At 36.0% G+C, this 121,896-nt stretch overlaps 1 protein-coding gene across 2 annotated transcripts; it reads left to right on the forward strand.

The window, feature by feature from the left end:
• Positions 1 to 26,472: 26,472 nt before the first annotated feature.
• Positions 26,473 to 121,222, forward strand: TNPO1 (transportin 1). 2 transcript variants are annotated; one of them, XM_059175209.1, is made up of 25 exons: positions 26,473 to 26,616; positions 66,727 to 66,840; positions 69,542 to 69,617; positions 73,707 to 73,856; positions 76,688 to 76,794; positions 78,993 to 79,126; positions 83,551 to 83,632; positions 86,961 to 87,083; positions 89,468 to 89,586; positions 92,500 to 92,560; positions 93,060 to 93,228; positions 95,166 to 95,318; positions 96,632 to 96,857; positions 99,348 to 99,519; positions 100,762 to 100,848; positions 101,972 to 102,079; positions 102,216 to 102,374; positions 102,455 to 102,542; positions 105,149 to 105,247; positions 105,459 to 105,554; positions 108,438 to 108,513; positions 109,390 to 109,489; positions 111,994 to 112,068; positions 112,913 to 113,055; positions 115,479 to 121,222. In XM_059175209.1, the coding sequence occupies exons 1-24, from the start codon at positions 26,602 to 26,604 to the stop codon at positions 113,018 to 113,020; spliced, it is 2,697 nt and encodes an 898-aa protein (XP_059031192.1). In that variant the 5' UTR covers positions 26,473 to 26,601; the 3' UTR covers positions 113,021 to 113,055; positions 115,479 to 121,222. The 2 variants fall into 2 exon arrangements, with proteins under 2 accessions (XP_059031192.1, XP_059031193.1); XM_059175210.1 differs by lacking the exon at positions 26,473 to 26,616 and adding an exon at positions 66,446 to 66,593.
• Positions 121,223 to 121,896: the final 674 nt, after the last annotated feature.

The following is a 121,896-nucleotide window of genomic DNA, read 5'->3' on the forward strand; positions in this document are numbered from 1 at the left end:
ATTCTGGATACTAGTTATTCCTTAAGTGATTTTTCAAACCATGCATAGTATAGCTATATTATTAGTCACATCAGCTATAACTTTATTGTGTGTGAGAAGTTTTCTGACTTTTAAAAAAATTGGCTTTTTGCAATACATTTTATACAGGCAGATCCATTTGCAAAGAAATCCCTAGTCATTACATTTGTAGGAATTGTTTCACAAAGATGAAAGGAAAGTCCTGATGATGATTTTGAAGTGTCAGTTACAGGTTGGGACCTGGGAAACAACTTGGAATTTTTAGAAATTTTCATATTTTAGTGCTTCCAGGAAACCAAGGGGGGAAAAAAGCTTGTTTTTGCTGACACCATCCGTAATATACTGTATACCCTCAAATTTATCTTTTATTATCTTATTTTACCATCTGGCACAACCAGTCATTTTTACTTGAAGATAAAATTTCTGTCTTCTTTCTTATTGAAAGTCTTTCTCAGTTTTTAAACAACTTTAAAATTTTGCTCTGACAGATCTGATGTTCTATAGGAAAGAGATTAATGGTCGATGAGTGACCTCCATAGCAATGATAAAGCCACATTAGTCCCTCTGAAAGTTTAGAAGGATAAAAGGGAAGTGTTGGGGTTCTGGGTCACCCTTGGAGCAGCATCAATGGACATATGTGGATAATTGTCCTTCTGTTTCTTAGCCAATATAGAATATTGATTCTTTCAATGATTGTTATCTTTACAGTATCTATAGGCATCTTTATCCACAGACTCCCAAATTTTAGAGGACAGACTTTTTAGTGATTTTTGTTAACTAGAGAGCCAAATATTCTATTGAGTTTCAGCTTACTTACTTCCAAAGGTTCTGGAAAATAGCCATATGTTGAATAGTTTTTAGATTGGCAATTTTACATTTCAATTTATTTTTTATTATCAAATTTTCTCTTTCAGACTTGATCCCATTTTTAAGAGAAGACACATCTCTACTTTAGTTGTGGATATACTCCAGCTTCTAGAATAATTCTTGAAGTCTATTTTTCTCATCTTTTGTTTTATTTACAATTTGAACCTTCTTACAATCTTTCCCTTAAAATAATCATCTCTGAAATTACCTTATCATAGTACATTTTTTATTTTTATTGCTTCCTTAAGTCAATTTTTTAAAAGTTCATTTAACTAAGTGACTTAAATGTTTAATTTCCTATCTTTCCACTTATTAACAATTTTTCCTATCTTAGAGGCTAAGTGTGGGCAAAACAGATCTGCAGTAGAAGAAATGAAATATAGAACAAAATATGAAATTCTGTAACAAATTTCTGCCTGTATTCTAAAAATTTAGGAAAATCCTTAATTATGTTCCTTAACTTGTCTTGACAAGAATCCTAATTCAATCTTCTGGTCTCGAAATTTTATAATATAACTGTTCTTTGCTGAAGAAAATCCTGAAAAAAGAATAGCTCATTGAGAAGACCAAGTAAAGCTGACTAAAACAAAAACAAAACTGCAAAGTGAACAGTTTTCCGAAGATTAAAAAGTCTTTAAAGAAACTGTCTTTCAAGTTAGAGGTTTTTTGTTTTTGTTTTTGTTTTTTGAGGCCTTAGCATATCAGTTAAAGAAACTACTGATTGAGACTTTGGCTCTTACTATTTTTAGAGTTCCTCTTAATGATACCAATTTAGAGATTTGGACATCTGAGAAAAATGCAAAAGTTAGAATTGCAGCACTTTTTTTTTTTTTTTTAACGTATAATGTATGCTTTGCTTCAGGAGTACAGGTCTGTGAATCATCAGTCTTACACAGTTCACAACACTCACCATAGCACATACCCTCCCCAGTGTCCATAACCCAATCACCCTCTCTCTACCCCTCCCCTGGCAACCCTCAGTTTGTTTCCTGGGATTCAGAGTCTCTTATGGTTTGTCTCCCTCCCCGGTCCCATTTTGTTTCATTTTTTCCCTCCCTTCCCCCTATGACCTCCCGCCCTGCCTCTCAAATTCATCATGTCAGAGAGATCTTTCTCTAATTGACTTATTTTGCTCAGCATAATACCCTCTAGTTTCATCCACATCATTGCAAATGGCAAGATTTCATTTTTTGATGGCTGCATAGTATTCCATCAGGCATAGATACAGATACAGATACAGATATAGATATAGATATAAAGATATATACAGCATATCTTTATCCATTCATCTGTTTATGGACATCTGGGCTCTTTCCAGAGTTTGGCTATTGTGGACATTGCTGCTATGAACATTTTGATGCATGTGCCCCTTCGGATCACTACATTTGTATCTTCAGGATAAATACCCAGTAGTGTGATTGCTGGGTCATAGGGTAGCTCTATTTTCAACTTTCTGAGGACCCTCCATCCTGTTTTTCAGAGTGGCTACACCAGCTTGCATTCCCACCAAAAGTCTAGGAGGGTTCCCCTTTCTCCTCCTTCTCACCAACATCCTTCATTTCCTGGCTTGTTAATTTTAGTCATTCTGACTGGAGTGAGGTGGTTTCTCACTGTGGTTTTGATTTGTATTTCCCTGATGCAAAGTGATGTTGAGCACTCTTCCATATGTCTGTTGGCCATTTGGATGTCTTCTTTGCAGAAATGTCTATTCATGTCTTCTGCCCATTTCTTGATTGGATTATTTGTTCTCTGGGGGTTGAGAACTTCTTAAAGGAAATAGACTCCTTCCAGAAAGAGGATGAGACTTTGGCAAAGATAAATCCATAACCCACAAGGAAGACTAACCTTTTGGACAATGTTTTGGACAGACAGAGACTAGAAAGGGTCTATATAGTCAATAACCTTAACAACCCCTGATTCCTGAGTATGGATAAAACAAAAAGAGCTTCTTTCACAAATTGATTAAAAAAAAAAAAAAGGAGGATACCTTCATGAAGGTTTTTTGGGGACCCTAAACAATGTTTGACAAACACTTTTTCACACATTGATTTTTGATCTAACAGACTTCCAATCATGAGTCCAGTCCTTGAGCTGGAAACTTACCAAGTTTATGTTTCAATCCATTCCCTTACACATTCAAAAGAAATAAAGCAAGCCAAGACAAAAACACATGAAACAAGACTTTGTCCAGATAGCTGAGCAGCAGCAAAAACAAGGCATTCAGCAGAAGACGACACAGGTTAATGGCAAAAAGATTTCTCAAATGGCATACCTCCAAAACAAAAGCCCAAAGATCTTACACAAAGATGTCCATCTAATCATTTACCAAAAGGTGTACCTCTAAACCAAGAAGTCTAAATGCTGCGCATAAACATCTTGGCCTAAACAAAGACTGCCTTTGGTTTACAAATTCTGGACCAACAAAATAAGTTTAGCAATATGAACTCAATGAAGCTAGTGGAGATTGGTTTGTTATTGAAACTGACTGACTTGAGAACATATCTGAAGAGTAAAGCGAATTTGGGCACAAATTTTGCCCATGAGTGCACCAGGAATGCTGGAACCCAGGGTTCCCTGGAATGATGAGGGTCTTCAAAACAATTTTGGTGGAAACTCCAAAAACATTCAATGAGACCTTTACTCAACACTCGAATAAAAAGGTAAAACTAACTTATTGCTTATTATGGTAAGAGATGCCAGTCAGACACAGTCCATTCAAGCAGAACAAATTGCCAGTCTTAGGTAAGGTGTAGGGGAAACATGAGGTTCAGGAATTGGTGGACTCTCAGAGACATGAGTGAGTTGACATCATTTGTAGAAGCCTGGTTATGCAGGTGAGGCTATTGTTCGTTAGGTTCCACTCAGAGGTGTGCTGTTGGAGTGAGCCTGTCCCTAACTGGCTGAGTTTCAGGAGTGAGAGACTGACAGAGTGGATGGCTTATAGAAGTGTATTTACCAAGGTGAGCAAGTTTCACCAAACAAGTTTAAAAGCTTCATGGTGGTCACTTATTAATGACTTCAGAATCATGTCTTTTCTGACACTTGTAACTTTTTTATTCCCAAGTTCAAAAATAAAATAAAAGAAGGAAGAAAAGGTAAGAGAAATATTGGAAGGTACTCATGATATCAAAAATGGTACAGTTTAGGGACACCTGGGTGGCTCAGTGAGTTAAACCATCAGCTCAGGTCATGATCTCAAGGTCCTGGGATCAAGCCCCGCATCGGGCTCTTTGCTCAGCAGGGAGCCTGCTTGCCCCTTTCTCTCTGCTTGCCTCTCTGCCTACTTGTGATCTCTCTCTCTCTCTCTCTCTGTCAAATAAATAAATAAAAATAAAAATAAAAAAATATTTTAAAATGGTACAGTTTACCACAGTGGAACAGGTGCCATCCTTTAAGTTAGACAGTGAAGTCTTTGGTATGAGTGATATTTCTGTGTGTGTGGTTGTACTTTATATGATTGACCAATAGAAGAAGGAAAAAGGGGATGATTCTGGAAAAAAGATTGTGATTTCAGTTAGTACATATTTACATAATTTCAAATCTTCATTCTCTACTGCCATCAACACTTACTTCAGGAAGAGAACCCAATACTCTTCTTTATGAAACATATTTATAAAACTATATGTAAATTTGTTGAGAGGGTGCTCTGTATTCTGTTTCTACATTCCCTTACTTGGTTTTTCTTCTTTATTTCATCATTACAACAAGATTCTCCTTAGAGGGGTGCCTGGGTGGCTCAGTGGGTTAAGCCGCTGCCTTCAGCTCAGGTCATGATCTCAGGATCCTGGGATAGAGTCCCGCATCGGGCTCTCTGCTCAGCAGGGAGCCTGCTTCCCTCTCTCGCTCTCTGCCTGCCTCTCCGTCTACTTGTGATTTCTCTCTGTCAAATAAATAAATAAAATCTTTAAAAAAAAAAAAAAAGATTCTCCTTAGAGAACTTCATAGCTTCACCTGTTTTTTCATATTTAATATTAATATCATCAGCCACTTCTAGTTTTAATGTATGATACCCTCTTCATTTCCAAGGCAACCAGTTATAATATTATTTGCAATCAGAGAGAACTTCATCATAGAGCTAAGCATTAGAGAAGGAAACTTTAAATTTATTTTTGGAAAAGAAGAGAAAGAAAAGACAGTATGATTAACAGGTTAATCTCTGGTTTTAGACAGATCTGAGTTTAAGTCCTGGTTCTTCCATTTATGAATTGTGTGACCTGGAGCAAGTTACTCAACTGTGGCAAGCTTTGTGTTCTCATCTGTAAAATGGTGATAATAAATAATGCCTACTTTATATGGCTATTGAGGGGATTAAAAGCAGTAAATTATGGAAGGAGTTTAGCCTAGTTCCTGGTACATAGTAAACATCTAACAAATGGAATGTATTATTTTTGTAATTAATAGGAAAGCACATGAAGAACCATGCTAAAATAGAGAATTTATGTGTTTTTCTTCTTTTTTCAATGCTGTTACTGTGTAAATAAAAATTACTTGTAGTATTTTGAAACTCTTTTTCTAACATTTACAACACAAAATGCTACTTAGATCTTCACAGTCCTTTAAGGTAAGAAATATGTTGATAATTATGTTAATATGTTGATAGTAAGAACAAGCTTTACTTGGGTAAGGTAACAAGGGTGAGAATATGAGGCCAAAGAAATGTATGAGTTCATTAAATGTGGCTAAGATGTCCAGGAAAGATGGTCATTTATACTCCTAAAGAACTTTCATTCCAGCCACATTCAGCCCATTCAAAGACATTGTATGTGGAGCCATGGGCTGCTGCAGGAGAACATAACAGAGTGCCTAATGAGAATAGGGCCTCCTGGTCCTTATGAACAGCTCCAAGATACAGAAACAGAGAGAAGGCTTGCAAAAGGCCAAGTAATGTTTTTGTGACATTGGTGGCTTGTTCCATTGCATCCTAGGAAAATGAAAGTTCTGACCAACTCTGAATAATCATCCTTTGAATGGATATACTATAATATGTGTAACCATTTCCCTTGTGAACATGTAGTTTTCCCCCAATTTTTTTAATGTTATAAATGATGACACCATAAGCATCTTTGTAGATAGAACTTCTTTTTTTCCATCATGATGCAGTGATTATGAGTCCAAACCATGGACCTTCCAGTTTCAGCTCCGCCAAGAGACAACCATGGGATCTTAAGCAACTTGGGCATCCCCTCAGTCTCCTCGTCTGTAAAATGGGGAGTAATAAAAGTACCTACTTCATATGGCTGCTGTGAAGAGTTAATTTATGTGAAGCACTTAGAAATGTCCTTGGCACAAAAAGACACTCTAGATGGTAATTATTATTAATGGTGAAATTTTGTCTAAGGTTGAATCTTTGGTTGTAAAGGTTTTTATGTTTTTATGCTCTTGATATTTAATGCTAAGTCACTTCTTTTTTTTTTTTTTTAAGATTTTATTTATTTATTTATTTGACAGGTAGAGATCACAAGTAGGCAGAGAGAGGAAGAAGCAGGCTCCCTGCTGAGCAGAGAGCCTGATGCGGGGCTCCATTCCAGGACTCTGGATCGTGACCCGGGCCAAAAGCAGAGGCTTTAACCCACTGAGCCACCCAGGTGCCCCAATGCTAAGTCACTTTTTAAGAATTAACTGTTATTCCATTAATTTATATCAACAATAGGGAGGCCTGAATTGTTATTTTTCCATAGCCTCTTCATAGGTTTGTGGTATTTCTTATACTTTAAAGCTCATTAAATGTGAGATGTTACCTTATTGTTGTCTTTAATGAAAATGTATTTAATTGCCACTGGAGACATTTTTTTATGTTTTCTCTTGTTTGAATGCTGTTAGTATCCTTTTGTTCTTTTCAGAATTTGGTGTTAGGCTTTAGCTTTGACTAAAGACTGATATCTTTAGCAAGTTTTAGCTCATCTGTCATATTTAACACAAACAATTCCCTGCTTATTTTCTTTGTTAAATTCCTTTACTAATTATCATTTTATAGAGACTTAAAATGTTTTATAATCATATAGATCTATCTTCTATTTTTTTTTTATTTCTGTTTCCTCTGCTATTTTTCTCATTTTCTTCTACTTGAGTTTGTTAATATTTAACTTCTTGGAGTTTTCTCCTAAAAGGTAGAAACTCAGTTCCCAGCACAGGGTGACCAACCTGTAAATATTTGTGGGATGAATGAAGAAGTGAAGGGGCAAGTGAATCAGCCACAGTATTTCACAGACCACATAAATCTGGGACTATATACTAAGGTCACATTTCCTTTAGTAGCCAAATGACAAGAACCATGAACCATTTCATAGGCTCTAAGAAACTCATTCTTCCTTGGAATTTGTTTCCCACAGACCTATTACACAGTCCCCTAAACCAGTCCTCAAGATCATTTATCACCATGGTTGAAGCCAGAGGGTCTACCATTTAATGGACCCAGAATGCCATTCTTCCCAACCAGTTTCTCTCCCAGGATAGGCAATCATTTCTCCCTTAGTTCACCAAGGGACAGCCAAGACAAGACTGAAACAGTTAACAAAAATGTACTCTGGGTTCAAGGATGCAATAATGACACTCAGGATAGATTATAAGCACTGCTAAAAGGTGTAACTTTTAGCACACTGAGTGTGGCAATGCCCAGCTCACCTCTACCCATAACAGAAAATCTCCAAGCATTGCTACACACTAGAATTCTGGCCCTAAGAATTCCTATGGCAGGAATGGGAGTGTGACTGTGTATGTGTTCATCTGTGTGTGTGTGTGTGTGTGTACAGAAGAAAGAGAGTTAGAGATAAGCAGAGAGAGAAGCCTCTTCACCAAATCCATGTCCTGCTGCCTATGGTTGTTGCAAAGATCAAGTTAAACAAATTAACCAATTGACAGTGGGAATACCCACACGTTCAGAGCTTAATCTGGCTCCCACCCTCACACAAGACAACAATAAAGGTCAGCAGTGCATTTCCCAAGGTGAAGTTCTTCTGTCTTAAGTAATACTATGGGAAAGGCACCAGTGGTCCAAACCAAGTATTCTTGTACTGAGTCCAGTCTTGCTGATTTCCCTTTCACACTTTTTATCTCTAGCATGAAAAGATCAGGCCTACCCAGCATGGTCCAGTATGACAATCACCTGTAAACAATTAGTTGAACAAAACACATACATCCACTCTTTCTGTCCATCTATCTCTTCCAAAAAAATAAATAGTACTTTGCAAAGACCATTCAACCTAAACCCATATTCTGGGGTGCTATAATTTGAATGTTTGCCATCCCCCAAAATTTGCATGTTGAAATCCCAAGACCCAACATGATGGTTTGGAGGAAGGGGGGCCTTGCTGAAAGTATTAAATTAGAAGGCTAACCCCTCATGAATGGGATTAGTACCTTATCAAAAGAGGCTCCAGGATATTCTAGACCTTTCTACCACGTAAAGACATAATGGAAAGACTGCCATCATCAGACGGACCAGGCTTGGCACCCTGATCTCTGAGTTTCAGTCCCCAGAACTGTAAGAAATAAATTTGTGTTGTTTATAAGCAACCCTGTCTGGAATTTTCTTATGGGAACCTGAACAGCCGAAGCATGGTGTTTTTCCCCTCTGATTTTAAAAGGACATACACCAGTCAATAAAACCAATTCATGCTTCAAGATTAAACTTGTCAGCTTAGTGGAGACTTCAGTTTCCTCCAAAAGCAACAATTGAGTACTTGTTCCACATTCATGTAATTAAAAGGATCTATTCTGGTGCTTTTCTCAAAACTAAGGAAGGATTCTTGAAGGATGAATTGATGACCCCATCTCTACGAGAAGAAAACTGGAATCTTTTAAATAGCCAGCTTTCAAAAACAGTAAAATCCTGACAGGCAGCCTATTGCAGAAGGGATAAAAGTGTAGTGTGAGGTGAGGGCCAAAGTTGATTTTTCTTCATATTAATATCTGGTATTCTTACTAGCTCTTAAACCATCCCCATCATTTGGGTAGGCTGTGTTTATATATTAAGCATTTATATAAAATGGGGTTTTTAAAAAGATTTTATTTACTTATTTGACAGACAGAGATCACAAGTAGGCAGAGAGGCAGGCAGAGAGAGAGAGAAGGGGAAGCAGACTCCCTGCTGAGCAGAGAGCCCGATGCGGGGCTCGATCCCAGGACCCCAAGATCATGACCTGAGCCGAAGAGGCTTAACCCACTGAGCCATGCAGACACCCCTAAAATGGATTTTTTATTCCTTTTGAATACCCTTTACTTCATTTTTTAACTAATACAATATCATTTCCATTCATTTCCTTTAAAATTCCAGGATCTACCACATATTGTTCCTCTTTATTTTTCCCTTATTTTTCTTTAGAGTGCTAGGGTTGACCACTGAGGGATAAAGCACTGATCCCCCGCACAGCTGAAAATCCACTGTAACTTTTGGCTTCCCAGAAATTTAACCACTAATCACCTAATTTTGACTGGAAGCCTTACCCATAACATAAACAGTTGATTAACACGTATTTTGTATGTTATATGTATTATACACTGCACTCTTATAATAAATTAAGCTAGAGAAAAGAAATGTGATTAAGAGAATCATAAATGAGAGAAAATACATTTACAGTACTGTACTATATTTATTTTTTCAGATTTTATTTAAATTCCAGTTAATTAACATAGTTTTAGGAGTACAATTTATGTACTCTATGTACTTTAAAAAATTCATGTGTAAGTGGATCCACCCAGTTCAAACCTGTGTTGTTCAAGAGTCAACTATATTTGATAATTCTGTCTATTTGGTTTGTCAGAACAGTTTTGTAGTCATTTTGTTGAGTTCTATATTCTTTAGTTTTTAATGGGAATACATTAAGTTTATATATTAATTTGGGAAATATCATCTCTGCTATCCACAGTCAGGGTATGTCTCTGTATTCATTGGGTTTTTTAATTCTTTCATTAAAGTTTTTTATAGTTGATGTGCCTTACACTTTCCACATTAATATCCATGTACTTTATAATTTACTGACATTGCTAACAAGATCTTTTCAGTTATCTTCTCTAGTTTGCTTTTACTGATAGTAGCAAAGATTTGTATGTTTATAGACTTGTATTTGTCCATTTCACTGAATGCTTTTAACATTTCAAATAGTTTTGTGGAGGGTGAGAATGGCTTAATTTAGGTCTTCTTTTCTTCAGTTAACATTTCTGTTTCCCCTTCCCCACCCCACCAATATTTAGTTCTCATTTCTTTTGAAGATCCTATAAAAATAATTTTCAGGGGTGTGTGGCCAGGTCAGTCACTGGAGCATGCCACTCTTGATCTTAGGGTCATGAGTTCTAGCCCCACGTTGGACATAGAGATTACTATGGCATGTATGTATATATATGTTTATAATTTTTGCATTATAATGGAAAATTCTGGTGACAGCTTTGTTTTGCTTTGTTCATTTTTTTAAAGGGAAATGTTGCTGGATTTGCTCTACCGTTTATAAAATTAACTCCATTTTAAATTCTTAGTTCTTCCTTTTTTATGTTAAGAAAGAGCGAGCCTATATCTCACTTTTAAGGAGTTTAAGACTAAATGTTGAATTTTATCAAATATCATTTGGAGGGGCGCCTGAGTGGCTCAGTGGGTTAAAGCCTTTGTCTTCAGCTCCGGTCATGATCCCAGGGTCCTGGGACTGAGCCCTGTGTCGTCAGGCTCTCTGCTCAGCGGGGGGCCTGCTTCCCTTCCTCTCTCCACCTGCCTCTCTGCCTACTTGTGATCTCTGTCTGTCAAATGAATAAATAAAATCTTTAATAATATATATATATATATATATATATACATATATATATATATATATCATTTGGGGCTTTTATTGCTATTACCTTATATGGTTTTACTATTGAGATTATTGATATGTGGCTTCTGTTTTGATTTTCCTTTGATTGAATCATTCATGAATTCAGAGAGAATTTCTTTAATTTCCCAGTGTTGAGTAGCCTTCTGTCTCTGTGTCACATTTCTCATTTTAAATGTTCTTTTTTTTTTTTCAAAGTCTTCATTTATTTATTTGACAGACAGAGACCACAAGTAGGCAGAGAGGCAGGCAGAGAGAGGAGGAGGAAGCAGGCTCCCTGCTGAGCAGAGAGCCCAATGTGGGGCTCGATCCGAGGACCCTAAGACCATGACCCAAGCAGAAGGCAAAAGCTCTAACCCACTGAGCCACCAGGTGCCCCCACATTTCTCATTTTATTCTCTCCATGGCAGTTACTGCTATCTCAAATTCTCTTGTTTGTTTATGTATTTATTGTCTGTCCCCTGTGCATTGGGTCCTTACTGGGATTGTTGTTTCGAAGTCCTTACTGGTGAGCTCGTCATTGCCATATTAAATTGTCACATACCCTGATCTAACATTACAGTGCTATCTTGGAGCTGATGAAATCCAAAGCTGTTCCTAAATCCTGGCTTTTCCTACAGATCTGTTTGCAAGTCATGTCTGTGCAGAAGTGGCCTTTGACTCAGGAGAAAGCTCTGCATGGAACTGACAGTTTTCAATTTCTGAGCTAAAGTTCTAAGCCTCTGTTAAGTCTTGATGCCACTGGACACAAGAAGATCAGGGATTTACATATACTTTTATTCAAATATTGTACAAATAAGACATTATTCTTAAGCTTTTCTAGCAAAACAGAAACCATTCCTAAGCAAATAATAAGAACAAGATACCTGCACTAGATAAGAAAAAACATTTGGACTCCAGCCCAGATATTTTCATTTATTTACCAAGTGACCTTGGTCAAGTTATTTATACTCTGTTAGATTTCTCCTCTATAGAATGAGGGAACTGCATTAGATTTATCAATGCCTTCCAGCCACAATTGAAAATGAATAATTTATTAGAATTTATAAAATTAATATTAATAAACTACTCTTTTTATATCTAAGTACTTAAAATAAAGCTTGGTACTTCAGGTACTGTCATCTTACCAGAATATGGTGGTAGCTTAGTGGGATTTTTTTTTTTCCCTGAACATCAAATCATCTCTTCAAATTAAATCACATGAATCAAGAGATTTAGAGATCGACTTCTGTAGTGGAAAATTCTGAGGTAATCTCCTGGGCTCCACTGCTTATTCTAGAAACTGCTCCTCCCTCTTTTACCCCCCTCCCACTGCAATGTATCCACAGCAGGACAGTCCTATTGCAACAGGACTCTTCCTTCCTGGCCACAGTTAATCAGCAGTGGTCCAAGTTGGACACCACATTCCTTCAGGAACAGTAAGTCCCATCCTCAAGTATTTGGGTCTTAGGGCAAAAGAAAATTTGAAGCTACAAAAAGTAAACCTTGGGTATACCAGGTAGCCGTGTTCCTCATGGGAAAGAGCGTCTACAGAAACAGGAGGCAAGCAGACATTTTTGCTCCAAGGATGAACTAGAGTAAATTGTTTAACTCTTCTTTGAGATATACTTCAGCATACATTCAATAAGCTACTTTTGCCTTAGTTGGTCAAAATCTGGTTTTGGTGCCTCGCCCTCCCCCCCAAATCTAACATAACATAACTCTCATCCAAATAAGTCAGAATCTCTAGTCTTCAGTTAATCTCCCTGTCAAGGATGACTACTTTGTTTCTAGCCTTGTTTATCTCTGTGACTTCTATAATATTGTCTTGAGTTATCTGTTCGTGGTACTTCTTTGAAATTGGAAGATTTCTATTATCCTAACTAGTAAAAGATATTCTTTCTAAAGTATCCCTAAAATGACCTGCATGACTTAGAGATATTTTCGCCTTGTTTCTTTCACTTCTGAGCCCTTCTCCTTCAGATTCTGTTAGAGCACTATAGTTTCCTGTAAAAGAATGTGATTTGGTGAGTGCTGTGAAGTGTGTAAACCTGGTGATTCACAGACCTGGGGATAAAAATATATGTATATAAAAAATATATGTTTATAAAAAATAAAAAAAAAAAAAATATAAAAAAAAAAAAAAAAAAAAAAAAAAAAAAAAAAGAAAACACTATAGATCCAGATCAGTAGACGATATCTATATACTTCTATACACTATCTACATACTTCTGTTGCACCATAAGAATGGCCTTAATTTCATTTACTCAGATCTTTATGTGAAAGAAAAAAATAAAAGATGTGTAAGAAATAGTCATTTGAGGCAAAACAACTCAAGATACATTAGAATCATGGTAAATCATCCAAATGGCAATATGATGGCATCCTGCCTCTTCAGCAATCCAAATTCCAATATTACATCCATTTTTAACAGAGTAATGTACGCCCTATATTGGAACATACTTCTGAGGAAGGAATACAAATTATTTGAGCATAATTATTACTAACAGGCATAGAAAAAAGGTTAATGAGGAAATGGGAAAGGTGTTAAGGGATATAAATTAATGGCTTACTATTGAAATTTTCCTTTGTTTTAATTTTTCAGATGTCTTATCAGCTTGTGTGTTCTTCATAATTAAATTCCCTAATCGTTTTTCTTTCTAATTTCTGCGAATCTGCATCCCTCAGAAAAATCCGATTCCAAGTTAGAAAGCTTTCCTTCTGTTTAGTCCTTAGAGACCCTGAGATATGTTTTCCCCCACAGGCAACACGAGTCCTGTGAGATGGAAGCACAGCTTTTATGCCTTAAAATCCATTTATCTAAATTACAATCATGACCAGTATAGACAAAGCAAATCCAAATTACCACTTCCACTTTAGGCCAAGTAGCAAAGAGATAGCCCTCATTTCAGAAACCTTTACATTTTCTCTGACAGGAGTACTAGGAAAAGCATAACATATGGAATCACAAATTGGTCTTTTGACAAGCTGCCAATCGAGTGACTCTTAAAGGAAGAACAACAGTGAATACCATGGACAAGACAAAAGTAGTAGCTGAGAGATGCAGCTGAAAATTGAACTAAAAATGCAGAGAATGGCCTGCAGGGAAGAAGTCAGTCCAGCATATATGTAACTTCAGAGCCCCAAGGGAAAACTTCAGAAGGAAATCTTTTATTGCTTTAAAATTTATGAATAAATATAGCAGAGAATCCCTGTGGTTTGGTGGAATTCTTCAATATTATGACCCCAGAATTTCTGGTACAGAAATTAAAAGTTAGAAAAAGAGTTTCCTATTTTCTGTCCCCAGGGATGATTTATTTGAAAAGATTTGCATATATATTTAATTTGCAAGTTTTGCTATGACAGTCTATGTTTAAAAACATAAATCTTTCTGGACAGAATATCTTCCTTATATGAGAGGTGAAGTTTCACTTGTAAATTAATTTTGTGAGGAATTTTCATGACATACAAAACATGAAAAATTATAAGGCCATTTATTTAGATTGATTTAATGTTATCCTCCATGGGTTATAATAAAATCACAACAGGATTCTTAAGATACCAGTGGAATTATGCATAATTTTTTAATACTCATTTCCAGTTACTAACTTAATCTACTGACTCAAAAATTATATACATTGAAATACTTCATCTCTTCCTCAAAATTTAAAATGAAACTATGTCCAGTATATTATCTACCATTTACTTTTCATGTTTTTTAAATTATTATGTTCAGTTAGCCAACATGTAGTACATCATTAGTTTTTGATGTAGTATTCAACCGTTCATTAGGTGTGTGTAACACCCAGTGCTTATCACCACACATGCCCTCAGGGTTTTTTTTCCCCCAGAGTCCAGAGTCTCTCATGGTTTGTCTCCCTCTCTGATTTCTTCCCATTCAGTTTTCCCTCCCTTCCCCTATAATCCTCCTTGCTATTCCTCATGTTCCATATACCATTTACTTTTTAAAAACAGGATCAAATTTTCCAGTTTAACCTGTTAGATGTATTTTTCTCTCCTCTCCTGTATTAAATCCCCTGAAAATGTCAGTAAAGGAAATTTTCTAAAACGTGTAAGTCCACAAGTGCAAGGAGAGCTGGAAAGACACTACAGCAACAAGAATGTTAACCAATTTGTGAAGATGGAAAGCAGACGAAGAAGTGGAAACTGGCTTAGAAGAACAGAGAAACCTAATATCTGAGTGCCAAATACCCAACTGAGGCATGCTGATCCTCTCTGTAGAGACAAGGAAGGGCTCAGGAATCAGATGTATTCAAACAGGCATAGATGCAGAATTTCACTGACAATATTGAAAAGAACTCTGGAACCCTACCTGTGAAGCCCAACCAGGACTCCTGGCTCACCTTAGAAAAGTGGGAGGTTTATTCTCCCCAGTAACCAAACTAGAGAGTCCCTACACTTGAGGATTCTAGACCCGGGATAGGGCAGGGATGAGGCACCAAAAAGAAAATAAATCAGAGTTAGCATGATGTCCAAGGCAAGCTCCCACTTCCATGCCTGGAACCCCTTCCAGATCCCGGAATACCCACAGGCATGCTCATTCCTCCCAGCCAACATATCAGAACACTTGTCAACTTAGAAGTTGTCTCAGTGCCCACAATGAAGATGCCCACTTGTCCATAATTTCTCCATCAAAACAGAGCTTCCAGTCTGCTTTTCAGTGCCTTACTCTTAAATATGCCTGAATGGTGAGCAAAATCTCACCAGACATTTAAAAAACCTCCAAAGTGAAAAGATGAAAGGTAGAGGCAAAAATAAAAAGAATTTGGGGTAAGGGGAAAGAATGCAGGCAGTAGAAGAAAACTTCACTTTTAAACTTTGATCAGTATCCCCCAAGAGAGAAAACGAACCCTGAATGTGTCCTGCCATGCTCTCCTTAAAAGGGCTAGATTTGAGATGCCTTTAGGTACCGCTCTCACTGAGTTCTACCACTATTTGCCACTATTTCTTCTTTGTTGGGGCTAGGTAACCTGCCCAACTCGTCTTTATCTTTAGTAGAGTATAACACAATTACTCGAAACATTTATCAAAACAGAGACATTCTTACAGGAAAAAAAAAGCTCTTATCCCTCTACTATACGGTTAATAATATTAGAGGAATTAGTATTATTTTCAGTTCACTTAGCACTCCGTACATACCAGCTATCTGCCTTCTCATTCCAGCAGTAATAATAATAATGAGAAGGCAGATAGCTGGTATGTACGGAGCGCCTCCTTTGTGCTGGGCACTGTGACAGACTATGGATAAGGACAGTCTCTCGTCACGCTCTCCACAGCCCTAGTCGGTGGCTACTGCTATTACTCTCATCATAGAGATGCAGAAACCAAGGATTCTAAAGGTTGCTCAACAAGCAACCTCTCCAAGACGGCAAAGAATTTGAATCTACCTGTGCCCAGCACTAGAGCTTTGTCTTCAACCTCCATGTTCACTACTTCTCAACGGAGGAAAAGGAAATCAAAGTTGTATTGTAAGCATGCAAATGGAAGGGGATTAAATGTTAAACTGGTGACTTATGTCATTTGATAGATGTCTTCCTCAGAAGTCTCACAAGCTGGGGCATCTGGGTGGCTCAGTTTGTTAAGTGTCTGACTTCAACTCAGGTTGAAGGGTTCTGGGATGGAGTCCTGTGTGGGGACTCCATACTCAGCAGTGAGTCTGCTTCTTTCTCTCCCTTTGTCCCTCCCTCCCCCCACTCATGTGCACTCTTGCTCTCTTCCTCAAATAAATAAATAAAATATATATTTTTTAAAGTTTTGCAAGTTGAAGATAAAAATAAACCTAAAATGTTACAGAGGAAGCAGAACTGTTCTCCTAATCAGGGCCTCACACAAGGCCTTTACCTTGATAGGGTTACCATGGTCCAAAGTTGGAGGTCCCTAACTGCTATTCTAAGAAAAGGTTCCCAGCAAGATCAGGGGTCACCCAGCAAAACTCTAAACACAGAGGTAGATCTACTTCTCAGGAGCAAATTCTCATTAGCCAAATGCAGGGAGACTTATACATGAAGAACCAAAATGTCAGTGTCTAAACATGCCTGGAACAGTTTTTTCTCCATTAATCAAATTTGGGTGGAAAGCTAAGTTATAATCAGAAAGCTGCTTAGCTAGCATGGAAATAAAGCCATTTATTTATGGATTCTCTTAATAGCTAGCTAGCTTCACCAAGTGTTAGAAGGTGGAGGGGGGACAGTGAAGATTCCTCCAGACTGAGAAGGCACTTTGAGGCAAAAAATGAAGCGAACCACCCATACCACTGACAGAGAGTTTTACTCAAGATCACTTGCTTGCGAAGAGGGAGAGGGGATGAGGTGGACGGTGATCTAGGTGCTAAACCACTATATTTTCTGCAGAGTTCTGGTCTTAATCCACAAATTTATAGAGCAAAGAAGATGTGGTTATCTAAGGTGACATCATCCATGTGCCAAAGGAGAGGAAGAGGAAGCTGGCTCTACAAGTTATCTAAACAACTTTAGGGAGGATCAGAACAAGCCTTCCTGCATTCTGGTCGGGGCATACGTTAACCTCCAATGAGCCTGGAACACAAACCGCCAAGGGAGGTCATGGGGAGGACATGAATGAGATGGAGGGCCAGAGCTGGAGATGGTATTGTCAGCACTCCTACGTCAGGCTGGTAGTACATTCATCCACTCATCTGCTCAGTTACTGTTTATTTAGTTCTTACTTTATGCCTGGCATTGTTCTTAACACTAAGAATGTGAGTGTTGATAAGAGAGACAGAAGTCCCTGTTCTAATGAAGTCTGCATTTTAGTGCAAGACATGCACAACCTCAAACAAATACAGAATATGACTTCAGATACTGATAAGTGCAATGCATAAAATTTCATGGTGAGAAGATAGAGGTTTAATAGGTTGGTCAAGAAATATCTAGCAGGATGTTTGCAACCTGAAGGGGGACAGCAATTCAGCAGAGAAAACAGCTGGTGTTGAGAACCAAAGGTGGAAATTTAGGGCCAGGACACTTAGAGGAGTCTTCCCAGCAACACTGATGGAACATACTGAGCCCTATTTCTAGTTTATGGTAGAGAGGTCAGAACTTGGCAGTCTGCTCATTGTGGCACCCAAACTCCACGTAGTAAGCAGCCCCAGTCTATTCAATGAAGTCTGTGTCTTCTATTCCGGTGAACCCCTTGGCTGAACTTTATGTTTCTCTAACATAAGATAGGAAAACATATTCTCCTTCCACCCCTAAAAAAACTTTTGAATTTGATGGAATCTTGCCCTCTTTCTTAATGTAGGACCCCTCAACTCTTACTAATAGTAAAATAACATCCAGTTTAAATTAGCAAAAGTTGTAGGGGCGCCTGGGTGGCTCAGTGGGTTAAGCCTCTACCTTGGGCTCAGGTCATGATCCCAGGGGCCTGGGATCGAGTCCTGAATCGGGCTCTCTGCTCAGCAGGGAGCCTGTTTCTCCTCATCTCTCTCTCTGTCTGTCTCTCTGCCTCTTTGTGATCTCTCTCTCTGTCAAATAAATAAAGAAAATCTAAAAAAAAAAAAAAAAAAAGGGGGCGCCTGGGTGGCGCAGTGGGTTAAGCTGCTGCCTTCGGCTCAGGTCATGATCTCAGGGTCCCGGGATCGAGTCCCGCATCGGGCTCTCTGCTCGGCGGGGAGCCTGCTTCCCTCTCTCTCTCTCTCTCTCTGCCTGCCTCTCTGCCTCCTTGAGATCTCTCTCTGTCAAATAAATAAATAAATAAATGAAATCTTAAAAAAAAAAAAAAATTAGCAAAAGTTGTAGATCCAGTGGAGAGGGAAAGGTTGAAGATAGAGGAAAGAGAAGCCTGGAAGGAGATCAAGCAGATAAATGTTCTTTGCTAGGAGAAAACTGGGGTAGGCTTTTGTCACTGAATGTTCTCCAAAAATCCATCCAAGTTGTTGTGTGTATCAATAGTTTGTTTCTTTTTATTGCTAAGTAGTATTCTATGGTAACCATTTATCTATCGAAGAACATCTGGGGTGTTTATAATTTGGAGCTGTTAAACAAATAAAGCTGCTATAAACATACAGGTTTTGTATGAAAGCACGTTTTTGTTTTTTCTGGGATAAATGCTTGAGAGTGTAATTGCTGGATTATATGGTAATCACATATTTAGTTTTTTGAGAAAGTGCTAAACTGTTTTCCAGTGTCACTATTCCATTTTATCTTTCCAGCAGCAATGTGTGAGTGATTCAGATTTGGGTAGTGTGGTTTTGTTTTTTGGGTTTTTTTCTTTTTTCACCGGCCATTCGGATAGGTGGATAGGGATGTCTCATCTCTTGTGGTTTAATTTGCATTTCTCTGATGGCTAATGATGTTGACTAGTTTTTATTTTTGTTTGTTTTTTAAGATTTTGTTTCTTTATTTGAGAGAGAGTACATGCTCGCACACTTTGTGTTTTTTTTTTCTCAGTCTTGCTAGAGGTTTATCAATTTTACTGCTTTTTTTTTCCAAAGAAGCTTTTTGTTTCATTGATTTTCCTCTTCTGTTTTTCCTGTTTCCAATCTCCATGATTTCTGCTCTTATCGTTATTATTTCCATTTACTTTCAATCTGCTTTTACATTACATTTGAAGTGAGTCTTTTGTAGATGACACTTGGCTCAAATTTTAATCCACTCTGCCAATCAAAATACAATGAGGTTTATATACCATTTATGTTTAATATAATTATTTATATGTATGGGCTTTAAGTCTGTCATTTTACTTTCTGTTTATTGTTTTTTATTTTTGTTTTTCTGCCTTTCTATGAGTTATTGTACATTTTTTGAATTTCATATTGAGTTATCTGTAATGTTTTTGAATGTATCTCTACATAACTTTTTGACTGGTTTCTCTAGCTGGTACATTATATATATAGTTATAGTTATATATTGTATGCATTACATATAATACATATGTGTTCTATTTAATAAATATTATAAATGTGTAAGTTATCCCAGTATAATGGTGGTGTCATTTTACCAGTTCAAGTAAAGTGTAGAGCACTTGTCTCCTTTTATGTCTCTTTACCTTCTCCATTTAATACTATAATTACATTACATATTTCCTCTTCATACATTTAGAACCACATTAAGTCAATGTTAAAATTTTTGCTTCAACCATCAGACATCATTTAGAAGATTCAAGGAAAAGGAAGGGGCACCTGGTTGGCTCAGTTAGTTAAGGATCTGATTCTTGATTTCCACTTGGGTCATGATCTCAGGTCTGTGAGATGGAGCTTCACCATCAGAGGTGAAGCTTACTAAAATAATAAGTAAGTCATTTCAAAAAAAGAGAGAGAAGGAAAACTTATTATATTTACCCATATTTTTGCCCACCTTATTCTTTCTTCCTTCTCAGTGTTCCTACACTCTTTATTTTATGATTTCCTTTCTGTTTAAATACCTTCCTTTAGCCATTCTTTTACAAAAAATCTGCTAGTTACAAAAACATTTTAGTTTTCCTTTTTCTGAAAATGTTATGATTTTCATTCCTAAAGGATATTTTTGCCAGATATAGGATTCTGGGTTGATAGTTCCTTCCTTTCAACACTTGAAAAATGTAGTGTTACTTCCTTTTGGATTCCATGATTATTTTTTTTTAACACAGATATTATTTATTTACTTATTTATTTATTTGAGAGAGAGTGTGTGTGTGCATGAGTTGGGGAGGGAGGGGTAGAGGAAGAGGGAGAAGCAGACTCCCCAGTGAGCATGGAGCTGACATAGGGCTCGATCACAGGACACTGACATCATGACCTGAGCTAAAGGCAGATGCTTAACCAACTGAGCCACCCAGGAACCCCTGGACTCCATGATTTCTGATGTGAAATCATTGTCATTCAAATTGCTTTTCCCTTACAGGTAAAATGTCATTTCTTGCTCCTGTCTTTGAGGTTTTTAGTGTGCAGAAGTTGTTTTTAGTGTGCAGAAGTTGAACAGTGGGTCCTGTCATGAATTTCTTTGGGTTAATCCTATTTCATTTTTTTTTTCTAATGACTTGTATTGAGATACAATTTATGTACTATAAAATTTGCCCTTTTAAAATGTACCATAGGGCGCCTGGGTGGCTCAGTGGGTTAAGCCGCTGCCTTCAGCTCGGGTCATGATCTCAGGGTCCTGGGATGGAGTCCCGCATCGGGCTTTCTGCTCAGCAGGGAACCTGCTTCCTCCTCTCTCTCTGCCTGCCTCTCTGCCTACTTGTAATCTCTCTCTGTCGAATAAATAAATAAAATCTTTTAAAAAAATAAAATAAAATAAAGTAAAATGTACCATAATGTGGTTTTTAGTATATTCACAGACTTGAACAACCTCCACTATTTAATTTTAAACTGCTTTCATCACCCCCAAAAGAAACACTGTATCTATTGGTAGTCACTATTTTCTCTCTTCAAATCCTTGAAAACCATGAATCTACTTTCTGTTTCTGTAGATTTGCCTATTCTAGATATATATATAGAGAGATATGGTCTTTTGTAAGTGAATGCTTTCACTAGGCATGTTGTCAGGGTAGCATGTATTAGTACTTTATTCCTATTTAGTACTAATTAATATTCCATATATGGATATAATATATTTATCCATTCATTGGCTGATGGACATTTGAGTCCATCATTTTCCACTTTTATGGCTCCTATAAATAATGCTATGGTGAATATTTGTGCACAAGTTTTGTATAGACATATGTTTTCATTTCCATGAGGAATGGAATTGCTGGATGATATGGTAAATCTATGTTTAATTGTTTGAAGAAATGCCAAACTGTTTTCCAAAACAGCTGTAGCATTTATATCCCTACAAGCAATGTATGAGAGTTCCAATTTCTCTACATTTTTGCCAATATTTGGTATTACCTGTCCTTCTTATTAGAGCTGGGTATGAAGGGGTATCTCATTATTTTAATTTGCATTTCCCTAAAAGCTAATAATGTTGAGCATCTTTTCCTATACTTACCAGCCACTTGTATAGGTTCTTTGGAGATATATAGATTCTTTGCCCATTTTTAAATTTGGTTATTCATCTTTTTTATTATTGAGATTTAAGAATTCTTTGTTCCAGACACAAGTCTCTTATCTGATAGATTATTTGCAATTTTAAAAAATTCCATGGGTAATCTTTTTACTTCCTTTCTTAATGGTATCCTTTGTAACACAAACTTTAAATTTTGATGAAGTCCAATTTATCTAGTTTTTTCTTTTGTTGCCTGTGCTTTTGGTATTGTATCTAACAAGTCTTCAGTTTTCCTAACTGAAGGTCATAAATATTTACTTTCATGCTTTCTTCTAAGAATTTTATAGTTTTAGCTCTTTCATTTGGTTTTAGCTCTTATACTTATCTCTTACATTTTGAGTTAATTTTTGTACTATTACATGAGGTAGAGATCCAGCTTTATCTTTTTGCATGTGGATACTCAATTGTCTCAGGACTGTTTGCTAAAAACAGTCTTTCCCCATTTTATTGTTTTAACACCTTTGTTGCAACTCTGTTCAGCTTCTTAAGTCTGTAGGTTTATGTCTTTTGTCAAATTTCTTAAGTTTTCAGCTATTATTTTTAGTGTCACCCTCTTTCTTTTCTTCTTCCAGGACTCTGAGGATATGAGTGTTAGACCTCTTGTTAATTCCATGAGACTCTATTTTTTTTTTCAATTTATTTTCTCTCCATTGTTAAATTAAGTAATTTCTATGGTTTTAGCTACATTTTCAGTGATTCTTTCCTCTGTCTCCTCCACTGTGTTGTCGAACCCATCCACTTTGTTTTTTATTATGGCTATTGTATGTTTTAGGTCTAAAATTTTATTCAGCCATTCTTTACATCTTCTATTTTTTCCATTTGTTCCAAGTGTTTTTGTAGTTGCTTACTGAAGTGTTTCAGTTCTGCTTTAAAATCTTTGTCAGATAATTCTAACATCTCTTGCCTTGGATTTGTCATCTATTAGTTGTTTTTTTTTGTTTGTTTGTTGGCTTTGTTCTTGCACGGTTTGAGATACTTCTGGTTCTTGTTAAGATGAGCAGTTTTCAATTGAAACCTAAACATTTGAGGTATCATGTTCTAAGACTTTGGATTTTATTTAAATATTCTATTTCAGCTGGCTTTTTCTGACAAAGCACTGTTAGAGGAAGTGGGGGTGGGGAACAGGCACCACATCCTTACTGCCAGGTTGGAGAGTAGTCTAAGTTCCTCACTTGGCCTCCATAGACACCCAAGTCTGTCTCTCTCTCTCTCTCTCTCATTACTGGCCAGTGGGAAGAAAGTCCTGGCTGTCTACCTAACTTCTTTGACACCATAGGACGGGAGATGGGGTTGAGGCACGTTTTTACAGTCTGGTGAATGAGGAAGTCCAGGCTTTCCACTAGACCTTTGCTGACTTGTGTTGGGGATGAGGAGGAGTGGTCATGATTTTTTCCTGTAGTTTGCTTTTCTTTAGTTTTATTGGTTATTGTCTAAATGGTTTTTGTTTGTTCATTTTTTTGTTTGTTTTTTAATCTTTTGTACTGACTCTTTTCTCGTTCTTCAGCTAAAGTGAGCATTATTTTGTTGGGGATTTCTTTGTCTGAACCACTGGAATTTTCAGGTTGCCAACTCCTTCAATTTTAAGTCTGAGATAGAGGAGGCAAAAAACAAAACAAAACAAAACAAAACAAAACAAACACACGCCAAAAAACCCAGGGAACTACTCCTTATGTTGTTGCTTGGGTCTGGAGGTCCTTGCTGGTCTGTCTTCTCTCCATCTTTCAGAGTCTTCATATGTTTGTTTTATATGTAATGTTTAGGGGCACATAATTGTACTTACTAGGAGGAATAGGGAAAAGTAGGTCTACTTCATCTTCCCAGAAGTAGAAGTCTAAGTAGACCTTTTTATAAATAGACTCATATTTTAATCACTGAGAGACATTAATAGTTGAGGGAACTTTGAAGTGAATCCTTTCCCAGATAATAATAACTCTCTAATTTATCTTTTTTGTACATTCAAACAGTATAGTGGGTTTGCTTTAAATGAAATGCCTCTAGATTATTTACACATTTCTGAATATGTAAATAACTGTTCTCTTTCAAAATCTGAATTAAATTCTTCTAAATAATTACTTTAAAAAAAATTTTTTTCCTTAATGCCAATCTGAAGATACTGCAATGGAAGGCGATTCCTGAAACTGTCTAGTATTAAAGATTATAATGAGAATTCCCTCATCTTTCCCAAAGTATATGATGGGAATATTTCCAGAAGTATTCTATTTTAAAAGATTGGCGGTATCTAAAAGATTATTTCACTTCTTTTACTGTGTATCTATATATTCACGAACAGTTTCCTATTAAAGATACTTAACTATTTCTAGATTTCCAAACCTATAATTTTTTTTCAATCACCACTCCTCCTTCTCAAACATCTGTTCTTTTATATATATTAATACCTAGTAATACTATCTTTCATTGTCCTCTAACTATCTGCCAGGCACTCTGCTAATGAGCTCTTAATATACTTTATCTTATTTAATCCCGCTTAAGACAGGTGAAGCTCAAAAGACTGAATGGGAAGCATTCATAAGTGGTAAAGCTAGCATCTGCATACAGGCCCTCTGCCTCCCAGCTTCATGCTTGTTTTGACAATGCTGCATTGACAGAGTAAGCATCTTTTTCTTCAAAGGGGAAAGTTTATAGGTATGTTTCTCCCTTAATGCTATTTTGTAATTTCTACCATTGTTTATTTTTATCTTTGTCCATTTTTTTTTTTACCTAAGAAAAGAATTAATGCAGAAATTTTAAATATAGGATATGTGTAATAGATTTGGGGGTTAAAAATTTAAGTTATTTACCGCTTTTAACTTAAGTATATGTCATTAAAAAATACTGACAAAGTTTTATTACAGAAGTTCTGCTGCTTTGTATTTGGGCATAAAGAGAAAATATTACTGAATAGCTGCTATTTCATGAGCAAAGTATGCAAAGGGTAAACAAATAACAGAAAAAATAAAATAAGCCATGTTAATAAACCCTTGTTAATGGTAAGAAGATCTACTGTTTAAAACATCTATTTTTAATTTAACCTAGAAGGTAGAGACAAAAATGCTTTATATAGAATCATCTCTTCATTCAATGCAGAACTGTTTCATACTAAATTTTTAATTCGCTTTCATTTAAATTTCATAGAAGTATGTACAGTAATTTACTCAGTCTCAATTTCACAACATCTGATAATCAATATTTTTTCTTTCAAAAGATTTTGGTCAATAAATCCTTTTACATACACCAAACAATACTTCATTTTCTTAAGTTAATTTCAATTATTATATATAATAATCCAAAGTATTATTCAGGTGAACTCCTGAGTAATTGCTTTGTCAGTAGTTCTTTACATCCATCATTATTTGCTTAACCTTTATATTTAGAAAGAATTCCTATTACATTTCTTAGCAAAGTAGAATGCAGATACCACGCAACTGATTTGTACAGATCAGGGCTCCCTTGATGTCCCAAAGAAGTCCCACAGTGGGACTTTTCAAATGCAGAAATAAGCCCTTTTTGTTATTTGGATAAATACACATATTCTGGATAAATGTTCCTGCAGATACACTAACCAACCATTTTGGAAGGTTTGCATTAAGTATTTTTTTCTTGCAATCTGTTCCCATTTAGAGATCTCTTTTTGCTGCATGCTCCTGTATCCAAGTGCTATCAAATTAACATTAGGAATGGTGGGTTCATAATTATGAGCATTTTAGTTGTTTAAAATATTTTTCTTACTATGTTCCATTTCCTAATCATAAAAATAGTCCTATACTCAAAATTTAAGTGAAATAAATTGTTTTGTAAAATGACTTGTTGCAAATGAAAATTATTAGCAAGTTTGTTAACAAATAACCTATACCAATATAAATTTAAGAAACTTTCTAGTACTAGTGCTGTACTTTTATCTAGACTATGCCTGGAAGACAACAACTGCTACACATTTTCAAAACGTGATATACACAGCACTTGCAAATAGGATAGTCGAAACTGCCGGCATTTTACACAAGTTGATCTTAAGAGGAAGAATATTATCAGCGGCATCATCACAGTAGGATATAATGATTATCCAGCTATGCAAATTAAAAATATTCACATGTAGCCCATTTATATATAAGAATAATGTGGGTAAGGGAACTGTTATTTATCAATCATTACCATTATCATAATTGAGTATAAAAATAGCCATCTCTCCCATTTTGAATTATGTTCTGTTCTGAAAACCGAAGACATTTTAATTTCTCGTGATGGCTGCTTACGGAGAGAAGGGCTTGTTATTTCTAAGAGCAAGAAACTAGTTTTATTTGAATACACGCTAGGACATGTAAAAATTCTATAAACGCATTAATTTCAACATACACAGCAGTTGACATGCTAGGTGCAGTAGACCTCAAAAGTCAATCACGCAACATTAGCAAGCAGCCTTCTGCCCATCTCCATCTACTGAAGTCGCCTATTTATTTATTTAGTTAGTTAGTTTACCAGCGACTTTGGAACTGTATTATTGGGGACTGGTGGCATGCTCCGTGTTAAGTAGGCTCCCGGGGTAGGGCTGTCACTTGGGCGATTCTCCGGGGGTACGGAAGTTCGCTGGCGTGGGGTCGTCATGCTAGGAGGCCCTGGACAGCCCCCAAGCATCCACACTTCCAGGGCCATTTTGGTCGAGGCTTCACCGCGCTGAAGAGCGGGCGACAGCTCGGCTTGAGGAGCCACCGCCGCGCGCCACTAGGCTCAGGTCCGCAGGCCTCGCAGGCCCAGGCCCCGCTTTTCCCAGCCGCGCCGCCGTTGCCTAGGCGACCGCCGCCGAATGTTCCCGAGGCGGGCCCCGCCCCCCGGCCAATCGGACCCGCGCTCGCCGGAGCCCAGATTCTCTTTGTTCCGCAGCCATTTCAGGCCCCGGACGGGAGGCAGCGCCGCTACGGCAGAGGGCCCGAGCACCGGAGGCCTCTGGGATGGTGTGGGACCGGGTAGGTGGCGTTGAGGGTGCGCGGCCCCAGACTGGAGGGCGGGAGCGGAGGGCAGCTGTTCCGAAGCTGCCTGACGGGCTGCGGGGAGAGGCGCCCGACCCGCCGCCCTCCCGGCCGTTTGGAGCCCGGCGGCGGCGGCGCGGTTCTAAGCCCAACAGCTGCCGGCCGGGGCGTCCTGCGGGACACTGCCAGGGGTCGGGCAGTGCTCCTCAGGTGTCCGAGGTCAGGGCCTGGGCCCTGTGGGGGCGGTGCGAAGGGGAGAGCCTTCTCGCTGGGGCGCTTTTTGTTAGACGCGGCGTTGAGGGCCCTGCTGTCGCAGTCGCTGCCCCAGGACGGCTGCTTCCTGCCGGTTCGGGGCGCTTTGGGGCACTGCCGGGCGCTGCCCCGGATGGCCCGTCTTTGTCCCTGCCCGGCCCTCTCTGCCCTGGCGTCCGGGGCCCGCACACATTTTCGCCTCCACACTCAGCTGGCTGATCGCTTTCTCTGGGCTGTTTTTGCCCCCTGGGGCCTCTTGGCCTCACGACGTGTTTACATAATTTTAAGGTTTGTACGGGCTTCGCGTGGGTTTGTTTTTTGCACTTCCACCGTTTTGTACTTCTCCCACGCGAACACGGAAAAGCGAACAGCTGCTGAGGAGCAGACCGGCTACCACGATTAAAAAGAAAACGGCTTCCTTCCTTTAAAAAGGATCGATTGTTTGTCTACCGGCTGTAAAAACCAACTGGATGTTGCAAAGATTGCTTAGCCTTTAAGTCCGTTATCTTAACGATCACTAATTACTTTGGTCCATCAACAGATGTAGAAATTTGAACTTGGCGGCTGTCCACAAATTGATTTTGACAGTTGTATTAAGAAGCTTAATAACAGTCCTGCCTTGAAACAGTGATGACTTCAGTGATGAGATTATAAATAGTACTTTATTTTTCAGAATAAAGATTTTTTTTTTTTTAAGTTATATGGCCTAATAGCTATTTGGAAATGTGAGATTATAAAATGGCTATTCTGATCTACTCATTTTTAGGATAACAAAAGTTCCTTTCGGATTTTAAGTTTCCCTGTTACATCAGAGCTTTCCGATTTGAATGGCAAATAAGTTATACTTAGTGAAAAAGGGACGCATTCCTTTTTTTGGGAAAAAGTTGTGTTTTCTCCTTTTATCCTACTCTGCACACCATTCTTAGAGAATGTCTCCACCGAGTTGAAAACTTGTAGCCGCAAAAAGGAGATTGTGGTTCAAAGGTGCAGATTTCTTTTTTACTCCTCCTGTAATCATAAATGCATAACAGTTTAGCAGTCCGGTTTTTACTTCACCTAATTTAATGTTAGCCTGATGAACTATTAGAGTTTCATTTTCTTTTTCCTATAAGGGGCCCCCACCTCGATCAGCCTTGATCAGTTACATTTTTGCTCTAGGTATTCAGGGAATTATTAAATTCCTTCTGCTGAAATGTCTATAAAAATCTTTCAAAGTAATCAAGCTTATTACCATTGTATATTTTGAGCAGGATAAGATTTTAGCAAAAATATATATGATCCTGGTTGTAAATATTTCCATTATCAACATTTGATACTGTATTCATTGTTTTTATGACCAGTTTTTCTTTTTTGTATAATGTTAAAGCCTTCACATGAACTCAGTTTTTCTAAATCCTGTAAATGAACTGCATTGAAATGTAAATGTACTATCTTTAGAAGAATTGCTGACTTTTATCCATGTTGGATTCTGCAAATACTGTTTTTAAGAAAAGAAATTTGGTTAATAAAGGAAGGCACAGCATGTGACATAGGTCATGATATAGATTTATCAAGTGTAAAATGCAGAGAGGAGCACAGCAATTAAGTGGGAGTTGTTTTTATTGCTGAGGGTATAAGTTGTGAATATTTCTTCTTGGGATTGATAATTGAATACATATATTGGTGCCCAAAAGTTCTTGTTCCAAAAAATCAATTGGGTTTACCAGCAAAAGGGTGAGAAAGCTGAAAGAATCAAAGTGATTGATTAACTGATAATTGTTTTCAAAAAAAGTAGAGAATAATGCCATCTTCAAAAGGGATCAGAGACAAAAAAAATTCCACAAATCTTTCTCAGTTGCTCCCATTCATCCAGTCCTATGGTAGATATCCAGTGAGAGATAGCAGGTGAGAGATGTCTGCTGGGTCATAGGGTGAGTGAACTTTATGATGGAAGATGGATGTCTGTAAGGCTGGTAACTAGATTTATAGTTATATGGATGGGTGTAGGAGAGAGTTCCTAGAAACTTTGTTTGGTTAACTCTGGACCTCCTTACTAGAATTCTTTGGAAGTACTGAAAGTAGGTGTAATAACTAAGAATGGTTAAATGAGTCTTAGTGGGTAAATGAGATAATGGAATAGGAAATAGGGATGCAGATTTGTCTTAGAAGTTTCTGGAGTACATAGAACCAATAGAGGAATGGTGGCTATCTCTTAACTCCAAAATGACACCTGATGCAGAGCAGTTACTTGATTTCAGAACTGAAGGAATGCCTAAAGCTAAAAGAAAGCTGGTAACTGAAAGACTGCAGGATTTGAGTTGACATGTACCTTTTTAATGGTTAAAATTCAAAAGCAAAGCAAATCTTTGAATGTTACAGTTAGGAATAGGAGCTCTAGAGCCAGACTTTTTGGATTCAGATCGTGGTACCTTCTGAAATTAGGTGTGAATTTGAGCAAATTATTTAATCTCACTGTGCCTCAGATTTTCTCATCTCACAGTTCTGTGAGGATTAAATGAGAATGCTCTTAGGACTGGGACTGATGTAGTAGACACTCCATAAATAATAACTGCTGTTATCATCATAACGATCATTAATATGTTAGAAAACAACTCATAAAATTATAATCACTAGTATCTAGATTATGAGATAACTGCTGTAAACCCTCTGGTACATTTTTTTCCAGTATTTTTTCTGTTTATTTTGATTTTTACATAGTTGAGTCTTTACTATATGAATAACTTTGCATTCTGCTTTTTTCACGTAGCATCATAAGCATTTTCTCATGCTATTAATTATTTTGTCAGCATCTTTTAAAATGACCACATAATGTGACTTTCTCATGATTAAACATTTTCCTATTGGACAATCGGCAAGTTTCTGATTTTTTTTTTTGCAGTTCTAAGAAACACTACACTGAACATCCTTGTACATGAAAAAATTTCTGGGTTTTAGATTATTTCATTAAGATAGATCCTCCAAAGTGAAAATATTGGGTTGGAGTATATGAACATCCAAAGCTCATGGTCCATATTCCCATTTTGCTTTTAATTAAGGGAATTTAATAATGGGCTTAAGCTAAATTGAGGAGCACAGCATTTATTGATCTTATTATTGCTTGAGATGGGAAAGAAGAGGGAGTAAATTAACATTTTTTCCCTGTAGTATGCAAGGCATTATTTGTAGGCATTTATCACTCATTGTTACTTTTACATACATTCTGCTCCTTATCATAGCCCTGTATTATGTATGGCAGTTACCTATGAATAGGTGAGTTCTTCCAGAGTTTTCAAGGTGAATCTGAATATAGATCTGCCTAATTGCAAATCTGAATATAGATCTGCCTGATTGCAAAGCTTATGTCCTTTATTTGTAAAACTTTAGATAATATACATATTAGGAATCTCATAATGAATACATATATCAAATGAATACAGAACCTTATAATGAATTTTTTAAATTACTATAATTTAATGGAGCTACTAATTATAGATCATAGACCATATTACAAAGATAGTAAAATTTGACCTGGAAGTAATGAATGGGTAAATGACATAAACCAGACATGGCTTAAATATCTGCATATATTTTACAAAGGGAAAAAAATATCCTTACCTGAATGAGATGTAATTGGTAATGAGTATTTAAAGCTGATTTCTAAAATGATTTGTGGTGAAACACTCTTAGTAACGACCTCAACACAAATAGGGTAGAAAAAAATCCCATCAGATTTGGGGCGTCTATATAAGAAGTGACAATGGCTTGTTAAGTGACCAAATTGAAAAACAGTTTAGTAAAACCGCTGCCAAACTTAGCTAAGGTCTTAATAGAGAAATAACAACAACAACAACAAAATCATAGAGATATTTCAGTTAAGGAGAATAAGACTACCCACAAGCTGTTGGAAATTAATTACATACTGAAAACTAAAGGGATTTTATAGTTGACTTTGAAGCACTCTGAAGCCATTAGTAAAATAATATTTGGCAAATCCCCTTAATCCTCAGGTGCAGAAGTGGCTGCCATAGATAAAAAGGGTCATCTCAGAAAAACAAAGATTTCATTGCTCTTGTCTTTACTAAGGAGGGAATTAAATCAGAGAAATACTTCACAAAATTGTGAACATTCTAAATAGATACACATGAAAGATTAGAAATAGGTGGTATTTACCAAAATTGTAAAGAAATAGTCATAAAATTAATATGCTGCCATTAAAAATAATGTTTTTGAAAAATACTTAAGTAAAAATAATAGTTTTGGCTGGAGCGTAAGAAAATAAGAAAATTATGAGAAAGATGGCAAATTATGATGGTTTTTAAATGTGGCCATTCAGTTGCTTAACATTTATTAGTGCTGAGGTTGTCCCTTTTCATTAAGAGATTTATATACTACTGGAGAGAGAGAAGTAAATGAAAAAATACAACAAAGTATAGGTACAGCTTTTATGGTATAAATCTGGAGGCATCCAGCAGGACTAGTAATAGGTTCCAAGTGGAGAGTGGGAAAAGTGACTTAGGCATTTCAGGGGAATAGGAGCAGCATTTCAGAGACTATGTCAGCTAAGATAAGGACCTACTGTGTTCCCAAATCTCCCAGTAGTTCAGGGGCCCTGAAAGGTACAGAGCAGAAATCCACAAACTTTTCTGTAGAGAACTAAATAGTAAATATTTTCTGCTTTGTGAGCCATACCATCTCAAATGTAGTACAAAAACAGGGACAGTACAGAAACTAAAGGGTTTGACCAATTTGACTCGTGGGTCTTAATTAACTCTAATAAATAGTAGAGGGATTTGAGGAGGAAATAACCTACTGGGCCTAGCATGAGCCATTGGAATATTTGAAACAAGAAATTCACAACACTGATTTGTGTGAACATTTAGGAATGGAATAAAATAGAAAAACAGGGTGCCTGGGTGGCTGAGTTGGTTAAGCGACTGCCTTCAACTCAGGCCATGATCCTGGAGTCCTAAGGTCGAGTCCTGAATTGGGCTCCCTGCTCAACAAGGGAGTTCGCTTCTCCCTCTGACCCTCTCCCTTCTCATGTGCGCGCACTCTCTCTCTCAAGTAGATAAATAGAACCTTAAAAAAAAAAAAACCAAAACCAGTTTCTTTCGAAGCACTATAAACCATTAGGAGAAGACAACTCAATTTCTTAAATGGCCAGAATCACAGAGGAGGAAATACAGAGAGCTAACATGAAATAATGCTCTCCCCCACCAGGAAGGAAGTGCAAAGTAAAATGGTGAAGATTTTGTTTCCCATTATACTTGCAAAAGTGAGAAAATTTTGCTACTATGTATTGGCAGGGTTGTACTGAAACTAGTACATTAAATAAATCAGTAAAGCCATGTTAATTTTCAAGCAAAAACACTTTGACCCAGCAATTTCCATTTCTCAGAGAAGCATGTGGGTGTATCAGGAGACATTTGTGTTCAAGGATCTCTCAGTAGCCACAGAACCTCCAGACTTCCAGGTCACCTTTCATCATCCACACTCCAGTTCATGAAATGGTCTGTATTTGTCTTTTTTTTTTTTTTTTAAGATTTCATTCATTTGCTTGACAGCGATCACAAGTAAGCAGTGAAGCAGGCAGAGAAAGGGAGAAGCAGGCTCCCTGTTGAGCAGAGAGCCTGATGTGGGGCTTGATCCCCGGACCCTGGGATCATGACCTGAGCTGAAAGCAGAGGCTTAACCCTCTGAGCCACCAAGGCGCCCCTCTGTATTTATCTTTTAAAAGCAAACAAAAAGCAGGGGCACCCACGTGGCTCATTCCGTTAAGTATCCGACTCTTGCTTTTGACTCAGGTCATGATCTCAGGATCCTGGGATCCAGCCCCATGTTGGGCTCTGCTCTCAGCAGTGAGTCTGCTTGCTTGAGGAATCTTCTCCACCTACCTCTTTCTCTCTCTCAAATAAATAAATCTTAAAACAAACGAACAACCCAAACTCTTCTAACTCTGTATACCCTTCTACTGTTCCCACTGGTACAGTCCAACATCTGCAAAGTCCAACCTCAATCTATTCTTAAAAATTCCCTTCACTTTCATGCTCGTATGGAAACCTGACTTTTGTACTGTGTGGTTGTGGCTGTTTTTTCATTTTGTTTTGTTTTATTTTTTCCTTTCCTGTAACTCTCCCTATCACTATTCCTGGAGGTGAGAAGGGTGTCTGCTATGCATCTCTTGGCTGCTTTTGGACTATTCTCCCTCCCTTCTCTCTCAAAATCCTCAGATTATGTAATCTATTACCCCTTATGATTGTTACCAACTATTGATAGCATAATTGATATCAGTGACTTCCAGGTCATTCCTCTTCGTTCTTTAGTTATTTTAGCTCCAGCCTCATTACCCTTTCTTCAGACTGCCTGTCTTTATAATGAAATTGCAAAGAATATACATAACTAATCTTTCCAGTACCCTGTCCTCTCATTCCTAGACCTTTCCTCCCGGGCTTGTCTACCCTGTCTCAGTTACTCCCATCGTGATGCCCCCTTGCCTTGTTAGTAACTGCAGTCCTTCTGTAGTTACAATTTTGTGTGTTCTACTATGACCCCAAATCCCCCATTTCTGTCAGTGGCAACTCCATCCTTCTTGTGTCTTAGTTATCCTTGACTGTGGTTTTTCTCTGACTTTTCAAAGAAAGTGTCCCACAAAGGCTTTTGTACTAGATCCCATCCTCTCTCATGTGCTCAAGGACACTGATTCAGCTTCTCTTCTGCCATGTCATCTTTATTGAAATCTATCAGCAAACAGGCATGCTGTTATTTCTCCTATTATTTAAAAAGCGAATGGATAAGGAAGATGTGGTCCATATACACTATGGAGTATTATGCCTCCATCAGAAAGGACGAATACCCCTTTTGTAGCAACATGGACGGGACTGGAAGAGATTATGCTGAGTGAAATAAGTCAAGCAGAGAGAGTCAATTATCATATGGTTTCACTTATTTGTGGAGCATAACAAATAACATGGAGGACAAGGCGAGTTAGAGAGGAGAAGGTAGTTGGGGGAAATTGGAAGGGGAGGTGAGCCATGAGAGACTATGGACTCTGAAAAACAATCTGAGGGTTTTGAAGGGGCGGGGGGGGGGTGGGAGGTTGGGGTACCAGGTGGTGGGTATTATAGAGGGCACGGATTGCATGGGGCACTGGGTGTGGTGCAAAAATAATGAATACTGTTACGCTGAAAATAAATAAATAAATAAATTTTTAAAAAAGCGAAAAACAAAACAACAACAAAAAAATACCTTGATTCACTTTTCACCCCATTTCCTCATTTTTCAGATTTCTTTTTGCAGCGTTATTCCTCAAAAGACTTTTTTCTACACTTGGTATGCCAAATTTTTCCCTCCCATGTACTCTCCTAAACCCATTGCAGTCAGGCTTTTGTCTGCAGCATTCCTGCTGGTGCAGCTTGTGTTCTCCAATAACTTCCATGTTATCAAATGCCATGTGCCATTTATTCTGTTCATCTTACTTGGCCTATCAGCAACATTTGACAGAGCTGTTTGTTCCCTTATCCTGGCAACGCTTTCTTCTTTACTTTTCAGTATACCACACACCCTTGCTTATCTTCGACCTCTGTCCTGGCCTCTTATAATTCTCCTTTCCTTTTCTCACAGACTTATGTTGGAGAACCCCAGGGCTCAGACCTTGCTTTTTGTTTTCTATTCTTTGTTTTTCCTATCAGTATTCACTTCATTGGTTATTTAATTTAGTCTCTTGGCTTTTATGCCATTTAAATACAGGCAACAGGCAAAATTAAATCTTCAGCTCTTCTCTCTAATTACAGTCTCACATGTTCAACTCCGTATTCATCCTCTCTACCTAAATGTCTAATAATGTACAACAAACTCAGCATGTCCAAAACTAACCTAAACTTCCTCCCCAGTGCCTACTTTATATACAGATTTTCCCCATTTCTGTCAGTGGTAGCTCCATCGCTCCCATGGCTCAGGCTAAAATCTTAGCATTATCCTTGACTTTGCTTTTTCTTTGACTCTTCATATCCGTTCTTTCAGGACAGACTGTTTTTTGCTATGCATCAAAATACATCCAGAATTTTACTGTGCCTTACCTTCTCTAGTACTACCAACTTGATCCAAGCTACTGCTGTCATAAATACTGTTTAAATAGGTTACTATCTGGTCTCCCCATTCTACCGTAGTCTGTTCCAATAGCCTTTTCTCAGTATAGTGGTGAGAACTAGCCTTTTTCAAATTAAGACAGACCCTATTGCTTCTTCATTTAGAGCACTGCATTGACTCTTCTTTTGATTAGAAAATCTAGTGCTTACAGTGGCCCACAACGGCTCTCTGTAATCTGCCCAACCCACTCCCCTTTCTCCTTACCTCCTTGACCTTATTTCCTGTTACCAGTTCCCTCCTTGCTCACTGGCCACCTTGCTATATCAAAAACATATCAGTCATGCTCCTACTTAGGACCTTTGCTTTAGCTGATTCAGTTGTCTGAAATCTCCTTTCCCCAAACATCTACTTGGCTCACTGGCCTTACCTTCTATTCTTTGGTCAGGTCTTACCTTCTCTAAACACCCGTTTTAATACTGCATCCTACCCTCTCTCATCCCCCTTATCCTGGATTCTCTTTTTATTTTTTGCATAATACATACCCTTCTATAATGCTATTATCAGGGGTCAGCAAGCTAGAGCCCCACTGCCCTCTGGCCTGTTTTTGTACAGCCTGTGAGCTAAGAACAGTTTTTACATTTTAAAGGGTTGTAAAACAAAAATCGATAATATACAACATGTGACTTGCAAAACCTGGAACATTTACTTATCTGGCCCTTTGCAGACACAGTTTGCATTGTATATTCTGTTTATTGTCTTTTTCCTCCCACACAAATGTAAGCTCCAAGAGGGCAGAGATCTTTTGTTTTATTTATTGCTCTATCTGCAGCAGCTAAAACAGTGCCTAGAATATAGTAGGCATTCAGTAAATATTTGTTAAATGAATGAAATGCTTATAATAGTACAAAATTATAAATAGGTTAAGTATTCAGTAACTCATATTGCAATTAGTAATGAAGTAGAGCTATATATAATGAATAAGAAAGCGAAGGCATATTTTGAAAGGGGTTTTGTAATTATTTATTTATTTACTTAGTCTCTGTAGGTACAGTTTTATAGGCTGTGCTAAGAACGTGAGGTTTTATTTTAAGTGTGATGAGAAACTGTTGGAAGGTTTTGATGGTTGGAAGACTTGATTTAATTGCAGCTTTGACATCATTTTTGCTGTTTCATCTCAGAGAATGGGCTGTGATGGGACAAAACAGAAAGGCAAGTAAAACCCATTTTAGTAGAACATTCTCTTGTAGAACATGCTAGTATATCCTACATACCTGGACTTAGGGTAGCCTGGAGGAGGTGAGAATTGGTCAGATTCAGAGTATATTTTAGGGTAAAACTTAATAGCACCAGCTGTTGATTTGAATGTAGAACATAAAGGAAAGGCCTGAACAACTGGGTGAACACTTAGTGACGTAGGCAACTAGAGGAGAAACAGATATGAATGGGATGAGGAGAAGTATCAAGAGTTGTGATTCAGCCAACAAAGTTTAAGATGCCCATTTCACAAACAATTATAAAATATTGATGCTTAGGTGTGGAGTTCAGAGTGCTATTCAGGGACACAGACTAAATGAAGATTATATAGACAGAGAAAAGAAAGGGACCTTGGGTATTTAGAGATAGGGGGCCAGCAAAGGAGACTGACGAAAGAGCAGCCAATGAAGTAAAAAGAAAACCAGTGAGATGTGAGGCTAGGAAGGAAAAGAACGGTTGCTTGTGTCAACACTGTGGAAGAATGGTGTTAAGGCCAGGAAGAAATCACTGGGCTTGGCAACAAGGAAATCTCATTCTCACTGGAGTGGAGTAAAGATGGGGACATGGTGACTGTAGAGACCTTTCAAGATGTTTCTGTGAAGGGCGCGTGGGTGGCTCAGTGGGTTAAAGCCTCTGCCTTCGGCTCAGTTCATGATCTCAGGGTCCTGTGATCGAGCCCCGCATCGCATTGGGTTCTCTGGTCAGCATGGAGTCTGCTTCCTCCTCTCTCTCTGCCTGCCTCTCTGCCTACTTGTGATCTTTGTCTGTCAAATAAATAAATTTTTAAAAATCTTTAAATTAAAAAAAAAATGGTTGTGTGAATGAAAGGAAGTGGAGAAATTGAGTGATAGTGGAGGGGATTGGAGTCAAAGCTGTTTTTTTAAAGATACTATTTTAAAATAATTCTAAACATAGAGGAAAATTGTGGGAGTAATTCATACAGTTCCCAAATACACCTTACCTGGATTCACCAGTTGTTTACATTTTGCCAAATTGTTTTTTCCCACTACCCCCCCCAACACAATTTTCCTTTGATCATTTGAGAGTAGGTTTCATACATCTTGCCTCTATCCCTTCAATACTTTAATGTGTATATTTTAAAAGCCAGGATATTCTCTTCTGAAACCACATATAGTTATCAAATTGAGGAAATTTAAGTTTTTTACCTTCTGTATTATAGTTTTGTCACTTGTAACAGTAACTTTTTTTAAAAAAATAAAGACTTATTTATTTATTTACCTATTTTAGAGCAAGAGAGCATGCACAAGCAGGGGGAGGAGCAGAGGGAGAGAAAGAATCTCCAGCAATCTTCCTGCATCATGAGCGTGGAACCCAGTGTAAGGCTTATTCTCACGACCCAGAGATCATGACCTTAGTCAAAAATCAAGAGTTGGGTGCTTAACCAGCTGAGTCAGCAAACTATTCCTAATAACATTCTTCATAACGTTTTTTCCTCTAGTGCAGGATCCAGCCAGGGTTTTATATTACATTTAATTGTATTTTTTTAGATAGAGGTTTTTTGGTTTGGGATTTGTTTTTTTTGTTTTTATTGGGTTTTTTTTTTTGAAACTTGGCTATTTTATCCTCATAACTACCCCATGGTTAATTATTCTTTCTCTGACCAATAAATGGCAGGAACAAACGCAAAGTCAGGCAGAGAAATTCCAGGGTTTGCACTCCTTTTTTTTTTTTTTTTTTTTTTAAGAGAGCTAGAGAGAGAGAGCGCTTGCATGATCAGAGGGCCCCTGCTTAGCAAGGATCTCTTGATGTGGTGAGCTGAAGGCAGATGCTTAACCAGCTGAGCCAACCAGGTGTCCCTCGGGTTTGCACTCTTAAGCTCTGTACTACAGTGCCTCTCAAGCAGTGCATGGAAAAATCTGAAATTTCCTATTTGAAGTGGACTAATATGTCAAATATAAAGATCAGAGGCAATGAGCTTTCTATCGAAAGGATGATTTTAACTTTCTAGATCTGCATTATAACTCTGTAGTGGTGGATCAGGGTTTAATATGTCACCCTGATGAGCTTTAGGACTGAAGAAAAAGCAAGAAAAGTGAAGATATTTAAACTTTGTATGTAAAACCTGGGGCGCCTGGGTGGGTTAGTGGGTTAAGCCTCTGCCTTCGGCTCAGGTCATGATCTCAGGGTCCTGGGATCGAGTCCCGCATCGGACTCTCTGCTCAGCAGGAAGCCTGCTTCCCCCTCTTTATCTGCCTACCTCTCTGCCTACTTGTGATCTCTCTCTCTTTCTGTCAAATAAATAAAATCTTTAAAAAAAACCAAAAAACTTTGTATGTAAAACTTTCCAGCCTTTGGCATAAACTATATGTCTTCAGAGCTATTGGTGCTGATTCTTTAGAAACGCAAAATAAAATACTTGGTTAATTCTTTTGTGATAGAATTCAGTTGGAAGTATATGGGCATGATCTAAAGAGCCCTGATGTGTTTCAAAAAGAGTTTATTTAAGCTCATAAAATGCTACTTGTTTAACCATTATTAGAAAATATTATGAGACTTAATTCAGAAAGAGCATTAAACAGTGGCTCATTGACCACAGGTACTGCAGAACAGGAATTAGAATGCTCCATTGGATTTTTTTTTTTTTAAGATTTTATTTATTTGAGAGAGAGGGAGAGATTGAGAGCATTCACAAGCAGTGGGGAGGAGCAGAGGAAGAGGGAGAAGGAGGGAGAAAGATTCTCAGGCTGACTCCGCACTGAGTACAGACCCAGACCTTTGCAGGGCTGAATCTCATGACTCTGATTCATGACCTGAGCCAAAACCAAGAGTCCAAAGCCCAATGGACTGAGCCACCCAGGCATTGAATTTTTAGTTGAATAATGCTTTACATCATCTCTGTTAGAGTTTTAAAGGGTTAATGGATAAAGACTTCTGTTGGGTAGAAACCCAAGTTATGATAAAACATTTTCTGACATTTTCAACTAAAGATTGTTCTTGCTATTGAATATGACTTCTATAAGAAGTGCCCTGATACAAGAGCCCAAGTATTTGCAGAAAGAATCAAATGACATGTAACTTTGTAGTCCCATAACTACATTTGAACACTTGAGTTGAATACAAGTTTCACTGAAGGCTTGGAGAGCTTTCAGTAGCAAGTATAAAGAAGAAAATCTTGCTTTTGTGTGTGGAATATGACCAGACTGATTGTTTATAATCAACAAAATGTTTCACTTCTAGAAGCTGAAAGGACCATGGTCTTTAGTTGCTGTATAGCTGGGGAAATGAACCAAATGAGTATTAAGTGATTTGTGTAGGATTGCCAGGCTGCTATTCTCCCTATAGGGAAGAAGTGAAATAAGTGCCCCAGATCTCTGACACGCCTTTTTTCCTGATGTTATTTTGGCTCTTCATGGCATAGAAGATTTAAAGACCCATGGTCTGAAGCAGTTGGTCCTAAAGCTCCATGAAATTACAATGGGTTTGTTAGCTCCAGAAAGGCTGTAGCTGTGATTTCAAGGGTCTGTGTCACCCATCTTTCTCCTGGCCTCATACTTCATCCTTCCATAAGTCAAGGATGAAACACTTGGAAAAACTGTAAAAGTAGGAGGCTTTCCTGGAGTCTTGTTTTAGTGCAAATAATAAGCTCAGATTCATGAGTGTTATATAGTAGTTTAAGATTTAATGTAGGAATTTGATGAGGAATCTTAAAAGCTGGTAGAGAAATAAAAGGTTGAAGCATAAGAAGGAAACGGCTCTAATAAAAATCCCAGCTTTACTTTCCCCTTACATCCTAGAGGGTAGGGGCTTTTGTTTTGGCGTTGGTGCTTGCTGATCTGGTACACAGCAGACAGTTTTTTATTTGTAAAACAGAATTGATACATTCATACTTCCATGAGATTCTAGTAGAGTTTCAGTTGCTCAGCCATCAGGACAAAATTTCAAAATTGTGATTTCAGGTAAAATTATCATTTTCTGAATCTTGGAGATACAAACTCCTGGACATCTTAAATGTTTTGAATCAGATTCCTCAAATGCCTCACAATGATTTGAATTGTTGAACTTAATAACATAAAGAAATCTTAGGAATTTGTGCTTGTAATTTCCAGCTATAAAATCCCACATTTATCAGTGCTTACTGAATGTTTGCCTGTTGATTTAATTTCTGGAATTCCTTCCTTCTAGAATATGCATAATGAAGAGTTCACTGGAGATTATGTATTTTATGAACTGTAAATGTGGATTAGTTGCTGTATGAAATTTTTTTTTTTAGTGGAAATACTTCAAGTGGCAAAGATTTGCTTTCTGTGCACCCAGCTGTACTCCAAGAAAATCATGTAGGGAAAGTGTTTTGTTCTGTTTTTTATAATAAATGAATTTATTTTTTTCCCTAAGAATCAGTTTAGTGTAATGGAAATAATGTGTGCTTTTGAAGCTTTCTTTAGACTCCTTTGTCTACCAATTACAAGTGTGTGCTTATGGATGGTTATCTCATAGACCACATAGGTACACAGAACTTTACCATTGGTTTCAAGTGAAGATGATTTATAAACATGTGTTTGTTTTCCATCCCTTCTTAGTTATTACATTAACTTCCTTAGGCAGAAAAGTAGATAAAGAATCCTTTGGTGATTCTAACAATTTTTAAAATCTTGAACAGTTTTTATTTACTGTTTTCTGAAGGTTTTAATTTTAAATTATTTATGAATTATTTTCTTAAGGAGAAAAATGATACATAACACAAATAATTGACTAGTAAAATGAAAAGAACCAGTTCTGTAACCTTTATCAGTTTAGTATATGCTTCATGATAAATTTAAATTATTTGTAGTATGTGCTCACTTATTTCTGCAGTTGAAATTTTCTTATACACTAGTAAATTTTGCATGTAATTTTCATACTTGTGATTACTGAGAGACTCTTTAGAACTTTTTTCCACAACGGTCTTAAGAACTATTGTAGAAGAATTATCGACCCTCTTTTCTAAGCTAAAATTTAATTTACTTTTGGCTTTTATATTTTTGTGGGATTTTCTTTTCTTCTCGTTCCACATAGGGTTTAATCAAGATATTTATTGATTCTTTTAAGTGGTACTTCTAGAATTGTGTATCAATGTTTTTGAAAAATTAGGAACTTGATGAGAGGTGATTGAAATTTTTCAGTAGTCTCCAGGCCTAACGTGGGACTTGAATGCAAGGACCCTGAGATCAGGTGTCAAATGCTCTATCAACTAAACCAACCAGGTGCCCTGAAAATTTTTTTATATTAAACAAAATGTTGGTATTCTTGTTTCAAATTTTGTAGTAGTCTTACTTTTCTGTATATATATTACTTAGTATTTCATTCAAACATTTAAGTAAATCCTAATATTAATTTGTTATGATAACATTAAAAATTTTTCTGTGCATATAAGATATTTAAACTGTAATCTAAAAACTAATCAGAAATGTAGAAACTATAGTAATTCCCATCATCTAAGTAAAAGTAAAACTTCCATTCTTTTTATAAGACTAGGTCTCTGGGATTATAAAACAGCTTCTTTGGTATAATTCTTTTTTCCATTACTATAAAGATGTTTTTTTCCACTATCTTATAAGTGTGTGTCTACTCATTTTAATGGCATAATCGAGGAAAAAGTTTTGCAAGTATTTCAATTTTCTGTAAGTCCACAAAGTTTAACCCTTTAAGTGCCATAACCTTTAAGCATTTTCATATAAATCTTTCTGAATTATATTTCACATCTTGACATTTTAACAAGTAGAAAGGGTGTGATTTAAGCTTTTTGATGATTCTGTCATTATTGTGAACATTCTCTAGGGTTTTTGCCCTGTCCTATATATGACTTCAAACAATTAGACTTTTGGAGATTTTTATTACTTATTTTCATTTTCAAGGTAATAAAACCACAGTATTGAAAAAGAGAAAAGGCCCATAATCTTAACACTAATCCACTGCTAGCTTTTCATTGTTTCTTTCTAGTCTCTTTCATTTAACTGTCTTTATCTTACACGATTTACTTCTTTGTAGTTGTTCTCTACATACAACTTTTTATCACTTTTTTCACTTTCTAATCATAAACATTTTCCATATCATTACAGAAATTAACCATCTTTTTGAATAACTGCATAATAACCCAACAGTTGAATGGTTATGCATATATTTATTGCTGTATTAGAAATAATCCCAGGATAAACTCTTTGACAATAACATTTTTTTTTCTTTATTTAGGATTCTTAAGATACAGTCTAAGAAGTGTAATCATGAGGACAAAGGGTAAAAAAATGCGTATGGCTCTTGCTACAGGTTGCTGAGTTCTGTCAGTTTACCTTCAGCAATTTGTTGGAGTTGATTCATCATATCTTCAGCAGCAATAGGGTATTGTTGTTATAAAATTATCTTTGCTAATTAGTAAAAATTCTATCTCATTATTCAGTATTTTCCCAGGTTTATTTGCTCTTGTATTTTGTGCATTTTCTTTCATGTGTTGTCTATTGGTTCTAAAATAGTTTTCTAGATAATTAATGTATTACTATCTTGTTGCATCATCTGACTTTGTATTGCTCTGATATGCTAGGAGCTCCCTTTTGTATTTGTTCAGATAAGTCATGTGTTTATCCACCATATTTCTAAATTGTGGTGCCTCCTGGAAATGTGTAAGAGATACTGTAGGTTCTTTGACATGCAGACTGTGCTAGTCTTGCTTGGGAAACCAGTATTAATTAAAAGCTAACATCATAGTGAGAGTAAATTGCCACTCGGTCTATATCTATCACAGGTGTAAAGTATTCAGGAAACAAATATTACAAGGAATTTTTTCCCTTGATGGCAGCTGGGGCAGTGATTGCCAGTGTTCAAAACCAAAATTGTATAATTTGGAAAAGGCAGGGAACAGGCAGAAGTAGATGAGTAAGGAATTCTGCTGTCTGTAAAAAGGATGTACACCTGAACTGGCAGCTGGCTTTATTCTTGGTTTTCTCTATCTTCCTACTCGGTTTATTCTCCACCCATTTGGATATCTCTCAGGGACCTCCACATCAGCTCTCCAGTCTAGTCTGATTGTTCAAGCTAAGGAAATTTATTTCCATAGTAGTCATCAGCCTCATTGTACCAATCCTTACAGTTCCTAGGTAACTCCCTAAAAAGTTTAGTTCCTTCCACTTAAAGCAAATAGAATTTGGGAATAGCTTGTTATAATGTAACATTTAACATATATAATCATGTGATTATATATATAGTAGTTACTTAATATTTCTATTATAATTAAGCTCTTTTGGTTCCAAGGAAGAGAAATGCATTCAAATTGTCTTAAGAGAAACAGAGAGATTTATTTTAAGTTATTTGTGGAAGTAGAAAGCCATCAGGAAGCAAGACAACTCCCAGGAGTAGTTTCTGTCTGTCTGGTGGTCTATATAATCTTGCTCAGTGGTTCCCTGCTTCTCTCTGTGCTGTCCATTCTCGTCTCTGTATGATTAGAATTTCCGCCCTTTTGTAATTTGTCTTGCATGTGCAGTCTAATGATGGCCCTATGCCTACCACATCATAACATTTTAGCGTCTTCTTTGAGAACTGTTAAGTGGTAAATGATCCTAGTACTTTCTATTCATATTTATGAGAAAGGAAATCCAGCTTATTTAGCTCATCCTTTTGTGCCAGGATTCATCATCATGTACCTGGTCTTTGTTTAGTCAGTCACATTTAGGAAATGCAGTCACAACTTTGCCATTAGACCCAACACTTGGGGCATGGGCTGAGGTCTACCCACTTCCCTTTAGAAAAAGGTTTTGGTTTTACTGGTAGATAACTAGCAGAAAATCAGTATACTATGAAAAAATGAAGGGGGTTAAGAACTTCATGTTAGGAGTGCCTGGGTGGCTCAGTTTGTTAAGCGTCTGCCTTCAGCTCAGGTCATGATCCCAGGGTCCTGGATTTGAGCTCCACATCAGGCTGTCTGCTCAGCAGGGAGCCTGCTTCTCCCTCTCCCTCTGCCTGCCACTCTGCCTTCTTGTTTTCTCTCTCTCTGTGTCAAACAAATAAATCTTAAAAAAAAAAAAAAAAGAACTTCATGTTATAGAACTCAATCTTCTGTGTTTTTAAAAGTTGAAGTCAGATTCTTCCTAAAATTCATTTGTAATGTTTTGAGGTCTTGATTCCAACCCCTTTTTTAAAGGATTGGGAGCACCTGGGCAGCTCAGTTGGCTGAGTGTCTACCTTGGGCTCAGGTCGTGATCTCGGGGTCATGGGATGGAGCCCAGAGATGGGCTTTCTGCTTGGAGGGGGTCTTCTCCCTCTCCCTCTGTACCCTCCCTCTCTCTCAAATAAAATCTTTAAAAATAAAACAGAAGGATTAGATAGAGGTCTGTTGTTTTCATCCTGAAGATGAAACATTATAATAACCTTTCTGAGTACAGTTAAAGTTGATGAATTCCAGTTTCATGAGCTGAAGGGGTTGGATGGTGCTAAGGATGTTATATTCAGTTGACTAATAACTCAGTATCTCTGGAAGAGGGCAATAAGATTTTTAAGCCAAGATTCAGTTTTAAGGGTATATTCTTATAAGCTGAACACTTTGTTATTATATATAGTAGATTAGCATTATTGTGTTTATATCCTCAGATTTCCTTACCATCTCACATTTCATTCTAGGTTTTATATTCATTAATTTTTTTATTCCTCAGTCTTGGTTGAGTCTCATTGTCTCTTTGTCACAGTAAGAGATAAACAGACTTGAATACTCACAACATGTATGCTTTTGTTTTCTGTGCTAAATGGTTAGCTGTATAGTACCATCTGTCCTACATTATTTCTTGCTATTTTTTTTTCCATTTGTGGAAAATGAAATTTTTTACCTCTGTGGAACTTGTTTTGTGATATTCTTTTCCAATCTCTTTGTATACTGTGAAGACTACCTTCAGTCAACTAAATTTTGCCCTCGTAAAATTTTTATAGATTGACTACATTCATATCTGATTTAATTATTCAACATTTGATTTCTGAAGCTTTGTTCTTATTATTATTCCTTCAATATTTCTGTTTAAATGAGAAGTCATACAGCCTATTTTGTTGAATATCCTTTTATACAAAAACAATTTCATCTTTGGGGTGCCTGGCTGGCTCAGTCAGTGAACATGTGACACTTGATCTCAGGGTTGTGAGTTTGAGCCCCATACTGGGTATAAAGATCACTTGAAAATAAAATCTTAAAAAAATAATAATTTCACCTTCTTCTTAATGGTGTCTGATGGTACAAACTGCCATCAGTAGATCTGTCTTAATGATAATTTTAGTGGGAGTTGAAGTGCAAAGGGAATGAATGAACATTAAGGACCTACCATTGTAGCATTTTGCATTCTCATTTAATCTTCCCTTCAGCCCATTTCACTGAAAACTAAACTGTCGCTTAGAAAGTCAAGCTACTTTTCTCAAAAAGACAGTGGGAAGGACTGAGGTTGAACTCCTGAATATAGGACTCTGGAACCCATGCTTCCTTTACTCTGTCTTCTAGCTTGCCAACAATAAATAGCATAGAACAGTATTCAGGTTAGGAACTAAAATTGCAAAAATTGATTTTCTTTTGTAAATTGTTTCTCCTGTCTCTGCTTCCTACAGTACGACATGTGCCTCTGTTAAGTGTGAGAAAGATTTCAGTGAACAAAGGAAAGATTAGATAAAAGCTAATGATGATCAGCCTACTAACCACTTAACTATTTATTTATTACCTTTCTATTTTATTGGCTAAGGTACTCTGACCCTTTTCCAATTCAGCTCTTGCCAGTGATCATAGTGCTATGTTCCTTTTCCTGTTTACACTTGAAAATGTGAAATAGTGAATCAACTCACTGCACCATAACAATCAAGGATATAGACATGAATGCGAAATTCTTAGGGCCCTGTCACTTTAGAACTTTAGGAGCAATCTAACCACAATGACACAGTACACTTTTAGTTACCAAAATGATGTGTAATGGTGGTCCTAATTTTTCTAAAACTTATCAACTTAGAGTTCTATCAATATACAGTATCTCACTTCATAAACGCATAGATTCTAAAATACTGGGGCACCCAGTGGCTCAGTGGGTTAAAGCCTCTACCTTCGGCTCAGGTCATTATCCCAGGGTCCTGGGATGGAGCCCCACATTGGGCTCTCTGCTCAGCAGGGAGCCTGCTTCTCCTCCTCCTCTCTCTGCCTGCCTCTCTGCCTACTTGTGATCTCTGTCTGTCAAATAAATAAAAGTCTTTAAAAAAAAAAATACTGGCTCATGCCTTGTATTGACTGACTTTATAATTTCAGATGTGTTACACAGAAAAATGTTTTGACTATTTGCATCATAGCCCTTTTTATCAACTCCTTAAATATAGTAAGTGTAGCTATAATCAGTAACTTGCCTGGTGCTGATATATTTTAAATCATTCAGTACCAGGATTTTACCAAGAGCTATCATAGTCTTACTTGAGCACATACAGATTTGTCTCTGTCTTGCATACATGTTCACACATAATCAAACAATGTAGAGAAATGTTATTTTAAAACAAGATTCTCTTCTTTATACTTATATCTTATTAACCATGAATTAAAGGAACAGTTCAGAGTAGAAGAAACTTTGGAAATGAATAGGAAGGCTTCCATTCCCAACCCAAGTCTTCTTTTGGTAGGGGAGAAGGAGGGAGAAATAATAGTAAAACTTTCTTATCCACCTATCTATTTAAAGAAAAAAATTTTAGCTTTATTGAGATATAATTGACATATGATATTGTGGAAGTTTAAGATGTACAATATAATGATTTGATATATGTATATATAATGAAATGATTACCACAGTAAGGTTAGTTAACATGTCCATCATCTCACATGGTTATAGTTTTTTAAATTACTATATTATTTTTTTGGTAAGAACCTTTAAGACTTATTTTCTTAGCAACTTTAATATATATATATTTCAAATGTAAGTATATATATAATAATATATATGTGTATATATAATATATAAAGATTTTCTATGTATATATATGTGTGTGTGTGTGTCTGTGTATATATATATATATATATATATATATATATAGTTAAATATAGTCCCCATGCTATATTACATCCCAGAACTTAATCAGCTTCTAATTGGAAGTTTGTATCCTTTGACTGTCTTAAGTCATTTCCGCTCTCCACTTTTACCCTGGCAAGACCAGTCTGCTCTCTATTTCTGTGAGATTGGGGTTCTTTTTATTTCTCAAATAGGTGATCCACAGTTTATGTCTTTCTCTCTGATTTATTTCACTTAGCATAATGCCCTAAAGTTTCATCCAAATTGTCACAAATGGCAGGATTTCCTTTTTTACAATGAATAATATTCCATTATATATATGCAGTTGACTTTGAGTAACATGGAGGTTAGTGGTGCTGACCACTGTGCAGTCACAAATACACATATAATTTTGACTTTCCCCAAACTTAATTACCCATTGCCTACTGTTCACTAGAAGCCCTACCAATAAGTTAATTAAAACATATTTTGTATATATTCTATATACTTCATTCTTAAAGTGAGCTAGAGAAAGTGTTACTAAGAAAATACATTTATAGTATTTATATCAAAAAAATTATGCACCTAAGTGAACCCGTATAGTTCATATCCAAAGTGGTGTTCAAGGGTCGACTGTATATCACATTTTCTTTATCCATATATCTGTTGATGGACACATTTATTTCCATGTCTTGGCTATTATAAGTAATGCTACAGTCAACATGAGGGCTTCGTTATCTTTTCAACATAGTGATTTTAAGTAGAATTGCTGGATCATATGGTAGTTCTATTTTTAAATTTTTAGGAACCTCCATTCTGTTTTTCCATAGTGGCTGCACCAGTTTACATTCCCATCAATATGAGTTCCATTTTCTCCACATTCTTGCAAGCATTTGTTATCTCTGTTCTTTTTGATAATAGCCATTCTAACAGGTTTGAGGTATTATGCTATTTTGGTTTGGGTTTGCTTTTTGCCATTTGAATATCTTCTTTGGAAAAAATGTATATTCAGGTCTTTGCCCAGGTTTTTTTTTTTTTTTAAATCAAATTGTTTGGATTCTTTGCTATTAAGATGTATGAATTTCTTACATATTTTGGATATTAACTCCTTAGCAGATATGGGTTTGCAAAACTTTCTCCCATTCTGAAGGGTACCTTTTCGTTTTGATGATGATCTCCTTTGCTATGCAGAAGCTGTTTGGTTTGATGTAGTCAAAAGTTCGTTTTTGCTTTTGGTGCTTGTGCTTATGGTGTCATACCCATGAAATCATTGCCAAGACCAGCTTGTGTTTTCTTCGATTTCTTTTATTCAGTGTCTTAAAGTTTTCAGTATACAGATCTTTCCCATCCTTATTTTATTCTTTTTATTGTTGTTGTAAATGGAATTACTTATTTTTTAGATAATTTATTGTTAGTGTATAGAAATGCAACTGGTTTTTGTATGTTGATTTTGTATCCTTTAACTTTCCTGAATTCATTTATTAATTTTTGATAGAGTCTTTAAGATTTTCTATGTATAAAATCATGTCTTGTGTGAATAGAGATAATTTTATTTCTTCTGCTCTGATTTGGGTGTATTTTATTTTATTGCCTGATTGCTTTGGCTAGGACTTCTGATACTATATTGAATAGAAGTTGTAAGAATGGGCATCCTTATTTTGTTCGTGATTTTAGAGGAAAAGGTTTCAACCATTCACTGTTGCATGTCATTTTACTTGTAGTTTTGTCATAGAGGTAGTTTTGTGATAGATGATCTTTGTTGAGATATGTTCCTTGTACACCAAATTTGTTGAGAGTTACCATGAATGGAAACTGAATATTGTCAAATGCTTTTCTGCATTTCTTGTGATCAAATTCTGTCTTTTATTTTATTTATTTATTTATTTATTTATTAAGATTTTATTTATTTGACAGAGAGATCACAAGTAGGCAGAGAGGCAGGCAGAGAGAGAGGGAGGAGGAAGCAGGCTCCCTGCGGAGCAGAGAGCCCAATGTGGGACTTGATCCCAGAACCCTGAGATCATGACCTGAGCTGAAGGCAGAGGCTTAACCCACTGAGCCACCCAGGCGCCCCATGTCTTTTATTTTATTAATGTGATATATCACATTGATTGATTTGTGTCTGTTGAATTGTCCTAGCATCACAGGGATTAATCCACTTGATCATGGTATGTGATTTTTTAATATGCTATTGAATTCATTGTGCTAGTAATTGTTGAGAATGTTTACATCTATATTCATCAGAGATAATGACCTATGGTTTCTTCTAGTGTCCTTATGGGACTTCATACCAGAGAACTGCTGGCTTTGTAAAATGAGTTTGGAAGTGTTCCCTTCTCTTCAATTTTTTGTAAGAGTTTAAGAAGAATTGATGTTAATTTTTCTTTAAGTGTTTGGTAGAATTCAGTAGTGAAGCCATCTGGTCCTAAGCTTTTCTTTATTGGGATTTAACTTTATTCATTTTCCTTACTTATTTTAAGTCTCTTCAGGTTTTCTTTCTTCATGATTCAATTTTGGTAGTTATATGTTTATAGGAATTTATCCATTTCTTCTAGCTTCTCCAATTTGTTGGTATATAGTTGTTCATAGTAATCTTTTGTGATCCTTTGTATTTCTGTAGTATCAGTTATAATAGCTCCTTTTTCTTTTATAATTTTATTTATTTTGTTTTTCCCTTTTTTCATTAGTCTAGTTAAGGGTTTGTCCATTTTATCTTTCTAAATAATCAACTCATAGTTTTGTTGATCTTTTCTATTGTTTCCTTAATCCCTATTCCATTTATCTCTGCTCTAATCTTTATTATTTCCTTCCTTTTTCTAACTTTGGCCTTTGTTTTTCTTTTTCTACTTCCTTGAAGTATAAAGTTATGTTGTTTGATGTATTTTCTTGATATATGTATGTGCTTATGACTATAAACTTTTCTCTTAGAACTGCTTTTGCTGGGGTGCATGGGTAGCTCAGTCAGTTGAGCCTTTGGCTCAGGTCAAGATCCCAGGGTTCGGGGTCGACTCCTGCATCAGGCTTCTTGCTTAGTGAGGAGTCTGCTTTTCCTTCTGCCTCCCGCTCGCCCTGCTTGTGCTCATGCTCTCTCTCTCTCTCACAAATAAATAAATAAAATCTTTAAAAACAACAACAACAACAACAAAAAAAAAACTGTGTTTGCTACATTCTATAACTTTTGAAATGTTGGATTTCCCTTTTCATTTGTGTTAAGATATTTTTTTATTTCTTGTTTGCTTTATTCTTTAATCCATTGGTTGTTCAGGAGTGTGTTGTTTAATTTCCATGTACTTGTGAATTTTCCATCTTTCTATTACTAATTTTTAGTTTCACCATTGTGATCAAAAAAGATACTTGATATAATTGCTATCTTGAATTTGTTGAGACATATTTCATTTCATTGTCTTACACAAGATCTGTCATAGAAAGTTTTCTGTGTGCGCTTGAGAAGAATATGTATTCTACCTCTTTTGGATGGAACATTTGTTAGGTCCATTTGTTTTATAGTGTTGTTCAAATCTACTGCTTCCTTATTGATTTTCTGTCTGGATGATCTATCCATTGTTGAGAGCGGGATGTTATAGTCCCCAGCTATTATTGTATTGCTGTTTATTTCTCTTTCTAGTTCTGTTTGTATTTACATTATTTATAAGTGCTTTGATGTTGAGTGCATAAATATACAATAATTATATAACTTCTTAATAGATTGACGTTTTTATATTAATGTAATGAGTTTCTTTGTCTGTTTAGACCATTTTTAGTTAAAGTCTATTTTGTCCAATATAAATATTGCTAGCCTGCTTTGTTTTGGTTACCATTTACTTGAAATATCTTTTGCCGTCTTCAACCTCAGTCTGTGTATGTCCTTAAAACTGAAGTACATCTCTCATAGGTAACATATTGTTGGATCTTGTTTTTTAATCTTGTCTCCCATTGTCTTTTGATTAGCAAATATAATCTACTTACATTTAAAGTAATTATTGATAGGTAAAGACATATTGTTGTCATTTTGATAATTGGTTTTTGACTGGTTTGTAGATTGTTTCTTCCCATCTTGCTATCTTCCTTTGTGACTTGATGACTTTTTATATTAGTATGCTTTAATTCCTTTTTCATAATCTATCAGATTTTTCTTCTATGGTTACCACAAATCTCACATACAGTGTCTTATAACAAAGTTTAAACTAGGCTGTCCTTCAGAATAGAAAGAGAGATAAAAAGCTTGTAGGACAAACAGAAGCTAAAAGAATTTGGGATCACTAAACCAGCCCTGCAAGAAGTATTAAAAGGGATCTTTTAAGTGAAGGGAGATCCAAAAAGTAACATGGACCAGAAAGGAACAGAGACAATATACAGAAACAGTGACTTTACAGATAATATAGTGGCCCTAAATTCATGTCTTTCAGTAGTTACTCTGAATGTAAATGGGCTAAATGCCCTAATCAAAAGATACAGGATATCAGATTTGCTTTAAAAAAAAAAAAAAAAAAAGCAAGGCCCATGCATATGATGTCTGGGAGAGACTCATTTAAACCAGAGACACCTCCAGATTGAAAGTGAGGAGATAGAAAACCATTTATCATGCTAATAGACATCAAAAGAAAGCTGGGTGGCAATCCTTATATCAGACAAAATAGATTTTAAACCAAAGACTGTAATAAGAGATGAGGAAGGACACTATATCATAATTAAAGGGTGTTTCCAACAAGCATATCTAACAATTGTAAATATTTATGCCTCTAACATGGGAAAAGCCAATTAACAAAATTAAAGAAACACAATGATAATACAACAATAATAGGGGAGTTTAACATCACCCCCTGCAATGTACAGATCATCTAAGCAGAAGATCAACAAGGAAATAGGAGCTTTGAATGATACACTGGACCAGATGGACTTCACAGGTACATTTAGAACATTCCATCCTAAAGCAACAGAATACACATTCTTCTCAGGTGCACATCAAACATTCTCCAGACCACATCACATACTGGGTCACAAATCAGGTCTCAATGAGTACCAAAAGATTAGGATCATTCCCTACGTAGTTTCAGACTACTGCTTTGAAACTGAAACTCAGTCACAGGAGGAAATTAAGAAGGAAATTAGGAAATACAAAGAAGCAAAATAGCTCCTACTAAAGAATGAATGGGTCAACCAGGAAATTAAAGAGGAATTTAAAAAATTCATGGACATAAATGAAAATAAAAACACAATTGTTCAAAATCTTTGGGATGCAGCAAAGGTGGTCCTGAGAGGGAAATACAGAGCAATACAAGCCTTTCTCAAGAAATGAAAAAGGTCTCAAATACACAACCTAACCTTACACCTAAAAGAGCTGGAGAAAGAACAGCAAAGAAAGCCTAAACCCAGCAGGAGAAGAGAAATAATAATTAGAGCAGTAATCAATGAAATAGAAACCCAAAGAACACAACAGATCAACGAAACTAGGATCTGGTTCTTTGAAAGAATTAATAGGATTGATAAACCCCTGACTAGACTTACCAAAAAGAAAAGAGAAAGATCCCAAATAAATAAAATGAATGAAAGAGGAGAGGTCACAGCCAACACCAAAGAAATAAAAACAATTATAAGAACATATTATGAGCAAGTATATGCCAACAAATTTGGCAATCTGGAAGAAATAGATGCACTGCTAGAGACGTATGTAAGGATAAGCTACCAAAAGTGACCCAGGAAGAAATAGAAAACCTAAACAGACCCATAACAAGCAAGGAAATTGAAGCAGTAATCAAAAATCTCCCAGCAAACAAGAGCCCAGGAATTCCCAGGGGGAGTTCTACCAAACATTTAAAGAAGAATTAATACCTGTTCTTCTGAAGCTGTTTAAAAAAAAAAAAAAACAGAAATGGAAGGAAAACTTCCAAATTCTTTCTATGAGGCCAGCATTACTTTGTTCCAAAAATGAGACAAAGACCCCAACAAAAAAGAGAATTACAGACCAATATCCCTGATAAACATGGATGCAAAAATTCTCACCAAGATACTAGCCAGTAGGATCCAACAGCTCATTAAAAGGATTATTCATCACAGCCAAATGGTATTTATCTCTGAGCTGCAAGGAAGGCTCAACATCCACAAATCAATCAGTGTGATACACTACATTAATAAAGGACAAGAGCCATATGATTCTCTTGATAGATTCAGAAAAAGTATTTGGCAATGCTTTAGTATAGCATCCTTTCTTGATTAAAATTTGCTCTTCACAATGTAAGGATAGAGGGAATATATGTCAATACTATAAAAGCCATCTACGAAAAGCCCACAGCGAATATCATTTTCATTGGGGAAAAACAGAAAGGTTTTCCCCTAAGATCAGGAACATGGCAGGGATGTCCACTCTCACCACTGTTGTTCAACATTGTGCTAGAAGTCCAAGCCTCACCAATCAAACAACAATAACAACAAAAACAAAAGACATCTGAATTGGCAAAGAGGTCAGACTCTCAAAGTCTTTGCAGATGACATGATACTCTATGTGGAAAACCTAAAAAACTCCACTATGAAATTGCTAGAACTCATACAGGAATTCAGCAAAGTGGCAGGAATATAAAATCAATGCACAGAAATCAGTTGTATTTCTATCCACTAACAATAAGACAGAAGAAAGAGAAATTAAAGAGTTAATCCATATACAGTTGCACCCAAAACCATAAGATACCTAGAAATCTTAGCCTAACCAAAGAGACAAAGGATTTGTACTCAGGAAACAATAAAAAACTCATAAAAGAAATTGAGGAAGACACAGAGAAATGGAAAAATGTTCCATGTTCATGGATTGGAAGAACAAATGTTGAAATGTTTATGCTACCTAGAGCCATCTATATATTCAATACAATCCCTATCAAAATATCATCAACATTTTTCACAGCGTAGGAACAAACAGTCCTAAAATCTGTATGGAACCAGAAAAAAGCCTGAATAGCCAAAAGAGTGTTGAAAAAGAAAAAAGCTGGTGGCATCACAATTCTGGACTTCAAGCTGTATTACAAAGCTATAATCATCAAGACAGTATGGTACTGGCACAAAAAACAGACATATAGATCAATGAAACAGAATAGAGAACCCAGAAGTGGACCCTCTATGGTCAACTAATCTTCAACAAAGCAGGAAAGAATATCCAATGGAAATAAGACAGCCTCCTCAACAAATGGTGTTGGGAAAATTGGACAGCCACATGCAGAGGGATGAAACTGGACAGTTTTCTTACACCATAAACAGAAGTAGACTTAAAATGGATGAAAGAACAACATGTGAGTGGGAATCCATCAAAATCTTAGAGGAAAACATAGGCAGCAACCTCTTTCCACCTCAACCGCAGTAACTTCTTGCTAGACATGTCTCCAAAGGCAACAAAACAAAGGCAAAAATGAACTATTGGGACTTCATCAAGCTTTTGCACAGCAAATAAACAGTCAAAAAAACCAAAAGACAATCAACAGGATGGAAGAAGATATTTGCAAATGAAATATCAGATAAAGGGCTAGTATTCAAAATCTATAAAGAACTTATCAAACTCAACACCCAAAGAACAAATAATCCAAATAATCCAATCAAGAAATGGGCAGAAGACATGAACAGACATTCTTCCAGAGAAGACCTACAAATGGCCAACAGACACATGAAAAAATGCTCAACATCACTTGGCATCAGGGAAATAAAATAAAAACCACAACAAGATACCACCTCACACGGGTCAGAATGCCTAAAATTAACTAGTTAGGAAAGGACAGATGTTGCAAGGATTCAGAGAAAGAGGAACCCTCTTACACTGTTGGTGGGAATGCAAGCTGGTACGGCCACTCTGGAAAACAGTGTGGAGGTTCCTCAAAAGGTTGAAAATAGAACTACTGTAAGACCCAGCAATAGCACTACTGGGTGTTTACCCCAAAGATAACAAGCTTGGTGATCTGAAGGGGCACTTGCACCCCAATGTTTATGGCAGCAGTGTTCACAATAGCCAAACTATGGAAAGAGCCCAGATGTCCATAGACAGATGAATGGATAAAAAAGATGTGATGTAGTGTGTGTGTGTATAGATTATGTATAGATAAGTGTACATATATGTGCATATATACACACACAATGGAACACACACACACACACAATGGAATACTCAGCCATCAAAAAAGAAATTTGCCATTTGCAATGACATGGATGGAACTAGAGGATATTATACTAAGCAGAATAAATCAATCAAGATAATTATCATATGAACTCATTCATATGTAGAATTTAAAAAAATAGGATCATCAGGGAAGAGGAAAAAATAAAATGATGAAATTAGGGAGACAAACCATAAGAGACTCTAAATCATAGGAAATGAACTGAACTGTAGGGAAAGAGGGGGTAAGGTGGATGGGGTAACTGGGTGATGGAATTAAGGAGAGCATCTGATACAATGAGCACCAGGTATTATGTAAGACTGATGAATCACTGACCTCCATCTCTGAAATTAGTTATAAAAATAAATAATTTTCTATTTTGAAAGAAATAAAATCTTCACAAGGACGTCAGACCAAAATATGCAAATCAACCGTATAGTTTTTTAAGGTCAATATTAATAAACAACCCCCACAGGCACATTTTGCATATCCTTGCTGTACCAATTAATTGCCAATTATTTTCAACTAAAAACTTAACCCAAATTTTATGTATAGACATGATTTAGTATGGAGAACCCTAGTTTCCTGATCTGTATAGACAAAATTTAAGAACACATTTTTGTGTAATGAACACATTTTGCTAATGTCATTTTAAACCAATGGAATTTTTGTGCTTGGGCTGTGAAGTAAAGATGATAGTTATTTATTAAAGATATTTTGATACAGTGTCTTTATAATAAACTAGTCCATAAATTTAAAAAATAATAATAATAAAAATGAATAGTTTAAACTCTCTGGAGCGCCTGACTGGCTCATTTCAAAGAGTATGTAACCCAGTCTCACAATTATCAGTTCGAGCCTCATAATGGGTATAGAGACAGCTTAAATAAATAAAACTTAAAAAAAAAAAAAAAGTGTAAACTCTGTAAAGAAAAGTTTAAACTCTGAAAAACAAGGTGCAGTTACCATACCTGACCTGAAGAAAGTAAATACTAACCAGTAGAGCTATTGAATTTTTGGTTATGTATGGAATAGAGAGGAAGAGAGAAGTCTACTTAAGAAGTCTACCCAAGAGTTCAGTTAATGGTTAGTCAGGTGTTCATGAAAGTTGCAGAATGAGAAAAATACAGTAGACAGGCCCTGAAGTCAGGTACGGCTGGGCTTAGGTCCCACCTTTGTTTATTATGACCTCTGTGACCTTGGATGCATTCATTAACTTGACTTAAGCCTGTACCTTTTCTGGAAAATGGAAATGATAATAACCCCTATTCATGGAATTCAGTGAGATCATGCATTTAAAGCACTTAGTATAATAACTGGCACATAAGAAGTGTTCCATAAATGATAACAGGGTTGCTGTTATTACTAGGCACAGTTGAAACTTTAAAATCACACAGATTTGGTTTTGAATGCCCAATCTGCCACAAACTGGCCAGGCAAGTACTTAACCTCTCTCAACCTCAGTTAATATAAAATGGAGTTAATATCTACCTCATACTGCTGTTGTGAATATTAAATGAGCTGAAGTATCTAGGAAATACCGGTTGTAGATTGGATTGGATTTTGAGATCAAGTTTTCCTTCTTATCACCTGTTCACTTTGATACTAGACTCCTTTTTTTTTTTTTTAATGTTTGTAAAGTATTTGAGTCATATGTCTAGTCATCTTTAAAGGTCTTCCTGAAAGAGCACTCTAAGAATGTATTTAAATTTCCCTTAGTACCTATTTTCCATTTTCTTTTTTGTTGTTAATCTTTTTTGCTTTTAGATGACAATAAATTGTAGTGCCTAAGGATTATAATTTTAGCCTTTTAGCATAATTCTTCCAAGTGGTGAGCTAGATCATTCACTCCAATCAATCAGGGATGATTTAAAACCTATTATGTGCCTCACACCTTGTAACATCAGAGAAGCTATACGCTATGGTCCCTCCCCTTTAATCTGTTCCAGCACCTTTCAGACAGCTTGGGCTGTACAGTTGGGTTTTGCTTTTCTCCTTTTCGTTCTTGAGCCTTGATCGCTGATTACTTTATAGAATCTCTTAAAGGACTTTGTAGTTTCACTGATAGCTATAATTTAACAAGCCAGTTGACATTTTGATTCTTTGATATTAAAACACCTCATTTTTTAAGTTATTAATAATTTGCTACCTTTAGACTTTGCCTTTTTTTCTTTCATACTGATCTTTGATTTGATTTCTCATAAAATCTTTATTTTCCTCATAGCCCTTTGGATATCTCTGTTTTTTGTTTTTGTTTTTCTTTCTTCCTTGTTCATCATAGCGTCTTTTTGTACAAAGCCAGTGTAAGAGACATTGACTTTGGAAGTCTACAGATCTGATTCACATTCAGCAGATGACTTCAGTTGTATTTTGTTGTATCTGTCAAATGAAGATAATACCCACCCAGTTACAACAAAGCATTGTTGTAAAGATTAGATTTAGAATATCTTGAATTCGTGTACTCAGCACTATTGAAATATTCCATTTTATATATGTTCCCGATAAATATACTGCTTTATTTATTGCTTTATTTATTTATTTTACAATAGTGAAATATGATTTTTACTTTTCTCTCTTACCTCATGACCAAGGTATCAAGTATATGTTATTCCTTTAGCATACAAATGGTTTTATTTATGATTAACCAGTTTACAGAAATATGTTTCTGTTAGAAAGGCAGTATATCAGAGGCTTACAGACTGGACTCTCGAGCCAGATTCAAGAGGTTTTGTTTTGTGGTTTTTTTTTTTTTAAGATTTTATTTATTTATCAGAGAGAGGTGGGGAGAGAGCGAGCACAGGCAGACAGAATGGCAGGCAGAGGCTGAGGGAGAAGCAGGCTCCCTGCTGAGCAAGGAGCCCAATGTGGGACTTGATCCTAGGACGCTGGGATCATGACTTGAGCCGAAGGCAGCTGTTTAACCAACTGAGCCACCCAGGGGTCCCTGGAGCCAGATTAGATGGGTTTAAATCAAGGCTTTGTTTATTATGGAAGTAACCTTATGCAATAAAACAAGTAATTTAACTTCTTGGTGCCTCAATTTACTTTTCTGCAAAATACAGGAAATTTTAATACATCATAGAGTTCTAAGGATTAAATTAGCAAATATGAGTGCTTAGGACACTGGTTCTCAGACACATTAGCTGTTGGTATTTTTTAAGCTATTGGTATTATTGACAAAATAATATTCGTGTTTATCCTTTTAATATATAAGTACTAAGTATTTTGGTAGTATTCTGGCTCTGTGTAAAAGATGACAGCCTTTCCCCTAACAAACTGGAACTCTTATTTTATTTTATTTTATTTTATTTTAAAGTTTATTTACTTAAGGAATCTCTGCAACCAACATGGGGCTCAAACTCTGAGATTGGAACTCCCATTTTATCTATCTGTCCATCTGTAGAGAGTGAGATAGCTAAAGTGGGGAAGGGAAAAGGCAGAGGGAAAGAGAACGTTAATTAAACCGGCTCCTCGTGCTCAGTGCAGAGCGCAAGGTGGGGCTGGATCTCATGACCCCGAGATCATGACCTGAACCTAAATCAAGATTTGGGCTGTTTAACACACTGAGCCAGCCAGGCTCCTGGAACTCCATTTTAAATTCAGATTGGACAGTCAGATCTCCTGCAGCTCCTGCCCTCCACTGATTTCCCACTTTGATGGGTTTTATGTAGAAATCATTTTTTGTTAGAAAAATATGCTTGGGGCACCTGGGTGGCTCAGTGGGTTAAGCCGCTGCCTTCGGCTCAAGTCATGATCTCAGGGTACTGGGATCGAGTCCCACATCGGGCTCTCTGCTCAGCAGGGAGCCTGCTCTCTCTCTCTCTCTCTCTCTCTCTGCCTACTTGTGATTTCTCTCTGTCAAATAAATAAATAAAATCTTAAAAAAAAAAAAGAAAAGAAAAATATTATGCTTATTGTGAAAGTTAATGTAATACTGAAGAGCAGGAAGTTAACCTCTCCTTTCTCATTTCTGCTTCTTAGGAAGAGTAATTCTCTTCCATATTTTTATTTGATCGTGTCTTTTATTAGTTTATAACCGCTTTCACAGGCTTTCTGTTAGCCTTAGTATGTATGCTAACCCTTAACATGGCTGTGAGGTCCTCTTAGCCCCTGCCCGCCTCTTACTTTCATTTTTGGTAATTCCTGTTAGAGTCTCAGGCAAAAAGTCATTTCTTCAAAAAGTCATTATTTTCTGACTTCCTAAAGGGGTAAGTTTAATGTCCCCCAGCCCTTATACTTGTTCTGCCATAGTCATTCTTCTACCATAGTGCTGCTCTCTGGGGTGGGGGTCGAGGGGGGTCTTAGAATTGATGAAGTGCTCTTGGCATTTAGTTGGTGGGGCTGAGGGATTCTAGATGTTCACCATTAAGAATTATTTTTTTGTTGTTGTTGTTTGATGATTTTTTTATATTATGGTTTTTTTTTCTTTTTTTTTTTATTAAATTCATTTATTTTCAGCATAATAGTATTCATTATTTTTTCACCACATTCATTGCTCCATGCAATCCGTGCCCTCTATAATACCCACCACCTGGTACTCCAACCTCCCACCCCCTTGCCACTTCAAACCCCTCAGATTGTTTTTCAGAGTCCATATTCTCTCATGATTCACCTCCTCTTCCAACTTCCCCCAACTCCCTTCTCCTCTCTAACTCCCCATGTCTTCCATGCTATTTGTTATGCTTCACAAATAAGTGAAACCATATGATAATTGACTCTCTCTCTGCTTGACTTATTTCACTCAGCATAATCTCTTCCAGACCCGTCCATGTTGCTACAAAAGTTGGGTATTCGTCCTTTCTGATGGAGGCATAATACTTCATAGTGTATATGGACCACATTTTCCTTATCCATTCGTCCGTTGAAGGGCATCTTGGTTCTTTCCATAGTTTGGGGACCATGGCCATTGCTGCTATAAACATTGGGGTACAGATGGCCCTTCTTTTCACGATATCTATATCTTTGGGGTGAATACCCAGGAGTGCAATGGCAGGGTCATAGGGAAGTTCTATTTTTAACTTCTAGAGGAATCTCCACACTGTTCTCCAAAGAGGCTGCACCAACTTGCATTCCCACCAACAGTGTAAGAGGGTTCCCCTTTCTCCACATCCCCTCCAACACATGTTGTTTCCTGTCTTGTTAATTTTAGCCATTCTAACTGGTGTAAGGTGATATCTCAATGTGGTTTTAATTTGAATCTCCCTGAGGGCTAGTGATGATGAACATTTTTTCATGTGTCTGATAGCCATTTGTATGTCTTCATTGGAGAAGTGTCTGTTCATATCTTCTGCCCATTTTTGATATGATTGTCTGTTTTGTGTTTGTTGAGTTTGAGGAGTTCATTATAGATCCTGTCTTTTTGTCTGTACTGTCATTTGCAAATATCTTCTCCCATTCCATGGGTTGCCTCTTTGATTTTTTGACTGTTTCCTTTGCTGTGCAGAAGCTTTTGATTTTGATGAAGTCCCAAAAGTTTATTTTCGCTTTTGTTTCCTTTGCCTTTGGAGACATATCTTGAAAGAAGTTGCTGTGGCTGATATCGAAGAGATTACTGCCTATGTTCTCCTCTAGTATTCTGATGGATTCCTGTCTCACATTGAGGTCTTTTATCCATTTTGAGTTTATCTTTGCGTATGGTGTAAGAGAATGGTCGAGTTTCATTCTTCTACATATAGCTGTCCAGTTTTCCCAGCACCATTTATTGAAGAGACTTTTTTCCACTGTATATTTTTTCCTGTTTTGTCGAAGATTAATTGACCATAGAGTTGAGGGTCCAAGTCCCGAATGATTTTTGAACATCCCACTAGATGGTCACATAGATGAAAATAATGTCAGCCTAAAGTCTAATATAATTTTACATATACATAAGGAATTTTTTGCAGGATTTTAATTAAACGTTGAGTTTTCCAGGAATAAAACTACTGTACTATTGAAGGAAGACTATGTCTTGTTTTCTTTGGAGTTCACTATTTTGGGAAATTAGGTCAATGACAGCAGTATTTATCACATTCTTGTAATTCACCATATAGGTAGAAACATCTGACTCCTCAGTAAATATTTTTTTCAAGGTAATTGAAATTAGAAGGGAAAAAAAAGCTCTTGAACCAAGGAGGAGGTAAAGCATTTTTTTCTTCCTGGCCAAATATTTTTGTGTACCTCTCTCTTCCTGTTGCGCCTTATTCATATCATTCACAGACCACACATCTGTCTCTCTCATTAAACCAGAGTTTAGTGGGTGTAATAACAGTATTTTACATACCTTTGAATCTTTGTTGCTCATTGAGCACATGGTAGTTGCTCAGCTTAATATTCAGTTGAAATAACTGCAACAGCAATAGTATTTATTCAGCAAATATTTATTGAATCAGACTCTGCTAGGGAAAGAGGGCAAAAAGATACTGTCCCCCTCAAAGAACACATGATCTGTTGCCAAGACAGACCTGGAAATAATTATAATATAATATGATAGTTTCCAAAATGGCAATAGCTATAAACTTTAGATCTGTAATGAAAAAAAAAACAACAACATGTAAGTCTTATGGGGAGGTCCTGGAATAATACCATGAAAGAAAAAATAGTATCCAGTATCAATTATAGTGCCAAGGAAGACTCTTAGTAAATATTAGAAATTGAATAGATGAGCATAGCTCATCTGAAGAGTGCAAAGGAGTTTGCCAAATTGTCAAATGTAAAGAGAACATTCCAGTCAGGAAATCCTATTCAGAGGCTCAGAGGTATTGGAGACTCAGTATTGGTAGAGCATAAAGTTTGAGGTTAAGTCGTAAGAGAGAAAGCTGTTCCTAGAGGTGATGGACCAGATCATGAATGGCCTCCTCCGTGAAAAAGAAGTTAGATTTTTATCTTGCAGGCAGTGGAAAACCAATGATATGACAAGTAAATCTCCTCTATTTCAGGGGCACCTGGGTGGCTCAATCAGGTAAGCATCCGCCTTGGGCTCTGGTCAGGATATCAGGCGCCCTGATGAGCAGGGAGTCTGCTTTTCCCTATCCCTCTGCTCCTCCCCCTGCTTGTTCGTTCTCTCTCTCTCTCTGTCAAATAAATAAATCTTTAAAAAAACTACTATATTTCAAACCATACCATATGCCAGGCAGGTACGAATAATCCTACTACAGAGTTGATACAGTCTTATTTTATAGTTGAGAAACTGAAACTCAGTGAGATTAATTAACTTGCCCAGGTTTTCACAGCTACTAAGTGGAAGAACTAGGATTTAAACTTAGGTTGGTTGAGTCCAGACCTCCCATCTCCTTTTTAAACTGTATTTTACAGCCCCTCCAGCAGGGAGGAAACTAGATTTATTTTTCCTTTTTTCAACCAGTGTCTTTACCTTGCATGATTTCCAACTCTGGCAAAATTCAAAATTTTTATGTACTTTTAAGTTCTTAACAGTTTGGGAGTCTTTCATTTGCTGAAGGCCCCAAATGATATCTTATAGTAACTTAGCAGACTACTTTATATTTTGGTGTCGTCTTCTATCTAGCTAGTTCAAATAACTGTCTTGACAAAGAGTCTTCGGTTGCTGGGGGGTGTTCACTATGGAATGCCATGGCCCAATCAGCATGATTTGCATACTCCAAAAGCGAAAAATTTGAAGCACTACTTCCCTTTTTTGAAATACATAGATCATAGTCTTAAGCATATATAAAGAATTATAATTACTTTAAGAACATCCAGTGTTAATCTTGATATTCTATTTATTGTGGATGTAGTTTACTATTTAAAAATGAGTTCTGTCTCAGAATCTGGTGTCCTTGGTTAGCGTTAAGTGCTTCTGATGTTAATCTAGATTTGTGATCCCTCTGGCTACCCTAGCAGAATATTCTTCCTAATTTTTTTTTTTTTAAAGATTTTATTTATTTATTTGACAGAGAGAGATCACAAGTAGGCAGAGAGGCAGGCAGAGAGAGAGAGAGGAGGAAACAGGCTCCCTGCTGAGCAGAGAGCCCGATGCGGGACTCGATCCCAGGACCCTGAGATCATGACCTGAGCCGAAGGCAGCGGCTCAACCCACTGAGCCACCCAGGCGCCCCTATTCTTCCTAATTTTAATGGCTATTAAAATGTGGTAAGTTCTGGAGATTGGGGTTGTGATTGCACAACAATGAGAATGCACTTAATGCCCTTAAACTGTACACTTGAAATGATTAAAATGCTAAATTTTAGGGGCGCCTGGGTGGCTCAGTGGGTTAAAGCCTCTGCTTCAGCTCAGGTCATGATCCCAGGGTCCTGGGATCGAGCCTGACATCTGGTTCTCTGCTCAGCAGGGAACCTGCTTCCCCCCACCCCCCTGCCTGCCTCTCTGCCTACTTGGATCTCTGTCTGTCAAATAAATAAATAAATGAAATCTTTTTTAAAAAAAGACTTCAAAAAATGCTAAATTTTATATCATGTATATTTTACCACAATAAGAAAAATATGGCATAGAAGTTCAAAATGACTTCAGATCTCTTTCTTATCAAGCAGTTAAGCACATATTTTTGAGAATCTTTTGTTCCCAATAACTTGAGGTAGGTGTAAGGGAATGGTTTATCTTTGTTCTACCTATCCCATCATCAAATTAAATGTTCTTAATACAAACTTAGGGGAAAAAAAGGACTTTACTTACTTTGATGCAGGTATAAAGACAGAAGCATGATAATGATATTATGAGGCACTCATCCTCCGGATGAGTTTACTATTGTGGACTGGCTGCTATTGGCCCCAGCTTCACTTTATTCAGAAGGGTGGCTAAGGAGTTAAGTAGGCTATCCAAATGTCACCTACACTGCTTTGAGGTGCATGGTTACAACTCCAGCTCTCTAAAGTTCAGATTTTTAGGTTCCCTCCTCTTAACCTCCCCCTGTCCCCATACCCCAGTATCAGGAGAAATTAAATTTTCATCCATTAGATTCACAAAAATTAAAAGAATGTGCTGAAGATATGAAAGACATTCATATTATTGGTGAGTGTGAATTGCATAACTGCTTTTAGAAAATAATGTAATAACTGTTAGGAATTTTTAAGTTCACATACTTTTGGTTTAATAATCCCACTGAGTTGCCACTATTGTGTTTAGACATTAGTACAAGATTATTTTGTGTGTGTGTGTTGTTCATTGTGGTTAAAAAAGTAAAAAAAGTACAAGAATCCTGGAAGCCAGTTAAGTGGTTGAACAAATGTTCTACCATTCTAAAGACCCATATTTAGCTATTAAAAAATGAGTTAAATCTATATGTTGGCTGGGAATGAATGGTATATTATGTGTTTAAAAGTTGTAGCATTAATAATTTGTAGTATGATCTTAAAACAAAACAAAACCAGAACTATATGTATGTTAGAGAATAGAGAAAAGTGTAATAGGATTCATATCAAACTTAAAATGGATTCTGTCACGGACATAAGCTTAGAGGTAGGATTGATTAACTTTATGTGTACAACCATGTTTAATTTGTTACAATTTTTGTAATTTAAAAAAATTTTTTTTAAGATTTTATTTATTGACAGAGAGAGAGAAATCACAAGTAAGCAGAGCAGCAGGCAGAGAGAGAGGGGGGAAGCAGGCTCCCTGCGGAACAGAGATCGTGATGCGGGGCTTGATCTCAGGACCCTGAGATCATGACCTGAGCTGAAGGCAGAGGCTTAACCCACTGAGCCACCCAGGTGCCCCCAATTTTTGAAATTTTTAACAAGTTTCTGAAGTAAGAGGGAAGGAGAGATCTATATCGATAGGATTAATAATAGGAATTACTTTGGATAACTGAGAAATGGGTACAGTGGAAACCTTGGTACTGGTAATGATCTATGTTTTGATGTGGGCTTTGGTTACACAGGCATCTTCAGTTTGTAGTAATCCATATAGTTGTATGCCTATGATTTATATAGATTGTATATATATCAAAGTGTATTAAAATTATGTCACAGCAATACAAGGGAATATGATCATGTTTTTAAAAAGCACTTTGAGTAAATATAATGATATATGAAGGTGGGCAAAAAACAGGACAGCCCCATTATTATGAAATATAAGGTACATATAAGCACACAGAATGAAGACTGGAAAGAACTACAATATTAACAGATACCATGTCTAGATTATTTTTGGTTTTGGGTTTTCATTTTGGGTAGTTGAGGGAGTCTGTAGGAGGTGGTGAGCAAAGCTGCACTACAGGATATTAACCAGAAAATAAGGGTGAAGGAGGAAAGGTTTTAAAAAAAAAAAAAAAAAGAAAGAAAATGCCAACTAGAGACATGGGGTTAAAGTCAGGTAACTTTAACCCCTGCTAGGAAGGTACTCCTACTAGGAAGGGACTAATTTCATCTGTCAAACCATCATGTGGTAATAAAGCCATATGAAACATTCTTTCATCATACTGTTTGATTTTTACAAATAATTCATACTTAATTCTCAAGTTCTGTTTTTGATTAGCATGTTTTAATGAAACTGTGTCATTGATATAGTTTCAAATGATTGTAGCAAATGCAACTCTTAGTAGCTTAAGAAACCTGTACTTCCCCCAGTCTTCACTAATTAACTATGGTAATTTGCTCAGATATTTTTGAGCCATAGTTGGCATATCAGGGCCAATACCTCCCCAGGTTGGCTTGAGAATGAAATGAGAATATGTATGTGAGAACATTTCAATGGAATTAAACACGATCCGCTTATAAAATTACATTATTTTTGTTTTTCCTTTGCCCCAAAGTCCTTAGTTGTGAAATGTGGGTCTTTCAGATGGAATTTATTTCACTTGAGATGAAGAATGCAGTTTTTTCAGTCATGTTCTGCAAATGTCAATGCAACATTTAGTGTTTATCGAAGTGTGGATTGTGGTTACATTTTTAACATTTTAGACCAAATATTAGTGCTATGTATGTCAAATTGAAATGTAAACTTTTTTCCTAAGTGTTGTTGAGTTGTCGGGAATTATCAGGCTCTTTTCCCTATTCCAGTTATTCTTCATTTTTCACCGTGTTAACTTAAAATGACTAATACCCAAAATCAGATCTCTTCAGGTGTTTTGCAGGGGTTTGGATAAGAACTCAACTTCTGATGAGTCGTTAAATCAGTAATAATCTGGACAGAACTCCATTTGGGTTGGGTTGGGGAAAACTGCGTGGCACTAGGACCCAGGGGGCTCCCGTGAGCGGATCTAGGGGCCAGATTGCAAATTCGCGGTGACTCAGTCTGGTCGGCTCCTTGCGCTCGGCGGCCGCGGCGGCAGCAGCAGCAGACGTTGGCGGCCGAGCTGCTAGGATCAGTACCCCCCGGGTTTCTCCGTCCGAGACTTCTTTCGGGGCACCCCAAGCAGGTCCGAGGCGTCTGGGGAGCAAAGGGGTCGTTCTGGAGGGGAAAGGGGGGTTGCTCGGCGCGGGAAGCCCTCGGGCCTGTGCACGGGGAGTAACATTTGCTCCGTCTCTTCCTGTGTCTGGCTTTATTTGCAGCAAACCAAGATGGAGTATGAGTGGAAACCTGACGAGCAAGGGCTTCAGCAAATCCTGCAGCTGCTGAAGGAGTCCCAGTCCCCAGACACCACCATCCAGAGAACCGTGCAACAAGTATCCTTTCCGAGGCCTTGCCGCCGCCCGCGCAGCTCGCCCCGCGCGGGGCCAGCTCCCGGCGGCCGGGTGGCTCCCGCCGCCCCTCCCCCTCCTCCCGCTCCCCGGATCCCTCCGCCCTCCGCCCGCCCGCGGGGAGAGGCCCGCCCGCCGCCGCAGCTCTTGCCCGGCGCCTCGCGCACGCGGCCCTCGAGCCCGGGTCCGGGGTGCTGCCGCTGCCGCCTGCTTCCGGCCCGCGGGAGGCGGGGGCGCTCGGCCGCCGCCCGCGATCGCGACATGTGCGCCCGCCGGCCCGCCACGTTCCCGCCCGCCCACCGATGACCTGCCCACGGGGTGGGGAGAGGCGCGGGCGGGTGCCCCGAGTGCGGCGCGGACCTCCGACCCCACACAATGCGCCTTGGGCCGAGGGGCGGCTGTCCGAGCGAGAGTCTGGGTGGAGGGCGCTGTGTGCGAGACGGGACTCGCCGGCCGAGCGTCGGGCCAGAAATGGGGTGGAGCTGGCGCGGGGTTTAAACTGCCGCCGCATTGGTTTGGGGTTCCTTCGAGGCCCCTGCTCTCAAAGGGTTGGAGGACCTACAAGTAGGGGGTCTCAGGTCTCACCCTGGGGCTGCTCTTGCTCACACCTGTTGCAAGTTTCTTGGCTCCTGAGGGAAATAGGCTTTTTGGCTCAAAGGCTGACTGCTCAGTTACTCCGTTTTTACCGAGTTTGTTGGGGTTGCAGTCATAATTGCTACGGTTTTAGAGCCCAGAAAGGTTAAAAGAAGCAGCAAAATCTGTGCTGTGTGTACTCTCTCTGGTGCCCTGAACGGTGGACAAATAAAAGCTCTTTTTGGATACGATAAAGGAGACAGATTCAGTCACAAATAAGCTTTTTATACCTGTTACTTTGAGGCTAAAGAATTCTTTAAAAAAAAAAACAACTTAAAAGTCTGCTGTTGTTGCAGAAACAATTTGATTTTTATTGGTAGTGAACAGAACTATAAAATTTGATAAGTAAGCTCTTTAGTGCAGTTCGGGCTTATTTGAATATAATACGCTGTTAAGGTGAAATTATGTACAGTTCCGACAAACTCTGGTAAGTAAGTTGAAGTCGAAGTACTGCATTGCTACTCTTAAGTTAAAACTTTAAATAGGTGAGGAAGTACATGACTTCTTAATTAATAATACCCTGCTCGTTTAAAACCGGAGAGGATAATGTGGTGCTAGTGCTGAGGTTAAGAGTAGTAGCTTTGGAGTGTGTTGGACCTTGTATCTGAAACCTTGCTGGAGCCCAGTCTTAATTTCTGTTGTCATGGCTGTAGGAATGACAAGATATTTAATGAATTACAGGTAATTGTATGACACAGTTATTTCTTAAGTTAGCCAAGCCCTTAACCACCTTGTAATTTCTTCTATAGCACTGTATATCATTATTTTCTATTTTGGTACATATTTATTAAATACCTTTTATATGCCCGGTACTGTGCTTGGGCTGACAATCAATTTTACAGTTTATTCTGTGTGCCTGGAGCATGATATGCCTGCTGCATAAAGAACAAATTAAATTTCAATACGTGAACCATATTTAAAAGTACACATTGCTTTATATTTTCAGAGTGTGTAATGATGAATGACTTTGTTCTTTTGTGTGTCCGTAGGAAAGCATTTGTTTTATTATTGTTTCTGTATAGGCTTGAGCACCTTTTGCAAGACTATTAGTAATATGGATAGATGGCCCAAGTTGTAAGAAAGTAAATTTTACCAGGAAGTATTTTTGAAAAGTTAGCACATCAGCTTGTTAATATTGGCCCTTCACTAAAGAAAGAAACCACTAGGTTTTTCTTTGTCAAGGAAAGTAGACTTTGGAAATTTTCTAGAGAACATCTTTTGCTAGTTAATTCTGACCACTAACTGTTGAGGGTATTTTAGTATGAAATAAATAGCTAATACAGTGTACCTAGAGTTTGTACCATGGGATTAAATAAAAAATTAGATCTCAGTGAAAACATTTGAATATTTGTCTAATAAAAGACAATTAGGAGTATTATTAAGAAGGGTATTAGAGGTTAAAGGGGCGTGAAGAAAGATATAATAGAACATTATGTTACTGTTGACTGCCAACAGAATGACATACCTGCAAATGTAAGTCACCAGAAATGGTAAGTCTTGGGGAGGGGGAACAGTTTGAGAAATATTGCAATTCAGTAATTTTATACTGACTTTATGTAGTAAGACTTGATATGTAGACTTGTGTATGAGTGGCATTTTATAGTCTGTTTTTTAACTCTGGAAAAACGAGTCTAGTAAAAGCACTTTTATAAAGTTAATTTCTCTAAATGATTTTATTTCTTTGGAATGCTTTCCATTTTTTTCATTATTTTTGTATCTAAATACCCTTCTAATTAAGTATTTAAAGTTCAGATAAATCCAGAATTCTGTTTTGAAAGTTTCTTTGCTATTTTGAACATTCTGAAGGTGGAAGTTGGCTTGTGTTGTAATGAATATAATTGATATAAAATAGTAAGTTTAATATTTCAGTCATAAAGCACCTAAGAAATCTCATGGTGAGGTTGATGGTTTTAATAAGATAACTTTATTCTTCTTGAGAAAAAAAAATGCTGGATTGAAAATACCATGAAAGGGATTCTTGATTTTAGATATAAAATGCTTAATTTTTCCTTAGATTACATTGAGAAGTTTCCTTAACTACTGTTTGTTCTAGAAACTGGAACAACTCAATCAATATCCAGATTTTAACAACTACCTGATTTTTGTTCTTACAAAATTAAAATCTGAAGGTAAGTAAGGATTATATTGATAAAACTACTTGGAAAAGTCTTAAAGACCTATTAAAATAGGCTGAGAGTTAGTTTAATTTAAAGATTCTGCATTTTGTAGTAACCACTACTTTACATATGTGGAATGAGTAGAGACTTGAGTCTAAGTATTTAGATGCTTAATAAGCATTAGGTTGTTAATTGGGTGTTTTATAATAAATTCCCTCATGTTTTGTGACTGAAAAGAGTGTTTCAAAGTCTGCTTTGGTGTTTTGCTTGAATTCTTATTCATAAATGTCATAAAGGTTGATTTAATACACAGATTGAATACTAATTAACTAAGTTTATGTGGGTACAGAAAAAAAATAGAAAGTTCATATAACCAAAATGTAAATTAAATTAGTCGTGTCACCCAGAGAGAATTATTACTACTCTTGATTAATGAATTCTACAGTCTTCTATGGCTATATACACTTTAAAATTTAACTATAATAGGGATCATTCTTTTCATAAACTTTTGTGGTGGTTTTTTTTTTTTTTTTTTTTTTAACTTCTAACAGTACACTGAACAGTGTAATGAAATTTTTTCATTAACTGTTCTTCTGCAATAGTCTTAAATTATTTATATGCCACTTCAAAGCCTGAAAATTAGTTTTATTTATTTATTTTTAAACTAGTTTTATTTTTTAAATGATGTGGTTATTTGATTGTTTATAGTACAGGTCATGTGTCCCAGTAGATTTTATTCCTTTCACAAATATTGTTGAGCACCACTTCATTTCCAGGCTCAGGGGCAATAGAAGTAAGCAAAATACGAATCTCTGCTCTCATGGAACTTACACTTTAGTGAGAGGTGTTCTTCATATAGTTATTTGATTATTGAAGATTCCCTTCCTGAAACGTCAGATTCACAGAAGGCACTCAAATACTATGGAGTAACTGGCCTCTAAATGTAAACATCATACGCTGTTCAGTGATTAGTGTTTCAGAAGCCACAGAGCAATTAGTTAAAAAGGAAAAAAGAACCAAGGGCACTTGGAGTTGGGAAGCAAGTCTTAGTGACACTGCTTCACCTGTCTGGCTTTTCTCAGCTATATAATGCCTGTGTTAGACTACCAAGCTGTTTGTAAGGGTTCATCTCCAAAGCTCTAGGCAGTTAACGGCCTTAATGTGTGGTAAAATCTCACTGATTTTTTTTTTTTTAAAAGATTTTATTTATTTGACACAGGGAGATCACAAGTAGACAGAGAGGCAGGCAGAGAGCCCGATGCGGGACTCGATCCCAGGACCCCGAGATCATGACCTGAGCTGAAGGCAGCGGCTCAACCCACTGAGCCACCCAGGCGCCCTACTCGTTTATTTTACATAGAGCCACTGGCATGAGTGGAAGGAGGGGCTAAGGGAGAGGGCCGGGGAGGATCCTTAGGCATACTTCCTTCCTGCTGACCACCCAGGCTTAATTCCAGGACCTGGAGATGATGACCTAAGCCTAAATCAAGTGTTGGCCACTCGACTGAGTGAGCCACTGAGGCACCCCTCATTGATCTTATGTTTATTAAGATTTTGATAATTTATAGAGTACAGTGATTTGTTTTTAATTAATTTAAATATTCTGGTTAACTTGAGCGATTTTAATTTGTGATTGAGGGATGTAGTGGAAACTAAAACTTTTCCTAAATCTAGGTTTTAAGAAACTAGAAATTCCTTCAGCATATATCTAAATTCAGCAATTAATACTCTTAGTTTTTTAAATTTACTTAATACTTATTTCTTAATATAGAAATTTTATTTTTCCTACACAATAATTAATAATCAAATTAATGTTACTCTTTTTTTTAAGAAGTTTAGTATTTAGTAAATGAATTTTTCTAAAATTGTTGTACTTGAAAATTTTTAAACTTATCTTCACCAAGCCATCTACTCTGTCATGTTGTGTGCATACCCTAAATTCCAAATATTAGAGATTGTTAGAATCTTATGCTCTTTCTTGAAGTTTTGGGAATGTAAGAATAAGTATTTTTAAAAAGAACCACAGAATTCAAAAAGCAAGAGAGTATGGGTGACTACCTTCATTTCATTAGTCACCATTTCTCAAAGGACAGAGGAGCTTAACATCTGTGTAACATAATATTCTTGCGTCTTATTTAGAATGCAAGTTTACTATGTCTGGTTTTTTATTTTAAACAAAACTGGCATTGGGGTCATCCTATTAGTGAAGGAACATAAATAACATCTTTAAATGGAAATGCTTACTTAGTAATCTGTCTACCATCCTCTTGTGAATTTGTTTACACTGAACTATGGAGTAAAATTTTAGGTCTGGAAGAGACTTAACAGATAAGCTTATCTAACAGCAAATTGAGGGCCAACAAAGTAAAGCCTTGACTTTTTTTTTTTTTTTTTAATAAATGGTTGATTGGTGGCTCTTTGGATTTAGGACAGGACATGTTTTACCTTAAGTAAATATTTTATTTTATTTTTTTTTTAAGTAAATATTTTAATATAAAATACTTTTTAATTTTAAACCATTTCTGCTTTGTATTGTGACTTACCAAAACTCTTCATCTTACAGCATTTATTGTAAAAAACAGTAATGACTTTCTTATAAACAAATACATGCCGTTTAAGATAAAATTATATGACTGAATTACTAAGGACTAATTTAGACAAAAGAATTATTGCTTGAAGAAGTTAAAATCTGGCTATTCATTTATTTTATGGCAGTTTTAAACTTGCAAGAGAATTTAGAACTGTTTCTGTTTTGTTTTTACGTTATTCATTGGAATGGGTTGTAATTGAAACCAGAAAGAAGTTTTTAAATGGTGACATAAAAGGTTTCAGAGTGTATTGCTGTGATGACCTGAATGGGGTTTATGGGCAGAGAAACTTTGCTATCCTTTTGCCCGTCCGGTGTACATCACCCTGGAATATATCCGTGCTGGTCAGACTATGGGAGCATACTGCAAACTAGAACAAGCTCAGTATTCAATTTTTTAAATAGCGTTTGTAAAACAGTAGTGCTGTAATAGCATATTCTGTTCCCCACACCAGCTCTTCATGTCTTCCAGTCTTTTAAGGAGGGTGATATTACAGCATTCATTGAAGTCTAGGCTTGAGCCAGGCTCCTGAGATTCATATTTTGGCTTCCCCACTTAATAGCCTTGTATGACTTTGGCAAAGCCCTCAGTTTCTTCATTTATGCATTGGGGATAATAACTCCTTTCTCATGAGGTTGTCAGGATTAAAAGCACACTGTTTGAAATGCTCTTAGCAGTGTTAGTACCTAATAAGCTTCAAAAAATATTAACTATTACTAATACTGGTGGTGATGCCTATTGGTAAAGTATCAGTTACATTCTGTATTAAATTTCTTCTTAAAAATTTGTTGACACGTATCTATGGACTAAACTTTCTTATGTAAATTCTATTTTTAACTTCTGAAAATTTTAAAACTGTTCTACCCCCCCTTTTTTTTTTTAGCTCAGAGTCAAGTGAAAAACATGATATAAATGAACATCAGTTATTTGTGTGTGAAGGTGATCCCATGTATTCTTTGTCCACTTAATTTTTTAATAGAATATTTGTAGTCACTAATACTTTCAGATCTGTAATTTGATGTTTGTATCAGGTCCAATAAAGCTTGAGTACAGTGGCCATATATAAACTAAATTAACTCTTAAAACCAAGTCAGTGGTTCTCAACCAGGTGCAGATTGCCCTCTTCCCCACCCCCCATTGCAATCCATTCCACTTCTCCAACAATCCAGACATTATCTAGAAACATTTTTGTTGTTATACCTTGGGAAGGTGATACTGGCATCTCTGGCCAGTAATACTGCTAAACATAGGATGCACAGGACAACACCCAGCAAAGAATTATCTGACCCAAGATGTCAATAATGCCAAGGTTGAGAAACTCTGAACTATAAAGCATGGAGCTAATCTATTCTGATAATCATTTATGATACTTTTTTTTTCCTTTTTCCTGGTTATAGCAAAATTACTGGAATGTTGCAATCAATTTTTGAATATAAGTATTTTAAAAGTTACTGTTCTTCCATATTTTGAAATGAAAACTACTTTAAAAGTCAATAATGCTGTTTTATTACAGATGAACCCACAAGATCATTGAGTGGTCTCATTTTAAAGAATAACGTGAAAGCGCATTTTCAGAACTTCCCAAATGGTGTGACAGACTTTATTAAGAGTGAATGTTTAAACAATATTGGTGACTCCTCTCCTTTGATTAGAGCCACTGTAGGTAAGTTACATTGTTACATAGTTTTGCTTGTCTGGTTTGTAACTGGATTGTTTTTTGAGATGGTAGACTATTCTCATAGGAACTTTTGTCATCCATTTCATGTTGAATTGTGAGGAGAGAGGGGGGTTTTCATTGCCACTTTCAAATGCTTTGGAAATGCTTTCAAATGCATTATTATAGTAAAAGCCCCTAATTAGTGAGATCAGAGTCACTGGTAGTTGCTTAATCAAAGTTCATCAAGTGGGACATAAACAAATACTAATTTAGGACTATGGCCTTTTTTTTTTAGTTCCTTACTATCTGACTTCTGTGTATAATAAACATGGGATATAATTTCATTGCACTTTCTTTACGTGGAAAGAAAGTTCCGTAAAACAACTTAAGAATAGGACATTAGGTTTTGCTATTTTCTATCCTTGTTTTTAATAATTGCCTTGTCTGTATTTGATTACAGCAATTTTTGAGTCTTTTCAGAGTTTTCAACTTAATTCAAAGAACTGTCAGTTTATGTAATACTAAATTAAAATGTTTAATTATAATAGCTGGTATAAATAGGTTTGGGAGTAAACATAACTGACTGTCGGTGATAGTTGGTGGATAGCATTCCTGGACGCAGAAATAGGCAGGAGGACTTAAAAGAGTGGCCTACTAAAGGGCAGCATTCAGTATGCCATGGGACTTAAAGCAGCTGCATTTCACAAAGATCTGGAAAGCTTCCGTTAATCTGGCAGGTTGGTTGAATGGAAGTCAGTTAAGAACGTCCATAATGATTAAATCATTTTCACTGAATGTTCTTTACTTTTGTATTTTTTGTCTCGTGGTGGGTTTGAAAAGTACTCAATACATCTTTTACTTAAAAAACAAAGGCTCTGTGACTTCTCCCAAAATATGCAAGTCTTAAATATTGCCATTATTAACACTGATTTTAAATGGGATGGATGGAGGGCATTTGTGATTTGAGAAAAGGGAATTCCTGGTTTATTCTGATGGACTCTCTTATACCTTCCTAATGTTCTGCCCTCCTTTTAACAGTAGTAAAAAAGAATGGTGAGTATATGCCAAAATTGTTTCTCCTGTTAAAGAATATGTGGTTGGTTTGTAATTTTATTATTTTGGTGACTATCCTTTATGTGTGTTTATATAATATGGGGAAAAGATTTTTGGGGGAGTAGATGAAACTATATGGGCCAGTTAAATTTGAATTTGTTGGTCTATCAACATTCTCTAATGTTCTTCTAGCAGAAGGTAATGCATGTCAGCAGTCTGTTAGTGCCAAGTTGTAGCTTGGCATTTAATTTTTGTTACTGGTTGGTTTGTTTGTTTTTTTAAGACATGCTTAGCTTTCTTTAGGCAGATCCAGAGTGTGCTTTTACACTTTATTCTTAAAAATTTTAACTTTCAGAAAGAAAAATTGGCAAGAAGGAGCAGCTCTGCCCTTGGCCTTGATGCTTTTTGATCTTGCTAGAAGACTCTTTTAAGGGTTTTGTCTTAAAAATGCTACCAATCCATTGACTCTTACCATATAATTTATGGGGGGGGTTGGGGGTTTTTTTTGTCTGTTTTTAGTGCAGAGTACATATTGGCTAACAACGTTGGGCTTTTTAGTGCCACTGGGAGCAATCTTCTCAAAACTAACTGTGGGAAATTCAAAGACAATTTATACACAGAAACAAGAAGAATGCACTGTTTAGTAATTGATTATTTACTGTATGCCGGGCAGGCATTTTGTTTGCGTTGTCTCACTGTGAGTTCTCAAAATAGCAAGAGAACACTTTTTCTTTTTTCTCACTTTTACAAATTAGTATTTTGAAGTTTAGAGTGCAAGTAATTTGCCTACTGTCAGAGTTTATACAAATCTTAATTATGGTACTAAAAGGTCTATAATCATCAAATGAAGTATATTATCTTACTCATGTTAAATTTGCTAAGGCAGAGAAAAACAAGGATGATGCCAGTGATTCATCCTTGATCCTGTAAGTGGGAACTGGTGGAGGACTGTGTGGGTCTTTCCACACCAGAAGGGTTGTTGCACACAGGATTGTTAGCCATTGATGGTTCATCTACTTTCATTTTCCCTACCTTGGTCCTTGGCTGTGATCAGTCCTAGCTTAGAGAGCTGATTTTCCCTTTATGCATTTTTGTTAAAAACTACTAGATTCAGATACTCATCACCCAGTGATAAGCACTGCTAATGTTTTGGTATATTTTCTTTCTACTATTTTGTGTGCAATTTCTATAAAGGAGGAACACGTTTGACCCTTAGAACAGTGCAGGTTTGAACTGCGTGGGTCCACTTACATGTGGAATTGGTTTTTCTGTAGATACAATAAATGTATTTGTATTGTGATTTTTAATAACATTTCTCTAGCTTACTTTATTGTAAAAACCATATAAAATACATGTATACAAAATTTGTTAACCAGCTATGTTATCATTGAGGCTTTCAGTTAACAGTCGGCTGTTAAGTTTTGAGGAGTCCGAAGTTACGTGTTGATTTTCGACTGGAGGGTAGTACCCCTAACCCGGCCACATTGTTCAGGGGTCACCTATAATGAGTGGAACTGTTCTTGTTATTGTTGGAAAAGAGCGAGGCGTATAGTTTTTTTGTATAGATAATTGTTAAAAGTACAAAAGAAGGTAAATGAAGTGTTGGAAAACAAGATTAGAAACCTCTAATTTATGCTGTGGTTTTTCTACAGATGTGTTGGGGTGAAAAGAGGTTCTGGGCTGATGTGGGCCATTTAAATGAGCGTGTGTGCATGCGTGCATTTGTGTGGCAGTATCTGACATAATGCAGTCAGATTCCCTAATGGTATGTGTTTCCTTTCAAGGTATTTTGATTACAACCATAGCCTCCAAGGGAGAATTGCAGAATTGGCCTGACCTCCTACCAAAACTCTGTAGCCTGTTGGATTCTGAAGATTACAACACTTGTGAGGTAAAGAAACATGCTTCTTAGATTTTCTTCTCTATTTTTCTTGTCATGTTGTGTATTTGCAACCTTTGGAAAAAATACTTGCTCTGAAACATACAACATCAAAAACTTGAAAGCTTCAAGTTACCCTCTTATTTTACATTAGTGACCATTTATCTTATTGTTTTCTATAATGACTGTTAAGTTATTAAGTTATGACTATAATGACTGTTAAGTTATTAAGTTATGAAGCCTCTTTACTATAATTGCTATAAGGACGTATAATCAGTCAATCCATTAATGTGCTATTTTTTGAAGATAGGCTTAAATTTACCAACCTTGATCACTTTCAGCCTTCTCTAAATTGTTTCTGTGCCTCTTACTTTATGACATGGCTGAAGTATATGTAATCTAGCTTTAATCATGTAAAGATTATAATCTCCTATTTGCCACTGATAAGTAGCAACCTTTGCGTATGGGAAAGGAAGTCTATGGATTTCTCACTATTTATGAGTACTTTTAAATATCTCTTTCATTACCAGGACTCTAGTTTGTGTTAAAATCTGTTTTGAATGGAAACCATTTTGGGTATTTTGCTTCTTCTAAAGAAATAACCTAACAAAAAATTTCAAGTGGTCTTTTGATTTGGCAGTTTGTTGCCAGATCTGAAAGAAGGAAAGGAGGGACTGGAAAGAGAGGGAGTAAGCAAAGGGGTCTCTAAAGTTCCACTTCTCCCCACCCTCCCCCCCCCCAGGAAAAAAAAACTTTACTTTCTCATATATACATTTTCCATTAAGTAATACACTAAGATGGAGCACCTGGGTGGCTCAGAGGGTTAAGCCTCTGCCTTCAGCTCAGGTCATGATCTCAGGGTCCTGGGATCAAGCCCCATATCGGGCTCTTTGCTCAGTAGAGAGCCTGCTTCCCCCCTCTCTCTCTGCCTGCCTCTCTCCTTACTTGTGATCTCTCTGTGTCAAATTAAAAAAAAAAAAAAAAAAAAAAGAAATACACTAAGATTACAGAGAAACTAAAATAATAATGTTCAACCATCGAGTAAGAGTTGATTAAAATTTAAATTGTGCTTTGGTATAGTGATAGTAACATAAAGGAGATGAGAATTTTTAAAAACAATCACTTACCACCAAGAATAAAAACTTAAAACTGCAGTAATCATGAAATTATGGAGCTTCTACATAAGTCACATTTTTTTTTTTTTTAAGATTTTATTTATCTATTTGACAGAGAGAAATCACAAGTAGATGGAGAGGCAGGCAGAGAGAAAGAGAGGGAAGCAGGCTCCCTGTGGAGCAGAGAGCCCGATGCGGGACTCGATCCCAGGACCCTGAGATCATGACCTGAGCCGAAGGCAGCGGCTTAACCCACTGAGCCACCCAGGCGCCCCCATAAGTCACATTTTAAAAAGAAAGTATTCTTCAGTTAACTGTACCATGAAAATAAGCACCAGGTTTCTCTTCCTGGTGGAATTATAAGCAGTAAATTAGATGTTTGAGGTAATTAGTAGGTTGCATATTGTGTATAGGAGCTCTAGGTTGGCCCCTTTAGTTTAAAAATGGTTATAGGGAAATAGTTGCTAATTCGAATTTTCTGTCTTTTTTTTTTTTTTTTTTTTTTTTTTTTAAGATTTTTTATTTATTTATTTGACAGAGAGAAATCACAAGTAGATGGAGAGGCAGGCAGAGAGAGAGAGAGAGAGGGAAGCAGGCTCCCCGCTGAGCAGAGAGCCCGATGCGGGACTCGATCCCAGGACCCCGAGATCATGACCTGAGCCGAAGGCAGCGGCCCAACCCACTGAGCCACCCAGGCGCCCCGAATTTTCTGTCCTTTTAACTGATTTTGTCACCATTACCCAGTGAATGGTTTACATATTAAGTAATTTTTAAATGATGTTAACTTCTAAAATTCACCAGAATATTTCGGGAGAAATTAGCTTTTTTACTCTAGTTTCTGCCAACCAGAATATCCTCTAATTGTAAGTCATTCAATGCTAACATAAAATACTCCATTATATTTGAACTGAGATTTTAGATAACTTAGTGGTATAGTGATTTCTGTCTTAAAATTGATGACTAAATTTATGGATTTTATGAGGCAGTATTTGATGGGGACTGAGAACATTAATTCATACACATTCATCAGTATTCTTCAGTTTGCTTTTAAAATGCCTTCATTTTTAGTTCTAATGATATAAATGTCTTTCACAGGGAGCATTTGGCGCCCTTCAGAAGATCTGTGAAGATTCTGCTGAGATTTTAGATAGTGATGTGTTGGACCGTCCTCTCAACATCATGATCCCCAAATTTTTACAGTTCTTCAAGCACAGTAGTCCAAAAATCAGGTACTTGTGTAGCCAGTATTAAATTAACTCACCCTCCAATATAACATCTGGATTATTTAGTAATTATAGATTAAGAGTTTTACATCTAATTAAAAACATTTGGAGCGTGAAGGTGGAAGGATTTTTTAGAACACTCGGCAATCAGTAGGCCTAGTTGGGCAGAAGTTAACCTTGGGCTGCTCTCTTGTCCTGTATATATCCCTAATGTGCTCTATTGTCCTGTATATATCCCTAGTTTCTCAAACGGTGCCTAGCATATAGTTGTTGCACGATTATATTTAAATATTAAGTTAACCTTTGACTGACTTATCATCTGTTATCCTGTCAAGCTATAATTATCAAGGTGCTTTCACACTGTTTAAGTGTGTAAGACTCTTGTCTGTAACTACACCAGAAGTTCCCACAAACTGCTGCACTTTTTTTCCCCCTCGTTTCCAATTAATGTGTTTTAATCTAACTTGTCTTTCGTTTATTGATACTGTGGAAGTCATTGCTCTTCTGATTGGTAGTTGCTTTGTTTTTTGTTGTTTCTAATTGTCAGTGCTTCGTGTTTTTTTATGTAGAATGACCAAAAAACATATTGCCATTTAAAGTAGAAGTTACGGGACGCCTGGGTGGCTCAGTTGGTTAAGCAGCTGCCTTCGGCTCGGGTCGTGATCCCAGCGTCCTGGGATCGAGTCCCACATCGGGCTCCTTGCTCCGCAGGGAGCCTGCTTCTCCCTCTGACTCTGCCTTCCACTCTGTCTGCCTGTGCTCGCTCTCGCTCGCTCTCTCTGACAAATAAATAAAATCTTTAAAAAAAAAAAAAAAAAAGTAGAAGTTACGAGGGTTCCTAGATGTGGTTGTTTAAGGATATCCATCCAACAGCATGCACTTTACTGCATATGCTGTGATTGTTCATTTAGATGTCCTTTGGAGCTTACCCCCAAGATCCCAAGCTGTATTCAAAGGATTTTGGTTTGAACAGTATGACCAGAGGGCAATCAGGCATCTTTCTCTCGCTTAAATTCTGTATTTAGTTCTTTTTCTTTTACCTCGATTTAATTTTAGTTATTTTTTATCTTAAATGGTACTTACTGCAGTGTTGTTCTCAGAGAGATACATGCTCATTTATGGTAGTGCCATGCAAATAAGTAGTAACATGCCCCAAATAATTAACTAGATAGAGTTCATGTTCCCTAGGAAGTTGTCTATTAATCTTTAAAGTAAGGTGATGAAAGAAAGTGTGGTAATTTGCCTACTTTACTTCTAAGAAAGAAACTCACTTTTTTGTGACCAGGTCTTAGCAACCAAAAGAATAACAGAAAAATCCAAGTAACATATTCCTGGCAATTGTTCACTATTGCTGGACTCACAAGTTTTTTGTAATTTAATACATTTTTGTAGCTGGTCAGTTGTTTAAACTTAACTCGGTAGAGTTCATTACTACAGAAATGTTTTTGTTCAGTGAATGTTCTTTATTACCCATTTGAGAATCTGTTCTCCATACCCATAAACACTTTTTTTTCATTTTCATGTATACTTGGGTAAATGTATCTGCTGTATGTTTTAGCAGTACACTGAACTCCACCTTTATAGGATTTTATTCTGTATTATTACTTATTATCTTGTTTATACAGCTTAACTGGTATTTTGTATGTACTCATAAAAATGTTTTTTCCATCTCAATAACGGTTGAACTTTGAGAATATAGAATGAGGCAAAGGAATGTAGTTTTATCCATCACATGACTAAGCAATTGAAAAATTAGAACCATTTTATTTTTTAAACCCTACCAGAGGTACACAAAGATGGGTTATGATTTTTGCGTCATGATGTTCTCATCATGGCCCACTTCCATTTTGTCTTTAGTTACTTATTAGGTATTTTTAATAATCACTACCACCTAGAACAAAAGCTAAGATCTTGATGACAACAACCCACATCTCATCCCAACTTTTTCCTTCCCTTGCATTTTTAAAAAATATATATATATTTTTTTAAGATTTTATTTATTTATCAGAGAGAGCACAAGCAGGGGGAAAGCAGCAGGCAGAGGGAGAAGCAGGCTCCCCACTGAGCAAGGAGCCCGATGCTGGACTTGATCCCAGGGCCTTAGGATCCTGACCTGAGCTGAAGGCAAGATGCTTAACTGAGCCACACAGGCGTCCCTAAAAAATAAATGTATTGCATATATATGTAAAATGCATGTCTTTGTGTGTTTGTCTTTGTTTTTTAACTTCATAGAAAGTATTTAATGAATTTAATCTTTGGTGGCTTTTTAAATTTAATATTATATTACTAAAGTTTCATCCATATTTTGTCATTGTAGCTCACTTGTTTTGACTACTGTATACTACTTGGCATGGTGATTGAACAATTTATTCATGTTATCCGCCCCCACTCCCCCCCTTGCAGCTTTTGGGTGGCTTCCGCATATTTGCTGTTGTGGATAGTACTGCTGAAAACATTTATTTCTTGTCTCCGTTTGTGTATTTGCAAGAGTTTCTCTAGGAAGACATAAAACCTTTGGGGAGGAATTTCTGGGACAAAAGACAAGTAACAAGGAAAGAACACCAGAGTTTTCCAGGGTGGTTGCATCAATTTATACTCTTCTATTAACAAAGCGCAAGATTCTCTGGGTGCACAGCATTTAGTATTGTGATGTATTTTAATTTTCACCAGTCAGATATAAAATTGTGTTTCATTATGAATTTGATGGTTTACTTCTCTGTCATTAATCATGTTGAACATCTTGTCATAGGTTTATTGTCTGTTTGTAGTACCTTTTTCTTTTGTCTTTTTCTCTTGGGTTATCAGAAAAGGCAGACAGAACAGACAAATAATTTCATGATGAATACTGTGGAAAATAATAGAATAAGGGATTAGACAGTGATTCATAGGTATTGTATATAGAAGGTTTTCTATAAAGGTTAACGTTTGTGCAGAGACCCTGAAAAAAGTTAAAGTAGCCAGTCTTTGGAAGGTCAAGGAGAAGGACGTATAAGACAGGTAACACCAAGTATAAAGGTCCTGGAGTTAGGGATAAGCCTTTTACAGTGACAAAAGAAGAAAACTTTGTAGCACAGTAGAAATGAAATTAGGAGAGTAGGAGTAACCACAGCATAATGGAAAGTCTAGGCCTAGGCCAATAGTCAGCAACCTATGACCCATGGGGCCAAATTCAGCCCATAACCTGAGCTAAGAATGATTTTATATTTTAAAAGGTTGTGCTTGGGGACGCCTGGGTGGCTCAGCTGGTTAAGTGGCTGCCTTCGGCTCAGGTCATGATCCCAGCGTCCTGGGATCGAGTCCCGCATCGGGCTCCTTGCTCAGCCGGGAGCCTGCTTCTCCCTCTCTCCCTCTGCCTACCACTCTGTCTGCTTGTGCTCACTCTCGCTCCTCTCTCTCTCTCTCTGACAAATAAATAAATAAAATCTTAAAAACAAACAAACACTGACATTTTAAAAAAAAAAAAAAAAAGGTTGTGCTTGGGGGATGGGGATGAAGCTGCCATGGAGGTCTTATAATATTTACCATTCTTTTGTAGGAAAGTAGATTGTGTATTTTTGGAGTAATCTGAACAAGGGTGTAATGTGATGTTATTTATGTGTGTCTAAAAGGTTGTGGGGGCTTGTAGTAGCAGGCCATCCTTGTAGTATTTTTGTTGGAAAATTAAAAGAAGAAAGGGTCCGGGAATGGTGTCATCATTTTTCCTTATCACTTAAATTGACAAGATTGTGTCCCACTTATATTTACCATTTGATCTTTTGTAGGAAAAGTTAGATGATGTAGTTTTGGAGCAACCTGAACAAGGGTGTAATGTGACGATTTTATTCATGTATGTGTAAAAGGTTGTAGTATAGTCTGTAAAGGATGTCAGGAAACCAGTTGGAGCCTGTTGGAGTAATCTCGGTAGTTTGGACTAAGGAAGAAGTGATTGGCTTAGGGGTGTGTTTTTAAAGGTAGTGCCATTAGGAATTGTTGTGGACTTGAATTGGCTACATCTGAACACAAAACCTATAGACTTTAATCATTTTTAGTTTTAAAAGGAATAAATAGCCATGATTTTAAAATCTGTAGGTATATAAAACAATTTTCCAGTATGCCTCCATCCACCGTCCCACCCTTCAGGGGTATCTACTATTAAAAACGTGGACATACCCTTTCTGACACTTAACATTTTGAAAGAAGTATTAATGTAATACTCTGGAACCTGTGTTTTTCACCTAATATATCATTCATTTTCTGTGTTAAATATTCAAAGAAATTTAACTCATTCTTTTCAGGGTGTGTATCTGTATATACATATATATGTATGTACAAACATGTTTATGGCTATACATACATCATAATTTATGGAGGAAAAGTTAAGTTCTTGTCAGTCTTCTGTAAATAGAAAAAATCTGTAGTGAGCATTGTTAAAATTTAAGTTTTGTTTCTAGGTCTCATGCTGTTGCATGTGTCAATCAGTTTATCATCAGTAGGACTCAAGCTCTGATGTTGCACATTGATTCTTTTATTGAGGTAAGATTTGTCTCCCCTCCCCCCCTTTTGCTTTTGGGAAAGTTAGAAAATGTTAAATTTTTTCTGATGGTATTAAAATTGGATACAGTGTAGACTTTGTGATTTTTGTTAACTAAAAATAAAAGAATTCTCTATTAAACTGATTTTTTTAACTTACGGTACAAACATTGATTATGGTTTGTAGGTGCTTAATATCTTAGCTAGAAATTTTTTATTTGAATGTACTATTCAAATTCCAGATGTAAATTGAGTGTCCCAGTTCATTTGCTGTATTTGAAACATGAAACATTGGTGAGTCTGAGTAATCTTAAACTTGTTCTTTATTAAGAATCTGAAGGCACAGACTAATAAAAGGTTGGTGCTTCATTTTCCATTGGTTTCCATTGTAGAATTGGAGGTGTCGGGAAAAATTTGACTCGTGAATCTCTGTAAGCATTTAAAGGCCCTTTTACATTTTTGATAAAAGCAGAAGGTCAAGCATCATTTTCTGGCCATGAACTCAAAGCAATAGAATTGTTTTTCAGAATTACTACCACTTGATAACAGCAGGTGTGAACAAGTTAAAGTTCTTTAAGCATTTCACTTTGCTTTTCATTAAATGAAAGCTGTCTTTTCCTCTCCAGCTTTTTTTTTTTTTTTTTTTAAAGATGTATGTATTTATTTTTAGAGAGCAACACTGGGCTGGGGAGAGGGAGAGAAAGAATCTCTAGCAGACTATCCACTGAGTGCAGAGCCCAGTGTGGGGCTTGATCTTATACCCATGAGATGATGACCCGAGCCAAAATCAGGTGTGGGACACTTAACTGAGCCACCCACGCATGCATGCGCCACCCACTCCCCTCCCACCCTGGTTATGCTTAAAAATTTTAGGGGCCATCCTGCTAGTATTTTTGTTGGGCAATTAAAAGAAAGAAGAGGGGAATGTTTTCATCATTTTTCCTCATCACTTAAATTGACAAGCTTCTTTCTGAGCATTTCTCACCAGTAGACTATGAATAGTAGGATCCTCTAGCCATTTAAAAGTTGAAACTAAAACATGAGTCTTCAGTGGATATTTACTGAGTCATACTATAAATGAGGCACTGTGTTTGGTGCTAGGGTTACATAAATTTTCTACCTTCAGTCTACCTTGAGGTAGAGGGCAGTGGATAATACTAAAAGTCTGGAGTAAGACTGCCTGGGTTCAAGCAAAGCTCAGGTCCACAGCTGCTAACCTTGGCCACATTATTTAACTGATATTTTCAGTTTCAACATCTGTAAAATGAGGGCAATAATAGATCTACCTTGTTGGATTGTTATAAAGACATTTGCTGTAACTAAATTGGAACAGTGCCTGCTACAAAGAAGCTGGTCTACATGTTAGCTACAGCTATTATTATTCTTAGAAGTAGTAATTGTAATAATATTTCCTCTTAGTGTTTCACAGCTTAAAAAAGGAATAGGAATAAATAGCCCAACATTTTATACAGAAATGTAATTCAGAATAAAAGAAATAAAATTTCTCTCTGAAAACAAAAATTCCACAGGACCATACTCAGCAAGTGGAGCAAGCATGTTTCTCAACATTTTAAAGTATTTCCCAGTGGTGTTAAATACCATGTGAACACTTTGTTGCTCCTTGATAATCCTGTAAGATTCAGCCAGTTCTCCATCCAAAAGGAGTAAAACCTCCATAGGAGGTGCCTGACACATAGTAGACCCTCAAAAAGTGTTGGCTAAATTAGTAAGTGGAGGGGCGCCTGGGTGGCTCAGTGGGTTGGGCCTCTGCCTACGTCTCGGGTCATGATCCCAGGGTGCTGGGATCGAGCCCCGCATCGGGCTCTCTGCTCGGCAGGGAGCCTGCTTCCTCCTCTCTCTCTCTGCCTTTCTTTCTGCCTACTTGTGGTCTCTGTCCAATAAATGAACAAAATCTTTTTAAAAAATTAATTAATTAATAAGTGGATCATTTGTTTCTTTAATTATCATTGTTTTCATTGGGGGTGGATGTTTGCTGAGTGTGACAATAATGAATGAAAATGTATTGGTTATTAATACATGCCTAAGATGTATCTTGACAAAGCTAGATATTTCTACTTAAGACATCATCCGATTTAATGAAGACTATCAAACATGTTAAATATGTCTGATTTAAAAAGGAACTACAGAGTTGTGAAAGCGTCAGATGCAGGGACAGGACTTGTAGAGGTCGAAATTTTTAAAATTTCACAACAGTACTTCATATACTGTCACATTTGGTGTTTGAATTTCTCCATTGTCTTACCCCTTGTAATAAGCTTTTATGTTCCTCAGTTTGGAGATTTTTTTTTTGTGTTGTTTTGTTTTTGTTTTTGTTTTTTTGGTGTTTTTTTTGAGAGAAGATTGTGGGACACTTTGGATTTTATGTATTTTTTTTAAATGGTCATTTTACTACTTTTAAATAAGTGTGTGTGTGTGTGTGCATGTGCACGTGCACAGAGAAAGAAAAACTCAAGAATGAGACTTATTCTGTCTTCTCACATGTCCACTTTGCAACCTCTACCAAAGACAACCTCTTCTTCTAGTGGAGGCTTGTTGATACAGTGAATGAGTGTGGACATAAAATTCCATGAAAACCATATTCAGATTCTCCCCTGCCTAGCAAGTTAGATAACTTCTATATTTCCTTATCTGTAAAATCAAATAATAGTGTCTTGTAGATTAAATGAAACAGTCTGTCGTTTATTCAGGCGCTTTTCTTCCCCCTTAACCTTGGTGACAAACTTGTTAAGAACAGCATAAGATTAATGGCAACTTTTACTGCTTATTCAGTAGTTGACTTGGTGAACAACAGCAGTTTGGGGTTAAGTTGTTGGAAACTTAGCATCCATTTCCCCATTATCGATGCTTTTAAAGAACTTGTACCTGTTACTACCTTAAGAATCTGGATTGGTAGAAATAATCTCTGGACACACAGTACTTTTGAAGGAAAATAAATTGTATAATTTTTTAAAATAAATTGTATTTTAAAGATTATCTTCTTCTAGGTGAGCTAGATGAGTGTCCCATGTTCTTAATGACACAATTTTATTCTCAAAAACTAAAAATTACCTTAAAACACAATTAGTCAGTCTTTCCAAAAGAATGACTTTAGATTATTTGCCAAGTCATGTTTTTTGGCAGTTACCATCTTATGTTTAGTTAATTGTTTTATAACCTAGTATTGCAGGCCAGTTAATACAGTGTTTATTTGTACCATATCTTCTTAGGGTTTCTCTAAATGTTACTAACTTAGAGATGACTTGTTATTATGTATAAACCTTTCTAATACACAGGAATGCTTAACTAGAAAAAAATGTTTCTCATTCACTAGAACCTCTTTGCTTTGGCTGCTGATGAAGAACCAGAGGTACGGAAAAATGTATGCCGGGCACTTGTGATGTTGCTTGAAGTTCGAATGGATCGCCTGCTTCCTCACATGCATAACATAGTTGAGGTAATACAGGTGACTTAAGGCGCGCTCCTTTTTCTCCCAAGAAAAATCATGAGAACAAAATGTATGATGTTAAATTGGTTAAACACATTTGTTGGCAGTGATCTATGAAAAACAGCTCACGATTATCTTAAAATTATAAGTTCTCTTTATGTGAGATTGAAGGTGTTTATGGGGGGAAAGTTACTTAAAGGAATAGACAGCTTTTAACAAGAATAACTTACGTAAATTTTTTGTGTTCGCTAGATACGTGTTAGGCTAAATGATTACTAGAACTGTGGTAGGCTAAGTGGCACATTCTTGTGTCGTTGGAGTTGGAATTAGAAGTGTTTGCTTTCCACCCATTACTGGTAAAGCTGATGTGATCCTCTTACGATTTATGGTAAAAGTGAAATTTCTGAGTAGAAAATACATAATTGTTACAGTTAGTTCCATCAGACCATTTAGATTTTAAAAGACTCCTTCAATCCCTATGCAATTATAATTTACTAGAAAATTCTGAGTATGTTGATGATAGGTTAGTAGGAGGTAATATGTAGTAACAAGATAAAATTATTATTAGAACAAAATAACTTGTTCGGGCAGTACTCAGTCCTGATAGTGGCAAACTGTACCACCTACGTTTCATATTACTGGATTCATTTGTATGTGAGTAGTATATATATAGCTTTCCAGTTGTATTAAATAATACATTATTTAGATCCTCCCTTTCACCTCCAGAGAATTATGGTCTGTAGAGGGAAGATCTTCTCTTAAAGGATGGGGATCTGTGACCTGTTAGAAAAAAGCTAGCATCTATAGTGTGCAGCAGCTCCTTTTCTAAAGCATAAGGAAAGATAGTTGCAAAGCAGCATTAGAATAAGAGACATTGGGGCGCCTGGGTGGCTCAGTGGGTTAAAGTCTCTGCCTTCGGCTTGGGTCATGATCTCAGGGTCCTGGGATCGAGCCCCGCATCGGGCTCTCTGCTCAGCGGGGAGCCTGCTTCCCTTCCTCTCTCTGCCTGTCTCTCTGCCTACTTGTGATCTCTGTCTGTCAAATAAATAAATAAATAAAAATCTTTAAAAAAAAAATGTAAGAGACATTTTCTCTGATGAACCTGTTCTCTCTGAAGTGCCTAGAAGAATCGGGTCAAGTTGGTTGAAGGTTTAGTGAAAGTTGGAGCTAATAGGAAAATTAAAAGATACTTTATCATTTGCTGGGGCCATGTCACCTGTGGGGAGGCTAACTTAAAATGGTATAGTTATTTAGCAGTATTCAGCATGGTAATAGGACTTGGTGTGGAATGTAATAGGGATTGGCCTGTCACAATTCTTGTGTTGCCACATTTTGTCATGTGAGATGTTTTAGTCTGGAAGAGAATATGTACAAAGGCTGCATCTAACACTTGACCCCATTTCCAGACCCAGGTGCTTTGGGAAATCGTATACGTACCTTTGATTATATTTATTTTTGCACATAAAGGTTTTTTAAAGAGGGGTAGACACTGCCTTTGGATAAATTTCAGGTTGATGTTCCTTAAGAATGAATTTGGTTAAGAATGTTATTTGAGGGCTCCTGGGTGGCTCAGTGGGTTAAGCCACTGCCTTCCGCTCAGGTCATGATCTCAGAGTTCTGGGATCAAGTACCGTATGGGGCTCTCTGCTCAGCAGGGAGCCTGCTTCCCTCTATCTCTCTGCCTGCCTCTCCATCTATTTGTGATCTCTCTCTGTCAAATAAATAAAATCTTTAAAAAAAAAAAATGTTATTTGAAGTTAAGAATAAGAAATAAGAAGTTAAGAATGAATTTGGCTTGGCATGTTAGAGACTATAGATTATAATTTCTTTAAGAAATATCCCTACTTCCTTCCAAATACAAAAATTCAAGTTTTGTAATTGCATAATAATTGTATGTCACATATGTTATATATGTGAAAATACATGTAAGAAAGAGGTTAAATAATTATGTTTCGAAAAGATTCTTCATTTTTTTAATGAAAGGTATAATGGACTTTATTTTGGTATTTCCAAGAAGACTGATTATTTAATACATGTTTAAAATCTTGGTGGTTTCATAAGAGAAAATACACCTCTACAGAAGCAGATATGCCATACATAGTTTGAACACTTTTCATTAAGCAGCATTCCAAAGTTGTTCGTAAGTTTGGCTGGATTTTAGAGTTGACTCAGAAACTTTTTTTTTTTTTTTTTTTTTTTTTTTTTTTTTTTTTTTTTTTTTTATTTTCAAAATTGTCGACTCAGAAACTTTTTTAAAAAAATCAAAGCCAAGGTTAAGAATCACTGTAAAGTTAAGGCGATAGCAGAGGACCTTTAACTTGCTGAGCCAAGCATTAGGTTTACTTTAACTTTATGATCTAAACCAATTAATATTAATGCTTCTTTGTTTTCAGTACATGCTACAGAGGACGCAAGATCAAGACGAAAATGTAGCTTTAGAAGCCTGTGAATTCTGGCTCACTTTGGCTGAGCAGCCCATATGCAAAGATGTACTTGTAAGGCATCTTCCTAAGTAAGTGTTCCTTCTTTTGAATGCTACCTTTATCTTAAATTTATAGTGATTCCTCATTTTTACATTTTTATGTTGCATTCTGCCATCAGGGAAGGAAGTTCTAAAGAAGCCAGACTTAATTTTAGTTGGCATAAGCATGTGTTATAACTAAAGAGATTTTTCAGGAAGCAGTTGTTTTTTGGGATTTTTTTAAAAATTGGAGATGGTTTATTCTAAATCATAATCTTAATTGTCCAAATGAGTTATTTTGTTCTAATAATCATTTCATCTTTTTACTACATATTACTTCCTTTAAATAAGGTTAACCTATCATCAGTGTACTCAGAATTTCCTGGTAAGATAATTTTAATTGCATAGGGATTGAAGGAGTCTTTTAAAATCTAAGTGGTTAGCATAATTTTTTCTTCAGGGACCTCACCCCACCAAATGGATACATTCTCTCTTCGAACTTTCTCTTCTTTCTCCATAACTTTATAATTTTTTCCATCTTAAAAAGAATAGACAAGGCTCACTGTCTTTACTTCTTTACTTTACCTCTTGTTAACTGCAGAATTTTATAGTCTTCCATCTGTCCTCACTATTTCCACCCAAATTACTGACAGGTAATAAATGATTTCATTGTTGGTGAATGAAATAAAGCGGACTGTGCTGCAAAATGCCTGTAGCTTATGAATAGGGTTTTATTTATTATAAATTGGATATAGTTCTGTTTCATTAGCTGTAATGTTAAATTACTATTAATCTGTATTTTAGAATTTAGAAGGACTTTTCAGCTTGAAAATTTGGCCATCCCACATTTTTATATCTGTCTAGGGAATTTTAAGTCCCACTGCTTTCTCCTATTTGCTATTCCTTTAGTTAATAAGGGTTTACAAATTAACTGATGGTAAAGTTGTACTCAGAATTGGTTTTGCACATATTTAATTGACATTAAAGTGTTTAACTCTTAGAAGTAAGGCCTCTGCTAAGGCCTAACACATGAATGTAGAGAGTGAGAATTTCTTATATCTGGTGTGGGGAAAGAATTATTTTGGAGGCAGGCCAAACTGGTCTTGATTTCTGACTCTCCCATTACTTAAAATTAATGACCTTGTGGAAGTAATGTAACCTTAGTTGACCCATCTATTAAATGAAGATCTTAATACCTTCTCATTAGATTATAAGGAAAGTGCTTATTAATAAGCCCACATGGTAGTCATGGGTATGAATTTCCTTTGGTTGTTCACATTTCCCAAGCCGCCCAGAACAGTTAAAGGTAGAATTCAGAAGCAGAGAACAATTGACTTTTTTTTTTTTTTAAGATTTTATTAATTTATTTAGAGAGAGAGAGAATGTGCCAGCTGGGGTGGGGGGGCAGTGATGCAGAGGCATTGGAGAGAAAGAATCCCAAGTAGACTCCCTGTTGAGCGCTGAGCCTGGAGGTCTGGGTGGGGCTTGATCTGCAGAACCTTCATGACCTGTGCATAAATCAAGAGTCCAATATTCAACTGACTGAGCCACCCAGATGCCCCTAGAACTGTGGCCTTTTAAATGCTTCCTAAGTTTTCTCAAAACCTTTTATCCACAGTAGACTCTTAAACGTGTTAAGGGCCCAGTGAGAAAGGAAATCATCAAAACTTAAAGCAGTCAGAGCTTAAACTTCTCATAGCTACAAAGGGAATTGAAGTCATTAGTATTTTGACCTTTCCTTGTGTGTTTTGGTAAATTTTTTTTCCTAACTACTCCAAGATACCTGGGATTCCATGTTTACAGACATCTTGGTTCTGGCTTAATGATTATGTTAATGCTTCAGATTAGACATGATATCCTGACTTAAGCATTTTCTTACTGGAAATTTAAGTTCTTAATTTCTTAAGAAATTAAAATTTCTGGGGTGCCTGGGTGGCTCAGTGGGTTAAAACCTCTGCCCTCAGCTCAGGTCATGATCCCAGGGTCCTGGGATCGAGCCCCACATCGGGCTCTCTGCTCAGCAAGGAGCCTCCTTCCCTTCCTTTCTCTCTGCCTCCCTCTCAGCCTACCTGTGATCTCTGTCAGATAAGTATATAAAATCTTTTTTAAAAAAAGAAATTAAAATTTCTTAATTTCTTAAGAAATTAAAATTTCCTAATTTCTTCTTTGAAGGCTATAATATAATAACCTTACTGGTAGAGCTCTTTTTCTATTTTTGCGTTATTTCTTTTGAATAAATTATTTTAGACTTACTATACATTTTAAACAATGTCATCTCTTTTATTAAAAGGAGTACAAATACTGAATGCAGGCTAATTGTAAAAGTGTCACACTCTTTAGAAATAAAGTAAATGATTAATTTTATCCCTTTTTAGCCTTTCCAGTTTTCCAAAAATACCAGTTTCTTTTGCATATCCTTTCTAGATAGTAGTCTGTTTATATAAGTAATTACATGGGTAATCTCATTATTTTTAACTCCAGTAGAACCATGCTAAATGTGTTTCATACATTTCTGTTTCATTTTTAACTTTACTGTAATTTATTTTTAACCAAGCCCTAAATGACATATATTTAGATTGTTTCTAGTTTTGTTACTTCATCAAGAAACATTAAGTCTTAAAGAACTGGGAATGTTTGTTATGATGTTCAGGATAAATTTCTAGGGGAGAAATTACTAAATTTTTTGTTACTAGTTTTATTTCTAACCACTCTTGATAAGCTACCTTATTCTTACTAAGATTTAATCCAGGAGATCCCATATGTGAGTATGTAAAGGGGGCCTGGGATATGTATTAGGAATACTCCATATTTGAGAAGTACAGACATCATAGAATATGCTTCAAGACCAGATTAGCAGTGGTAGTTGTCTCTTTGATGTTTCTAGTATGAGTAAGGTCATTAAGACTTCTTACTAATTCTTAGAAGATTTTTAGATCTTTGTTTCATGAATTTATTCCTTTACAGATTGATTCCTGTATTAGTGAATGGGATGAAGTACTCAGATATAGATATTATCCTACTTAAGGTAAGGAAACTTCTCGGATAAATAGGTTAGGTTGTTTTTTTATTGATTCTAGAGAATCTTTGAATTTGACTAAGCATATTTACTTAAAATCGACCCTGTATAAGTATGTTTCTTCTTATATATGCTACAGAGTTTAAAGGTAGAAGCCATCAATGAATTTGGGTGCTAATGTACTCTAACTTCATTGGAACCAGATGGTTCTGGTAGAGTTAGCATAAATTTCCTGTTGTTTCAAATTACTTGTAGTTTATTTTAAAATTTTCAAATACAGTCTGAATTTTATACAGATGGTCTGGATTATACCAGCTGATGGGAAACAATGTAATGCAGTTACAGGTCCTGAACCTAATATGCAGTAAGGTAGTTTTTTCTCCCCTTGACAAAGATTTCTTTTCTGCGCAGGGGAGTGGTTCTTAGATACACTTTCAGAACCACATACATGGCGTCATCTCTCAATAATGATAATTGAATATCATCACAATTTTTCTTTTAAAAAAAGGGTGATGTTGAAGAAGATGAAACAATTCCTGATAGTGAACAGGATATAAGGCCACGTTTTCATCGATCAAGGACAGTGGCTCAGCAGCATGATGAAGATGGAATTGAAGAGGAGGATGATGATGATGATGAAATTGATGATGATGATACAATTTCTGACTGGAATCTAAGTAAGTGAAAAAGAAAAAATAGAGTTGCCTGCTTTGGTAGCAACTATATTGAGAACTAAGTCATATATTGTACAGTGCCCTCATGAAACACTATAATTCAGTGGTTTTTTCATATATTCACAGAGTTATGCAACTATCACCCCAGTAAATTTTGGAACATTCTCATCACCCCAAGAAGAAACCCTGTTTTGTTTTGTTTTGTTTTGTTTTGTTTTAATATCCCATTTAACTTTACAACAGCCTTAGGTTGGTAAGGAAACTGCAAAAAGAGAAACTTACCAAGGTTGGTTATTTAACATGGCTAGTACTAATGACACACTTAATTTTTGGAACCCAGGTTTCCCATAGCAAGAGAGCCCAATGTCTTCACCTCTGTCAGATTGTAGTAGCCCCTGTTATCTGCAGGGGGGTATGTTCTAAGATGCCCCCACAACCCGACCAAAAGGTGCCTGAAATCACAAATATTTGCAAACCCTGTATATATTGTTTTTTCTAACACATACATACCTACAATAGAGTTTACTTTATAAATTAGGTACCATAAGAGATTATCAATATTAATTGGTGATAAAACAGAGTAATTATAACAATATACCATAGAAAACATTATGTGATGTGTTCTTTCACAATTTCTTACTGTGCTGCATTCACCCTTGTGATGATATATGATGATAAAATGTTCACATGATGAGGTGGGAGGGGGCGTTAACTGAAATAGACATTATGGTATAGCGGTTAGGCTACTATAAACCTTCTGATGATACATCAGAAGAAGGAGCATCTGCTTCCAGACTGCACCTATCTGAAGGTAACCAAAACCATGGAAAGCAAAACAGCACAGTGGGAGGCTAGTATACCACCTCCTTGTATATCCCTACTTTTAGGCTGGAGGCAGGATACAGGTAACTTTACAAAAGCACTAATGTAAATTGAATTGGGGGAGGGAATTACTCCCTCGTAACATCCCACCCATTTTCATACCCTTCCAGAAGTTTTTCTGTGCACATGCAGACAAAATGTATGTAAAAAAAATTTTTTTTTGGAGACAAGGCTGACTTCCCAGCAGTGAAATGAGATTACATGTACTCTGTTGGTTCTTTTCCGTTTATCATATAATTAACTCATTCTGTATCAGTACATTAAGATTTCTTTGTCTTTCATGGTAGTATAGTACTCATTTGTATGGTTCCATCATACAATATAACCAAGACCCTTATTGATGAGTAAGGTGTTCCTTCTAGCCAATTTAACAGCCTTTTTTCAAAAAGGATTTTAATATTCTTTAATGATTTGTGACCCACTATTTAATATGCCTAATCACATTTGGAAAAATTTTTATGCTTAATTATATTTTTGTTTTCTTAATTATTACATTAAATGAAATCTTTCCAATTTTAGTATATGTGCTGCCGAAGCGAGCACACATTAAATGAAATCTTAATTGATCCATAGTTCCATGGCTAATAATAGTTCCTTTATCTGGAAGGAATGTTTTCTGGCCTGTTTTATGCTTCAGATGCTAGTCACTTGTTAAGATTTCTTTGCCTGATCTCTTGTTGAGTCATTATGTATTTGATTTGAAATGATCTACCGCTCAGAATATTAAGTAGAAATAATAAATGTACACATTTTACTGCAGGTTGTAGAAGTGGGTATCATATCCTAGAAGCACTAAATTGAGTGGAACAGTATTTTGATTTTTCTCTGTAAACAAAAGAATCCTAGTGTGGCAGTCATATGCAAAAGAGAATACCTTCACGATTAGGTTTCTAATTCTTGGCCAAAAAATATTTCTTGTTAACAGACAGATTGCTTCCTATTTAATTGAAATCTTTAAAACTGTAGGTGACTAAAGTGTTGTACATAGAACAAATACGATAATAGGGTTAATGATAATAGAGTTTAATGTAATGTTTTTGAATTAAATATTTGTTTAGGAAAATGTTCTGCTGCTGCCCTAGATGTTCTTGCAAATGTGTATCGTGATGAGCTTTTGCCACACATTTTGCCCCTTTTGAAAGAATTGCTTTTTCATCATGAATGGGTTGTTAAAGAATCTGGCATCTTGGTTTTAGGAGCAATTGCTGAAGGTAAGTCTAAGTCAAAACTGAACTGTGAAGTCTTTAATAGGCTCTAATGCAGATGGACCACTTTAAGGAATGTAATAAGCAAAGATGATTCAGTCTGGAATTCACATACTTTTTTGCTCTCTTGTGTTGCTAATGTGGAACAGATGACACTATGATCTACGTTAACCTTAAAAAAGATGTTTATATCCAAAAGTCCTCTTACCAAAATCAGAGAGGAAGGCAAACCATAAGGCTTACGACTCTTAATCGTAGGAAACAAACTGAGGGTTGCTGGAGGGGAGACTGCCGGGGAGCCGTGGGGGATGGCGTAGCTGGATGATAGGGCATTTGGTGTAATGAGCTAAAATTCAGTTAAAATTTTTTCAGTGGAATACTAAACTGATAAATGCAGTCATAAAAAATATTCAGATCAAAAAAATAGGAGGGCATGTGGTATAATGAGCACCAGGTATTATATAAGACTGATGAGTCACTGACCTCTCCCTCTGAAACTAATAATACATTATATGTTTGTTAATTGAGTTTAAATTTTTAAAAAAAGCCTAAAGGAATGAGCTGGAAAAAAAGAAAATACCTATATAGCAGCATTAGTAAATTATACTAATGGATAACTAACAAAAATGGAAGAAAATACCTAAATAGCAGCATTAGCAAATGATGCTAATAGATAACTAACAAAAATGGAAAGACAGATAGCCCTTAAACACATGAAAAGATGCTCAGCCTCCCTCAGAGTAAAAGAATGCAATTAAAAAAAAAAAAAAAAACCTGTCAGGACAAGTTTTTACCTTGAACCAGTTAATTATTATTTAGCCATAGGCTTACTTTTAACCCCATCATGATATTTTACAAATGCTTCTGTTACAATAAAGGGAACAGAATGAGAAGGCTGATGTTAGAAGCATCCCCACTGCTAGAAAAACAATTTTCTCCATTGGTAAGTGTTAAAAACATAGTAGGAGAGTCACATCAACCCCCATAAAGGGTTACTGTGTCTTGGAGATAGGCATATATATATACAAGAAATTGAATTATTTTGTAGGCACTTCTGAAAGCCATAATTTGTGTAGCAGAAGTAAAACAAGCTTTCCTAATTACTAGAAGATACTTAGGACCAATTAACTTTCTTTTTTTTTTTTTAAATTTTGGAACAGATTATTAGAGAATATTTATTGCGATAGAGATGATCTCAGTATTTTCTATTTTTTTGATCTGAATATTTTTTATGGCTGCATTTATCAGTTTAGTATTCAACTGAAATAATTTTAACTGAATTTTAGCACTTTCTGAGAGATTTGTTACTTTTTTTTCAGGTTGTATGCAAGGCATGATTCCGTACCTGCCTGAGCTCATTCCCCACCTTATTCAGTGCCTCTCTGATAAAAAGGCTCTTGTGCGTTCCATAACGTGCTGGACTCTTAGCCGCTATGCACACTGGGTAGTCAGCCAACCCCCTGATACGTACCTGAAGCCATTAATGACAGAATTGCTAAAGCGAATCCTCGACAGCAACAAGAGAGTACAAGAAGCTGCCTGCAGGTGGGACAAATCCATAACGTTGTTGATTGTGGGAAAAGGGAGTGGGTATTTTAGTGAGAAACTAATTTTCAGCTTTGTGGTGGAATGTTGGTTTTAAACTGTTAATGGAGCTTTTATTACCTGTAGATTCTGTAAATCAAAATGTGAGTCATTTAGGTGTCAGCTGTTTCTTCAATTCATTTCCTTTCTCTATGCCTATGGTAACGGTAGAATTCTTTCATCTTAATTCTTGCAGACATCTAGAGTGGTGATAGTAAGGGTCTTGCTCTTGAAGGAATAACAGAGTTCGACCAGACTCACATCACATCATTAGTTTAAAGGTCAGCTAGAAAAGTCCCACAATGACTTAGCTTTCACTTTGTGAATCCACTCCAGTAGCTATATGTCGTTTGGGTTTGGGGCTGTCTTTTTTTCTATCAGATCAGCAGTTAGTTTCATTACTATAAATATTCCAGTTTCCTGAACAAACCTTTTGTATTCTGAAAAGTCCTGACATATTTACAGCTCTTAACTTTTTAATTAGAATTGCTTTACTGTTGACTTTGTTAATAAGAAGAAAAAAGGGAAATGAATTTAAGTGGAGTTGTACTCTTTACCAGATGAGAAGCAAAAACACCTGAAAGCATTCTAATCCTTAATAAGAGGAAAGAACATTGAACCAAAAGGGCTTTGGCACTACTTTTTTAATGAGGGGAGGATACATACTATAATTGGTTTCCTTAAGGTGTTTTGTGGTTTGTTTGTGGTTTTTTTTTTTTTTTTTTTAACTTTACTAGTCATTAGGCATGTATTAAATGCTATGTTTACAGTCCCTGCCATCTTAAATTTAGAGGCTAGTATAGAATACTAAACAACTGTATGATTATAATTCATGGCAAGTGCTATAAAGGAAATACATAAACAATTTAAGACCGGGCTTTCACTAACAAATGGCTTAAGCCTGTTGTTTTGGGAAATTGCTGAGTGGGTAGAATAGAAAATAATACAAACCTTAATTTTAGAAATGAAGAGCCAGGTACACCTTAGAGTCCAGACAAATTTAGGCCTAAATTTAAGTAACTACTCAGACTCTTTTGAGTGTTTGTTTTTTGTGTCTTAATTTGTCTTAATAGGTAAGCCATACATAAGGCAAGTTTATGATAACAAACTTTGCATCCTAATGTATGATGTAGAATTTAGACCAACATTTTTAAGCTTTATTGAGGAAAAGTTGACAAAAATAATCCATGTATTTAAAGTGTACAGTGTGGGAGCACCTGGGCGGCTCAGTGGGTTATAGCCTCTGCCTTTGGCTCAGGTCATGATCTCCGGGAACAGGGATCAAGCCCCACTTCAGGCTCTCTACTTAGCAGGGAACCTGTTTCCTCCTCTCTGCCTGCTTCTCTGCCTACTTGTGATCTCTGTCAGATAAATAAATAAAATCTTTTTTAAAAAAATGAAAAAGTATACGGCATGATGACTTGGTAAACATACATTATGGAACAGTTAGCAAGATAAAGATAATTAAGACATCCATCACCTGACATAGTTGACATAAGTAACTCTTTTGTGTGATAAGAATGGTTAACTCTCAGGTATACAACACTGCCCTTTTTTTTCTTTTTTTTTTATTTCTTTTTCAGCGTAACGGAATTTGTTGTTTTTGCACCACACCCAGTGCTCCATGCAATGCGTGCCCTCCGTAATACCCACCACCTGGCTCCGCCAACCTCCCACCCCCAACCCCCTTCAAAACCCTCAGGTGGTTTTTCAGAATCCATAGTCTCTCATGGTTTATCTCCTCCTCCAACTTCCCTCAACTCCTTCTCTCCATCTCCCCATGTCCTCTGTGTTATTTATTATGCTCCGCAATTAGGACGGCACTGCATTATTAATTACAGTCACCACGCTGTACTTTAGATCTTCAGAATTTATTCTTTTTTTTTTTTTTTCTTTTTTTTATATTTGACAGAGAGAGATCACAAGTAGGCAGAGAGAGAGAGAAAGAGAGAGAGAGAAAGCAGGCTCTCTGCTCAGCAAAGAGCCCGATGCGGGACTCAATCCCAGGACCCTGGGATCATGACCTGAGCCGAAGGCAGCGGCTTAACCCACTGAGCCACCCAGGCGCCCCCAGAATTTATTCTTACAACTGAAAATTTGTGCCCTTTGACCACCTGCATCATCCCTTTCCCCTCCTACTAAAGGAAACATTTAGGAGGTCACGACACTGCTCAGTTTGTTGAATGATTGAATATTAAGAACCAACAATAATTTTAGAAGTTACTATTGTAGTGAAGCAAATGCCTGTAGGTGGCAGCCTCTTTGAAAGAAGTGAGAGGAAATGGGGAATGAATAATAAAAATAAGCTTCTAGTATAGTGAGGTAAGGAGATAGGCATATAAAGTATAAATAGATGTTGTGTATACTACAGACTTGGTTTCCTATCTCTATGATAAACTGGAGCAGTAATAATCTCTCTCTCTTTCTCTGTTTTGTTTTTTTAAACTCTAGTGCCTTTGCTACCTTAGAAGAGGAGGCTTGTACGGAACTTGTTCCTTACCTTGCTTATATACTTGATACCTTGGTCTTCGCTTTTAGTAAATACCAGCATAAGAACCTGCTCATTCTTTATGATGCCATAGGAACTTTAGCAGATTCAGTAGGACATCATTTAAACAAACCCGTGAGTATCTGTGATTAACTATTAAGAAAAAAATACATACCATATTTAAGATCAAAAGGTTAATATATATTTGGAAATGAAATTGGGGAGATGTGAACACTTAGTGTGGGTTACTTTAAGAAGGTAGATCTTAAGTCAGCAAACATACTTTCTAGATAGTATTAAAAGTAAATATGTTCTTGGTGTGGAAATCATATCAGCATATCACATGAATGTACCAACACTTTTTAGAAAAGGGATGATAAAGGTCTTGTGGGTTTCACCTTATGCTTAATTCCAGGTATTTTTATCTACCACTTCATAAATATTAAAGCTTTAGAGTACCACATTTGTTTTCTTTGTTTTCTCACTGGAACTTAGAGGTATAGGGGGAATGAACATATACTAAGATAAGACAATTAGAAATTGGGATAATAAGTTGGAAGTACTGAATAGTGGTATAGAAGAAGTATGTGTATATGGCTAAGGAGCCAAACTCTGTTTTTAGTAGGGTTAGGAAGAGTATGATGGAATTGGATTTGTTTGAATAGGATTTAAATAATAGAATTTCAGGCTCAAAATTCCCAGCAGAAGAATAGATGGCATGTTTATGATAGCTATATGAAGTCTTTAAAAAATTGTGTTTAGAAGTTAAATTTAAAGCTTAGTGCAAGACACTTGGTTTGTGGGTTTACTTTGATGTTGGTTAGTCTTTTGTGTGCAGGGGGTTGGAGAGAGTTCTTCTGAATGTGTTAGACCCTCTGGAATCTGTGCCCCTTGTTTTTATGATTACCATTGTTTATTTAGTACTTATTTATATATTTATTTATGGATTCTAAAGTTTAAAGATGCTTAAATGATTATGAATCGTCTTATACAAATGCCTCTGTAAGCTTACCTGTCATTTCTAACATAGTGTACAGCAAGGACCATACTATATGTTAAAAGCTCCAGAACTGGAAAATATTCAGAGTAAAACTTACACAGATTATCCCTATTTTGATCAAATAATTTTTGGGTAGTGGTATACTTGTATACATTTTATTTCAAAAAGGATATACAGTGACTTAAAAATAGAACAAGGTTATAAAAAAGCAGAAAATAAAAATTTTAAATGTGCTAATTAGGAGAGCAGACTGAGTCTTTAAAATGCATTCTGTAATAATTTTACACGATTACTCTAAATGGATTTTAATTTTCATAGACCCAGAAAAGGCTTGTATGATATATGATAGTGGAGCTTTATGTGTTTTTCACAAATAGGAATATATTCAGATGTTAATGCCTCCACTGATCCAGAAATGGAACATGTTAAAGGATGAAGATAAAGATCTCTTCCCTTTACTTGAGGTATGCTGAGCTGGTAACCTTTAGTTAATCTAATAGCATGTTTCATCAAAATACATCTGTAAATATAAAATGTGGGAATATGTGATGAGTAAAATATTAATAGATGAACATTTTGAATCACTTCTATTAAAATGCTGAATAAGTAGGTAACTGCCCTTAGTTAATTATGGTACTTCCATACTAAGAAATACTGTTAAACAGAAAACCCATAATGGATGTGTTAAGTTGGTTGGTTTTTGTTTTCTTTTTCTTTAGGTCATCAAATGATTATATTACATGTTTTCTCACCTGCTCGGCTTCAGTGTTAATCAGTTAACTTGGAGATGTTTCCATATCAGCTTATAGGTCCTCTATTAAATTGCATTTGTTTATATAGATACATAGCTATACCATGACAGTTGATATAGTTTAAATTATTTGGTGTGTTATATACCTATTGTATATACACACATTTAGTCATATGTGAAGTAGAATGGAGTCTTGGTGCTGATAAGGGAAGGACTTTGCTTCATACCCTTTCTGTCCATTTGGAGGTTTGATAGTTGATATGTTACTCAAATAACTGAACATGCAATCAAATATGATAATTTACATGAATTGATGCTGGTAGAGCCATTTCAGTCATTGCCATTCTTGTTTCCCCTGTCATTTCATGGGTCATCATTTCTGCTGTGGTTGTCCCTAGCCAGAGAAGTAAAAACCTCCATGACTAAGAGCAGTGGCTGATTCTGGCCCAGCAAAAACAAGAAAAACCATTATGCTTAAATAGATTTACTTTCAGGCAGGCGCTCAGGGTATCCTCATTAAAACTCCACCCATATCATTAATCATGAAAGGATAAACAAATATCTTATATTTGATGAAAAAAATAAGCATATGTAATACCTAATCTGGTTCTCCAAGGATAATGTTCCTTACAGAAACTTTTTTGAGGAAACTTCCACAATCTGAACAGCATTTGTTGAGTGGCATCCAAAGAGGAGAGGTCTGAAAAGATAACCTGCTATTGTAGAATAGTAGAGCAGGCTCACACATGACCGGAAACTTACTGAGTACTCTTGTAAGCATTTATCATAATTTTTAAGTATGTCCAGAAATTTACATTTTCCTTTATTCTTTTTAGTGCCTATCTTCAGTTGCCACAGCCCTGCAGTCTGGTTTCCTTCCATACTGTGAACCTGTGTACCAGCGTTGTGTAAACCTAGTACAGAAGACTCTTGCACAAGCCATGGTATTTTTTAAAAAAATAGTTACATCTACTCCCCCTCGCATCATAAGCATTTTTCTAAGGATAGACATAATGTATACAAATTTTTTTCATCTAATTGATTCAAACTAAGTTTTTTGAAACTTTTGTCTAATTTCAGCTGAACAATGCTCAACCAGATCAGTATGAGGCTCCTGATAAAGATTTTATGATAGTGGCTCTTGATTTACTCAGTGGCCTGGCTGAAGGCCTTGGAGGCAACATTGAACAGCTAGTAGCCCGAAGTAACATTCTAACACTAATGTATCAGTGCATGCAGGTGAGACTTGTTAAATTAAAATGTATTAAAACCTGATGCTCTGTGTCACATTGGGGTTAATTTCTTCTTATTCCTTGTAGGATAAAATGCCAGAAGTTCGGCAGAGTTCCTTCGCCCTGTTAGGTGACCTGACAAAAGCTTGCTTTCAGCATGTTAAGCCTTGTATAGGTATGAACATTTCCTACTGCTATGATGTGCTTAATATTAGTTTTACATCAGTTATATTTCTCTGTTATTAAACTGAAATGTCATGGAATCCCAGCGTTTATAAATACATACTATACTAGTTAAAGCTGCTTTGAGTGAAACAGGTAGGATGAGAATGTCATTGCTCCCTTAAATTCGTGATCACTTTTGAGCTGGTCATGAGGCACTCATTTATAGTATGACTGGAGAAAAGCTGGAAAAGTATTACTTTAGTGTGAAGGACATGCCACCTGTGTAACCTTGGTACCATATGCTAGTTTACTGGTAACTTTTGAGTAACATTCTTCTGCGGGGGTTAGAGGTACCCACAAGTAATAATAGCCTTTCTCATAAACCAGTGTACTTTTTCAGATATCATAGGAAACTTTCCAAAGCATTTACTTTAAGTAACAATTTGTTTTTGTTTTAACATTACAGCATTGTCTTAGCCTTTTGTGACAATAAGAGGTTCTTGAATAACGTAAACTGAACTGCTCTCAAAATCGTGGATTAAGTGGCTTTTTGGTTTTCTTTAGAATCTATATCCCAGCGTTTTGGATGCTAGTTTCTTAAAATACACGATTTCGTGGCCCATGGTTTAAAACATGGACCTGAAATGGTTTTTTCATTTGATACAGTTGTACTTTGGGTTTTTCAGCTTTCTGCCCCCAGTTATATTGAGATATGATTAACATATAACATGTGTCAGTTTTGGCTGTATGACCTAATTTGATATAGGCATATATTGCAAAATCACAGTAAGTTTAGTTAACATCCATCACCTCATGTACTGAAAAGATTTTTTTTTCTTATTATGAGAACTTTTAAGACCTCTCATAATAACTTCCAAATATTGGAATTTATATTACAGTATTATTAACTATAGTTATCATATCATATAGTGCAATGCCAGGATTTATTTATTATTGGAATTTTGTACCCTTTGACCAACTTGACCCAATTCGCAGTTGTGCTTTTGATTAACAACTGTATTTCTGAACTTTGAGTAATAACATTAATTATGCTGTGCTAGACCCTCAGGTTTAAGCCTGACTACTCTAAATGAAAGTGTAATGAATTCTTATTTTATGGAAAGCTTGTTCTACCAATACTTAACACCTGCTTTAGTTTTTATGAATTTAAACTTGTATGAAGGATTTTCTTTTCTTTTCTTTTTTACTTTTTTTTTTTTTTAGACTTTACAAACCATGTGTATCTTCTTCAGGAGGTATACTGTGTCTAGCTACTTTTTTCTTTTCTCTTCTCTTTTTTTTTTTTTAATGTTATTGGCCATGATGGTTATTTTCTAGATCAGGGTTCTTTCAACGAGGGGCAATTGTAACACTACATCAGCTAGTGTCTGGAGACATTTTGTTTAACCCTGGAGGTGTGTTATTTGTACCTAGTAGGTGGAGGCAAAGAATGTTGCTAAAGATCAAACAAATGCGTGATACAGTGCCCTTCATGTGCACCACCCTCCCCCAATGGCAGAATGATCTGGACAAAATTATTGTATTGTTGAGGTTTAGAAACTCTGGCTTTAAGTCTATTAACTTAGGGTGCCTGTGTGGCTCATTCAGTAAAGTGTTTGCTTTCAGCTCAGGTTATGATCTCAGGGTCCTGGGATCAACCCCCACATAGGGCTGTCCACTTAGCGGCCAGTCTGCTTCTCCCTGTCCCTCCGTGAGTTCTCTCAGTTTTGCACTCTATTAAATAAAAAAAAAATCTTTAAAAAGCTTATTGGGGATTTAAAAAAAGGATGCTACTCTAATTCTTGATTTAACAGTGAGAATATATACATAGAGACATTTCTCATACCAGTGTAATATTACCATGAGGTACAAACCATACAGGGGAGGCAGGATAATTACTTGATTCTTTCTCTTTGTTTACCAGTTTTCAAAATAATGAATTGATTCCCAGCATCTTCCACAGGTATCTATATTGTGTTTCAGAGTTCAGTTTTTGTTTGTGTTTGATTCTTCTTTGAGTGTCAGTATGAATTCATGATGCTCAAATTGTCCTACCACTGGCAGTGGGAGCTTAATTAAATTTGCTCCTTAGTCCTTCCTGGTATGACAAAATAGTCCAGGCTTGTTTTGTACATTTCCTGCCTTTAGCCTGCAATGAGACCTTTCTCTGAGAGCCCTCATTCCTTTTAAGTGGAAAATGATATTTAGAGATCACAATCTGAACACTAAGGTCAAAGTTCTTTAAAAGCCAAAATCATTGATTTTTTAAAAAATATTTGTGCGTGTGAAAAACTAGCTTTGAAGAAAGTCATATCATGTTTTCCTCGTTTTTAATTTAAATTTTCTCCATCTGATCACAAGAGTGATTACTCTGACCAACTCATTTTAATGATACCTAAAATAGACCGAAATTAATGTTTCCTGGTCTACTTCATAGAAAGTTCCGTGGCCAGATAGTGCCTTTTTTATTTTCCTAAAATTAAATTTTATTAAAATCTTTTAAAAATTGGTATTTCTTGCCTAGATTTCAGTTTCCACCTAGTAGAGTTCCTTTAAAGCACAATACACTGCTGTTGAAAAGTTTACTACATAGTTATTAAACAATTTTTCTTCTAGCTGATTTCATGCCTATACTGGGAACCAACCTAAATCCAGAGTTCATTTCAGTCTGCAATAATGCCACATGGGCAATTGGAGAAATCTCCATTCAGATGGGTAAGATCCTTCTCCCCTTTTAAAAGCACTGTAAATTTTTAGATGCCTTAATACTTTTGTAATTGCTTTTTCTTTTTAACCTAAATGAGTTTTATACATAAATATTTATTATTAACTTATGTCACAGTTAATAAAGGGAACAGAATATTTTATGTTGGTATTTTAACATTAAATTTTTTCTGTTTTGTTTTCTCTTTTGGGGGTGATTTAGGTATAGAGATGCAGCCTTATATTCCTATGGTGTTGCACCAGCTTGTAGAAATCATTAACAGACCCAACACACCAAAGACGTTGTTAGAGAATACAGGTACCATATGACTGAACTGTTATGGTGAAGAGAAAACTATTTGCCTTTTAAAGTTAAGATGCGTAGAGAAACCAAAGCAAAACTAGCTTTAGAAACACAGCTTATTATTAACAGCTATTTGAGATTTCAGTGACAGTATGTATTGTTTTAACTATATTGCATAACCAATTTTCAGAGACTTTCAAAAACAGTCCCCCCTATTATGTGTTTAAATACTCCCTCAAATGGACCCCAGCTAAAATAACTATTGAACAATATGAATTTTAATTTATATTAATTCAGAGAGTAACTGGCAGCTGGGAAGTAATTTTTTTTTTTTTTTTTTTTTTTTTTAATTTTAATCTACAAAATTGTAGTCAAAAATAGACATCAGTGTAGAGGCTAATTGGTTAACAGTGGCATGTGTATTTTGTATTTCATTGTATTATTTTCCTTCAAATTGGAAACTTAAGGCAGTACTTTATGGGATTTTTATTCAGGAGGCTTGTTTCTCTTTTGCATTTATAGAGAGCATGTTGATATTAAAGAGTACCTTCCATACTATAGAACACATTCCAGGGTGATTTTTTTCTTTCCACCCACCCTGATTTTTGTTAATAATGATAAAAGATGTGAATTTTGTTTTCAATCAGGCACGTCCTTTTCTTTATATAACTAAGATATAATTCCAGTAAATATATTCATAGTCAGTGAGGGTTTTACCAAAATACTATATGAAGATTAAAATAAGGTCTTCTAAATAAGAAAATTTGTTTTCAAAGGCATTTTAATTTTATATTTAATTATAAAAGGTGAATATTTTAATGTGATTAAAGTTGATATGTTTATTGGTATGGAAGGAAATCTTTGAATTAAGAAACAGTTATATAGCTGTTTGGCTGTATGGGTACTGTTTATATCATGACGTGAATTAGATTTTCTTGCTGAAAAGTATAAAAACCTATGTATTAGGATGGTTATGAAATCTTGTCAGGTTTTTATTTCTTTAGAATGCAGTACCGATACATGACATTCAGATTTGGAACACTTGCCATTATAAAATTACTGTTGAACCTAAAGAAACTTCCTATTTATTTTTAAATGTGAATGCATAACTGCAAATAAATGTTGAATGTAATGTATATTAAAGTTTCTTGTGGGATATCAGCTTGTGAATTTATAGATAGTTCCTTTAACAAATTGGCTTTATTTATAAGTTTATATTCTAATTATTATTTTACTGTAAACCAAGAAGTTGATAATGTCCATCAAGTTGACAAATTAAATTGATAAGATTGAAAAGCACTTGGGATTCACTGGATTAATCTTATCACAAGTGGCTGCAGAAAATGTTCCCATTATTCCTTATCCAAAAGGGGGAAATGGTTGTTAATTAACAAAAATAAAACCATTGTCCGTGGCTAATGTCTGTAGATTTTAGCAACTTAATTACTGTCTTCTTAATATTTCATAAAGCCAATTCTAAGTACATGCAGTTATTTGCTCTTTTTCCGATTAGTATATCCTACACTGAACTTTTTCAATGGACCATCATCTGCTTTATCGCATGTTTCATTGGATTGTTCATACTTGCCTGTTTAATGAGAATGTTGCATAGTTTGTGTCTTTTGAACATAGGTTTTCTTTCTCTTGCTTCATATGAATCTGCTGGATTTTAGTATTATCTGTGTAGTTTGCTTCAAGTAATCCTTAAACATTTTTCTTTACCCTCCCCCACCCTTTTTTTATGAAAGGTTAACCTGTAAGTTTTTGAGAGAACACCATTAAAGCACCTTATGGTTTGTTTTCTGTTTGTATTTTTTTTTCCCGTTGTGTATAAATGTATTTATATGTATGTACCTTTGAATTGCAGAATGCAGTTCTGAGTTGCAACTTCTTTTAGCCCTTCGTAAGTTTAAGGACTTCCTGAATGAATTTTGATGGTGAATATGTTTGAGTAATTCCCACTTCGAAATTTTTAAGTAAAATTCTAGCATGTGATCAGTATAATGTCTTACCTATTTTGTGCTATGCCTTTTATAGCAAAGACAGATTATGTGTTTGTTCCTTTTGTCCACATATCATTACAGTGGACTGTAAATTTTCTTAATGTCAAATAATGGTTTGAAATTAGTGGGCTATTATCTGAGTTGTTACCATGATCATCACCATCAAAGGTTAATTGGAATGGAATTTGGCAACCGCACAGCAATTTTCCAATTCATTCATTAGGTGTATACTGTAACCCCTAAAATTTGATGGTTGATTTTGATATCAAGCAACAAAAAGTCCACTGGTTCATTTTAGAAATGTTAACAAACAGAACTACCTAAATTGCGATTAAATTTCTAGGTGATTTTGAAAGATTGGAAATCACTTATTTAAAAAGACGTAGAGAAGTAAAGAAATTTCAACTGTTTTAACTTCTGAGAACTGTGTTTGAGTAAACAATTCAGAAATGTAATCATTCGCATTTACTAATAATTCTTGGGGGAAAAACATAGATTTCATTATTAAATTCTGAAATTTCAACTGACTTTGAATGGAGAATCTCTAAATCCATGCATTTTAATCGCTCATCTTTTTATTAACAGAATTTCTTCTTACTTGATTGAGCGAGAAAAGCACTTCATGGTTTTTGGTGTTCTCTCAATCTTTAAAGTTTTTTTAATTCCTTTTGTTTTCCTTTTTCCAAGAGTATGCCATATATGTTGCTGCCCCTTATTTTAGGGGGTGGTAATAAACAGCACTGGTGAAATCTTATGTTTATTATCATACACAAATTCTGTTGGTTTCTGTTTCTGAGTTATTTGTTGTTTTTTCTTTATTTTTTCTCCTTCCCCCTCATTTGCTCATGTCTTGGTTGGCGTTTGGTGGTGTATAACCGTGATTGCGTTACCTTAGCAATAACAATTGGTCGTCTTGGTTACGTTTGTCCTCAAGAGGTGGCCCCCATGCTACAGCAGTTTATAAGACCCTGGTGTGTATTATTCAATCTTTTTTTTTTAATTCATTTTTCTTCACTCTTTCTTTCTCTTTCTATCTCACTTTTAGATATATTTTCAGTTGGTTACAAAAATCACAATCCTTAATCATTGCCAACCATGTGACTAATCTTGTCCTATCAGGTTTGTGAGGTTTTTCAGTAGCATCGTCATGTATATTTATTTTATGTTGTGGCTAACGACTAATTGATGCATGGGATAAGATTGTCACATGCTTGCTGTGTTAAAAAGCTTGATTATACATGAAAAGCATTTAAATATCCACCAGTAAAATAAAGATGCATGCAAATTCTATAAATTTAGGTTTTTGCATTGTTTCTTTTTTAGAATTAATTTGAAAACTTGGATTGCATTAAGAAATACATGTTTAAATTATGTTATGTATAAAAACTTTATTTGCTTGTTAATGTTAAAGTTAAACATCTACACCATAAGTTGTGTAATAATAGTTTATATTGTGGCAGTATATCCTATGTTCTGCTTCTTTCAATTGATAATCTTTCAATTCAAGTCATTTTTAGTAGTGTTTAATGGAATACAAGTTATAATACAGTTTTAAAAATAACGTACTCTTGGCTCAACTTCAAGTTTAAATGGGAGATTAAAATCAACTGTCCATTTTATAGATGCAATCTATTAATAAGAAAATGTGAATTTCAAGGCTTCCACTATATTGAGATTAGAAGATGAGCCAGCCATACCGGGAGAATGAGAAACTTAAACTTCATGAAAATTCTTTGAATCTAAACATTACCTATACTGTGTGCTTATTCCATTAAATACTGTCCATTAGTATTGTGATTGAACCTGCTTTTTATTTAAATGCTAATCTCAGTTCTATAATTTAATAGGTGCACCTCTCTGAGAAACATAAGGGACAATGAGGAAAAGGATTCAGCGTTTCGTGGGATTTGTACCATGATCAGTGTGAATCCCAGTGGAGTAATCCAAGTAAGATGTCACAAAGATTTTTTAAATTTTAATCTTCTGAATAATGAAACTTTAAAGGGTGAATTATTTTAACACTTTAATTATGAAAGTATCACATACCACTTATTTTTCAAAGATAATAAAAACAAATTATGTGTTGTTGTTTAAAGATTTTATTAATTTATTTGACAGAGATCACAAGCTGGCAGAGAGGCAGGCAGAGAGCCCGATGCGGGACTCTGTCCCAGGACCCTGAGATCATGACCTGAGCTGAAGGCAGAGGCTTAACCCACTGAGCCACTCAGGCACCCCAAAACAAATTATGGTGGTTTTTTTGTTGTTTTGTTTTTGTTGTTGTTGTTGCTGTGGGGGTTTTTTGTTTGTTTGTTTGTTTTGTTTTAGATTATTTATTTATTTATTTATTTGACAGAGAGAGAGAGAGAGAGATCACAAGTAGGCAGAGAGAGAGGGGAGAAAGCAGGCTCCCTGCCAAGCAGAGAGCCCAATGAGGGGCTCGATCCGAGGACCCTGAGATCATGACCTGAGCTGAAGGCAGAGGCTTAACCCACTGAGCCACCCAGGCACCCCAAAACAAATTATGGTGGGGTTTTTTTGTTTTGTTTTGTTTTTTTTGTTTGTTTTCGGGTTAAGAGAGTGACCCACGGAATTAGAAATAAACTTAGAAATTCAGTAGTTAACAAAACAGAATACTGAATTAACCATTGAAACTGTTATAACTTGGAGAGGTTAGGATTTATTTCTCTTGTTTCCTTAGTTTAGATAGTATCTGGACATTTTTAGCATTTAAAAAATTATTTGGTGGAAGTATCAGATATGAATCTGATAACCTCTGGATCCAGGTGTCAGTTTGCAAGACACACACACCGGAGGAACATGTTGATTGACACCATGTGTATGAAATCAACAGAATGCAGGCTGTGGAACTCTAGGTAAAAGTATCCCAGGTTACTCAGCAGGTGAATGGTAAGGAAAAGAAATTATGGGACATGTTTTCAAGAAAATAACCTTTCATTTCCAGGAGACACATGCTTTGAACATCTTTCAGTCAGTATTTTCTGATACCTCTTGTCTTGTGTTAATGACTGTGGTAATTTGTTTAGAAACATTATTAATTACCGGCTTGAAAATTCAAATTAATGTAGTGATAGGCATTGAAAACTTGTAAATTAGAAATGGAAAAAGTCTTTTGACTTACTTCACATTTGTAAAACAATAACTTGTATGAAAACAAGCCGGGTGCTATCTTTGGAAATAGTCCCTAGTTGCAAAATAACCTCCTGCGATTAAATTTCTGTTTTTTTTCAATACTTAAGAACTTTATGTCATCTTAAATGTGTTTTAGAGTTACCTGACACAATGTATATTATATTAAGAAGAAACATTTTCCCATCAGGATTTTATTGTTTTGTTTTCAAATTAACATTTAAGACGGTGAGAGTAACACGTATATATGTGGTCAGTAAATCACTACCAACTTAAGAATTAGTACAAATCTCTGCTTTTTACATATTTTATTTAGATGTGGTTAGAAGAAAATATCTTAAGTGTTATTTTTTATGTTTAAATTTTCATCACAAATTTTAGATATGTAAATATTTTAATTTTTATAACATGAGACTTTGATATTTGGAAGAAAAAGAATCATAATTCGAATAAACCATGAACCTCAGGCACCTGGAATTTTAATTGCTTAAATGCGTGTTTTATGCACATACTTCAGTCAGTAAATTTTGAAATTAAGAAAGTTCTCTGACTTTAGTAAAATTTTAAATAGTTGACATATCAGAACATAAGCAGTAATCTTAAGTGCTCTATATTGAACTGCTGTTTCAGTATGATAGTCTAGATCAAAAAGTATTTAAATGAAACACTTAAAGCATATACCTTTTGTCACCTGTTCTTATCATGAGAGTAATGCAGTTTTTCCTAGTCATTGAACATTGGGTTTTTTTGTTCTCTTTTTTGTTCACTCTGGTTTGGGTTTCGATGGGTATTATAACTATATAAGTAGTTTTTCTTCTAGCTTTTGGTCATTTTCTTTAAATTTCATGCTGAAATTTAGATCTATTAATTACTAAACTTCAAATCAAGCTTATTTGACATATACTTAACTTGCTTTAAATTCTTTCTAGTCCAGTCACAGCTGTGAGATGATTGAATTTATGTATTTCTTTAATTCAGTAATTTAATTAATGAATGAATGGATTAAGATTTTAAGATTGGTGCTCATTTGGTACTTTAATTCCATTGTTGGTGCTACATATTTACTAGACAGGGGTTCTGTGGTGTAAAAAGAAATTTTAAAAGCACGTTAAATTCCAGTATAAACTGAATGAGTAGAGATTCCTTGATGGTGGAATAATAGGGACAGCCATTATTTTATAATTTCTTACCATACTTGATTTTTTTAAAAAAATTTTTTTGAGGTAGGATTCTGTCGTGATAGGTACATTGTGCTGTGTTTGACAAATAGCAACCTAAGGTGTATTTCCTGCTTGTTACAGGATTTTATATTTTTTTGTGATGCTGTTGCATCGTGGATTAACCCAAAAGATGATCTGAGAGACATGTTCTGTAAGGTAAGGTAACTCTAAAGTCTCCATGATAAACATCTTGGGACTATTACAAGACTAGTTGGAAAGTTTAAATTACATTTACATTTCATATAGAACTAGACTCTTTGCTTCGGATCAATATTGGTAGATCATCTATATTGATCTTTTTTAAAGGTACAGCAGTGACTCTATCAGAAGAGCACACACTTCAAAAATATTTTCTCAAGCAATACTGCTGATTGATGTCCCATCATCCCACCTACCCAAAGCAGCATATATTTTCAAAGACAGCTGACTGAGATTTGGAGTATAATGTAAACTGTTGAATAAAGTAAATCTGAAATGGTTTCCACGGGGCTTAAGTCTATATAGTTCTTTGTTTTAGTAGTGTCCCTTTGGATTCATTCTAGTCAGTACTCAACCATAACAAAATAAGAATAAAATGTTGTTACCTGTTTGAATCCTCTTATCCGAGAATTTGTCAGCTGTGATTGCAGACATGAACTTAAAGCTTTTATATATTTCCAGTTTGAGAAAACTTTTATGTGACATAAAAATTTTATCCATTGGATGAATTCTCTACTTTGTTGTCCATTAGTAGTAGGTCAGAGTTTGCTTAGCGTGCATCTGTTACTAGGACACTTGCTTGAATTCTAAACTTTTCAAACCAAGGTTTAGAATATATTATAAGGTGCTTTTAGGTAAGACATGTAGTGGTACAGCATCCAACAAAGTTTGAGAACCATTGATTTAAAATTGATAAAATTTTAGAAAAATAAAAGTCAGTAGTGTTTTATTTCAGAAGCTATGCAGATTGGAATTTTTCTCCTGTTAGTGATGAATTAATGATTTTTTTCACTTCTTGCAGATCCTTCACGGATTTAAAAATCAAGTTGGGGATGAAAATTGGAGGCGTTTCTCTGACCAGTTTCCGCTTCCCTTAAAAGAGCGTCTTGCAGCTTTTTACGGTGTTTAATCTCATACACTTAAGCTGCAGTCCCATAATTAGGGGTAAGTTTTAAGAAGTTTGTGGAAGTTTTTGAGGGTAAAGAAACTTGGATCTACAATCTAAAATTACTGAGTAGAATAAAAGCTGTATGTTTTCTGCAAAGGTTGAGTAAAACTCAGGCTATATTAGCCTTGAAATTTAAAATCAAAGCTAGAGAATTTTCTTTAGAAACTAGCAAGCAAGGTAAAATGCATTGTTTTACTTTGAATCCTGAGTAAAAAGAAAACCAAATTGGTATGCTGTTTGGATTACTCAACAAACTAATGCCTGTTTTTAAAATTTTTGGCCTGTAAGAAGTCACCCACATTTACTTTGGTGTAGGGTAAAGATTATTTTGAAGTTTAAATTTATAGTCTCTGATACATCAAGGACGTCTGTGTTGTGAGCTTTTGAGAAAAGCCTGCTAGAATTGCAACTAGTTTTGGGCTCAGCAGATGGGAATATTTAATATTCATTTTTCAACATGTATTTTATTGAGCACCTACCATGTGACCTGCATTGTATTTTAAAATGGACAATGGATGAGTCTGTTTGGATTTGGGGTAGTAGAGGGGTAAGTCCATTTGGACTCTTGTTCCTTGAGTTTTTCTGTAGTTAAATCAAACTAACAATCCTGATCTCACGGCTTCAGTTCTTTTGTTATGTTGAAGATTAAAATTATATGTGATGCCAGAACTAAGTATATTACCTAACACACTAAGTTGGCTCAATAAATGCTAGGAATATGGGTCAGTACAGTGAATAAGGATACACTTCTTTAGGTTTTGAACATGAACTGAGACATAATTGACTGGAGGGCTCAGAGAGTATACTCTGTGTGTGTCCAAAAGATGTCTACCAAATTTAATTATCTCCTTTGTTGGAGTTTTTGTTTGCTCTTCTGTTCATTTACTTGGAGCTAGATTTTAAATCTGAAAAGGTTTCCACATCCGTGCTGTATAACCTATAAGGCAGTAAAAATGGACTTGCAGCCTCTGGAATATCTCAGAGCCCTTTGTGTATTGTCCCCCTGTAGTTTTGAGTACTCGTGGCTGTTTTGTGGCTTTAGCATTTTGAAATAGTGTTTAATTGTCTTTATATTAAATCGTGAGAATGTCATGGATGAGAATGACTCTTAACATCAGGGCCTGAGAGATGATACAGTAGTGAGTTGAGTGTTTAGCACTTGCAGATTTGGTAACTTCTGTATCCCTATCATGTCACCAGTTACATTGATTTATTGAGTTGATCGTGTTCTGAGATGAGGCATAAAATAGTTACCTGTTTCCTAATTAGAGATGAAAGTGGATCACTATCTTCTATTCCTGACTTTTTTCAGAGGCAGGGAGAAGGTGCTGCTTGTACTTTCCCACAGATGGGCTAATCGTTCTCTGTGAATCCACTTCAATCTTCATATATACCCCGTATTTGGCTTGAGTGGTTAGTAGATTTTTGTTGTGAAAGGACCAGCATTAGGTGCTGGTTACAATATCCTAGTGATCTGATTTTAGTTCTTTATGTGGTTACCATTATAACTGCTAGTGTTGAAAAGGTTCTTTACAGGAATATCAAGAAGTCTGAGAACATAGGAAACGATTGTGTGGGATAGAGTCAAAAGAATTATTTGTAAGGAACATCTAGGAGATGTTAAAATTTACCTTTTTTTAAGATTTTATTTATTTATTTGACAGAGATCACAAGTAGGCAGAGAGGCAGGCGGGGGGGGCGGGGAGCAGGCTCCCGCTGAGCAGAAAACCCAGTGTGGGGTTCAATCTCAAGACCCTGAGATTATGCATGACCTGAGCCGAAGGCAGAAGTTTTAACCCACTGAGCCACCCACGCACCCCTAAAATTTATTTTTTTGCTATTACTGAATCTAGTAAACTTAGTGTATTATGAATACCTTTAGTGCCTCCTAAGCTAGAACATCAGACAACCAACAAGAAGTAATGTCCCTTTATTTTTTGATGGATTAGATTTTTTGGTTTGCTTAATATTGGACATACTGGGGTAAAAAAGGATAATGTTTTCATTCTCACCAAGTTAAAGGATTGTTTTAAAGAAAGTGTTACTTGATTTTTGCAGAAAGTAAGACATCTTGTTAAACAAGTGAGGAATAACCAATCGGGGGGATAAAGAATTAGATTGATAGCATCCTACAGGGCATCCATTGAACTTCATCTATGTAATGTAGAGCTCCACACGCCTCTCTGCTTGTCCTCAGCTTGGTGTCACTTTTCATATCTGACACAGATGACTATTGAAAGCCATAGGGGAAGGTATTAACATGGGTTATCAGTGACTGCTGGCATGATCTTAGGCAATTTGTCCAGTTTTCATTTTCTCTGGTTAGAGATAGCATTCTTACTTGATTAATTTTGTATTTCGCTGGCTTTAAGAGAAACTGTTTTAAAATATAAAATTGCTTTGTTTTGTTTTCTTACAGGTCCTTCAGTCTTGGAGACTATGAGGGAGCCTCTGCACCCAGGGAAAATGTTACCCTTTACAGGGGGGAAGGGTAAACCAGTAGGGAATACAGTACAATCCCAACCCTACTGGGAGGGGCGGGAGGGAGGTGTTGCCGTCACTGTATTAAGTCGATGTTGGGAAACGTTTTAACATCTGGAGCCTTTGTGGGTGGAAATCTGTCTCCAATTACAACTCCGCACTGGATGTGAAGAAGCAAAAAAACAAACAAAAACAAAACCTATTCAGTCTACTCACAAAACAGTACATCCTGGAATATTATGGGGAATTGTACCAAAACAAGAACCACATAAATGATGCATAGGGATAAGAAAGATGAAAAATTCTATAGCGTACAATAAAGGAAACCTAAGAATGGGGGTTACAAACAGTAAAGAAGCTTTTTTTTTCCTTAATTTAAAGATTTTTATAAATTTTCCCACGTGTTGGGGCCTTGTTTTTGCATGCTGATGAAGAACTACACAAATGAAGCTAATAGAATTAAAATCAGCTTGCCTACCCATAGTAGAAGCAGGTTCTTGGAAGTTACAATTTAAGGTACCCCAAAAAAAGTTGGAAATAAAACAAAACAGATTTAAACAATGAAGCACCCTGTGAAATGCCAAATGAGTCACTCCTTTTACTTTTGTGGGGTGGGCAGGGAGGGAGGAATAAATGGGGTTGGGCATATCAGACTAAAGATTGACATCTTGATTTTGCATTAAAACATTAATGTAGTGGATATAATTTGATGGTTGTACTTCATTAGATTTAATTTCTAGGCCAAGACGTTCTTTTTAAAGTGCAGTTTAAGGTTCGGGCATGCATTCTGGCTCATAGTGATTGAAAGTACTTTAAATTAGTGGGAAAGTAGCATGCTTGCATCGCATAGAGTGAGATTGGTATTCATTTACCTCTGTGGCGCCAGTTTGTGTTGCAGTTTACCAATTCAATATAGCCCTGCATTTAAAATTCCTTTTGAAGATTTGTGGATTTTTTATTTTTATTAAGAATATAGATATAAAGTACTGTAGTTTACAGCTAGGCCTTGAAATATCTTTTTAGGATCTTGTTAGGAGTAAGATTGATATTGTATTGTGTGTAACCTGCACAATGTGGAAAGCTGATATACCTGTGCAAAATCTTTGCCTCTGTGCTGTCAGTGTGATGTGCTTTCTGCATGGTTATATACTACTAGTGATTTTATCAAAACTTCTAAAACTTAAAATACATGGTAAAAGATCTGTAAGAGGCTGCGTAAATGTTAGTTGGCACATAAAGACAATTGTAGAAGTTGAAGACATGATTGCTATATTTCAATGTTTATTCCCACTCAACATATTGCCTTCTAAGCTTTCTTTTTTTGTTCAAAGCATGATCTTAAAGATATGTTTAAGTTAATGGATGTAATGCAGGGTTCCTACACTGTATTGGCGCATGTTGGTGGCCCTCTGTGCCCTAGATATATGCACACAGGGTGCAAGTAAAAAGCTACAGAGTGAAAGTTGGTTTGGATCCTCTTCATTTCATTTGTTTAGCTTTTCTGTTATTTTTCTCTACTTACATGTATTCCTGTGAATAAATCCTTGTTAAGTTAACCCTTTACTTTTCCTTCCATGTGTATTTTCTTATATACTGTGAATGTGAAATCCTAACTGGTACACTTGATCTTGTGTGCATATGGAAGTGCAAGTCTTTATTAATTTGGATTGCCTGAACAGTGTATCCCATGATGATGAAGGAAAATGGAGAGATTTTTTTCTTTTTAACTCTGCTGGTCAGAGATGAAGCCACACCTTTCCATTTTTCAATGCTGCATATTTAATCTGCAACAAAAATGTTAAGCCATAACAACCTTTTTATATTTTAGTTTGTCACCTTTGCATTGCAGAATAAATTCTGAATAACCATTTTTATAAGCAGTTGCTCCTCTTTGCATGGTTCTGTTCTTCTAAAGGTGTTGAATGATACAGCCATTGCACTGAAGTTTGAGCTGTATGCGTGTGAATTTAAAAATACCGTTTTCAAAAAATTTCAGATGCATGGTAGCATGCAGAAAAGGTTTTTGTTACTGTGTGTGTGTGTATATGTGTGTATTTTTTAAAACATGTTCTTTCACGTTTTTTTCCTCTACTTTGGCTTTGCAAATTTCAGTCTGTAGAGCCTGAAATTAAATCCTATTTTACAATGTCCAGTTTTTGGGGTTTTTTTGTTTGTTTGTTTTTAATTATAAGTTGGATCCAAAGGGTATGTAGCATTTTGCTTTCTAGTACCTGGCTTCGCTGGAAGCTCAAAATTTGCTTCATAGTCTTCAAAACCTGATTAGAGTAGCTATTTTATCCTTAAATCCTACTTATAGTCTGTAGTTTTTCAAATATTCTTTAGAATTTAATATGGGAGGATACCTTAGTATTCTGGAATAAATAAAATTTAAGTTGGAGGAAATGGCAAAATGCTTCTGTAAACACTTTACTAAAACAAACATATAAAAACAACCTTCAATAAAGTTATCTGGACCTGTGATTGACAACTCTATTGACTGAAAGCAGTTTGTCACCTATTTGATTAAAAGTTGGTTTTTAATTAAGAGATAAGGTAAGAATGTGCCCATTTTTGTAGTCACTTAACTTTTTAAATTAAAAGGAAATTTAATTTAAAAATAGTGAAATTAAGTAAACACGACTGGCAACCTGATTGGGTTGGGTTTTTTGTGTGTCCCCCCTCACCATGAGGTTATTGTTTCTCCCTAATTTATATTTCAGATACATAGTATAGCATAGGAATTTGCAGAAGCCATTTAAGTTATCTTTTGAGGTAAGCTCTGATTTAGCATTTATTCTGATAAAAATACATCATGGGATATATATAAAGCAACTTAATTCTTGTGGTGTAGTCTTAATAGTTTTGAATGTTGACTGAATGTCTATGAACTTGTGTTTGTCTTTGTTACATTCCAGTGTTTCTGCCTCTTGGCATGCTTAAAGCACGGCTTACTTCATCTGCTCCTTACACACTAAAGTGCTGTTAGTGTGCTCAACTACAGAAATAGCCGCTGCTAAGTGATGTAGATTTTCTACTTGAATATTTTTATGTTGTAGGAACCTCAGGAGGTCAGTGTTTACTGTTTTATATATGCCTTCTTTTTCCTGTTCGAGCTTCTCTCTTTGAAGGATTCTAACAGAACAAAAGCTGCTGATCAACCTAAGTTGGAAACAGAAAGTGTATTTAATGTAATTTAAATGCATGTTTGGCAGTTCAGTGTTGTAGTCAGTCCATTAGCAGGTGAACTTAGTGCCACAGAATTCATTTATTCAGGAAAGAATTTTGCTTTTTGTATTGTCTAATCTCTTTAATAACTTCATACTGTGTAAAAAAAATCACTTTTTTATATTTTTTAGTTGGTTATTTCCCAAATAATCAACGTGTAAATAATCTTGAAGAGCCAGTTCTGATGCTTTACATTATTGCTACTTGATTTTGTGATGCAAGTTAGGTTTCAGAAGAATAGATTTTAAGACACTTAACCAAGCCATTACATCTTAAAAACGAAATAAGTAGCATACATTTTGTAATTAACATATTGATAAACACTGTGATTTTTTTGGTTAAGACTTTTTCATTGATCTGAATTGCTTAAATGGCATATATTGTAAAATAGGATCAGATGTATATTTTAAAATAATTTCAACTGACTTTCCTCTATTGAAATGCTTTGTCTACTCAGTTATGGAATATTCAGATACAAGTTTTATCTCAGGTGAATACTCTTGTATCCTTTTTGCTTTGGTGACATATGCTTATAAGGGGTCATCATACTTAACTTTGTTTTTTAGTGTATTTCATGAAGAGTCTTTGCATTTAGTCAGATTTTCTAGTCCTTACTCTAGCAGACTAGGGGGAGTGAGATCCCTCCTGGCAAGACTTTTGCATGCAGGTTTACCTTGAGAGTGAGTTTAATTTGGTCCTCCTCTTCGCCAAACCCCTCAAGATAGGAAAATGGATTTTTTTTTTTTTTGGTCCTGTATTAAATTACCCTGCATAGCTGAAATGCCAGAACTAAAGTAACTATATCTTAAGCCCTTTAGTCTAAATTTAACTTAAGTCTTTCGCCATAAAGAAAAAAGTGGGTTTTTTGCTTCATATAATTAATCTATATTATTCATATTGAATGTATTAACAGATAACGGTGCAAAAGACACTCTTCCCAAGAGAAGAGTGTACCATGCATAACTGCAATTTAAATCCTTTAGTAGTACTTTAAATAAAATACACACAGCTTTGCTTATTGAGGTGTTCTTTAGTTTTGTTTTTGGGGGTTTTTTTGTTTTTTGGGTTTTTTTTGCAAATATTACAAGGGGGAAAACACTAACTGTTGCTACTAGTACTGTTACTGAAGTGTAGGCATTGGAATCTTAAAACTGTGGTCTTCAGATTAAGGGATAATCTAGTTGAAAAATCAGATCAATAAAGAGCTGTGTAACAATATCATCTAATAATTATACCATGCAAGAGCATTGTATACCTACTTTAGTACATTTCATACTGTATTAAATATGGAGATATTTCTAATGCCTCTTAAATTTTGCATAAAAGTTTCATTCACTTGTACACTTTCCGGGTGACATGTGACTAATTTTTTCAGTCTTATGTAGACCTTTCCCCCATTGGTATTACTTATATGTAGAGGATTCTTTATCTTTATGCCTAATTATTATACATATTAATTTTAAGGTATACATTTAATTATAGCAATTGTTTATTGTGATTTGTATCCCAGAATGTATTGTTTAAAAAAAAAAACCTGTATGCATGATTTTGAGGGAAGTTAAAACGGTGATTGTTTTTTTCACCTCTTGTACATTTTAAAACCAAATCTATTTGCCAAGCATTGTATCACTAATTAGGAAAGTAGTATTTTCCCTTTCGTTAACAATTTTTGTTCATCTACCATAGAGTCCCCTTTTACTATGGCTTGGTATTATGCAGAGTTAGTGACTTTGCAAATCTAATTATCTTCCTTAAAGCCTAATATAACATGGTTAGCCTATAAGGCAGTGTTTTTCCCCTCCTAATACCAGCCTCATAAAGGGGTTTCACTGTACTTTCCCCATATTCCCTTATTGATGTTCTCCTATGTGGATATATAACCAAATTAAGATTGGATGATTTTTATGGAGATAATAATTAGACAATACTGTGTAATTAATTTTACTTAATAGATTATCATCTGTGAGAAGAGATGTTTAAACGTGGTTAATGACTTCACTTCATATTATAAGGCAATTTTACAATTAATATTCATGTTAACATTGGGTGCAATAATTTAGTAGTTTTAGCTTTAGTTATAAATAACTGGATCTTTCTGCTGACAACTTAGGTTGTATGAGTTATGCTTAAAAGCTTTAAATCTGATGTTTCTGTACCTGCCACACTATGTTAGAATGTGTCCTTCAAATATATCCTCCTGCAACTTCTCAAACTGTACTAAATTTCTTGAAGTCTAACTCTGTGCTAACAGATCTTCATTTTAAATAGAATATGGTTTTAATTTTTGATAAGCTGCTGAATTTTAAAGAGAGTTTTTTGGGGCCACCAAATATTTTGGATCATGCAGAGAATATATATTGTACTGTAGTAATTTTGTATTTACATTTGTATGATGTGACATAATAGATGTGAATGTTAATCACTGCTTGACTATGTTAATAAAGTTGTTTAACTATAGATGTTTCACTCTGATTTTTAATGAAAGGAAGTGAGCTTTCTTTTCCCTCCCTCCCCCCATTTTGGGTCCAGATAAGTCTTGTTGCGTTGTTTTTTGTTGTTTGGGGTTTTTTCTCGTTTGAGGTATTTTTCTTAGTTTTTACACATAGTACACTCATCTTTGACAACCATTTTTAAATTTAGTATTTTTTATTTGTATAATTCAGAAAAAAATTTTGCCCCTTGTTTTACTGCTATTGTTGGTGTATTTTCTAAACAGTAGATTCTAGATTCAGCTCTTGTTGGGCAAGGAGGGAGAAAATACTGCTCTGCAAAGGAATTAAAAGACGAAGTCCTGAATAAAACATTGTAAGGCTAGATTGCATGAATGTGTATGAATGTTTGTCCTATTAAGGCTTCCTATTTATCCTTCAAAAAATTAAAACTTGTGATTTTGGAAATTAATACTTATAAAAATAGTTTTAGGTTGTAACCCATTATTACAGTTGCATGTGACTAATTAAATGTATTAATATATTTCAGGAGAAATGTGTGCACAACTGTTGAGTAGTCTTTTCTTATTTGAGATTTAGAATACCTCAGAACAAGGAATCTGAAATTAGATCAGTGCAACCCAAAAAATGTGAAGGGAAATGAGGCTCCTCAGATTTCTTTCCTTTTGTTACCGGCTCATG

This window comes from Mustela lutreola, chromosome 5 (genome assembly GCF_030435805.1).
Source record: "Mustela lutreola isolate mMusLut2 chromosome 5, mMusLut2.pri, whole genome shotgun sequence".
Lineage (NCBI taxonomy): Eukaryota > Metazoa > Chordata > Mammalia > Carnivora > Mustelidae > Mustela > Mustela lutreola.

Bases quoted from the DNA above. Each gene is read 5' to 3' on its own strand.
- TNPO1 (XM_059175209.1), top strand. The intron at 83,633-86,960 runs GTAAGATTTGTC...CTCATTCACTAG, and splicing joins ACATTGATTCTTTTATTGAG to AACCTCTTTGCTTTGGCTGC. The intron at 108,514-109,389 runs GTGTGTATTATT...ATAATTTAATAG, and splicing joins CAGCAGTTTATAAGACCCTG to GTGCACCTCTCTGAGAAACA.